This window comes from Pygocentrus nattereri, chromosome 1 (assembly GCF_015220715.1).
Source record: "Pygocentrus nattereri isolate fPygNat1 chromosome 1, fPygNat1.pri, whole genome shotgun sequence".
Classification (NCBI taxonomy): Eukaryota; Metazoa; Chordata; class Actinopteri; order Characiformes; family Serrasalmidae; genus Pygocentrus; species Pygocentrus nattereri.
In genome coordinates this window covers 22,705,027-22,849,205 of record NC_051211.1, presented here as the reverse complement: position 1 = coordinate 22,849,205, position 144,179 = coordinate 22,705,027, and the positions used below count along the sequence as shown (strand labels likewise).

Genomic DNA, 144,179 nt, shown 5'->3' with positions numbered 1-144,179 from the left:
AGGTTTTGCATACAATTTGATGTTGCCCTCACATCAAAATGAGCATGAATATCGGAAGAGTTTTGTTCCAAAACACATTACAGATCCGTTTTAGGAATGTTCTTTTTTATTATATATATTACTGGAATTGAACTTTACTCATACAATAAATATCAAAGCTATCGTATAATTAATACCACCCTTATTATTATATATTTAATTTTTATATGTCAGCTGTTTTTTCTTTTCTTTTCAAAAACTTAAATTACTACACATTGATATAAAGCTTTTTGGAACAGAGCACTATATTTATCCTCAGTATGCTGTAGTTACCTTTGCAGTTAACAGCATTGAAAAGAGGCATGTGAATCACAGTTGGAACCCCTGAACACATAGAAGTCCTGTGATTTTTCCAGATGACTTGTATCCACTTCAGGGAAAGGAATGTGTAGGTCTTTACACATCTTAGCAGCGCCTTCCACCGTCTGCAAGAAACAAAGAAAAATGCAATTCTGTAAAAATATGTTTTTCTGTAAGTAGAGGTTCACGTTTAGTGTGACTTTCTTTGGGTGAGAGTGTTAAGGTGGTACAATTAGGTTTAAAGACTTCATAAGATCTTTAAACTAGGGAATGTCAGTGGGTGGTTTTGCCAAGTGAACTGTGCTGTTGCTAAGTTTGCCACATCGTAACTGTTGATTGCAGGTGAAATATAGGCGTTTGTCCACTTTGTAATGTTTTTCTAATTTGTTTTTCGCTGCTTTTAGGTGTCTTTGCACTACATTGCACTGTTCTGATTTTAGTCAGTAGAGTAGTTGTTGGTTAGGGGTGTTACCCATCTGAGAACTTCATTGAACTGTGAGTTATTGTGTCTTTCTTATTGTGGAATCATGTACATTGACCTTAACTGAAGCAAGAGAGGCCAGCAGTTCTTTAGATGTTTGTCTGGGTTCTTTTGTGAACTTGTGGATGAGTCGTTGATGCACTATATTTTGGTAGGCTGGCCATTCCTGGGATGATTCATCATTGTTCCACGTTTTCTCCATTTGTGAATAATGGCTCTCACTGTAGTTTGCTGGAGTCCCAGAGCTTTAGACAATGGTTTTCGTAACCCTTCCCAGACAGGTAAATTTCAGGGACTGTGTTTTGCATCTGTATTTGTATCTGTTTAAAATGTGGCATCATGTGTCGCTTTTTGAGACCTTCTGGTCTGTTTCACATTGCCAGACAGATTCTATTTAAGTGATGTTTAGATTCAGGAGGTCTGGCCAAATTTGGTATAAACATACGTTATTGTCCAGAGTAGCCCCAGTCTAATATATAGCATTGTTTACATTCAGAGGGGGCCCATCCTGTGCAGCTGCCTCCTGAATCAGCTCCACCATATTTCAGTCAGAGGCCCACAGGATAAACTCAACCAGAATCTACACAGTCTAATAACCAATATGATAGAAAATAATGTTACGACTATAGAATTAATAAGGTCAAATTCACCACACAAACATGCAAAAACAGAAGAAATACTTTTTCAAAGCACTACTATAAGACTCAAGTGCCCATAGTTTTCTGTTTCTAGCATCAGCCGACAGGCCCTTCACAAAGATGGTGATGTTCTTTATGGACATGTACTGAAGGCCTGTGCTGCAAAGCTGGCAGAGGTATTAACCAGCATTTACAATTTATCTCTGTCTCAAGCTATAGCCACCATTACGTGTTATAAAAGAGTGGTGCTTTGTAGCAATGACACAGTTATAAAAAGGTTTCTTGTTGGGATATTTGAATGCTGATCAGAAAAAAGCAACTGGCAACACATTTAAAAATTAATATATTAAAAAAATTGTCAATCAAGTGTTATGTGGAAAAACGCCCCATTCCAAATGCACTCAGGTGTGTGATTTAATCATAGACATGTCATCTCTGATATAATACGTATCCAATTTTCACAACACAATGGCTTTTTAAGTCAGCATTCATAAATGTCTATACAACTTAAACACTGCTTTCAGTATATGTGTGTGTGTGTGTGTGTGTGTGTGTGTGTATGTGTGTGTGTGTGTGTGTGTGTGTGCGCGCATAGTACCTCAAAAGGATTATCATCCACACTGAAGTCAAGGGAAATGATGAGGTCAATGTGTCGTTCTTGTCTCAGCACTGAGAAATAGGGTGAGTTGAGTAACAGTCCAGCATCCTCATAATCTCTTGTCTCTGAGTGAAGGACACTGGGGTCAACTTCTTCCACTGATGACACAGTCAAACAACACATACTTTATGAGGAAAATCATGCTCTACCACTACATCACTGAATGATTTATTCAAAATTGACTTTCCACTTTTTAGATTTTCTCAACTATCTAGAGTGGTTATATTTCTAGGGTAGTTTCAATGTTATTTGAATTTTGAAGTCTGATGCAAAACTGAATCTTTTTGCCATTTAATCCATTCTTCTCTGTTAATAGTGCAAACTCTCAATGCTGTCATTGCATTTATTTGCGATTATATTATTTTAAAAAATTATACCCTGTTGCTAGATTTCAACAATATGCCCAACATATACTGGAAAGGGACTGATGGATTAATTTAACTAAGCTGTTAATCTTCATATGTATTGCAGTCCTGTTTTTGTCCAGCAGTGCAACCTGAACAGTCAATACTGTCTGTGAAAATTCAACACAGGGGATTTTTTTCTGTGGAACACAAAGTATTCCTTGCATAATTAGACATAAAGCTGTGCAGGCAGTATACGTCAGTAAAGGTAAGGTTTATATGCATTAGTATAGTATGAAGAAAAATTTAGCACAGACACAATGGTAAGAACAACATTAATTTAACATGAAAGTTAATTTCCTACTCGTCATGTTGTTGAGATAGTTGTATGTTGTTCCCCAGGTCCAGCATACCACGTTTTTTATGCATTTAACAACTGAAAAATAAAGATGAAGATGAAATCTTGTTTGTTGAGATGTCATCTATCTGAGGTCAAACTTGAACTGGAAAGTTTCTTTAGATCTTTTCACAAACACTGAGTTGCTTAGTTATTAGGTATACACCATACTTAACACAGATTGTACAAACCTCAAATTGTACAAAAGTAAAAATAATAATAATAACAGAAAGCAGCAGTTAATTATTTCTGTTTATTAACAATGCAAAACATGATATTTGAAGCTTTACCTGTGTTAAATGTGATGCCGTCAACACATTCCAAAAAGTTGGAACAGGGGCATGTTTACCACTGTGTCTCATAATCTTTTCTTTTAACACTTAATAATCATCTGGGGACCAAGGACGCCAATTAAACCAGTTTTGAAAGTAGAATTGTCGCCCTTTCTTCCATTACATATGTCTTCATCTGTATGGGGCCTTCATTATTGTTTTTGCACTTCAAAATGCACCTAATTTTTTCAGTACGAGGCAATTCTGGACTGCAGGAGGGCCGATCTAGCATGCACACTCTCTACCACTAGATAAGTTTACCTGTTAAACTAACAACTAATGTATACATTGACATCATTTCTCAGAAATACAGGATATACATGATGTTCTCATGGATTATGTTATTCAAACTGCATATCTTCTAGATTAAGAGACCCTTATTAGTCCCACAAATGGGGAAATTTCACCTCCGCATTTAACCCACACTTGCGCTATAGGTGGATAGATGGGCAGCCCTATCCACGGTGCCCGGGGACCAATTGGGGGATGGGTGTCTGGCTTAAGGACACCTCAATCTCTTGTGACAAATTTATACTGTACTGCACTCACAAACACACACACCCACACCCTCACCCACATACACATACATCACAGTCATTTGTGCAGTATTTCCAAGTGCTGTACGTCTCAGGTACACTTTCTTCTCTTTTCTCAGGAGCAGCAGTTGGTGAACCATTGCCGTGGCATTTGTGCTGTGTTTTTTCTGCCCTTTTGTTATTTCTCTTTTTTACTCACCCCCCCCCCCCCCCCCCTCCCCACTTATCTCTCTTCTCCCTTCTTTACAGATTTCCCTGGCCTGTCAAGTCTGGCATGATGTTAACACATTTCATTAAAATATCAAATGTATAAACAAAATGAAATTAAATCATTAAAAAAGAAAGAAAGAAAGAAAGAAACACTGACAAGATGAGCCTATAATCTATAGTGCTCATTTTGGAAAAGTAAATTTGTTTGGCACAGTAACGCAGTCTGACCATAATTCTGATTGCAAATCTGCCAGACAAGACAGGCAAAAAAAAAAAAAAAGATCATGGACTGTCGGCGCTGGGGATTTAACTGGTGACCTTCCGGTCACAGGGCCAGTTCCCTAACCTCCAGCCCACGACTGCCCCAATTCTGTGCTTTAATAAATAAATGACAGTTAATGGTGTTCACTGCTGTGGTAGGTTTGCTAATTCCAAAACAGCTCTTACAATGTAGGAACACAAATATTACAACAATAAATTCACATTTTTTCAATGCTTAACATTTTCTAATCTGATTATGTACCAATCTGATGTATTATTATTATTCTTATTCTTATTATTATTATTGAGATGAAACCTTAGAAAAATACTAAAGAATACCAAGTCAGGTGGTTATTTAAATTTTCATTTGATGATAGCCAAACTGAAAAGAAGGTACATAAATTAAATGCAAAGCTTGTCCGTGGCCACTCTGAGGACATCTGTTTTAAGAGAATTCACATGCAGAATTAACAATAGGTTTGAAAGTGAATATGTATAATTATGTATATCAATTAGCATTAAAGTAACAGGTGTATTGATTTTAAAAGAAAGGATTTACTCACCATCAAGCAAGTCACAGAAATAACTGCATACACGCAGGGTGTAATCCCTTAACTCCGTCGTGGAGATCATCCCTTCTGATGTCATCAGATTTATGGGAAGAGTCATCTGTCCAGTTGTCCAAAAGTTTTTTTCAGTGTGAATGTGCCTATTTTTGTCTTTTCAAATGCTGGTATAAGTTAGATTGACTACATTTTAAGGAATGATAGATTACATTTTAAGGAATGTATAGTGGGTGCTTATTGTGCATTATGACAACTAATAATACAAACATTAGTGGTTTTCACATAACAGACCTCAATCAGTTCACTAAGAAACCTTCTCAAACCCTCCCTAAAGAAAAGTGTTTCCAGAATAATGAAATTTATTATTATTAATCGCTAGCATTAGTTAAATTACTAGATATTAGCAGTAATGTTATGTATTAGGTTAAGTATGTCTCCTGGATTATGGGAAATGTAGGTGAATACTACCTTTTAGTAGGTCATTTACGGTTTTGCAGTGAACTGAAGGATCCTCATCTGTCTAGGCACAGAGGTGCAAATGCAGAAGTGCTGAGAGCACCTGACAACCATTCTGCACATCTGATGCATCTGATGTGTAGCTTTCTTCCATGTCTTATGTTTAAGGAAAAAACAAAAATTATTAGATGATAAATTGGAAGCAGCACTGCTGATCCACTCATACCAGCACTACACAAACTAGCCAAACAAACAAACTAACACGCCACCATCATGTCAATGTCATTGTACCCAATAACAATGGTCAAAAACCAACTGTCTGCATGCTGAATTGTTTCTTCAGATTGATGGAGACTGCACACTTCGCCAGTGCATATTATATAGTAACTTTTTTTAATATTTCATTTTCTTAATAATGTTAATTCAGCCTTTATTCAACTGTCAGAGCACCAGTTCTAATAGGTTTTCAGTGGAAGTGGCAGAAGTGACCAAGACCCTGGTTTACATTTTTACTCAAGTAAAAAGTAGAAAAGAGCATGTTCCTTGATGGCCTTGAAGAAAAAAAAAAACAAATAAATGTATTTATTCAAACAGCATTATGCTGATATGGCAAAATCATACAAATTATTGGTTAACATCAATAATCTGTACATTTAAAAACTATTGTTTTTTAACCAAGTCATATAGTTCTTGTAAGTAAGGCCATGGATGGGATTTTTTCTGATATAGTGTTTTTACAAGCTTTTACAGATGGTTTAATGGTTTCAAATAGTTTCCTTAGGTGGCTAATGATTAATACTCAGATTCCCTTGGTAGACAAGTGAATGAAGAGTGAGAGAGATTCATACATTTTATCAGATGGATTAGCAATCTCAAACCCTTCAGCCAGTGCACTGCCACACAGACCTGTAAAATTCCAAAGAAATAAAAATGGGAACAAAAAAAATAAACATAAATTTAATGTCCATGCAGTGTAACTGCCATATGCAGTAGCATTTTATACCATGTCAATGGCACAAATGATAAACCAGCAGGACAAGAATCTAAAAGTTGTTTTTTTTCAAAACAAACAACTTGCAATATTTAACAGATTGCAATATTTAATGCAGAAACAATTTGAGATTTCTTCTTAAGTAGTCTTTGTTTATTCAATTACCACCACTGTGATATTTTCTCATTTAGCTCCTATGGAATTTACAATGCTGTGTCAGCACCAGGCTAATAGTGGTGCACATTGTACATAGCAACAATATTTAAACACCAGAATTAATTCTGCTGCTTTTATGAGCATTAACTTCATCAGTAAATACAAGAGAACTAGTTCCAATGGCAGCCATATATGCACAAGCCATAACACTACCTCCACCATGCTTGAAAGATTAGATGGTGTGTCTTGGCTCTATTCCATATTCTTCTCTTTTTATCCTTCTTCACCTTTGTCTCATTTGTCTATAAATTGATATTTTTTTATGTTGGCAAACTAATTTTCCTGTTTTCTGAGGTTTAAAACAGGTGTGCATCTTGTAGTAAACGCTTTGTAACGAAGCTCTGAAGTGAAATGAAATCTCTTCTTAATCAGTGACTTTTACTGAAACACATCTAACACCTGGAGTGTGTTCTTCATTTGATCAGCTGTTGTGAGCAGGTTTTTCCTTATCAGAGCTGCCTCCTGTGCCTTTTGATGTTTCTGAACTTGCCAGTGCCTTCTTTTTTCTTTAAATTATTATTCTAATTTTATTTTTGTTTATTATTCTAATGACTTCTCTTTCAAAATATATTGTTTTAATAATTATGTGGTTTTTAAATTAGAATTTGAATTATTTTTGTGTTATGTAGAGCATTTAAAAGACTAAATGACATTGTATAAAAGGTGCTATATAAATAATCTGTCACAGTTGGCTCCTCCCAGTCCTGTCCATGTGCTCGTGTTTTGGTTTTGTAACTCCGCCCCTGATTGTATTCACCTGTCCCTCATTGTTACGTGTATTTAAGTCCTGTGTTTGCCCCTTCCGTTTGCCAGTCTTTGTACCTTTGTATCGTGTCTTTGTACCTGGTCTTCGTTTGTGTTGATTCTTGAGATGTCTTACCCTAAGTCTGTACGTGTCGGCTCACTGACCCTGGAATGTTCTGACTATGACCCTGGATTTGCCCCTAATAAATCTCGCTTATCTCAGCGTGTGCGTCCGCCTCCTCGCTCCACGTTACAGAAAGACTGGCCACCACAGGACGCAGCAGGTAAGCGACACTCCGGCATGCGGTTGTTCCGTTGGGACGAAACTCCGGCTGTTTCAAAGCAGCCCGAGTTCGCCGTGTCCCAACGCCACCAAGCCGGAGACAGCAAATCCCCTGGCGCTGAGGGAACACGAGCGTCTCGTCGGTCCCGCAAGAAAGCGGAGGACCTTCCCGCCTTGTGTCCGGGAGGCGAGAGCTCAGGTAAGCGCCTTGGGTCTGCCCGTCTTGAGCGCCACTGCAGGGAGGAGCGACCTGCAGTGCAAGACGGTGTCAGACAGAAGGAGCATTCAGATGACCCGTTTTTTGGTACTCGGCTCGTTCGCAAGCGTCACTGCGAGCTGCCAATCGCTCGAGTGAGCTTTGGGAACGGCCGAGTGGGTCCAGTATCTGTGTGTTCCTCCAGGTTGGAGCAGAGGTCCCCAGCCCGAAAGCCCGATCCCGTGGCCGCACCCCGCGGCACTTCTGATCCCGTGGCCGCACCCCGCGGCACTTCTGATCCCGTGGCCGCACCCCGCGGCACTTCTGATCCCGTGGCCGAACCCCGCGGCACTTCTGATCCCGTGGCCGCACCCCGCGGCAAGCCTGCGCCTCCGGACCCGCCGCCAGTCGCCGCGCCTCCGGACCCGCCGCCAGTCGCCGCGCCTCCGGACCCGCCGCCAGTCGCCGCGCCTCCGGACCCGCCGCCAGTCGCCGCGCCTCCGGACCCGCCGCCAGTCGCCGTGGACGTCGCAGCAGGCCCCGCGCCTGCCTCCGTGGACGTCGCAGCAGGCCCCGCGCCTGCCTCCGTGGACGTCGCAGCAGGCCCCGCGCCTGCCTCCGTGGACGTCGTAGCAGGCCCGCCTGCCTCCGTGGACATTACATCCCCTTTGTTCCCACCCATCCCGCCCTCGTCTGTGTCTGTTCCCCCTGGGCCTTCCGTTTCTGTCTCTGTTCCCCGTGGTCCTTCTGTGTCTGTTTCCGTTCCTTTGTTTCTGCCTTGTTCTGTACCTGGTTTTGTCCTTTTCCCTACTGTTGTGTCTGTCTCAGTTCCCTTTCCCGTTGTGGTTCCCGTTCCTGTGTCTCCTTTTGTTTCTGTTCCTGTTTCTGTTTCCGTGCCCGTTTTCGTTCCTGTGTCTGTCCTGGTGCCTGTTCCCCTGTCTTTTGCGTGGTCTGTTGTTCGTTCTTGTTTTCCTCGTCCTGTGTCTCCGGTCGTCTCTCGTTCGGCGTCGTTTTGTGTTGTGCCTCCTCGTCCTCCCTCCGTTTTTTGTCCTCGTTCTGTTTCGTCTGTTCCTGTGTCTGGTGTGTCTCCGCCTGTGTCTGTTCCTGTGCCTTGTGGTTCTGTTCCTGTGCCTTGTGGTTCTGTTCCTGTGCCTTGTGGTTCTGTTCCTGTGCCCGTTTCTGCCTCTGTGCCCGTTTCTGCCTCTGCTCTGGCTTCGGTGTCTGTGCCTGTTTAGTTTAGTTTTGTCTTTCTCTGGGTTTCGCCTTTTTGTTGGGTTGGTTTGTTTTGTTCTGTGTGGCACGCCCGGTGTGCGTGCCTTTGGGGGGGGGTTCTGTCACGGTTGGCTCCTCCCAGTCCTGTCCATGTGCTCGTGTTTTGGTTTTGTAACTCCGCCCCTGATTGTATTCACCTGTCCCTCATTGTTACGTGTATTTAAGCCCTGTGTTTGCCCTTTGCGTTTGCCAGTCTTTGTATCTTTGTATCATTGTATCGTTGTACCTGGTCTTTGTTTGTGTTGGTTCTGGTTGTTTTCGTCATGTCTTACCCTCGATCTGTCCGTGTCGGCTCATTGACCCTGGACTGTTCTGACTACGACCCTGGATTTGCCCGTAATAAATCTCGCTTATCTCCGCGTATGCGTCCGCCTCCTCGCTCCCCCTTACATAAACCTTGCAGTGCCTTGCTTTTCTTTTTTAAGAATCTACGAAGTAGTTGACTTGGCTACACCTAACATGTTTGCCATCCCTCTGATTGGTTTGTTTTGATTTTTTTCAGCCGAATAATCACTTGCTTCACCAGCAGTGACCGCTCTTTGGACTTACTGAGAGTTAACAGTGATGTATTCCAATTGCAAATGCCACAGTTGAAACAAAAAAATGGGGGTCTGTGTTTGGAAATGGTTATAATTATTACACTGTTGCTGGACTTGGACATCAATACCTGTGATATCACCAAAGAAAGTGCAGCATACCCTCAAATTAAAGCTGAAAATCTGCATTTTTAATTCATTTTTATCATTTGATTTCAGCTCCAATGAGCTGTTGTAGACTGCTGAAATAGCAATAACTTGTCAATGTCCAGATTTTTGTGGACCTGACAGTAGACAATAATAGACTTAAATTAAAGTTATGCAATTTAAGCTCATAATAATAATTTCTTTTAAAATACAGTATGGTAGACTGTGTTAATGTTCAAATGCACTTGCACTGCATTTAAACAGAAATAACTTCGAATCATTAGAAAACCATCTCAGGCTGGTCTTTAATCTTCTTTCCATTCTGAAACTGACTTCCCAAACAGGATGAATCCACAAAGGCTCCAGTGAGAGAATAACCTGACTCATCTGGAGTGATCTCAAACCAAGGATCTACAAACAACGGGCAAATTTCTTCTTAAAAATAACATACACAGTTTTCAATAAGATTTTTAGGTAAGAACAGAATCTACACATGAATAACACATCATGAATCGGATTTAGACTTTTAGACTTTGGAAGACTTTGAATTTACATTTACAGCATTTAACAGACGCTCTTATCCAGAGCAACTTACAAGAAGTGCTTTGTCAATCTAGAGAAAGTATCTTTGCTAATTACCAATAGGTTAGAGAAAAAGACGGTCCTGAGCTCAGATACTGCTAGAAACAAAGGTCACTGTAGATACCGAGAGAAAAAGGAACAGAGTTGAACACAGAACTCTGTGCCATGCAATACAATACAATAAACTACAATACACAGTGCATTCAACAATAAAGTAAACTACAAAACACAGTGCAATGCAATAAAATATGATGTAAAAGTGGAGCACAATATGTTGCAAACAATACTTAATTCAATGCTCATTTAACTGCTGTGAATCAGGCCCAATGTTCATGTACTGTAAAGCTAAACCATGCCTCTACATGAGACTGCACAATGTACATAATGAGCCTCCACACAATTGGAGATATTAAACTGGAACTTAGACAGTTTTGATTTTATAGCACAAAAACAAACTCTTTTGAAGGAGACTCCTGCCTTGCCCCACTAATACCACCAGTTGGTCATTTAATCAGGAGAAAAAAGAGGTGGGGGGCATTTTTGGGCTTATTCACAGAACACGTTACTCAAATAATAATATAATTTTATGCTATTCTTTATTTAAAATAATAATATTCTTTGTGATAAAAATCATCATTTATAGAGCACTTTTTAGCGTTGCTACTCTCTACACATTGATGACATACAGTACATACACAGAAAATGTACCTGCAATCAGTCTTTTATGTTTACACTGTTTGTCAATCACAGTGTAAATGGGATACGGGTCATTGGCGTATTTACTCCTCTGCTCTGTGAGTTTGTGTTCATCAATCTGTAAAATACAGAAAATACAGACTGATGTGTTTTGAAGTACTAATGTAAATCTTCACTGACCTGAAAATACTATTAGAACATTCTGCAAAACTGGTTCAACATCAGAGTTAAAAGCACATTTCAGGCTTTAAACTGACTTTTAGACTAAAATGATTTTGCTTTGAGTGATCCTACCACTATTATGTTTATTTTATTCAAATACATGACTGAACTTTTTGCTTAATGTCTTAAAGTAAATGATTTATTTTGTCTCTATCAAAACAATCATAACACTACCAAAACCTTTCCGAATGTTTTGGTCATGAAAATTAGCTAATTTTGAGCAAAACTCAAGACTATTAGCCAGTACATGACAAGCGCACACAGCTATGAACAGTTTTACACACATAAAACCATAATATATTTCATTAAAGCACAATAAATTTTACTGAACTGTAGAAAATGTATTTCAGTAGTGATAATTATTAATATTACACATTGATTGTTACACTTCAGGAGACATTTACTTCAAAACAATGGGATCTAACTGCTCACCATGTGGTCATGAGGAACAGGAATGCAGTCTCACTTCCTACTCTAAAAAGCAGGGGTGTGGCTAAAATAAGGCTCTGCCTGTGGACTAAAACTTGGCAGCAACATGAAAACATAACAGAATTTTTGGAAATTTGTTATTTGTATTATTTTTATTTAAAAATACAGTTGTGATTAATCTAAATTGTTCAACTTCAACACAAAAAGATCTTAAAAAAAGAAAAAGAAAAACAGAAAAAAATGTAATATTATTTTCACAAATATAAAATATAAGAGTTGGGCTTCAGACAACCACCTCCCAATAGAAAGTACTGTAAAAAATGATGGGTTTGTTTAAGACTGGTGTTTCTCCAACACATGTATAAATTATGGGCTTCTTAATACTGGTGGGGCAGGAGGCACTATAAGCACGGGAGTTGTATTGTTTAAAGAGAAGAAACAACAGTGATACCCAGTGGAATCCAACAAATGCATCTTTCAAAAAAAGTTAAATGTGTTTCTTACCAGAATAGACAGAATAAAGAATGTAACTGAATCATTTATCAACTGAAGAAAGCATAAAAGCTAGAGACTGGACAGAACACAGGTTTTGGTTTCTCTGGTCTGAGTTTGAGTGTTTCATTGATGATCTGCCGCTGCTCAAACTGTTTGAAAACTAAAAGGTTTGATGGAAGAAGAATGCTAAATTGTTTACTGAACAGAGGTGGGAACCTCTTGTTTATTACTGATTTTATCACAAACATATGTGCAGCTGCTCCTCTAGTCCTGCTTTGCTAATAAAAGTTTGCAACATTGTAATGTTGGGCTGGAGAACTTCAGTCCTGGATGACTGGATCCTTGTACAATTTGGTGATTTTCCTGTTGAAGCACACTTGATTCAACTCATCAGCTAAATATCATGAAATTCTGGTAAATGAGTATAAAAAGATTGTTAGCTAATATTCATTAATTTTTTTTAGACTTTTTTTTCTCCCATCTCTCTGTTTGCTCCTGTGTGTTATTACTTTTACAGCTACTTCCCCTTACTTATCTGTATATAATGTGTTGATGCTCCAAAATGTCACCAATTATATTAAAAAAGAATAAATAAAATGTCAAATTATATGTTGCTGAGCTAAAAAGGTATCTCCCTTTTTTCTTCATATCTATTTTGATGCATTATTTGCCACAGAAGCTCCCCTTCATGTTATGTAAAAATTTCAAAACAAATGAAAAGCTAAGAATATTTTTTCTCTCTTCCGTAAATTTACCAAGACTTCTTCCTTTCTTTTGGTTTTTGCTTTTTGGCCGAGTGCATCCTGAATTTCATTTCAGTTAAGAATTTAGATTTTGGTGTATTATTAAATACTGGTGATCTTCAAGAGCTTAAAGTGAAATGAGAGTGATGTCCTGACCAGCATCATTTACACCTATAATACATATAATTAACATGCTTATGGTTTATTCCACAAATATGTGGGTAGACTGAGAGCCAGAGAAGGTGACTGTATCATGTAACCAATCACAACAAGTGGTTTGAAAATTTATCAAAGAACCACTGAGATAACTCAGTGGATGAAGCTAATCAGAGTACTGTGTATGGGCCGACTTAATTAAATATCCACACACCTGTATACTACTGCATTCTATTCTCACCTCGTTCACTGAGTTAGACACAACCAGAGCTGCCCACACGTCTGTCAGGCTGAAGTTGGGTTTTTCCATGTATTTCCTCAGTTTGTGACACTTGTCCTGGCAACTGACCCTGCCATGAGCAAGCCTCTGGATGATGCTCTCTTTCACGGTCTCCAGTTTGGTAGACCAGTCTGGTTCTCGGTATAAGGACGCCATGCACCTTCCGAAGACCAATGAAAGAAACAACAATCTTTATTTCCTGACATTTTATACACTTATTTTTTTTATTCCACTGTGACAAAACATGATAAGAATCCGGACTAACAAACTCTGACTGTAAGTGTCTACACAGTGGGAGATGAGTGATTACTGAAATACACCAGACTCAGACCTTTAGAAGACAGTGTTAGCTTGTTTTGCTCCAAATGCTGGCTTCAGTGGTAAGTGTGTTTTTTCACACTTACCATATTCTGATGTTTCCATAATATTATTTAAATAAGGCATTATACATCTGTTCACATAGCTTTCTTTCTGGCACTGTGTCCCAGCTATTCGGACGATAAGGTTTACATTGAGCTTAATGAAAGTGAATGTGAGTGCCTCATAATAAGCGGAAATTAGCTTTTTTTGTGGCTGCCTGATCATCACCAGATCATGAGTTTGAATCTCAGCAATGCCACAGCCAACCCAAAGAAGGAAGTGTGCTAGCCTTCATCCCCCACTAGCCTGGGAACATCAAGTGACCTCGAAGAAGGAACTGGTAATGACCAAACTGGTGGGAACTCAGAAAACTGCAACTGCTTTCTTTTTTTAAAGATTTTATAGTGGAATGTAAATCTTTAACACTAGTCTACATATTTAATATAACCTTATTTTGCTTTCTGATCTGTAATTTCTATTTTTGTTTTGGGTAACATCTCTTCCACCACCACATTTAATATAAAGCACAAAAATCATAATATATAGTCTAATTGTTTATGCTTACAAGTGCATGTAGTATATCACTGCTATCATATAAATGTTGGTTTTTACTTTTGTGCATCATTGAACTCCATCTGTTAAAATTTTATGATGAACTGACCAATAGAAATGATCCAAAATTACTTTGGAAACAATTTGGTTACATTAACTTCCATTACAAGACAAGAATGTTTTTATTCCCTTTTTCTGTAAAGTTATCATCCTGGAGATTTAGAATTAATTTGGTATAAATGTATGGATATAAATAAATAATCAAAATGTGTTCTGTGTCACTACCAGGTAGAGCCTGAAACTCCACTCAGGTACATGATGCAGTCAAGAAGTCTCACTTCTTCCAGCTGATACAGTGATCCCAGCAGTCCAACCATCGCTCTCAAACCTCCACCAGATCCCAGCACTGCGATGTTAGGCACCTCAGCCTGCATTATTGAAACACATCTATATTAATTTCATTTCAAAACAGACGTCCCAAAACATCATCCATCAGATTCACCAGTGGGCTATTATAAATGTTACCAAGGCTGCTGGCTAACTGTGTACGTTTTTAGCACAAAGTATTTATAGACATGCGGTAATTTTAACATGGATGATGAATAAAATAAAATTAAAAAAACACTGAAAACATGGGAGTTAATACTTTTTAAATTAAAAAATTCTAAAAAAAAACTTTAACTTAGTGGTTCAATTTTTGCTTAAGGAACATGTTAATCAAACCAATCACTTTTACAAAGTATATTTATGGTGAGGTAGAATTGATATTCTGAGTATATGTACTGCATATTCTAGTGATCACTGTGGCCAAAATTTGTGTGCAACTCTGTATTCCACCTGGTGTGAAGTCGATCTGCGGCATGAACCTCACTCACATTTTCATCGTGATTATGGTCCAGAGGAGCTCCAAGGCATTGTAGTTGTGTACTTATGTAAATTATGTTCAGGCCTAATGTTAATGTGCAGGATACAGCTGGAGTTACTTTAAAGGTGTAAGAAAGGAATTATTCATAACAAAAACATGCTATTATAGCACAGCATAATTTAATAGTGCAAACTAAGGGATATAAATGTGCTTTACCTCACTGCAGAATATGCCATGCTGCTTCAGGCACTGTAGAACAATCTTTCTCCGTCTGATCACATGTTGACTCTCGGCTTCATTCAGAGAGTGACCAATCCTCACCTTGCTGCTGCACACACTACATAAGAGTGGGTTAAATGGGTTAAATCTGTGATTCATCTATAATATTTGCATGTGCTGAGTCTCTCTCTATAGGTTTTCTACAGCTGTTAAATCATTGAGCTTATCATATATAGCTCTTGGACTGCCTGACTGACAAAAGCACAGGTAGACAGAAGCATTCATAAAATACATTGCAAATACTTGCAACATAACGAAGAGTTATTTTATAATCTGACTTCAAGTCATAGATGAAAATAAACAAATACCTTTCACAGTTTCTGATCTGGTCCATCACTGGAAAGAAACAAACATTAGAAATATTCTAGAAAATATTCCAGTCACCAATCAATATTCAAACGAGCAGATAAATCATTATATCACAATGAATGAAAATAATTTTTTTTAATTATATATTTTTTCAGCTAATAGAGAGAATGGTTAATATAGTCATCTGTGAATTACCAAAAGAACGCTTTACTACAGTGCAAAGAAGAGAATGAAACTCAAACCATCATATCAACAGCTTTTCCACTTACAAGAGAGGAAGAAAAACTAGCTTTCTTTGCACTAAAATGACTGGTGTGCCCACAATTACATGATTTAAATAGGAGTTCCTGTTGAAAGTATGCCACAAAGAATTAAGGCAGTTCAGAAGGCAATGTGGGTCCAAAATATATATATGGTATATATGGGTACATGGCTCTGTGCTATGAGCCATTCAGGCCCTGTACAAACAAAGCAGGAGTTTGGTTCGCATGGCCGGCAGTAAGTCAGATTCGTTCCCAGTGAGAGTTGGACTCCGTCAGGGCTGCCCTTTGTCACCGATTCTATTCATAATTTTCATGGATAGAATTTCTAGGTGCAGTCAAGGGATGGAGGGTGTCCAGTTTGGTGACCTCAAGGTCACATCGCTGCTGTTTGCAGATGATGTGGTCCCATTGGGGACATTCGTTGGATCAGTTTGCAGCCAAGTGTGAAGCAGTACCTCCAAATCCGAGGCCATGGTTCTCAGGCGGAAAAGGGTGGAGAGCCCTTTCTGGGTCGGGGATAAGCTCTTGCCTCAATTGGAGGAGTTTAAGTATTAGATGTCATCCTGATATCGCAGAGTGAGATGTGGCCCTGGGTCAACAGGGCAGGGTCTTAAATTGAATTTGTTCAACCGAACACAAAGTGCATTCTATGAAATCATCACATGCATGTCTTTCCTTTTTTTCCTTATTGTATTTTCTTTTTTCAACAAGCTTGTCCCGAGCTCTGCCACCTGGGCCCTGTCTCCAGTTACACAGCGAGGCTGCTTCACTACAGCTCACGTTCGACCTGGGCTGCCAGCTGGGGACAGTGACAAGGTGGCGGAGCGGCAAGTTCTCGTGCCCTCTCAGCTCGGGTGCGCCTTTTAAAAAGAGTGGGGAGGGAACAGAGGAAGAGAGAGGGACAAGCTGCAGCAGACTGAAGAGCTAAAAATCTTGAGACAGAGATTGAAAAGTCTAGGTAGAAGCCACTGAAAAGTGGGCAGCATAGGTTTGGTTGTGTTTACTTTGTGTATTTCTTTGGGTGAATTAAAAGATACGGCTTCTGCAACCCTGAATCTTACCTCCAATGTCCTCCTTGAGCCCAGGGTAGGTGATGGGCTACAGTCTTAGACTTCTAGATTGGAAGCTGTAGGGGCTTGTAGCCTTATTTTCTTTGGGGTTTGTCTTTTCTCGAGGGAGTTAGGTCATGTTTTTTTATTTTTGTTTCTTTTGTTGTTTTTTTTGCATAAGTTAGCTGATTTAGGGAGATTCTTTTCTACGTTTCTTTGTTCTTTTGGCTGAGACCACTCCTGAAGCTTAAGCTTCCACACTCCCTAATGAAAGAAATCATGAGACTAGTAATATGTGTTTGAGTGTGATTGGTCTGGTGGTTTAGTAATAGGAAGTTGGGGAAGACACTTATGTTGCGACCTACATTAGACGGGTCATAGCATAAATTAGGGGCTCGTTGCTTTGGGTTTTCTTGTGGTTTTGGCACACTGTTTGTCTGGCTGGCAGTTTTCTTGGGGTGGAGGCGGTCTGTTCTGTTCTGGGTTAGTTATGGAAGTGAGTAGTTTTATTAGATAGCCCTCCTGTGAAAGCTTGAAAAATGAAGACTGATCTAATTACACTTGCTGATGCTTTTAAGGTACATGTACCTCTTGATGGTAAGAAGGTAGAGATTAAGTCTGCTTTACTTGCTCAGTTGATTGCCTTAAAGGTGCTGCCTGATGAAGAAGAAGCCTTCAGTTCGGTTACTGCACTGGAGGCTGGCGTGTTCGTGCAGGTGGAGGAGTCCACCCCCAACGTTAAGCTGGCCTGCATAGATCCTGTTCTGTCCGGCCCGCAGTAAGTTCTTCATCTTAACACTAGCACTACCAGCATTTTCATACAACTCCTTCTTCTACCAGAGACTGCCAAATGGCAGTGCTGGGGTAATTTGCATCCCATTAGGCCACCTTTTGTTATGTACATGCAGCCACTACTAGGTAATGCTAAACGGGGGGATGGGTGATAGTACCAGGTACCAGGTGAACCTCCCTGAACTAATGGCATTCATTGCAATCCTCATCCTGCGAGGGATTGTCCGCCTTCCAGTGGTGCATGACGCATGGTCTGCAACACTGGGAGTACCCTCCATCAGCAAGATTATGGCTCGAAACCACTTCCAGGACATCATGCGGCACCTACGCTTCGATGACAAGGACACACGCATTGAACGAGTTGCAAATGACCGGTTTGCTGCAGTCTCTGATGTTTGGGGGTCTTTTGTTGCCAACTGCATTGCTTCATACAACCCAGGAAGGCATATCACCATAGATGAGCAACTTTTTCCAACCAAGACCGTTGCTGTTTTCTGCAGTACATTGCAACAAAACCTGACAAGTTTGGCATAAAGTTCTGGGTGGACCTGAAATCCAAGTATGTATGCAACATCATCCCATATCTTGGCAAAGACTCCAGTCGTCCCACGGGGGAAAAACTATCGGAATATGTGGTGATGAAGCTAATGGAACCATTTATGGACAAAGGAAGAACCGTTACCACAGACAATTTTTTCACCTCATTGTCACTAGCAAGACGATTGCTCGGCCGGAAGACCACCCTCCTTGGCACTGTAAACAAGATTCGCCGTGAGCTTCCAGACTCTGCCAAAAAGACTTTGGACCGTGAGGAATTCAGTACACAGGTGTTTTCAACCTCTGGTGCCACACTGACCGTTTACGCGCCCAAACGGAGAAAGACTGTCTGCATCCTCAGTAGCATGCACAGTATGGTGGAGACTGGGGCCAGTCGCTGTGTTTTATAACTTAATTGACATTTCAGCACTGAATGCACATGTGCTTTTTCAGGCATGCAATGGGGTCAAAGAGAGACGGTCGGACTTCTTGGTGAAGCTTGCAGAAGAGCTTGCACAGTCTCATATGGCAGCCAAGGAGGTGCATAAGGAAAACCTTCAGCAGCAACCACCCACACCTGACACAGGGAAAAGGGCATTGTGCCAGGTTAAGTGTTGCTGCAAGAATAACCATGCCACTAAGCGTTGCGTTTCTTGTAACAGGTTCACATGTGGCAAATGCAGAAAGGAGATGTTGTGGCAGTGCCAGGTGTGTTCAGACAATTTGTAATGTAGCGCACTACTGCACAATGACTGTATGTACATAGGATTATTAGCATAGTTTATATTTCTGTATAGCTTACTGTATAGTTTACATTTAGTTCTATTTATGAATACTTTTGTTGTAATATGTTGTAATGCATGCTTATTTTATCTTTTTATTACTTTTTTTTATCTTTTTATTACTTATTTTTATTAGTATTTCATTGTACAGGGAAACAAAGCAACACGTTTCTTTACTGTACATATACTAATAACTTGAATCTAAATTTCTGGTAATGTTGACATTTTGGGGGGGGGGGGGGGGGGGGGGGGGGTTTGGGGGGTTGAGCTCCACCAACTTGTTGCCGAGAAGGGTGTAGAGTTTAGGAGAGTGTCCTTACAGTTACTTCTTGCAAATGTAATGGCCTCATTTACATAACATTGGAGGCAAGAAGGGCTTTTCACACCTGCCATTTGGCAGTTCTTTGGGAGTTAAATACACATGGAAAACAAGGGACAGGTGGAAAACAGGTGGAGACAATCAGGGGCGGAGTCATGAAATGAGGGGGCTAAACCAAAACAAACGCACATGGGCTAAACCAAAACATGAACACATGGACAGGACTGGGAGGGGCCAATCATGACACCTTCAAACTTGAGGTGGATGCAAGTGGAACAGGTGCAGGTGCTGTATTGTTACAGGAAGACCAACATGGACTGGAACATCCTGTTTGTTATTTTTCTAAGAAATTTAACAAACATCAGGTAAACTGCAGCAAATTTCAGAGACTTCTAATATCTCTAGTTTGTGAAATGGATTGTTGTATACAAATATCTTATTGCAAAAGTTTATTAGGCATTGTTAAAAGTTTATTAAGCCATTCAGGACTGACTTAAAGAAGAGTGTCAGCACTGTCTCTTTCTATTTTATAGAGTAAAAATCAGAATGTGGCCAACTTCAGACTGACTGCACAAACATGTAGTCTCTGTCACAAAGACAACACCAATATCTTTGTCCATTTTTTAAATTCAGTCCAAAAATTTCAGTGACACTTTCTTTGAATCAGGTATTCATAAATAATGTCCATATGAATATCCATTCATAATGCTTTATAATGCATAACATTAGCCTTTGTAACTATACATAAATGTTCATAATCACACACATAAAATGTTATAACACCACAGTATAAGGGTTCATAGCACAAAGTAACATTGCATTGTAACACATATTTTTTCTGTTCTTTACATTGTTGTGGGACCAGTATCATAAAGCTTAATAACAAATGTTCTGTAGATAATACATAATGCTTTATAAAGATCCACAGTGATAAAAGCATGCCTTCACTATTTTTTCTGAGGGATCATATTTCCAGATTTTCTTAAATTCTTGAAAACATGTTTTGTCAAGTTAATTTTATTTAAAAATATCAGACTGAAAGAAATGTTGTTCAGGCAGTCAAATGCTCATTAGGCTATTGAATAAAGTATTTGTATGTCTACATTTTTTATGTTTGTAGAGATTTTACATAGTGGATACAGTAAATGGCATTGAGATTGTTTATGTTTATTTTGTTTTGAATGACAGAATGACAGGAAAAGTCTGTAAATATTTGTTTAGAATTCAGCATCGAAGAATCTGAGCTCACTTTTTAAAAAATGAAGGGGGGGGGGGGGTACGGGGAATTCCTTCCACAAATATGCATGATTACCTTTTTGATGTCAAAGTTTATTTTGTCAGTAAACGAATCCCTGTTAAAGTACAAATTATTGATGCTGGTATTCTGTTTTGACCTTCTTATTTGGGGAATCTCACATTACTTAAAGTCTGTGAAGAGCGCTTACAATGCTTCATAAGTTGGTATGTGCTTATGTTAACAGACTACTTCATAGAGCTGATCAATATCATCACTTTTCCTAAAGTCTGTAAGAAGAGCTTGTAAGTTTTCATTAGCTGTTATGTGCACTTACAAAATCATTTTCATTTTGAAGCTAAAGAGGGAGCATTAGAGAGTATGTAAGTTGGAGTGAAGGCATGCTTTTATCACTGTGGATCTTTATAAAGCATTATGTGAATCTACAGAACAGTTGTTATTAAGCTTTATGATACTGGTCCCACAACAATGTAAAGAACAGAAAAAATGTGTTACAATGCAATGTGACTTTGTGCTATGAAGCCTTATACTGTGGTGTAGCATGTAACATTTTATGTGTGTGATTATGAATGTTCATGTACAGTTACAAAGGCTTGTGTTAAGCATTATAAAGCATTATGAATGCTTTAGAGCTTTCTGAATGTATTTATAAGGCATTATGGATACCTGATTCAAAGAAAGTGTTACTGAATTTTTAAGTGGGTTTCTGCCTGTGACACACGTTTTATGGACTTAATTTAAAAAACAAAGATATTGGTGTTTTCTTTGTGGTTAAGACTACATGTTTGCGCACTGATTCTGATTTTTCACAATAGAAGAGACAATGCCGACACTCTTCTTGAAGAAGACACCCTGGCCCTAATCCTAAACCTAACTTTAACTCAATTCAAAATTCAGTCCTAAGCCTCACCTAGGCCCTAATCCTGACCGTAACTTAAACCTATTTCCAAAACTTAATGATAACCCTCACCCAAGCCCTAATCATAACCTTCACCCTGGCGCTATAGTTGTTTATATATTTGTAGTTCTATAAATGAGATTCATTATGTATAATTAATAAAAGGGTTTTGTATGTAGTGGGACCAAATTGAACACAAAAAATTGATAAGAAGGGTGTGGCGACCTGATATCACCCCAAATAAATTTGTTTGAACACTGTGTTTACTCAGTTTGTCTCTCAGGACCCTGTGCCACTTGATACTGGAATAAAGAAGAAGCCTTTTTCCCTCCTTCCACGAACTCAGCGTCTGAAGACTCTTTCCTTTAATAGTGCCCAGTCAGTTGCCCGTAATCAGAACCAAACTGGGTGAGGCAGTATAATGACTGAATGCCAAACAATCCTGCTTAGGGCCACAGAAGGCTAGAGCCTGCCATGGTTGTGAATTAGACACATATCTCTGTGCTTAGAAGAACAGAAAATGCATAAACTCAAAATCTTGTAATAGAAACTAACGGGAAGCACTTTTTTAGTAATAAATAATAATAAGTTAACTTTTATTAATCCCACAACAGGGAAATTTACCTCCACACTTGGGGGATCAAACCGGCAACCATCCAGTCACAAGCCTGGTTCATCCCCAGGAGGAGATATAGGTCATCTTTTTAAAAATGTCACACTAAAAATCAAAGATGGGATTGCCTAGGATTCTACTAAAACATTGCACCCTTCTCTGCGGTAGGAACCTAATCATTATTCAGAGACAACTCTAATGATTCTTTAGAATTATAATGGTTTATTTTTCTAAGTAGGGGACACTCACTAGGTGGTGTTTGGTGTATCCTACTCAGTGGAGAGAGTGTGACCTAATTAGCAATGAGTCACATCAATAGAAGTGCAATATCAGATTTCTCTGGTATTGGTTATCTTCATTCCACTTCCAAAGCTATGTAAATAACATAAGATTGGCAGGTTTACAAAAACTAGGCTCATTTCTTCTGATGAAAAGCCTTTTGTCTTCCTGTTGATAATGCAGTCAAGAGCACATGCATCCCATATTTTCTTTCTCTACAGTACACCCCAAACACGTTAGCTATAAATTCACAACCACACTAAATCCCTGACTGCTCTAAGTTTGTTTATAGACTTCAGCACCTACCAGTGAAGGTATGCTCTATTTATTACATTGTTTATGTCAGCAGCACATGCCAAATAAAACATTAGCTTTATTACTTACAGTAATTACTGGTAGAGCAAGCATCACATTGTACACTTCTATCAATTAAAATGATCTGAACACTAAAGTCTTTTAGGAATGTGGGTCTTGAATAGTTGGAATAGTGAAAAATCTAAACATGCAGGGCAGGAAAACTCCAGGAGCAGATTAGACACCCGCTGAATTGTACATCTATCTGACACACTGCAATTCAGGTATTACCTTCATTAATATTTAAACCATTGCTAAATGTTAGCATGAGACTTTGGTTAAAAGCTACTTAATGGTTTAATTGTAGGGCTTGTCTTAATAGATTTTTTTGTTAGTTATAAGGCATTAATGAAGACTTCATTAATTTAATTTAATTAATAAATAATTTAATAAATTCATTAACCTTGAAGACTTCAATAAATTGTTCATTAGTGCTTAGTTATTACTATCCCAGTTGTTGAGTCACATTAATAAACACATTAGAAAAAGTACTAAAAATAAATTCCTAAAATAAAATGCTGGTCAGTTTTTAGGTCTTTAATCCTTGAAATGTTTAATGAAGACAGTCTTGTTCTCATAGTAGATGCTCGCACATTTACATCAATGGTGGGATGAACTACCTGCAAATCCTTTGACTAAATTTTAGGGTTCTTGGGGTCTTCCTTTAGCATCTTCTGCTCTTGGTTTAACCTTGCTGGGATAGCCTTGCCTGGACATGTTGGCAGTGGTTTTAAGTCTTTTTTGTAGAAGATTCATCATCATTTATCCTTATATTTAGGCAAGTGTTCTTTATTTAGCTGAAATTAAGTAACATTAACATTGCCTATCAATTCTGATGTTCATGGTGTTATAATTAACTAATGCATCATATATATATATATATATATATATATATATATATATATATATATATTTTAACTAAAAGACTAATGTATTATTGTTTTCTTGATCACTCATACTAAGCTACAAATTATAAAAACACGAGAACTCATTTCTGTCTAGTAATAATTTTAACCTTTTAATGAGAAACACTGTGAAACACTGCAAATGAAAACAAGATACAGTCCATCAAAAACAAAACAAACAAACCAAAAAATTACATTTCTATATTCTATGATTATTTTTAATTGGTTCCCATTTATAAAATTCATAATGTCCACCCATAAAATACCATAAAATGGGATTAAGTCATAAAATGTCCACCCACATAACCCCGATATTGTTTACATTTTCAAAACAACTGATGTTCAGCACATTTTCTTGAAGCACTCATGATGCTGTCTTATTTATATACATCAGGCTTTTCCATGTTTAGAAGTTTTCTTTCTTCAATGATGTTTTTAACTTCCTTGAGCAGTTTCATCTTGTTGTTTTTGATGTTTAGTCCCACTTTCTCCAGAAGATCTGAGATCATTTCATGACTGTAGCTCATCTGAAAAGTCTGATATCGCTGCCTCCACTTCTCAACTTCTCCTGAGGAAACAGACATTTATTATTTAGAGCACTGCTTTATTTCTGTTACATCTTCACTTACCCGGGTTCAACACCTGGGGGGTATATATATATATATATATATCTGGGGAGAATGCAGATACATAAAGGGAGAACACAAATACAGAGTGAATGTACTTGCAATCTTTACACATGTTCATTCATCTTAAATATTTGCATGCGCTCAGCCTTTGTTTGCCATGGTCTTGTTGTGATTTGACTCAGCAGGCCAAGAGGGTTGGTGGAATAACCTCAAGAAGTTGGTTCTTCCATATAAAAGCATGAACACTCAAAGATCCATTTGCATAATGAAAGGTTTCTAGATGGTGAATGTGTTGTATATGATTCTTTTTCAAAAAGGTTCTATATAGAACCAAATACAAGCAAGGAACCCTTTAATCATGGAAACGGTTCTTTGAGTGATCACAGTTCTATATAGAACAATAGTTTTTACTAAAGAATCCTTGAAGAACCATCTTTTTAAAGAGTGTGGGTGAACAAAGTACTTGTCAAGTTCAAATTTGTCACGATTGGCTCCTCCCACTCCTCCATGTGCTTTTCTGTTTACCTTTTCCACCTGTCTTGTGAACCCTCGTTAGCCCTCTTGTATTTAAGCCCTGTGTTTTCCTTAGTCTAGTGCTGGTCTTTGTTTGAATGTGTTTGATGTATTATATTGTATTCTTGTGGTGTTTGGTTCTTGTTTGAGGTTCTGTGTTCATTTTGTCATGTCTGTCCTTCCTGCTCTCCGTATTGGCTGTTTGAACCTGGACCGTTTTAACTATGACCCTGGATTTGCCCAAAATAAAACTCGTTCATCTCAGCGTATGTGTCCATCTCATCACTCCCCACAATATTTCATGCTTTATATGTCAACATTAAAGCAAAAAAACAATAAGAAGAGGAATATCCTAAATATTCAGTGTAGAGATTCAGTGGGATTTTTTCTTTACATTATTTCACTAAAATTATATGAACTGCTTACGTTTTTAAATTATTACTGTACATATTTTTGCAAAATACACCAAAAAAGAAATAGAAATTTTAAAGCATAAGTCAATGATCAGTATTATGGGAAAGAAGTGTTAAAAACTACCCCAAGACAGATTAGTGCTTCTTCCTTTTTGCTGTTACTGACGATAACAAAACTTTACAGCAATATATGTTGTCTTTAGAGTTTTAAATTGTATTGATGATTACAAAATAACAGATATCTGACAGCGTTTTTGGAACTCAGCTATGTACTTTCTTTGACAACCATCCTGTGCATAATTTGCATAATTTCAAGAAATCGAGGGACATACAAACTTTGCATACTTTGCAGTCCTGGTGAAATTCAGGTGACAGAAAGCCTATTGATTTACACAATTTTCAACCAATGTAATCAGTTCCCAGTGAATGTTGACACCCTTTTTGAATGTGATTTTTTTCAGCCATTCTAATGACCTTCTGCCCAATGTGTGTTAAAATACTAAAACTTCTTATTGAATTTCCATCAATCTTGAAACTGACTTTAGCGCGACAACGGAAGTCACAAATTACGCCACACCCTCTAGTGTGCTGAAAAACATCCTCCACAGTAGGTCTGGTTATAACACCCCCTTCAAATGTTTACCTATCCCTGTAGCACCCTGTGAAAAATTCTGGCACTGCCCCATAATTTACATACAGTTTAGCACCTTCTTTTCAATATGTTAGAGTTACCCTTGCAGTTCACATCGTTGAAAAGAGGGATGTGAATCACAGTTGGAGCTTTGGTGTCATCTTTAAACACATAGAAGTCCTTTGGTTTTGCCTTTTCTCCAGGGGGTACATCGACTTTAGGGAAAGGAATCTGTAGGTCTTTACACATTGCAGCAGCTTTATACACCGTCTGCAAAAAGAGAGACAATTATCGATTTAGCTCCTATAAATACACTGTATTTGTGTGTGTGTGTGTGTGTGTGTGTGTGTGTTAGGCTGTGTATTATTGTGTAATACAAAGATATAAAAACTTAAGTTGTTGATTTTGCTAGACATCCCAGGTAAGAATGCGGCAACACAACTGATGGACCTGTTTATTAAGGAATGTTTCTATGTGCTGTGCAGTGAATGGTATGTTTAACTCTTCTGTGGACAGCTTGTCCACTGCCACTGCAGTGATACACTGATAGTGACAAAGTGCACTGATTAGCAATTTAAAAGATTATTGCCAAATTACTGTTTGTTTATTTTTTTTACTTTTGCTTTGAGTTTAAAATGATAAAATCCTTAGTCTCGACTGCTTCATTAAGTATTCATGCCTTAAAAATGCGATTATCTAGTCATGTGACAGGATGTACCATTTTGGGAAAACAGTTTAATCGGTTTAGAACATTTACCTTTAACAAAGGTTCTTTAAACGTCAATACATCTCATAAACAAATTGGCTCTATAAGGAATCATTCATTGAAAGGTTCTTTATGGAACCAAATATGGTTATTCTCTGGCGTCTTTCCAAAGAACCCTTTTAGTCTCCTGATTGGTGAATTCATAATTCATTTGCCACATCAGTATATAAATATACATATATGCATGTGTGTAGTACCTCAAAAGGATCTCCTACACCGAAGTCAAGGGAAACGATGAGGTCAATGTCTCGTTCTTTTCTCAGCACTGAGAAATAGGGTAAGTTGAGTAACAGTCCAGCATCTATGTAGCCTCTTGTCTTTGCTTTAAGGACACTGGGGTTGACGCCTTCCACTGATGACATAGTCAAACAACACTTTATGAAGATGCTAAAGCTCTCCCATGCAGTCATTTAATTATTCTGTAATTATTGTGTTTTTCAACTTTACTTTCCTTGACCTCTTCTCTATCTGGAATGAATGGCTTCTAGGAGATTTTTAGACACAATTTCAGATACTACAGACTGATTAACCTCAACAGTGCATCAAAATGAAGAATTTTGAGCTATTATGGGAATAAAATCCAGTGCAGGGGGATGTTGAATTATATTATGAATCATGTTCTGCTTAATGTGATTTACCTGTGCTTGAAAAAGCCAAGAAAAAGACAACAAACATCAATTGAGGGCACCAAGCTGGGTTCTTTAGAATTGAACAGATGGCTAATTGTAGAAAATAAATATAAAAATGATATAAATATAAACAAATGTAAAAATATTACTTAAAACTCTATTGTATAATTCAGAATCTACAAGTGTAGAAGTTTGATGATCACACTTCTACAGAGAAATCAGAGAATTTTAGAACTCTGCAAATTCTTAATTCTTCAATCTTTAATTCTCTCTTAAAGAATGCATTACATTGGCTGTGTTTACATGCAAAGATTTTTGCCAATCCAGTTGAATACAATCGGATTACAGACTCAGACTGAGGTGTTTATGCTCACTCTATACAACAGTCTGATGAAAATCTTCGTTTACATGCCCACTACAAGTAATCCGTTGTAAATGAAGTGCATGTGTGGAGTACCACTAAACGCTGTTAAAGCGAACATCATGTGAGGTCCAGTCATCGCAAGATGAGTTTCTAGTTGGCGCGATTGTGTTTTAATTGCTTTATCCTGAGGTCAGACGCAGAGAAACGCCCTTCACCTGTACTTATAAAGGAAGTGGCGAGAGGAAGACGTCGTGTTCTGAGACACAGCAGCTGGACGTCCGTCCCACCGCTGTCTTTTAAAGCTCAGAGTATAAACCTCGTCTCCTCTGCAGACCCGTTTCTGCTCCGCCGCGCTGACCGGTATAAAGCTTTCGCTATGACACGACGCGCATGTGCAGAACATACTTACACGTTCCGATTGGGAATGTAATCGGATTCAGGTATTTACACAGATATTATTCTTCTATTTAATGGATTATTTAGAGGTTTACCCACCTCATTCAATCGGACAGAAACTGTATTCCGAATGGCCTCAATCAGACTAGACTATTCCGATTGAGGTGTTTACATGGACATATTCTATTCCGATTGAGCTATTAGTCTGATTATTAACGGATTATTAGGCTGCATGTAAACGTGGCTATTGTTAATTTGGTTACACCTAATGTTTTTGCCAATGCATTTTTTGTGTTTGGTTTTTTTCAGCCTCATGATGGCTTGCTTTTTGGACTTCACACTGAGAGGAAATGCAAAAGTCATCTTGGAAATCTGTAGTATAAACCTTTTATCCGCTGATTTGTAATTGAAGTAATGAGAGAATAACACACATCTGGCTATAGAACAGCAGGACCACCAAATGTATGATTACTTTTGAGCCCCTACAGTTTGGGGCTGTCTATGAAAATGGTTATTCCTACACTCTTCAACCAATTTGGGTGTAAATACCCTCAAATCACTCTGCAAATGGAGCTCATATTCCTTGTTTAGTTTTATATCCAGTGCTGGAGTACACAGCTAAATTTGTCTATTTCCAAATATTTATGGACCCAACAATAAAAATGTATGATTCAACTAAACCAGCAATATATATATATATATATATGTATTTTCTACATTTTCCACAAATAAACAATAGCTGTTATATATTAAGGTCTTTGCTGATGAAATTTATTTTAGGCTGCAACATTGGTTTAAAAAAGTAAAAGCTTCTGAATACTCACCAGAGTGAATACCAATGTAATGAATACTCAAGTTTTTCGTTTATTAAGCAAAGCTTTCCTACCTGTCATGCCGTGGAGATAATTGTACGATGTTCCCCAGATCCATTTGGTAAACATGTCAATCAATGTGTCTAACAAAATAAAATCAAACAAAAATAAAGCAAAGTAAGGTTGATCTCTATCCCAGAACTTGCTACAATTTCTGCCTTAATTCTAGACAACAGTAACTTATAAGTCAAAGCTTCAAAAACTCACATTTAGTATGGACTCACTTTTCCTTTTTTAAAAGAAATCAGTTTAATCTGTTTGGGGTTTTCTCAGATGTGTATCTTTTCATTTGAACGTATATTTTTCATTGTATGAAAGTATATAAAAATATATAGTACTATAGTAACAGAAAAAACATTGCATTCTCATCCTGAAACTGATGAAATACCAAGCCAGAAGTATGTCAAGAATGCACGTTTTCAGTCCGTTTCAGTTTTGGAGTGTATAAGGAGAAACTTGAAACACACTCCTTCAAGAATAACTTTTCACTGGTAGGAGAAATGTTCACTTGATCATGGGAACTGATACTGAAGCAGTAATATTTCACATTGCTGACACCGCATGGTCTGGTAGATATTACTGGTAACTGTAAATTAGCTAACCCACATGTGTGCAGATATGTGACAGGATTTCTCCTATTTAAGGAGGCTGGGTATGTCTGCTCACCACACTGGAGAGCAAGACTAGCTTTTCTTTCATAGCTGTATCATGTATCAAAGGTTCAAAGGAGCACTTACTGGAGCTCTCTCTCAAAGATGTCTCTGGTTTTCCACCAAAAGCATCTGGTAAAACAACACAAGCAACATGAGAGAAAAAATAAGAACAAATCAGGTTGTTCTTTCAATTTTCAGGACATTCTAGCCAAATTATGGAAGTAACATGTGTAATGGCCTACTAGGACTGGATAACAGGTCAGGAATAATTTTATATATGTCATGTATTTATTAAATTATGTTTTGGGGGCATAATGGACTTGGACACAAAAATTAGCATAATGTCAATGACCCATAAATGAAAAATGACCAAAAAAAAAGATACAAGGTTTTGCAGTACCATACAGGTATGAGAAGTGATGCAGCAGTGTAGCTAGTCAGCTAATGTTTTATAAAGGTGGGAGGTTCTAACAGCACATCTGTTTTGTATCTTTTTAACAAGTGCACATGGTAGTTTAGCACTAGCATCTGTTTAGTATTACTGTTTTTCAGTTTTGTGATAATGTAGCTTTGATAGTCTTATTTTCTCTTTTTTTCTTTAAGTAGTGTTCTTATGTCTTTTATCTTTCTTTTGCATTTCTTATTTACCTTGTTGGGATCAAGGCCTGCTATCTGGGACCAGTGTAAAGCCTGTTAGTCTTTCAACAAAGCCTAGGAGTTCGTAAGACTAAAATTATAACATAACATTTTATCTCTTTTTAATGATGCAATTTGCAACCTCCCAAGCTGCTAGTGCTTAAACCCATTGCTATACAGAATTGAATGTTGTATATTGGGGTTAAAGCTTTCCTTTTTTTAATTTGACAGGATGCAAAGTGTAATAATTAATTGATCAAACTATGTTCAGTGATTACTATCAATTTCTAATGCATATGCCTTTAATGCTTAGGAAAATTTGAAAGTTGTATTAGCATTATAAGCATGCTTGTAATTCTGAAGAAAGAAAATATCCATTATTTAGTGATATTTCACTGGAAATCTTCCATTATCTGACATTCTTATAACTGAATAAACCTTGAGGGGAAGGCTTAATGATTGTTAGTGTTTAGTATTTTTATTAGTAAGTATATTTACGTTAAGTTAAGTATAAATAGGTTGCTCTCATCCTTCAGCTGAGAGTGGCTTAGTCGCATACTTTGATTCTTAATAGTGAAATAGTAGTAATAGGTGTGTTTATGGGCTGATCTCAGTGGAGGCGGGTCAACCCCTACAGCTTGTTCTCTCTGTTGTCTTTTAGCCAGTGCCCACACATGCATTGATCCCTTAAAATTCCAGGTTTATTACATACTAAGGCTGGTTATTCAGTAAATACATGGGCTATAATGCAAACTGGCCGAATTTATTAAAAGTCTATTAAAACTTCAGACCTACTGATGGGCCCTGACCATTTAAGGGGTTTAGCACACATATTGTCCACAGTCAGTCTGAGAATATCTGTCACACGAAGATCCAAGACTAGGTTGTAATTCCAGATACTTATTTGTGCACTACATTCAAAGATTTAAAGAAGGTACCTGTTCTACTTACTGGGTGAAAGCTTCTCTGACTTGTTTGGAGATAGCCTTCCTTCAAACAAATGAGAGAAAGAATTGCATACATGCAGGGTGTACGTCTTGAGCTCTGTCTCAGACATCGGCCCTTCCGACGATGTCTTTGGCTTTACAGGAGGACTTTTCTTTCCTATTTAATTAGAAGAGAGATTATTTAACCATGTACAACTAGAGATATAAAAACTAGCCAATCATTAAACACCAAAAAGTACTCTTTTAATGTCAGGACAGTTAAACTGTCACATATTCTTTTGATCATGTGATTTGTTGGTGAATACAACCTTTCAGTAGGTCATCCATGGTGTTGAGGTAAAATTTAGGATTCTCCTTTACCATGGTAGACACGTGTAGTCCCAAGAGAGTTAAGAGCACTTGGTGCTCTTGATGTACTTCTAGGCAAAAACAAAAACAAATGATGCAGCTGGTAGTTGGTGAGATATTAGGTACTTGTGGACACAATGAGCTACTTGAGTCACAAGGTTAATTCAGCATATGGATAGCTGTATTTAAAGAAAAAGAACTATAGGAGTACAACCTAAACTGGCATTCATAATAAATAAGTACACACATTTGGTCTAAGTGTTTGTACTAAGTTCCAAGTCTTTATCCAAATTGTTTTTAAGTCAGTGCACCCTCAAAGTAACATTGAAAATAGACATGAACATGAATCCTTACCTCCCTTAAGCTGTACAGGTGAAGAAGAAAAGGTGGCACCACCAGTTAAGTTTGTATTTGCTTTTTCTTTCTCAGGGTTGCTGAGGACCACTAGAAAAGACAATAGAAGTGAATATAGAGCATGAACTGTTAATCCAAATCTTAAGTAACTTTGTTTACATTTACATCAATGTCAGATTCATAAGTCACTTGGTTTACACTTAAGTCCTTTTACAGATACACAAACCTTTTGTTAAAGTTTGGAATCAATGTTCAAAAATTTGCCATCAATGTTTTTTCATAATGTAAAACTACTGTCTTTAAATAATTAATAATCAAAATATTCCAGTACCAGTCCTTTGCAAGTTTAAAATTAATATCCATAATACCTTTATATCCATAAAATTTAAAGGTGACACTCACATCTCAAGGTAGCTAGCAAAACAAATGTAAATGGAGAATTGCAGTATATCATTCATATTTGCATGTAAAATAACTGATATACTAAGTATTACATAAACACTTATTGTTATGTAGGGGCAACAGTTCAACTGCTTGCTTTCTCTTGTTATCTTCTTTTAATAAAGTCAATGCACTCAATTCATTTAATTCAACAATCAATTTACTCATGTAATCTTCACGTTATCTCAGTTTGGCATTTATTGTTATATACTGGCTTCTAGATTACAAAACTGCACTGATTTAATTACAGAACATTTTATAAATTGCTAAATTGTACAGTAAGTGAATGGTTGATGGAGAATTTGACTGGGTTCATACTTGGTATCATATGGTGTAGCGCCTTAAGCAGCTCCTCCTTATGCGCCATCACACTGCCACACAGACCTGTCCAAATTCCAAGGAAATGAAAAACGATGAATAAGTTCCAGGTAAAACCAGCTAAGTGTGAGGTACAACACCAAAATAATATATACACTGTAAAAAAGTGGGACTGGAGTTCATATTTCCTAAATAACTGTTCGGTTAGAAATCAAACAGAGCTGAATCCAATAAATTTGTTTTATTAATTGCATTTTAGTTTTGGTTGAATAAAATTAGCTGTGATCCATTGAGTAGAATTTACTTGTTTCATGAGGAACAACCATGCAGAAAATCAATAGATTTTACTCATTGGGAAGTCATTGGTTTTAATCACCTCACACTTCTGCCCAAGGCATTTTGTGCCTCATGGACACCCCTGACTACACGTTTCAGGGGTTGCAGTCCTCCAACCTCCCAAAGGGAAGACCTTTTTAATTATTGCTAGGAAACAAACAATTTCCAAGTTAGTCGCTGTAGCAGTTGCCCTTTCTTTTGTTTCTGCAGCTTAGCAAACATGTTGAATTTCCCATGCAGTAAGTCAAATTTAAGCTTGCTAGCGAAAGCCTTTTAGTTTTAGTTAGCATAAAAGCCTGGCCTGGACTTAAACTACAGATTTTGCTTTTGAAATACAGTCAGAGACGAGACTCTCTGATGTGTGGGCAAACGACATACGGAAAGATTCCACCCGTATTGAGGAGAGCAGATTACACCCGTGTTGAGCTCCGGGCCGTCACTGCAGAGGCGCTAACTGTGCACCTAGAGCCGCTTCTGGAAACTTCGAAAGGATTCAAAATGCGTTTGGTGAATAAATGATCAGATATTCATTCAAACCTAATTCTGTAATTTGTGAATGTTGAACTCTTCATATGGCAAAACGAAAATTAGCATCACATGCTAACAGTTAAGTTAACTAACTAGTTAAGTTAGCTAAATTAGCTAAATTACCATTTTAAAGTGAGACGGTGTCGAATTTATGATAAACTAGTGTGTACACTTGTTAGAGTTGCTAGCTAGGGAAATTACCTAAGCTATCTTAGCTAGCTATGTGAGGGGCTTAGGCTAAGTTAATATCTCTGCAGGACACCCGATTCACTCTGGCTAACCTGTGCTGACCATGATGGGCTCAAACCTAAACGGGGGGGCGTCGAGAGACTGACTGGTGTTTGAATGACAGAAATGACATTCAGATGACAGTGTGCTACTGTAAAAGACAGTACAGTGCTGTTCACAGTAATCTGCTTGTATTGCTTTGCATATACCTTTGTTTTTCTTGTTACTTTATAGATTTATTTTGATACTGTTTATTGTTTGTTCAGGATTCCTTATCCTTATGTTTTTTATGGTGAGTATTTATTACTAACTTTGCTCACTTATTTCTTCATTTTAACGGCAGTCATGAGGAATCCATCTTCACAAACTGCAAGTGACAAAGAAATTGACCAGAGACGTCCACATCTGACATCTGTCAAGAGCTGAGTATATTTAACAGGTAGGATTCAGACGTTCATTCTCTCTCGCAAACATACTCTACATATATGTTTACTGGCTATTTTTACAGTACTCCTGATTTACAGACTCAAGACCATCTGTCTCTTTTCACAGAGCAGGTATTATTCGTGGAACATTCTCAGCAATGCAGCGACACTTACATGGTGCTGGTGTGTTAGTGCGTGTTGTGCTGGTACGAGTGGATCAGACACAGCAGTGCTGGTGGAGTTTTTAAATACTGTGTGCACTTACTGTCCACTCTATTAGAGAGTCCTACTTTGTCAGTCCACCAGTTTGTGTTCCTCTAGTCCTTCATCAGTGGACTTTTCTTAGTCCAGTAGTGACCCTGGGGTGATTAAAGCATTGCTGTATCTGATACACTAGTACCACACTTACTATGATGTCAGCGTCTCTGCAGTGCTGAGAATTGACCAATAGTATCTCCTTTGTGGTGGTCTTGGCAAGTCCTGATCATTGATGAATGATGTGAAAGGGGGCTACCAAAGTATGCAGAGAAAACTATCAGCTACAATTTGCAGTTGCAAAACTACATATATATTAAATCGACCTGATTCAAGACCAGTAAATACAAGGCAGCATTACCTAATAAAGTGGCAAGTAAGCGTATACATATAATCAAGCACAGTGATGTAATTTGATTTGTATTTTTTGTTAACAGCGTTGTAACTGTTACCTGCTAGTCCACTCAGCATGTCTGAGTTGTGTGTAAGTTGTATATATTTTGCTTAGGCAGTTAATTCAGTTGTTTCTAAAGGATTTCTGGTGTAATCAGTTCATTTATACTTACCTGTGAACACATGTGGGCTTTAAGAATCGCAAACTTTTCAAGACATGATGCAGTATGCAGTGTCTTAATATATGATAATGCATATACTACTTTCTTAGAACATTGGCAGATTATTGATTGTTCACCTGTGTTGTACTTCTCCCCTTTGCTTGAGACTAGTTCCAAATGAGATACCTTACAGTTCTGTATTTGAATCTGGTAAATTAACTGGAATGCTATCTGGACTGGGTCTGGGGTAAGGGGACTTGGAATTAGAGTGTGATGGCTCTAAGTGATTAAAACTGACTTTTTTTTTTCTTTCACCATTGAATATCAACAAAAACTTCAAACAGAATAAAATACAGTATGGGTCTCAAAGTAGCAGCTACATAACAGAAAATAACTAATGTAGCACACTGTTGTCACACATCAGTCATGTTTTGGGGTGACTAAATTAATTTATAATATATTAGTTTAAGAGACCCTTATTAGTCCCACAAACGGGGAAATTTCACCTCCGCATTTAACCCATCCGTGAAGTGATACACCACATACACTCTAGAGAGCACACACACTAGGGGGCAGTGAACACACTTGCCCGGAGCGGTGGGCAGCCCAATCTGCAGCGCCCAGGGAGCAGTTGGGGGTTAGGTGTCTTGCTCATGGACACCTGAGTCATAGATATATATATGTCATTCTAATAAATAGCTATGAACTATGCAGTCATGCTTGCTATACGCATCCCCTGTCAATGAACTGAATAACTATACAGCTATGTGTGCAGTGTGTTTAACAAGTTAATTCATTCTTTTTATCCTCGCATTTTCATCTTAGTCCCTGCATTGTGTAATTAATACTGGATTCTTGAAAAGAGGTGGAAACAAGCTTACATTGTAGACTACTGATTCATTTTTCATAGTCAAAGAACTAAAAAAAAATGTTATGAAATGATTTCTAGCTAAAGAAATGAGATTACTTTGTAAACTCGATTAGAGAATGTTTCCAAAAGCCCCACCACCCAAGTTGTATTTACATTAAGTTGTAAATACAACTTGTACAGTTGTATTTACTTGTAAAGTACATTTAAGTTGTACATTAATAGTTTTAGTGATTTAGTGACTGACATGACTAGTGGTTGAGGGTTGCAGGGTCTCTTGCACTGTGTTTTGTTCCAACCTTTCATAACAAAATATTATTTATTATTATTATTTAACTCAGTGGTCTTTGGTAGAAAAATACATTATGAGAGGTTCTAAAATAAAGGGTCTATTTCTAAAATTCTTTAGTAATAAGGTTTTTTAACACAGTGTTTGTTACCTTGTAAGTACAGCATGTCCATCTCAGGCTGGTCTTTAATCTTTTTCCCTTTCTTAAACAGACTTCCCCAAGAGGAGGAATCAACGAAGACTCCAGAGAGAGAATAACCTGACTCATCTGGAGTGATCTCAAACCAAGGATCTACAAAGAGAATATATTGTAAGTTTTCCATTTTAACACACACACACACACACACACACACACACACACACAGACATATATATATATAAAAATGCACACTCATCATAAATTACCTGTACTCATTCTATTGTCAATCACAGTGTAAATGGGATACGGTTCATTGGTGTAGTTGCCCCTCTGCTCTGAGATTCTGTGTTCATCAATCTGTTAATTCAGAAAATTACATGTGAAAATAAAACCAATGCATTACTGAAATACCCCCATAATAATGGCAGCCAGCCCTAACCATCACCTGCATTAATCTATTTAAAAATGAAAAGTATTTTGAACAAAAAAGTTTTTTGCATTGGGTTTCATTGAGCATTTTTTAAATGAAGCTATTTTCCATGGCCATGTTAATTTTTAAATTATTTTATTTATTTATTTATTTGATGTCTGTTCTTTCCTTAAATATGATACATTTAACATAAACTGTAGTTGTAAATGTGTAGAGGATGTGTACTTATTTTCATCTAAGAAATCAACTAGAGGCACCTAAACTTTTGCATATGTCTGTGTATTATAGTTTCATCCTCTTTCCTTTGTTTTTGGATACTTTAAATTTTGGTATAGATTTTCCTTTTTGGTTTTAAGCACAGTTTCGCAGACAATTTTTGCTGGATCTGGCAACCCTGACAATAGTGAACTAGTTGTACCTCTTTGACCATGTTAGACACAATCAGTGCTGCCCACACATCGGTCAGGCTGAAGTTGTCTTTTTCTGAGTAGTATTGCATCAGCTTTTGACCCATCTTCCACCAGCTGACACTGCCGTCAGCAAGCCTTCGGACGATGGTATCTTTCACAGTCTCCAGTTTGGTGGACCAGTCTGGTTCTTTATATAGCGATGCCATGCACCTTCAGAGAACAGATGGGTGAGTGTTTCTTTATAGTTTTTGCTAGCAAACATTTTCAGTAGTTAGTTTACCTTTTTAGAACTGTTCACACGGTTAGTACAACAACACAATCAGATCAGGAACAGCTATGTCCCTCCACGTAAGCAGAACACGTTCAGTGATTTCCCTCTCAGTCCCGACTTTTTAACAAACCTGTGTATTCCTGTACGTCAAACTGCAAATGCTTCGACTTACCACGAAAAATAAATCAATTTGCTAAATCACAAATATTGCATTGTACATCAATCAAAGCATAAATAATGATACTAGTTATTGAGATAAACTGTTGATTGAATGTATGTAAATAAGCCAATCATCTACTCCTGAACTACTAAGTCCTACTATTTAAGACCATCTATTTAAGTTAAGTGAGACTTTTGTAATCCCACAAACGGGGAAATTCCACCTCCACATTTAACCCATCCATGAAGTGAAACACATACACACTAGTGAATATACACACACTAGGGGGCACACTTGCCCGGAGTGGTGGGCAGCCCTATCCACAGCGCCTGGGGAGCAATTGGGGGTTAGGTGTCTTGCTCAAGGACACCTCAGTTGGCCCTGGGGATCGAACCGGCAACCTTCCGGTCACACGGCCAGTTCCCTAACCTCCACCCCACGACTGCCCCCCAAGACATTTAAGACATTTTGTAGTAAAAGCAAATGAGGTGAGATGCCCTTTTTTGGGCAGTAACAGTATGTTCAGGATTAGCACGCAATATGCTGTTTGTAATATACTTATTTTTATATGGCCATATTTTTAACACTGGGCCACTTTCTAGCTTTTTATTTGTTTCATAAGCCACAACAGAAAACCTGTCTCTGTCTCTTTCATTGTGGATTTGTCCAAAATGAAATATATTTAGTCATTCATTCATAATACATGATTAATGCAGACATCGGGTGTGTTCTGTATCAGTACCAAACAGATCCTGAAACTCCACTCAGGTACATGATGCAGTCCAGCAGTCCATCTTCTTTCAGCTGACACAGTGACCCCAGCAGTCCAACCATCGCTCGCAAACCACCACCAGAGCCCAGCACTGCGATGTTAGGCACCTCATCCTGCCATCATTTGAACACAAATCTTAAATAATCAAACATCTGTGTCTCTGCTATATCTAGGACGTTGTGTGAAATGTGTTGCTGTAAACATTCAGTTTTGTCTTGTGTTGCTACCAAAGAGCAGTTGTGTTGTTCCAAGGATGTCAGCTTGTTCATGGATGCAGATATTTATGATGAAATACCATTTAAGTAATGATAGAAATAAATGATAGAAATAAAAGTAAAGATGAAAATAAATATATATCTATAATTTATTCATGGCTCAGGATTAGAACAACATCTAATGTAACCAAATATATTTTACCATCAAAAGTAACAACCATGTTCAAGAAAATCCATGATGTGTCTAAAGTATATGTGCAATTGTGTCACAAGAGGACATGTACATATGTACCCACATAATTAGAGACAAGTTCAGTTAAAGAATCAATTGTTGCAACAATAGGTGTACCAGTTACATGTGCAGGAGAACTGTATGTCATATGTAAAGCACTGGTTTGAAAAGCACTCAATAATTGCCTATTCATGTCTTCAATATGATCAGTTGTATTCCTGAGTGTAAAGGTTCAGCCTGTGCTGCCGGCTGCCAGCAGAGGGCATCGGTGGTGAGGTACTGTTACTCCAGGAGACTGAAAATACCAGAATACCAAGGGGTAATCACTGCCAACCAGGCACACCTGTTACCAGCATTTATGACTTTTAAGAGGGCAGGAGAGAAAAAAGAGTTGATGGAGAAAAATGGGTAAAAAGAGAAAACAGAAAACAGCACAGCTCTAAGCTGAGAGAGAGAGAGAGAGAGAGAGAGAGAGAGGAAAGGGGTAAAAAGAGAAAAACAAAAAAGAGAAAACAGCACAGTTCTAAGCTGAGAGAGAGAGAGAGAAAGGAAAGGGGTAAAAACAGAAAAACAAAAAGAAAAAAGTACAGCTCTAAGCTGAGAGAGAGAGAGAGAGAGAGAGAGAGAGAGAGAGAGAGAGAGAGAGAGGAAAGGGGTAAAAAGAGAAAAACAAAAAAAGAGAAAACAGCACAGTTCTAAGCTGAGAGAGAGAGAGAGAGAGAGAGAGAGAGAGAGAGAAAGGAAAGGGGTAAAAACAGAAAAACAAAAAGAAAAAAGTACAGCTCTAAGCTGAGAGAGAGAGAGAGAGCGCGAGCGAGAGAGGAAAAGGGTAAAAAGAAAAACAAGGAAAAAACTGCACAGCTCTAAGCTGAAAAAAACAGAGAGAGAAGAAAAGGGTAAAGAGAAAATAGCATGCTCTAAGCTCAGAAAAAGAGAGAAGGGTAAAAAGAAAAACAGAAAATTGAGCACAGCTCTAAGTTAGTAGACAGACGTAAAGAGAAAAGAAGAAAAGGGAAAGAAAAAGGTGAAATATAGTGAAATACAATCAGCTCCTCCTGTTGTGCTTTTGTTCTTTTAGTCCGTTTCTTGAATTTGTCCTACTGTTTTGGGCTTTCAAGGCCAGAGTCACTGGTTCAAAGCTAGCTGGGAGTTACTTCCCTCCAACTGTGCACAACACACTCATTGCCTCCACATTATTTATTATACCACGTTATATTAGAAATACCAATATGGTAAAAAATAAGCCCATGTTTTATATCGAAATATTATTCTCACTTGCTCTTAAGTCCTTGACACACTAGATTGATTGAGTTCTGTAATGTTTTAGTTGTTTGCTCTCATACATTAGACTTTTTACCTGTTTATTGTTTGTGACATTGAATATCTGCTTTTTTCTGATTGTGTAATGGTGGGGAGTGATAAGGAGGCGCACGCATATGTGGAGATAAGCGAGATTTATTGAGGGCAAATCCGGAATCAAGGTTAAAACGGTCCAGGGTCAGTGAGCCAACACGGAGAGCAGGAGGGACAGACATAACAAAATAGAAACACAGAACACAAATCCAAACACTACATACACATCAAACACTAGACTAGGGAAAGCACAGTGCTTAAATACAAGAGGGCTAACAAGGGATAACAGGACACAGGTGGAAAACAGGTGGGAACAATCAAGGGTGGAGACAAGAAACAAAGGGGCAGAACCGGGAGGAAACCAAACAAAGACGCACATGGACATGTAAACAGACGCACATGGAAGACTGGGAGGGGCCAATCGTGACGGATTGCTGTTGTTTGACCTGCAGCCTCATTAATGAAATAATTGTGATCTTAAAATGTGCATTTTAAGTGTTTAGTGTGTAGTGCAGTGTGTTGCATTCAAAGCCTACTATGCTAAGCGATGTAGCCTGTTCTATATTATTTATACACGCTCCTATAGCGGAAGGTGGCAAAACCAGTCAGAAGTCGTGGGCTGGAGGTTAGGGAACTGGCCCTGTGACCGGTTCCATCCCTAGATGGAACAGACACTCTGTGATGTAAGCAGGGTTTAGGTCAGTTAGAGCCTTAAAAATGCAGCAGAACTTTAAAACCTGGCCTGAATGATACAGCCAGAGCAGTTCTTTTAAAACAGAGTGATATGATCTCTCTTTTTATGTTTGTTAGGATCTGTGCTGTTCTGTTTTGTACCAAGAATGCCAAGAATGTATTGTTTTCTTAAGAAGAGCATTACAGTAATCAAGTCTGCTTGTAACAAATATATGAACAAGTTTCTCTCCGTCGCTCTGAGATAGAAAAGGCCGAACTTTAGCCATGTTCCTCAGATGATAAAAAGCTATTTTAGTGACTACGTTTATAATAATATAGTATTTATTTTTTTGTGATTTAAATGTAGAAAACATCCCCCGAAAATTTCTGACACACAGCTGGTTAGTCTGTCTACAGAGTCTTGATCATCAGATAAAATAGGATGTCATCAGCAAAGCTATGAAAATGTTTCCTAAAGAGATCACCAAGAAGTAGCAAGTACATGACCCCCCCTGACCCCAGGCCTGACTTACTTTACTACATTTACCTCATGGGAAATACAGCCTATGCGTGTAGTATGATGAATATTTGATGAGACAGCAAGATAAATGGTTACGTCACTAATGTTAACACATCTTGCCATGAGATACTTGCTCTGCTGAAGGGAGACGGCACACAGTGGTGAGCAATGAACTCTCAGAAAAGACAAAAAAGTCTCACAATAAACCTTTGCTGTAAGAATGGAGTAGGAGTAAGTTATTACAGATGGGGCTAAATGATTTTTTTTCCTCATGCAGGAAGCCGCCTTTTTCTTTCACTGATGTAGGTCTATTGGACTGTTGTAAGCTAGACCTTTATAAATAAAGTCGATACATTACTCACAGTAAATGAACGAGACGGCATCAGGCAGCTGACTGCCCTCATGTGCTACACTCTGTTCTCTCCCTCTGAGTGTTTATTGCTGGGAACATTCCTGTGCAAGTTAGTTCATGAATAGGCGGAGCTGGAAAGCTTAATGCTGAAGAACTTAAAGTCCTTTGGCCAGGAAGAAACTATGATGGGTGTGGGAATAAATGAAAGTCCTTTATTCAAAGCCGATTCAGCAGGTGGTTTGTCAAGTGAAAGATTAATCCAAGCCCAAATAAGCAAACAGGAGCTTTGCTTATCTTACTTTGACCACATTCTGGGAAAAATTAACTGGAAAAGACTTATGCTTTTAATAGTGGAAGGTAAACGAGGAGGAGGACGGCCAGATACAAGATAGAGGAATCATGAAGCAACTACTAAGCAACCTGAAAACTCAAACAGAAGACAGGATTATCTGGAAAAATACTATCCATGTACGCCAGGAGTCAGAAACGACTTGACAGCATTTAATTATGTTTCTGGTGAAAACCTGTTTTAACTGTCACTGCCTGACATGCTGACATGCCAACTGTCACATTTAGTAGCCAAGACTGGGTCATTTTCCTAAGTTGTCATGATTCAACAGTTCCTGTCATTTATGACCAAAACCGCAAAAGAGCCAAATAAGCATGTGTCTAACCAAATTAGCAATATACCAGCAATGAGTGTGTTTATATGCCCTCTATAATGCAACCACAGTCAGATTTCTGCAGTTATTTGATTATTCAAATGGTCATGTAAACAGCATAATCTGATTTCTTAGATTGGAGTAAGGCTTAGAAATGCGATTAAGAAAGGATTTTAGCTCCGTAATCAGATTTCTCAGTACATGTGTTCTCTTACTCTGATCTGATTTCTTTCAGATTTCTCAGTCTGAACATGTGTGCAAAACAGACCGCAGTACCGGATATAAGTAAGCAGATGACCACAGGATGGCAGTAAAACATTTGAGCGATGCTGAAACACAGGCTGATGGTCGACCAACCCTCAGTGTTAAATATACTAACCAAACCCAGAACCCTGACACAAAATAACACTAACAATAATAACAAATATTTACACAAACAACATTTAAACACATTCAAATCCCTTTTTAGGAGGGCATGTGCTTATGAGCTTCTCAGAGTCAGCCCCAGCCAGTAGCAGGTCGCTACAACATCATACTATACAGAGCCTTATACCTTGTTTTCACTTGAGCTATGGTCATGAATGTAGAACCTTAAAGTAAATATCAAAGAATATGATTTACCTCTCTGCACAATATATTGTGCTGCTTCAGGCACTGTAGAGCAGATTTTCTCCTTCTGGCAACATGCAGCTTCTCAGCTTCATTCAGACAGTGACCAACTCTCACCTCACTGCTAGACACATTGCACAAATAGTTACCTTTGACTGATAAATGCTCATATACAGTGTTTTATATATGATAATAGTTTTATAATTAATATAAATACCTTTTTGTCTTTTTGCCCTTCTCCATCTATGGAAATAAAAAAAAAGAATGGCATAAAGAAAAGAACTGCCACTCATTTCAGAACTAGCTGTGACAAGCCCTTATCCCTAAAGATAATCCCCAATGCATGAAGTACAATGAAGTGGAGTTTATTACATGAGGGATCAAATGAACTCAACTGTCAACTTCAGCAGCAGAAGTCAACACTTGCCCATAAATCCTCGGAGTCTCCAAATAATGGCAGACAAAGCTGTTTAAGCCATCGGAATAACACTTTATAATGCTTAACCTTTCAAAACCATAACGTTCTGTTTTCTGAGCTTTAATTTTTAATTAAATTTTAATTTTAATTAGTGATGCAACTTTACTCTGCTAGCTTGTTAAATAGTGAGCCAAGGGCTACTATGTTAAGATCAGCATAAAAAGGCACGTCACCATGCTTCTAAACCAAAATGTATTGCTAGACAAAATAATTACTCCTGTCACGTTCAAACCTCTCAAATATTTTGGATTATAATGTTTACCTAGTTGGCTATTCCTCTCCTGCTGAGAGTGGCCACTTTTGTGACAGTGCTCTATATAATGTCCATAACACAAGCCATAAAGCTAAAAAAAAGGGAATTCTTTAGAATTGAGCATCTCCAGATGCTCTCTAGACGCTGCTGTCAGACATTTAGTGAATGAATATAATCCAGATTCTTTTATTTAAAATAACTTCAGAGCAATTTCAAATCTACTACTCTAAAAATGTAAAAAAAAAAAAAAAAAACGAGACAAAGTAATATTTACGTAAATACATTATTTAGATCTTAGTCAGATCATAGTAGAAATAGAAATAGCATAGCCAAAAATAATAACTGATTTGATAGTCAATGATGAATGAAATATGGTTTCTGCAGATTTAAGTGCTGTATTTGACAAGATATCATACTGTCCTTAAAACCACCTTAAAAACTGGGTTGGTCTAGCAGGGACTGTCCTCAGACAGTTTGATACATACAGTATCTTCAAGGCAGAAAATATATTGTTTGTTTGGATCAGAGGTAGAAAGTGATAAATTACGTTTACTCACAAAACAGTACATTTTCTCTGTGACAATATTTCTCATTAACTAATGAGAGGAAAGGCTGGTTAAGTTTAGATCACAGAACACAGTCACACAGTATGTTCTAGCTGCACAATAATTTCTGCCTCTATGGAATTTGCAGTGTTATGTTCAAGGCAAGCTGCGCACAGTGCATTATAATTTAAGAACTAGCTTAAACACAGATATTATAAGCTTTTAACAGAAATGCAGGTAATATTTTACTGATGTGTTTTATAACGAGTCCTTCAGAAACAACTTCAGCATTGAACCTCGTTTCTGAGGTGAGCTCATTTAGCTATCTACTAACCTGTTCAGCATAATGAGGGCACAACAAAGTCCAGTACGGAGAATGCGGAATACAGATCAGATAAAGAAAGCTTGTGAAAAGTGAACAGTATCTGGTGTGTAATGTTATGATTGTGCTATTAAATCTGCCACTTATTAAATTTGGCGCAGCAGCACCTCTTTCCTTCTCTTTGCACTCTGTCTCAGCTTTCAAAAAACAGTGTATTTTTTCAGTGGCTCAATTTTAAATTGTTTGTGTACACAGTTACAAAACTGTTACAGTGAACCAAACATGAAAATAAACTGCATATATTAGTGCACCAAGTCACAAATACTATATTGAACAACAATCACCCCCGACACACACACACACACACACACACACACACACACACACACACACACACATATATATATATAAATGGTAATGGTTATAGAAACAAACTGCTGACTGTGCGTTACTTGTAAGCAGGCCTGCGGGTGTGTTTTTAATTTAATGCAGTTCCACCTGAGGGCCCAAATACTGTTTTTTTTCATCATCTATGTGCCATAGATGATGAAAAGCAAAAGTTCTTTGCTATTTGATGTTGAGAAACATTATTCTTGAATGGTTGCACTATTAGATTTGCGGTCTTACACAGAGTGGTGCACCCCTCCTTAGGGGGAAAGACTCAGCCTCTCTGGGATGCTTTTTTATACCCATTCATGTTATTGACCTGTAGCCAGTAAACCATTTTTATTTTCTTAGCAGTACACAACTCTACCAGCCTTTTGTTGCCCCCGTCCTAACTTTTTTAGAACGTGCTTGTTGTATCAAATTCAAAATGGGCATAAATAATAAATTCAAAATATTACATTTCTCAGTTTCATTTGATATGTTGTCTTTGCACTATTTTCAATAATAAATATAGAGTTTAAATGATTTGCACATCACTGCACTGTTTTTTTTTTTTGTTTTACTTTTTGCACAGAGGCATAACTTTGTTGGAAATGGGGTTCTAAATAATAAATACTTATTAAATATTTTATTATAAAATGTATTGTAATTGCCCTTAGATGGAGTGGTGACCTGTCCAGGGTGTATCCTGCCTTCCAGTGACCACTGGGATAGGCTCCAGCACCCCCCGTGACCCAGAGGGAGAAGCGGCTGAGAATGTGTGTGTGTGTGTGTGTGTATGTGTGTGTGTGTGTGTGTTGTAATTATTAAATTATATATTGTCTGTAGTGTATATAGTATCTTGAGAAAAAAATCTTTTATTGCCATACTCTCCTTCTCCTGCCAGACCCTCCACTCTCACCAGTACTCCCACCATTTCTCCATTTCTGAATCAGTCTATCAAGTTAATCTGCTTACTACCCAATACTAATCAGGTGTGACGGTGACAGTTTACAAAAATGGCCAGTTGTGGAGTTATAAGGTTCATAATGTATGTTCAACCTTACTAACAAAGATCTTGTGGTAATAAGAGATTTAACTGGTTTTATTCAACTTAGTGAATACTTTCAATGAAACACTGCAAAGTAAAATTTTAGGTTAGATGAACAAAATCAGTACTAAGAAGCAGTGCTGACAGACATTTTCAGTCCATTCAGTGAACACAATTTCCAATATTCTTTAATTGCTTCTCAGTCAGTCTCAGCTTTTAACAGAACTGTGTTTTTCTGTAGCTCAAACTGCAAATGCTTGTAAACACTATTGCACAGCTGTTACACTGAGCCTCCAAAAAATAACATTTATAGAGACAAACTGCTGATTGAATGTATGTAAACAGCCCAATAACGACTAAGCTGAGCTGAAGTCCTATGAAGGTATTGACCATCTATAAAAGGAGGCCCTCCTGGAGTTATGAGCCTTTTGGAGCCCAGCGCATAATAACCAACATTAGGTGTGATGAAGTTGAGAACATGTGGTCAAACAATGTAAAGGAAGCCAGTGAAGAAAAGAAAAAAAAGGCATTAGTATGAGCGTTTTATGAGCGCCCCCTAAAGCATTTACCAAAAAACGTCTGCTTGGTACACCCTCTGTAATTTAATCTCCACACAACTTTATGTTAACTAGTAAGATAAAGCAGACAAGATATCTAATTAGCCAGTGTCACCACAACTGCTAGTTACAGCAATAAAGTTTAGAGGTTTGATGCATCTTCCCTTGTTTGCAAGGCTAGTAATTACAAAAATGGTTTGGCAACCTCAAAACATACTTTCTCTGTAACAAGCAGCTTGACTGGTTTAATTTAAACCAAAAAAATACTTTAACACTTACTTAAAGTAATATTTTCTGTCCTGTTCTGCTTTTTACAGCATTGACAAACTTATAGAAATTGCTACTGCTTGCATGGAATAAAGTTGAGCTGAAGTGCACACCTTTAGTTGTGGATGCTGAAGTCCATAAGCAAACGAACAAAAGAGTATGATATGAATTTATAGCAACTGTATTAGTGGGTGTGTGACATGGATAGCAAAATGAAAGAGGAGTGTGGATGCCTGGGTGGGGAAGGAGGGTGTTGATGGCAATTATAAGCGAGAAAATATACATCAAGAAATTGTTGGTTGCATTGGTTACATTTTTATGAAATTAAAGAGGGACTTTTATCTGAAAGAAAGAGTCTTGTTTGTTAGATTTGTTTATGTAACTTTGAGCATGCTGAGATGCCAGGTTTAACATGTAGGTGGAAATAAGATTTATGTAATATAATATAAAACTCATTATATCCACAGTATATATACTGTGCAAATAAATGGATATACAGAAATACATAATGAAACTCTTCACATATATAATCTCCTCTGAAAATACTGGAATGGCAAGGCCAATTCTTTTGTGTTTGTATAAGCGGGGCTTTTCCACCTCCGCCCTGTAGGGGTTAACTTTACAATTAATACAATTAAATAACTAATACAATTAATTAATTTACAATGCTTCACCTAGGAAGACCGAGCACGTGACAGGATCTGTGTCTCCACCCCCGATGCTTCGAGTCTTGGTACTCACCTTAACAAGTATGTTTGTACCTATCTTGCTGCCCTGGATAGTCAGAGTGAATGCTTGAGATGTGGTGAGGTGGGCTTCAGGACGTATATGTGTCACGGCAGCAACCTGAAGTATGCAATGAAAGCTGAGCATTTACTGGTGTGACAGATTTCGACCCTCCCTCCCCAGATCTAACAAGACAGGTGAGATGCCCCTACTCCTAGGCAAATAAGTAGTTGACATAGGTGGTAGTTTAAGTAGAAGAAAAATAAAACTGTTTATTCTTCTTTAGAATGGAGCTTGTCTTTTCTTGTTTTGTTTCAATTTCAGCTCAAAGGGTTTTCGTTAATAAATGAAATAAGACCACAACAGTGGTAGGTCATAACAGCCTGTACCCTTCTTCACAAAACTCAGACCACAATTTGACAACTTCAGTGTCAATAACTCCGATTCCTCTAAGTGCTTTCACTACCTTCCCATTACAATAAACCGTTTCGCCCTCTATCAAGTGTAGTATCAAGTATCAAGGAGGTATGAGAAGTCTCTGAAATCAAGTAATGAGAGAAACACCAGTTTACCCGTCTGTAGTGCTGGGACAGATACCAGAAGACGTCTGTATGGCAGGGTACCTCACTGTACTGCAGCTGAAAGGAGCAAGGCAGAAGAAAGCGGTCCGCTCTTACTGGTGAATTGGTGCATGGTGAAACTCCTCCCTCTGCCAGTCTTTCGCAGCCACTCACAGGTAGAGGTGGGCGATACCGGGAATTTTGGTATCAATCCGATACCAAGTAAACACATGGCCAGTATCACCGATACCAATACTTTTTGATATTTAAGCTTCATAGATCCAAAGGATCCAAAAGACCTAGGAAAGAATTTTGCAAAACATTGTATATGACAACAAAATACTTCATTATAACAATCAACATTTTTGTTGAGAAACAATGCAACAGTAACAAAAGAAAGTTTGCCTTAACATTCCCGCCAGGCTCCTGGTGATCTCCTCAGCTCTTGGGGAATCGGCTGAGGGAAATAATAATATAGTAAGTCTTTAACCTGTATGTAATCATGTGGGTTTTTTTTTTACCTCTGTTGTGTTTAAAGTCATTATAAATTTCATACTTGTATGACTGTGCAAATATTCCTTGGACATCAATTGTTCTGTTCATAATGTTTTTTCTAGTCACCTCTTATGTATCTTTCAATCCTTTTGTAATTTTGTTTCCACTGTGTGCACTTGCACTCGCTTTAATTCTATAAAATTCCCTGTTGTGGGATATTATAGCTTTATCTAATGTTATCTTAGATAACACTTTACAATGGAATACATGGACTAGGTTATTTCAATATCTAAATGAAATATATATAATATATATATTTAGTTGGCTCCAGTAACATATGACTTAAGTAACCTGCACTTTGAAAGTTGATCTGAACCGATGGTGAAGATGACCACTCTATATCTACCTGGATATTCTCTGCTGCTGGACTGAAAAGCCTCTGCCAGTGACTTCTGTCTCTGGGTCGAGGGTATCGGTCTGGGAGGGGAGGGGGAGTGCGCTGCTCCGTGCTGTGACAGCGCACTGAGCGCAGCACTGACAGGGAGTAGACTCTGATGATGCGGGAGAAAAAAAGCTTGAGTATCGATCTTTTTACACGAGTATTGATCAATATCAATACCAGCGTTGGTGTCGATATTTGGATCGATCCGCCCACCTCTGCTCGCGGGAGATTTCGAAGCCAACAGTTCACCAGCACTGCAACGCACAGCCCGCCTTCACTACAGCGAACGGTCGCTTATAGTCCCAAAACACTCAAAACTCCAAAAAACGTGAAAAAGAACTCCCCTTTGTCAATTCCGCAGCACCGCGCCGCACTCCCTCTCTCACTGCTCTCTCTCTGTCTGTCTCTCTCTCTCTCTGTCTGTCTCTCCCTCTCTCACTGCTCTGTCTCTATCTCTGTCTGTCTCTCTCTCAGTGCTCTGTCTCTCTCTCTCCCTCTCTCACTGCTCTCTGTCTGTCTCTCTCTCTCACTGCTCTGTCTCTCTCTCTGTCTCTCTCTCTCTCTCTGTCTGTCTCTCTCCCTCTCTCACTGCTCTCTGTCTTTCTCTCTCTCTCACTGCTCTCTCTCTCTCTCTCTCTCTCCTCTTCTGTACTGCTCGAATAGCCTCACTGGTCACTTGCGGCTCTGACTGAGCACGAGGCTGCGGGCGCACTCCGGCCGGCCACTGTTCTCAGTTCACCGTCTCTTTCCCTTCGTTCGACTCTTGCGAAAAAAAACATGAACGTGGAACCTTCGTGCTGCACCGGACACGTGCACGAACTCGCATAAGATGAACTTTTGAGCCCTAGTTAGAGGACCTAGTTAAAAATCCCTCCGACCCCTCCCGACCACGCCCACGAAGGACGCTGATAGGCGAAAAGCGCTGGGCTCTGATAGGTTAGAAACATCTCGACTGCAGCACCTGAACAGTTTCAGGATAAGAGATTTGTAGATTTCCATCCTCTACATTTGCTTCAGGTGTGAAATCAGTATGAGACGTTAGATCCAAATTTCAGCTTTTATTTTTAAAATTCTGAAATTCAGCTCTGTATCTTTTGTGTGAACACACCAATTTTTCAACAGAGATATGGAAATTTGTGGACCATGTTGGAATATGTAAGACCCAGGTGTTTCTTGTTGCTAAGGTGTGCCTTGTTTACTCGATTGCTTAAACAATTAATAGTACTTAATGTCTGTTGTTGGTTTTGGTAAAAAAAACAAAACAACAACACTTATAAAGGCTAGGCCAACATGATGTGGCAGAGGATGCTGACTCATCATCAGAACACGTTTTTAGCGCAACACACCCCAAACACTCTAAATAGATGCGGGTTATATAATAAAACAAATGCATGCATAAAAAAGTATGTGTGTGTACTTCCTACAGGAATAGACCTGTGAGCATCCAATGTGATCCATTAAGAGGGGGGAAACATGGTAAAAGAGAAATTGCCAGCCAAAAAACACCAGTAAGAATAAAAATAGGAAATGCCAATTTAAAGGACCAGGGCGATGCTTATGTATAGAATAATAAAGATTATATTATAGAAATAATATTCATGTAGCTTTCTGCAATTAGATGTCTTTAAACATTGGTTTAAACTAGACCCAAGGGCAGGGCTAAGGATTTAAAGGCACTGTAATAGAGTGTAGAGGGGGGTCAGCAGAGTTGTTTCTTAGAAAGCTGAACCTTGCAACATATCTGTGTGCCTTTCCAGCCCTTAGACCAAAGTAGTGTTTTAGTGACTGCTCTGACAGAGTCACTAGTCAGGAACTTTTAACTTGCATCATTTCCTTTGTGTGTGAACATGTTAACGAATGAAAAGAAGTACTGGACCTCACTTGGTTGTGTAGTCTGATTATAGTCTGGGTTGGGATAGCTACTGAAAAATGTGATATCCAACAAAAATTAAGACTAAATGCAAAGTCATTCATTCCAGGCCTATACTAACAAAAATCAACAGAAATAAACGAATATAAATCAGAGAATTTTGTGCAACTGAAGAACAGGGTAAAAGGGGGCTAATACACTATGCAGAGAAACAGATGGACTACAGTCTGTAACTGTAGAACTACAAAGTGCAGCTTTACAGTAAGTGGAGCTGATAAAATGGACAATGAGCGTAGAAACAGGGAGGTGCTCACAATGTTATGCCTGATTAATGTATCTTGCTGAAGTGTTAAAATTGGAGCAGTTTTATTTCAAGAGTTGACAGCTTTGCACAAAATTCTCTGATTTATATTCATGACGTAAACATAATGTAAAACTCAAACTTCACGCTGTGGCTTTTTTTAAGCATTGCGCTACTTCACCTGAAAATATGAACTGCCATCATCTTGAAGCTGAAGAATATTTAAATCCTTTATTTTGTTTGGTTTCAGCGCCGCTCCAACAGTGTTTTACTGCCTCTCAACATCCACCGTCTGCACTCACACATGCGCAGACTGAGAAATCTCATTACTGAGCTAAAATCCAGCTCTTCATCAGATTTCTTCATCAGATTTCTATGTAGGAGTATGACACTTATGTTACTATTTGAATATTCGTATAACTCCAGAAATCCAATTCTGATCAGATAATTAAGGGCATGTATACACACTCAGTAATACTGAAAATATCCATTTCTTCTTTTAACAAATCCAGTCTGGTGTGGTTTAATTATATGAAGAAGCACAGATTCCCAAATCAACATTAAGTAAACTAACTGGATGGTATGATAAACGTTCAAATGGCTCTTTAACTTTTTTAAAAGCAAATGAACGGATGCCACACACTGTTCTCTAGCAAACTTGGTGCGTCCTTTCCTTGAGGATCCAGTTGATATTGAAGCACAAAAGTATGCCTAGCATTAAAACGTTTGATGTACAGTTTTGTTGTGTTCCCTGGGCATAAGCCTATAATGCACATTAAAGAGGAATTCCACAAAATTGCAGCAGGTTTATATTTATTAACAAAGATTACAAAAGGAGAAAATAATTGGGAAGTGGAAATAGCTCTGCATCTTTTAATATTTCAGGATTTTCCAAAAAAAAATGTATGATTCATCCAGACATTGTTTTTAAAATACCTGTGCATTCCCTTCTAACTGTGTCACAGAATTTGTTACTGAAAAGTAGACCTATTATTTTCTGGGTTTGTAAGCCATTGTTTGAAGAGGATATTGCGTTAGACTGTCAGCAGAGAATGATACCTGGGCAAGTTTTCCTGCTGAAGTTCACACTTGCTCATATGATCCCTTGTCCCTCCAAGGGCTCATTTAACAAACTTCATTGTACTACAAAAAATGACATCCTGGAACGTTAAAACATCTTAAATCTAGTCGATATATTGAATATTTCACTTGCCAAAATATCGTTTCTGCTATGTGGAGCTAACAGAGTAACGGAACAGGCCTTAAGATGATGTCAGGGAATCCCTGAGAGGACATGGCAAAGCAAAACTGAGGAGAGCACGTTAACATGAGCACTGAAATGGGCAGCCGGTGAGAATAAAGATGACTCTCATGATATCAGGTTACCCCAACATATCACCAAGACTGCAATAAATACTGTGGTGACTTTTAATATGATAGACACTTAATTTAAACATTTAAACTTCTACTTACCTGAAGTCCAGGGGGATCCAGGCGAGGTGGGAGCCAGGTCGTTGATACCTGTAAAAGAGAAAAACGTAAGGTTAAATACAGCTAGCTCAACAAATCAATTCAAATCAAATTTATTTTGTAGAGCTTTTTACAGCGGATGTTGTCACAAAGCAGCTTCACAGAATTCCAGAAAAGACAGAGTTTTACCAAGAATGTAAATATGTAAAAAACCCCAGTGTGCAAACCAGGGGCGACAGTGGCAAGGAGAACCTCCCTCAGAGCTGAGGAAGAAACCTTGGGAGGAACCAAAGCTCACCAGGGGGGACCCATCCTCCTCTGGTCAAACTACCTACAAGTGATTACACTACTAATATTAATAGCAGTAGTATTGGTAGTAGGAATTGCTAGGAGTCTATGAAAACATCAGTGTAGGGTGGGCAGCTGGTCCAAGGCAGGTGGTGGTAGCTGGGGCGTGGGCAGCTGGTCTGAAGTGGGTAGCAGGAGGGCTCGACAGTCAATAGTCCATCAGTCCGGCTGGACATGTGGGCTGTTGTATACTCAGGGAAAAAAGGCAGGGAGATGGAATTATTTTTATTCTGTCTGTACGCAAAACAGGGGATGTAAACATTTAAAGAGTATGGCTAATGATTCTGGCAGATCTGAGCTAAAACATGCATGTGTATATAGGAAAGAAATGACCGTTGTATTTCTGTAAGCAATTTAGCGTGTGGATTGTTTGTTCCATAGTCACCCCAGACTGGCTAATGGTATGACCTAGAATTAAGGTGGGAGGGGCTACCAGGTTAAAAGGGAAGGGGGACAATGGAGAGAGAAGGATGCTTTAAGAAAGGTGTGTGTGGCTTTGCCACCTCAGACCCTATGTCACAGAATTGTTTTAGTTCTGTAGGTGACAAAAGGCCGGATGCTGATTGTGGAATCAATGGGGTCATTTGGCTATAGCTTTTTTTCTGTTATTTATTTTTTTCTTTTTTCTTTCCTTGTGAGTCTGAATAATTTGGTGTGTAGAACTAAAATACAACTGCAGAGCACTGTTAAATTGAGTCCTGTTGTCCAAGATGAATGGATTACAATAAAATGTATAAGGAACCTTCCAGTTAAATTCCCTGTTGATTTTATTATAGGATGATTCTGCAGACCTATCAATGATTTAACTGCAGTCTACAATATAAACAGTCTGGAAAAAGACTTAGGAGGCCAGTTTAATATGAGGGCTTGATGTGGCAAATGTTGCCAGAAATGTGTACTGTGAATATCAGTATAACAGCAGAACACCATGATGGGCTCCTTGGTCCTTCCTTGGGTTTTTATATGCCTCCTGTTCTTCTTTATCAGGACTCAGAAGCCCAAGAACTTTCTTCCTGGATCCCAGCCTTTGAACATGTTAGGAACATTTTTGCCCTCTTCTCTAAACTTGTCATAGTGAAAATACTTGTTTTTCTTTGGACAGCAATGACTTATAACAGAGTCCCCTTTTTGGTTTCCTCTTTTCAGAATGAGAATTCCTCCCAATGACTGCTGGGGTAGGCTCCAGCCCACCCCCACCCCATGACCCAGAAGGATAATCGGCTTAGAATGTGTGTGTGTGTGTATGTGATGGATGCCACAGGTGCGTGCCATCCTTGTAAACGAAGCTCAGTTATGCAGATTTCCATTCAAATCCAATAAAAAAACATATATCAACATATACACTCACTGTTCAATTGCTTGTTAACACTAATAGCTAATCAGCCAGTCACACGGCCGCAACTCAATGCATTTAGGCATGTAGAGGTGGTCAAGACAACTAGCTGAAGTGCAGACCGAGCATCAGAATGAAAGGGGGTCTCATACACTGTTATATACTTCTTCTGAAAAAACTTCCTACAGGCGGCTCTGTACTGAATGGAATGCTCTAAAATTTACAGATTTATGTAACCTGACACAGTTCCTCTCTCCTTATTTCACAATTTCTGTCACTACATCCTCTTTCAAAATAGTGTGAGTGCTGGGAATGGGAGGGAAATAGTTTAGTGAATTAGATTATCACAGTCAAGTGAAATAAAGTCTTTTCCTAATTTCTGTGTAATGCACAGGTCAAGTCTTTCTGGCAAATGTTTTAACATTAACCAACAAGATATCAAATTTATAATTGGGATCTATGCATTAGCATGACAAAAGTGCAGAGCTGTGACATTGTTTTTGACATTTGTGTGCTGTCTTGTGTTTTAATAAAATCATGGTTAAATATTGAGTGAGATATCCGAGTCTTGGGCTGTATTGGGCAAATCTGTGCAGATGGAGGTTGAGCTGCTGGTTTCTAGGGCTGTGTTGGGCAAATCTGTGCAGATGGAGGCTGAGCTGCTGGTCTCTAGGGCTGTATTAGGGCAAATCTGTGCAGGTGGAGGCTGAGCTGCTGGTTTCTAGGGCTGTGTTGGGCAAATCTGTGCAGATGGAGGCTGAGCTGCTGGTCTCTAGGGCTGTATTGGGCAAATCTGTGCAGGTGGAGGCTGAGCTGCTGGTCTCTAGGGCTGAATTGGGCAAATCTGTGCAGATGGAGGCTGAGCTGCTGGTTTCTAAGGCTGTGTTGGGCAAATCTGTGCCGATGGAGGCTGAGCTGCTGGTCTCTAGGGCTGAATTGGGCAAATCTGTGCAGGTAGAGGCTGAGCTGCTGGTCTCTAGGGCTGAATTGGGCAAATCTGTGCAGGTGGAGGCTAAACTGCTGGTCGCTAGGGCTGTGTTGGACAAATCTGTGCAGGTGGAGGCTGAGCTGCTGGTCTCTAGGGCTGAATTGGGCAAATCTGTGCAGATGGAGGCTGAGCTGCTGGTTTCTAAGGCTGTGTTGGGCAAATCTGTGCAGATGGCGGCTGAACTGCTGGTCTCTAGGGCTGTGTTGGGCAAATCTGTGCAGATGGCGGCTGAGCTGCTGGTCTCTAGGGCTGTATTGGGCAAATCTGTGCAGATGGAGGCTGAGCTGCTGGTCTCTAGGGCTGTATTGGGCAAATCTGTGCAGATGGAGGCTGAACTGCTGGTCTCTAGGGCTGTATTGGTATGAACTGTAGGCCAAGTATTTAAAGGCTTGTAACTTCACGTTCCCCTGGAAAGAAGAGACACGGACGTTTGGTACTTCCTCTGGCCAAATGCTGCTGCTACAAAGATATATTCAGAGAGTACTTGAACAGCACGATTTAAATGAAACGGCTCTATGAATAAGTGAAATGTATTATCATGTCATCATAATATGATCCAAGATAGTGGTAAGTTAGTGCACTGTGACTACTTTGGGTCCTAAAAATATGGGGCTTTTGTTTATTATAAACTATTTGCAAACAATTCCAAGCAAGATGTGCATCAGAAACACTGGTGAACATGTCTGTCATCACCAGATCCTGCTTGATATCAGATAACAGAGTTCAGGGGTAATAACTGATGGACTGTCTTGGATAAATTGCATGTCGCTGCTGGCCAAGAGGTGAAGCACTGAAAACAATATGGTAAATGCTCAAGGATTTCACAAGGCTGAAAGTTAACCCTAGCTGACTGGCACTACCACCTCTTCTACTCTCCAACGTCTACTCTCTTGGCAGTAAACTGGACATCTCAGACCACAGCTAACTTTCCAGCATGAACTCAAATACTGCTGTGTTTTTCTTTTCACAGAAAAATGATGCATTTCAGATGCTCCCATTCACCTAGAGAGGCTAACAGCATACCATGCCGACATGGTAGCAGCCTTGTCTGATAAGACCTATGGTGGTGGCATGTGTGTTTATACTAACGGCAAACAGTGCAGAAATGGTGCTACAGTAGTATTGAGTTGCTGGACTACCTTATGATTCTAATTATGCCAGAGAGTTTGCTACTGTGCTGTTAGTTGCATTGTACATTCCATTCAGCGCTAACACCAGGGAACAAACTCTGAACTGCTGAACAAACTCTATGGGGATGTCAGTAAATTGAAGACTGTGCACCTTGACGCATTATCAGAGACTTTAATCATGCGAATCTTATGTCAGTGCTGCCTAAATCCTATCATGACACTGATTTTGCAATCGGCTGCTCGGACCCCATCTCTCCACAAACCTCTGATTAAGTGTGCCAAGCTGGTTATGAAACAGGTGCAAATGTAGTCCGAGGGGCCGTCGTGGCACTTTAGGATGGTTTTGAGCACACAGACTAGAACATGTTTGGGGAGGCTGCTACATACAATGATTCGACTAATTTGGAGAAATCCAAATTACAGCATCCATGACTGATAACATGATTTCATGACTGACAGCAAACTTCCCCTCATCCATCCTCACTGTTCTACAGGGGAATACCAGAAAGCATCCTGACCAGCTGTCCAATCCAATTACAGCATCCATGACTGATAACATGATTTCATGACTGACAGCAAACTTCCCCTCATCCATCCTCACTGTTCTACAGGGGAATACCAGAAAGCATCCTGACCAGCTGTCTTGTATGGGAAGTTGAGATAATGAAATCAAGAACAAAATTCACCTCACTGTAGCATTTCCTTTTCTCTCAAACACGCCCACAAACACTCCTGCTATAAATTCACAAGCACTCTAAAGCCCTCATTACTTTGTTTGTTTATAATCTGCAGCATCTACAAGGTAGAAGGTATGTACTTTTTATTACACTGTTTTCCGCCTGCAGTAGCAGACATTAGGAACTACTTTACAGTAATTACAGAAAAATATAAAAGAACACAAACTGTTTTTAAGTTCATTGCATAATGTTTATTGCATTGCTGTGTAATTATTAGAATAACTATGTACGTAGCACTATTCATAAATAAAAAAATACAGGTGCTCACCTGAATAAACAATTAAACAATAAAAAAAAGCAATATGGCAATGAATTACATTAATTAATGAATTACATGTCTGTTTAATACAAAGCTTAAAAATATTGGTAAGACAACAATTACACATATAAATAATAGAATGAAATTAATAGAATGAAATATATGATACACATATTTATGTATGTAAAATGGTATGTAGCCGGTGCATAATCTGTCATATTTTTACAGCACAAAAATTGAGAAGCTGCATCATGAGTTTCACATTTGAATAAAAACATGTAGTTTTCGCACAATTCACATGTTAAAAATGGGTTATTGTAACCGGTGGGCATTGAGACCACTACCACCAGTTAACAAAGATACTGCACTGAGGATTTTATTCTGATGACGGAAATAAAGCAGTTGTTTAGTTTTGCTTAGTGAGTCTGCTTCTCCTCTCTCCTCTCCTCACCCTCTCATATGAGACAAAAGTCAAAATGATACAAATCATATAGCAAAAATAACAATATATAATGCATTAATTATTGTTCAAAAAACAACAGCTGATTAATAACAATAATAATTATGTGGCTTTGTATACAGAGAAGAAGGGCACATACAGCATAACCATTAAGATATCTGTAGAGCTCCTCACCTCATATGAAAAGAATAAAGAGAATAAGCTTAGCCTTCTAGTGCACTGGAAGGAACATGCTGTGTGGTGTCAGCAATATGCACATGAATATAATTCACTCTAAAATTGACCATCAGGAAAATATGATAGAGCACAGTTGCTGATAATGAACCCAGGAATGAACCCAAGAACTGAAACTCCTCCCTCCTTATATGAGACAAAAGTCGGAAGGGGAGGAGAATTAAGACAGAAAAAAGAGGAAAGGGGTGTTCAAAGGTCAGCTGCTCAGCACCAATACAGGCTTAGTTAATATCACTACATTGAGAAGTTGTGATTTTATTTAAAGCACTGCAATCATCTGGCTCCACAGATCATTTTGACTCATCTAAAGCCGATCCCGTGCTCTCTGAAGCTTCTCACATTTGTGCTCTTCTCACTCCTTTTTTTCAGAGATGACGGGGATCAGAAGCTCTGAAAGGTATTTTTGCTGTTTTTTTTTTTAATTGAGCCTCTTCAACAACAAACCATTCCACTTTTTTATTTGGATCTTTTTGTTTTCTATTTTATTTTGTACAACCTTTTTACATTAAAAAAACTATGCTTTATTCATGTTTTAGTGACCCCTTTGTTTGTAACTACAGGGCATCAAACAATAAAATACCATGCTTATATAATTTTTGTAAAAAAAAAAGTTATATGTAATGTTTTTCATTACAAGAGCTTCATTATTTTTGAGACTATCTTGAGATTTTTGAACACAAACTGTTATTAACATCCAGGTCCTTCCACTTTTGTGCACATTTCTGCCTAACATAATGACCAAAATGCCTTCAATACACTAAATCAAGCTAGTTAATCATTTTACAGCTGTAGATAGGTACCAGTCTAAATAGCATGTAAAAAACAGTGCAACATTATTGGAGTCACGTTTGTTAGTGTAGTATGTAAAGAATAGACGTGTGCTTGGTATGCTGTCCTAAAAGGCTTCCCTAGTGAAAAATCGCCCTAGTGAAAGGCAAGAGTCTCAGCACATTGTTATTGTTAATGAATAAAAAGTATTACCTGTTAAAATCACTGCTGTGTAATGTGTGTAGCTGTGAGGTGAGAATTGGTCACTCTCTGAGTGAATCTGAGAGGCAGCATTTGGCTACGAGGAGAGAGACTGTTCTACAGTGTCTGAAGCAGCTTGGAATATCCTGCAGTGAGGTAAGTCATACTCTTTCATATTTAACCCTTAGTTTGTTGTTCTGTGCTGCACTACACTATGTTACATTACACTGTGATACATTATTACGCTTTTTGTAATATAATTACTTACTTAAGTCCTTAAAATGATCAAAACCAGATGCATTATGAATAGTTACACTACATTTCCAAAATTATTCACTCACAATCCAAATAATTGAATTCAGGTTCCAATCACTTCCATGGCCACAGGTGTATAAACCAGCCACTTAGGCCTACAGACTGCTTCTACAGACATTAGTGAAAGAATAGGATGCCATCTGTGCAACAAGTACAGCCGTGAAATTTCCTCACTACTAAATATTCCACAGTCAACTTTCAGTGGTATTATAACAAAGTGGAAGTGATTTGGAACAACAGCAGCTCAGCCACGAAGTGGCTTGACTGGCCTGCACAGAGTCCTGACATCAACCCGATAGAACACCTTTGGGATGAGAGCGGAGATTGTGAGCCAGGCCTTCTTGTCCAACGTCAGTGTCTGACCCCACAAATGTGCTTCTGGAAGAATGGTCAAAAATTCCCATAATACACACTCCTAACCCTTGTGGAAAGCTTTCACATAAGAGTTGAACCTGTTATAGCTGCAAAGGGTGGGCCGACATCATATTAAACTCTATGGATTAAGAATGGGAGAACTCACTCAAGTTCATATGCATGTGAAGGCAGACGAGCGAATACTTTTGGCAATAGTGCATATTAGTGTGTTCAACATTTTGCAGCAGGAGTGGATTTAGAGTGTGGGGCTTTAGGCAAGAGACAGGAATCTGGAGTGTCACAACTGTCTATACTGCAACAAATTGCATATTGGCAAGTCTTAAATCTAGTCAATATATATAATATTTCTCTTTTTTGAGATTGTTCTAAGAATATTATGAGATTATTTAATTTATTTCTGGACTTTTTTTTTCGCTTAAGTAACTTCATTAAGTGGAATTATCTCACTGCACTGACAGATGCTTTTGGTTGTAATGAATAATGAGATCCCAACATTAACAATAGTTTTATGTATGGTCTGCTGAGCCTGTGCAGCACTCTGCTCTGGCCCTAGATGGTTACCCACTCTACACTGGTGATGCAATTGATGCACAGCTGTTGTTTGCCTCAAGTGTTTAAGATGTGTGTTTCAAAAATGCAGGATGAGGTGCCTAACATTGCAGTCCTGGGCTCTGGTGGTGGTTTGAGAGCTATGGTTGGGCTGCTGGGATCACTGAGCCAGCTGGAAGAAGAGGGACTGCTGGACTGCATCATGTACCTGAGTGGAGTTTCAGGATCTACCTGGTACTGATACATTTTTCAGTTACTTATTTAGGTCCATACATTTGTACTAAATATGTTTGTAAGTTGAAATATCAAGGCTTTTTGATGTGGTTTATGGCCTTTATGTTAAACCATATGGTCTCATTCTTATAATGAGAGTTTGATACAATCCATACAGTCCATATATGAAAACTAAGCTGTAAAAACAGCTCATTTTGTATTCACTACTTTTTATACCATGAAAACCAACATGTTTGCATGCATCCACCTAGTCAGTTTAGCCCCATCTATTTACACTGAAGTTAAAAGGAGTGTTTCAACCCAGGTTGCTTTTTGAACAAGGCAAAATACAGGACAGGCAATCAAAAGCTTTACATATATCAGTCTTTGAGGCACAGTAACAAAACAGCTGGTTTAATTCTAAGGAATAAAGAGGTTGCAGAATGGTCATGCAAATATAAAATATAACTGTTTTTGATACATAAAATCACACAAGTGTAATAAGTGGATCATAAGGGAAAATGTATACATGAAAATAAAACAAGCATATGTGTCTTTTAATGCATCTTAAAACACAGTGAACTTGTGCTAGTAGGATAAAAGTACCATTTAAGTACCAATTTTCTTTCAGATTTTATTATTATTTATTATAGTCACTATGATTAAGGATGGCTGCCCCTTCAGAAGAGCTATTGGGCATTAATTAGCAACTTAATCATTATCTAATAGATTGTTAAAAGTAGAGCCTGGCTGATTATGGCTGACGATGATCAGCTGTGCTCACTCATTTTAGGGAGAGCTCATACATGGCTCTGTGCTCAGTCGTGAGTTCATGCTGCCATGTGCATCTGTCTCTTGCCAAGCCAAGTAATCTTTGGTATTGCACTCTGCTTTTGAGTAAAACCCACAGTGTGAGTAAAAAAAAAACTTCTTTGACAATGCAGTGATAACCCAGCAGTAACACACTTGTCAGTTCGAGCCTTGCTAGGTGCAACCTTATTCTACTTTTTTTCCTCATGTTCTTGAGCTCTGCTGCTCCGCACGTGTCTGCCTTTGTGCCTTGTAGGTGGCTTGCCCTGGTAAATAACAGGTTTACTAATGCAAGGATCTCTAGTTTGATCCATACATGGAGACATATTTGCCACCTCATTAGAGGTTTAAAATATGAATAGAGCATTTTTAATCTTTTATCTATAGTTATTATATTTTTACTATGCAACTAATTCAATGCTTTCAAAATAACAATTGAGAATTTGGATGTTACTAAGGAAATGATTATTAGCTTAAATTGTACCATTCACTAAAATGTACAACACTGAATATGATGCTTTTTTTTATAAGGGTGTTATTATATAGTGTTACCACTTAAAACTGTTGCACTTCACAGCCATGTTAAGGCAGCATTTTACTGAATTAACTGCAAAGAACACCCAAATGATGATTACAGTATTTCAATAATGGCACCTGGATCCGTTAACTGAGTAAAACACTGTCTTATCCATCTGTTCTCTGAAGGTGCATGGCATCATTATATAAAGAAGCAGACTGGTCTACCAAACTGGTGACTGTGAAAGATAACATTGTCCGAAGGCTTGCTGATGGCAGTGTCAGCTGGATAGAGATGCATACAAAACTGGCAAAATACTTTTCAGAAAAAGACAACTTCAGCCTGACAGATGTGTGGGCAGCACTGACTGTATCTAACATGGTCAAAGAGGTAAGAATATTTTTTCTGGCACTTCTGGCAAATACCTTTGTTGTAAATATATTAGTGAAGGTTAGTTTTGCAGTATTTCCACATACAAAGAATATAAATAAGCAAATAACCTAAACAAATAATAGACATGCACTTATAGCTGTTGTTGTATTATGATTTACAGTTGTGTGCAAAAGTGTGGACACGTGACACGTCAGATGCGTTTTGTGACAATAAGTTAACACACCTTCTGCACATGTTTAATACATAATTACAAAACTCGGCAAATAAACAGAAATGTGACCAGTGCCATTGTGGCCAGTTCCCGCAATTCTAAAAAGATCTTTTATGCCAAGTCATACTGTGGTAACATTAATTCATTAAAGAATCCAGAAAAATGAATCCTGTCTAACCAAAAATGTACAATGGGGTCCAAATGTCTGACCTCCATTTTAACCTGGAAACTTTTGAATTTTAAACATTTTAAAACAAAGAAAAGTTTTAAATATTATTAAAATTTAAGCTAATCTGTGACACTGTCTTTGTTTTTTAATTTTATGTCTGCTACTGAAGCTCGTGTTCAGACAGGTGGATTTAATGTACTCATCAGAAGCTTTTGCACAAACTTGTGGCGTCCAGCTCGAGTGCACAATGTCCTTAATGCAAAAGCAGGGTGTACCAATTACTAATAAATTCATGTTATGAAACTGTAATTTGTAATGAAAATGTTGCATTAAAGTAGAAACAGAATATAGAAGCATTTTCAATAGTGGTCTCAGATTTCTGGACCCACTGTAGTAGTCTGTATTTTCTGTATTTTTCACAGATTGATGAACACAAACTCACAGAGCAGAGAGGCAACTACACCAATGACCCGTATCCCATTTACACTGTGATTGACAAGTGGTGTAAATGTGACAGAGTGAATGCAGGTAATTTGCTGGGTGTGTGTGTGTATGCATGGTTAAAGGGAAAACTTTACTTAAAAAGCATCTTTATAACACATGCATAATCTTAGATAAAAACTTCATAACATCTTCATGAATATTTCAATCAACATTTATAAAGCATACATGTGTTTCATGTTAATAAGGACTACTATGTTGTTTTACAGAGAGACCTACTCAAAATAAAATTCTTCGCTTTTGTTTAAGTTTGAAAAACCATATTATTTTCAGTGAAATACTTCATTCCTGGACAGCCCAAATAAAAATGACCTCCCTTTACCCCTTTGGGCATTAAGAGCTTTGACACTTTTGATATAGTCACTTTTCACATCTTATTCACATCTCTCATTTGTATTTTGCACTTCATTATTCTTTCTCATTTTTACCCTGTGCCAAAAGAATTACCTCAACAGTCAATACATTGTTGAGGAAAACGTTTCCAATGTTTAATCATCTTGGAGTTAAATGCTAGCACTATTAGTGATGTTCTGCTTTGCTTATGGCATTGGAGAAGGCACATGCATAATTGTGCATTGGTTATCCCATTTAATTGACAATCTTTAAGGTGAAATGTTGCACTCTTGTCCCAAGGATTCATAAATTTTGTTTTGCCCTTACCTCAAAAGTGATAGAAGTTAACCAGACTGAATGTATGTTATGTGAATATTATGGCCCTGTAAAATTCCTTCAGGCAGGGGTCCCACCACCATAACAACATTTAGTCAAATAGTTGTTCATAGCATAGTTATGAATAAATTACTTTCCATGTAGTAAAATGGCATGCGACAAATACTTACGAAAAAAAAAGTCAAAATCATGCATGAAATGTGCCTCAGTGTCAAAGCCCTTAATGACCAAAATGATACAGTGGGGTCATTTTTATTTTGGCTGTCCAAAAATAGGGCATTTCACTGAAAAAATTAATAAAAATATGGACTCTGACTCGGATAAGCAGATGACAATGGATGGATGGATGGATAAAAATAATTATAATTAATATATCTTTTTTTTTTCAAAATAAAAAATTAGGAGTTTTATTTTGAAAAAACATGTCTTAGTAAAATGACAAAGTAGTCTGTATTAATATCTTGTAAAACATGAATACTTTATAAATGTTGATTTAAACATTCATGAATATGTTTTGAAGCGTTTATATAAGATGTTATGAATGTGAAGTGCAGACACCCTTCAAGTAAAGTGTTACCAATTTTTGTTTGTAGATCCTTGGTTTGAGATCACTCCAGATGAGTCAGGTTATTCTCTCTCTGGAGCCTTTGTGGATTCCTCCTGTTGGGGAAGTCTGTTTGAAAATGGGAAGAAGATTAAAGACCAGCCTGAGATTGACATGCTGTACCTACAAGGTAACAAACACTATTTCAACAAACATGTTAAAATACTAATATGGCTAATATTATCACAGTCACATGGCTACATAGCAGGAACAGTTCTTTGGCTATGGCCACTGAGTTGGCTTTTCTCAGTGGCACCTCCTCCAGGCCGATATGTAGTTGGTCCCCTAGCTGGATTTTGGTAACTGACCTACTATGTCTGTTTCTATCAACTCAAAAGGGACCCCATCGATAAGGGCAAAGGGGCAGCTTCTTAGTGGAGGTAAGCTAAGGGACACTGCTGGCAGGAGTTCGTCACTTCCTCGTGAAAGGATAGTCAGTAGAAATGGTACAGGGTGTGAGTGAATGTATTTTGTAACAGGTAGTGATGAGCCAGGTGCATCACATTGTGGATATAATAAAAGAAATTATACTTCACCGCAAAATACATGCTGTATGTCCGCACTGAATGAGGGATGCCATCGATAATTATATTTTTTGGCCACTAATCTCCCACTGTTCCCTTGCAAAGCCACCCTCCACCCAGAGAAAATAGAAGATTTGTGGGTCTGTTGTCTGTTTGCCATTCTCATCTTCCTCTCAAGCTTCCAGGTTAAGCTGGTTTTTAGAGTGGGGCTTGAAGGCAGAGCTTCGTGTCCTCCAGAGCCCCGTTTGAGGTCAGGGTAGTCCTTACCCACCAGTAAAAGAACAAGCTGGTCTGGAACCAAGCCTATGCTGATGGTCCACTGCTGTCTGCTCTCACCCAGTTATATCCAAGCCATGGGAAATGCATGCCACTGTGCACAGAAGACAGAGACAGCTCTTGCCAGAGGATCGAATCCAGGGAAACTCAGAGGATTGGGCTAGGGTGACCGTGATGCTGGAATCCCTGAGGGCCTGAACTGCCCACCCATCCAGGATAAGTGTACAAGTGGGTTCTTTGTCTCCATTCCCACTGTGATGGCTACATCTCATGATCCAGGCTTTGGAGGAGTGGAAGGGCATTCCAGGGTCATGTTCAGTGGGCATGGGCTAGTTGAGGGGGCTGTGTGGGATAGCGCAGCATGGGAGCTAGTTCTTCTCGGGCAGGGGATCAACATCTCCTGGTTTGCACTGTAGCTGGGTCTATTCCCACTGAAAAGGAGGGAGGGGATTGTATCATTTCTGATGGGTCAGTTTGTTTTTGCCACACTCTATTGTTTCCATTATATCGCAGGGGTTTTGGGACTTGCATTCTTATCTTCAGTGGTAGAGCCCACAAGAACCGTTTCATGGCCACTTGCTAGGTGATCTCCAAGGAGGTCCATATCTCTTGCTTAAGCCACCATCTGCTGGCAGGGAGACTGGCTGGGCTTATATCACCATCAGCTATACTCAGCAACAGCGGCCACAGAGCTCAGCTTCATCCAAGTCATGAATTTAGACCATGGAATCCATCAAGTTTCTGGGAAATACCATTTCCTAAGACCTGAAGCGAGAGACCAATATCAACTCCATTCTCAAAAATGCCCAGCAGAGAATATATTTAATGCAGCAAATGAGGAAATTGGGTCTGACACAGGTGCTGTTGAGCATGTTGTAGAGGAGACTGTATGGCACTGCATCTCATTTTCTTCACTGGGATTTTTTTGTCTCCATTGCCAGGACACTTCATTTCTCACTTGAAAGGGCACTTAAGAGGGTACTTTAGAGCTTTTTCATCAGAAAGACACCTGTAGGAAACAGTTTATCTCATTTTGAGGGCACTTATATGCAACCACACCACATTTTCTCTTCTGGTGGGGCATCCAATAGGAAACTTCCCCACATTCTCACACATGTAGGAATACTCTTCATGGCAATTGGGCCCAGAGTTTTATTATTTAAGAATAGTTCAACCAGTTTTCCGTGAATTCCTTGTTGTTGTAGTTACTGAATAATATGCATTAGTATATAATAAGCCTGGGATTTTAATGGGGGCTCATGTGCTGTCCCTCTCTCACTCACTGTTCTTCTCGCCCTGCCGTGGTGGGCTCCAGCTTCCTCGGGGCCTGGGGGATGGGCATATGCCATAGTAATGATTTTAATATTAATTACATTAACAACTGAAATCCTTGGTAAAGATGGCAGATGGTCAGATTGGTGTACAATTCAGTTGTTGCCTAAAGTGCTCCTGGTGTTTTCCAGCCCTGCATTTTTAGGTGTTTCCTTCTTCCAACTAATCAGGGCTCAATTTCCCAAAGCAATCTTAGAGATAAGATTATCCAAACTGGTAGAGAGAGTGTACATTATAATACCCACTCTACCAGTAAACAATCATCTATTTCCTAAGGTAAACGTCTTGGTAAACACTGAGATCAGTGGACAAATTCCATGATTTTCATGTAGATGATTGCTGTTTCTGTTCTTTTTAAGAAGTAGATGTCAGCACATTACTTTACTTCTTATGTAGCAGTTTAAATGCATATTGTGCATAATTATTTTTGAATGTTTCACTGAAGCATTGTTAATAATTGTTTAATATTCTTTGCGACCCTTATTGTAAACTTGTCTGCACATATCTTAAGAATCACTTTGTAAATGCACTAAAACATTTCAAAACATTACATAACCAGTATATACTGTACATATGAATTAGATATATACTTGACATGCCTGGTATACCTGACATATGTGTAATTATAACTCTGTGCTCTTATGCATTTGTGAAATGTAATTAAAGGCAGATATTTAAGATTTAAGAAGATATATTTAAGATTTTATTAAGAATTTGTTCAGCATTATTATATACTTCAATTTATTGTTCATTAGTGCTTAGTTCTTATTGTCCCAGTTGTTGGGTTACATTAATTAACACATTAAGCTGCTTAATAATAACTAAAACAATACACATCAGCATTACTATCATTAGTTAATGTTCAAATGAAGCATCATTTGACCATTTAGTAAGTTAGGTCTTATGTCTATTATTAGTTAATGATTACTGGCTACATTACTTAGCTGTTTAGTAAGTATTACTCATTTAAGTACTGTTAATTGATGTACACTTCTAGTAAAGTGTTTGCTATTTGTGTAAAGGGTGCTGGAAAGTGCGTGCTCACTAGTCATGCATGATCAAAGACCACATTTAAATCCATTTTCACCAGGTTTTCTCAGTCCTGTTTTTTCACGGACTTTCTTTTTTTTGGAATTTGTACAGGCCTGTGTGGCAGTGCCATCGCAGATATGGAAGCAATCCTCAAAGAGATTTCTAAGAAACTACAGTGCCTAAAGGGGATAAGTATGAACCTCCCTCTATTTAACAACCTTCTCATCCTCTATTCCCCATTTACTGAGTGTAACTCTTTTAGTTAATGAGTGCTAAGTAAGGTCATAGTGTGCAAGATCAGAACCATCAACCACAGGACGATAGTTAACAACCCACTAATCATGAAGGTTGGGGTGTAATGAAATACATATTCAGCACAGACACTAATATCTGCATTCAGTCTGAGTTTACATTTTGTAAAGGCAGTAATTAGAAGACAGTTACCTTTAAAATTTTAGGAGAACACATACCCTCTAAGTTTTATAATTGTACACCATCTTTAAAGAAAACACCAACAATGCATGTTTATGAACTATTTCAAAATTGACACAGCATGTAAAAGCTTACTCTAAAGAAGACCTCAAAAAGCCTTGTTTCTAAACACTGAACTTCCTGCTAAAGCCTGAATAGACTGATAAACCAATGTGCTGAACCAGTTACAATCTGAATGTTAGTAAACTCTTTTGAGGGGTTATGGAGCTGAACACTACTCAGCAGTGGACATGTTCTTGAGTGATAAGCTCAACTTTGGTATTGCATTGTACAGGACGTGTGCATGTGTTTTCCGTAGCAAGTTACATACATACCATTTTTAGTTTGGTTATTGGGATATGGTGATGGTTGGCTAGTTGAAATGGTGTGTATGCTCTATTTGCTATGCAACACATACAACAAGTTTAACAGAAAGTTTAAGTAAAACAAATGTATTTTTCTGTGTCAGCGTGCACTAGTGCCAAAAAATGGAGTGTCCCACTCAGGCACAAAAGGGCCAAAGTTAATTTCTCACTTTCTTCTTTTTTTTTTTGTTTTTCTCTTAATTTATCACAAACACCAGATGGGCAGAAAGGCCTCCAGGTGCTCTTAACACTTGTGAAACTAAACATTTCTGTGTTAAGAGAAGAGGATGCAAAAGATCACCTCAAAAGCTTAGAGGACCTACTGAAAGGTTGTACTCACCAACATATCCCATAATCAATAGAATACATGTCAGTTTAACTTCTTCAACTTTAAAAAGCTACTGATATTTTTTTTTTAGATAAATGTGAGGAAATAGAAAGGATGAATCTTTGTCTAGAAAAGCTGTTGACACCAGAAGGGATGATCTCCAAGACAGAACTGAAGAAACACACCATGCATGTATGCAGTTCTCTCACTGGGAATGGTGAGTAGAAGTAGTGAGTAGTGAGTAGAACCCTTTTACTGCTGCATTTTAATGCTTTTTTTTGCACATGTTGCTATGCTAACCCTGATGGTTAACACATTTGAGTTACCCAGATCATCCTGTCATTTGATAATAGTAAAGGAATTCAGTTACTGTCAGCTTTGTAGTCTTAAAAACTGGCATACATGAATTTCCCCAAAATTACTTCATTAAAACGTTCTTAAGAATGTTTGTTAAATACAAACTGTTTCCAGAAACTCTTCTGAACCATGATAGCCATGTTTTGATGCATGTTCTGGCTGCTGCTACTCTAAAACTTCACAATGAAAAGACATTGCAGCCATTAAAAACTTGTTCTGGGGGGACCATGTCCCCAGATCCTCCAGTGCAGGCTTAGCCCCTATTTCCATAAAGCCCCTGATCTACAGCCTATTTGAAAAACATATTAAATTATTAACATTGTTCAGTCAAACAGACTAAAGTCAGTATATACAGTGTTTGGTAGGAAATGTTGACTTTTTTGCCTCTGTTTTGCTAGCCTACATGTCTCCACTTGTATTGGGGAAGTGATTGTTATCATGGTTGTGTGTGTTTAAAAACAGGCTGAAATTGCAGATTTTATGCCTGGCAGGAACCTGACAAGACAGAATATTTAAAATGAATGTTCAAGTGTGAGTAAATGACCATGGTATTGGACCGATACCAGCGCCAGTGTTGATGCATCCCTAATCACAGTCAGTTATATTGTTAATAATAGTTGTCATTGTAATATGGATTTTTTTATTTATATAAAAATCTAAACATCTATCTCCATGTAGAAATTATATAATATTATATTATACTGTGAACATTTCTTGTATTAGTGTTGCTCTTATTGCTGAACATTCATGGTGCAAATAATGAACAAACATAGAATATATTAAAAACAAATGATGTTTTATGCTATTTTATGAGTGAATAACAAAAATGAATTAATTCAGTAGTTACTGTCCAAGTAAAAATGGTAGATTGAATGAATAAAGGTCAGTGGCGCTATTGATTCATGAGTGACTCAATATGTCAAACCATAATGAAATCAGTAGAGATAATGAATAGACACTGGAAAATGAAATACAAAATTAGACAAGCAGAAACCGGTGTTTTTCCACAAACTGGCTGTCTAGATCACATCACCATCCCACCTCTACTGTATTAAAATACAGTAGATTTACGCATCGTAGTGGGTTACTAACATAAAATACAGTCTATCAGGGAAGTTAAAGATGAAGTTTTTTAAAACAAAGTACAAGAAAATGCTGCAGACCAGATGAAATTAATCAAATTATCACAGCAATCTACAGAGAAAGTAGGAATATAGAGCATCCTCCACAGATGGCAATGGACAGCATAGTATAAGTGTAGAACAACAGACCTTTCTCACAGTCAGTGCCTCAGCACATCTGGCTGTAAATAGTATTACTACTATAGTGTAGTACTATAGTAATAGTACTAATCAAACTTCTGCCTGTACCAATTGACAGAGCAGTAACGGAGGGTTGCTGGCTTTCTGCCTCCCTCAGAAATCTGTCTTCGGCCTTAGCATGGTTAATAGCAGGGCACTTGGTATGTCTGGTATGTCCCTACAACATTGACAAAATGCTAGTTTGACTTGGCTGAAGGGCATTGGGCAAAATTTGAAAACATTTGAGCTTTGAATGACCCTACATGCTTAACAGAGTCTGCTTAACAGAGAGTTCAGTAACTGTGCATTTACACTGCTCCAGTGCATCAATGTGCTGCAAGGTATTCCATTCATTTCCAGTGGGAAGTGTCGATTCCACCAGACACGGCCATATACTGCGTGATGGACGCAGCATAGCGAGTTTGGGGGATGTGATATTTGAATGGTGGATTATTTTCTGTCCACTCACTGATCATGCTATTAGACACCCCTACCCTGTTGGTCGACCTTATAAATGTGTAGTCAGACAGTAGATCATCTGTTGCTGCACAGTTTTTGTGGGTCAACCTCTAGTCCTTCATCAGTGGTCACAGGCTCAGGATGCTGTTGGCTGACATTTTCAGTCCAGCAGTAACACTGAGGTGTTTAAAAATTCCAGCAGCATTGCTGTGTCTGATCTACTCATACCAGCACAACACACACTACCCTAACACACCACCACCACATCAGTGTCACTGCAGTGCTGAGATTGATCCACCACTCAAATAATAACTGCTCTGTGGAGGTCCTGACTACTGAAGAACAGGGTAAAAGGATGCTAACAAAGTATTTATTCATGTGCGAGTTTGTGATACTTCAGTTAACAGTTTCGCTATTTTTAAGCACGTTAATGAAGTAATTTTGAAAAATGAACACAGAATGAACAGCACACCAAAAACATCTGACATGTTGCTTGATTGTTCTGATTAGTTTTTTTTTTTCAGATCAGCCTCCTGGAGCACACAACTCTCTGCCTAAAGGTGAAAACATGTTCATTCTGTTTGCATATTAGGCTGGTCCTTAAGCATATGACCCCTGGTGTTATGATTTATCTTAATTAGTCTTAATTTAATCTTAGTTAATCTTACACTTTTTTCCATGTCCATTTAACTTATTCATCAGTTTTCCATCAGCTCATCTTCCCTCATTCATGAAATATCATAACACATTATGTTCTTAGTGATCTATTTAATATGTTCGTTAATGATCTGTTCCCTGTCACTACTATATTAGTTAATGTTATCATATTATTATATCAGTGAACCTTAGTTATAGTATTGGTGAATCTGAGATATTACATTAGTTATTAGTACAGGAAAACTACTGTAGTAGACTGTATTTAGAAATATTCATTTTAATTAATTAATTAATTAAATAAATATTGATTAATTCATTAAAACAGTTACAGTTCTACACATTTTCAGTAATGTACTTGTTATGGTACTTTCAACAATTCACTACAAAAATCTCAGCTATGGGAAGCTTTTCAATTACTTTACCACTTATTGTAGCCTAAAGGTTGAATGTATTAGAAATGTATAACCTTATGTTGTTTTATTTTTATTTATTCTTATTTTATCAGATCTTTGTATTTTTGCAAAATCCATACTGAACGTTTTGGGCTGGATTTGGGGAACCACTTATAATTACCTCTACCGAATGAAAGGTGGGAAATTACTTGTAATTGAACGTTGAAAGAATATATATTTTAACTTCACAGAGATATACACTCACTGGCCACCGGCCATTAGGTACACCTTGCTAGTAAAACATTGGACCCCTTTTGCCTTCAGCACTGCCTTAATTCTTCGTGGCAAACTTTCAACAAAGTGTTGGAAACATTCCTCAGAGATTTTGGTTGGTTATTTGAGTTCCTGTTGCCTTTCTATCTTCTCGAACCAGTCTGGCCGTTCTCCTCTGACCTCTCACATCAACAAGGCATTTTCATCCACACAACTGCCGCTCACTGGATATTTCCTCTTTTTCAGACCATTCTCTGTACCCTAGAGATGGTTGAGCGTGAAAATCCCAGTAGATCAGCAGATTCTGAAATACTCAGACCAGCCCATCTGGCACCAACAACCACGGCATGTTCAAAGTCACTTAAATCCCCTTTCTTCCCCATTCTGATGCTCGGTCTGCACTTCAGCAAGTTGTCTTGACCACCTCTACATGCCTAAATCCATTGAGTTGCGGCCATGTGATTGGCTGATTAGCTATTTGTGTTAACAAGCAATTGAACAGTGGCCAATGAGTTTAGATGGCCTTTGCTATGGCCCTGTAGTTTTTCTGTTTAATAATGTCTGAAAACTTTAGGACACTTCACCTTCACCATGACTGCTACTTGTTGTGTGAATTCTTCCTAATCAATGGCAATGTCTTTTATAATGACACCAGCTGTAAATTGCATAAATATGTTTAATATAGAGGATCAATACTTTTTTCCTAGCATTTTCCTTTTTTAAGCATATCTTTGATTATACTTATGAATATGTTCAGCCATGCATATGTGGAGACCTGACTATCACACTTATATGAGCTTGCTGGTCATCCCATTCCAAAACCATGAGTATTAATATGGAGCAGCCTTCCTTCACAGCTATTACAGCCTCCACTCTACCAGGAAGGCTTTGCACAAGGTTGGAAGTATATAAATGTGTTACTATGCTGGGCATTAATCTTACCTTTCATTGGAACTATGGGGCCGAGGCCAAACCCTGAATATCAGTCCCAGAGCATTATCCCTCCTCCACTAAACTTTACTGTTGAAGGACACGGGCGAAAAAAATATACTATAAAACTTTAAATTATTTATTTTACAAGCACCTGCAGACTAAAACATAGAGAGAACTATTAAAATGTATTTCACAAAGTACAGAAGCACAGTCAGTACTAATAAAGATGTTATAAAGTTAAAAATGTGACTGACAATAAGCTAAGTACACAGACAAAACAGACAAAACTTATGCCAGAGACCCGCTTCCTTGCACTTAAACAACATTCTAAAAGTTCTAGATACCCTTCACTCCAGATAGCGCAGCAGTCAAGGACAGAAAAACTATAATAATCAATATAACTAAAGAATAATATAATGAAGCAGTGGGAGAGCCTAAAAATATGTGTTGTTTGACTGTGTCATCAGTGGAAGGTGTTGACCCCAGTGTCCTTGACTCAAAGACAAGAGATCATGAAGATGCTGGACTGTTACTCAACTCACCCTATTTCTCAGTGCTGAGAAAAGAACGAGACATCGACCTCATCATTTCCCTTGACTTCAGTGCAGGAAATCCCTTTGAGGTACTACACACACACACACACACACACACACACACACACACACACACAGTGAAAGCAGCATTTTGTGTACTTTTACACAAGTGGTTATGTGATTTATTTGTACACTAGTACCCTATAATCAATTTACAACTTTACAGTAAGTTGAAGGTGTACCTAAAGTAAAACAAAAGTAAGTACTTATTTGATAGTGGCAGTTTGGCTGGGATTCCTGATATGTACTTCTATAATTCCTCCATCCATCCATCCATCCATCCATCCATCCATCCATCCATCCATCCATCCATCCATCCATCCATCCATCCATCCATCCATCATCTTCCGCTTCTCTGAGGTTCGGGTCACGGTGGCAGCATCCTGAGCAATGAGGCCCAGACCTCACTTTCCCCAGCCACTTCCACTAGCTCCCTGGGAGGGATTCCGAGGCGCTCCCAGGCCAGCTGGGCGATATAGTCATGCCAGCGTGTCCTGGGTCTTCCCCGGGGTCTCCTCCCGGGTGGACTTGCCTGTGACACTTCCCAAGGGAGGCGTCCAGGAGGCAGCCTAACAAGATGCCCGAACCACCTCAACTGGCTCCTCTCGACGTGGAGAAGAAGCGGCTCTACTTTGAGTCCCTCCCGGATGACCAAACTTCTCACCCTATCTCTAAGGGAGAGTCCAGACACCCTGTGGAGGAAACTAATTTCGGCCACTTGTATTCGCAATCTCGTTCTTTCGGTCATTACCCAAAGCTCATGACCATAGGTGAGGGTGGGAACGTAGATCGACCAGTAAATCGAGAGCCTTGCCTTATGGCTCAGCTCTTTCTTTACCACAACAGACCGGTAAAAGAGCCCGCTTCACTGCTGACCCAGCACCAATCCGCCTGTCAATCTCCCGCTCCCTTGTACCATCACTCGTGAACAAGACCCCGAGATACTTAAACTCCTCCATTTGAGGCAAGAGCTCATCCCCGACCCAGAGAGGGCTCTCCACCCTTTCCCACGTGAGAACCATGGCCTCGGATTTGGAGGTACTGATCCTCATCCTGGCCGCTTCACACTCGGCTGCAAACCGATCCAGTGAAAGCTGAAGTTCACGGCCTGATGTCCATAGGACCACATCATCTGCAAACAGCAGCGATGTGACCTTGAGGTCACCAAACCGGACACCCTCCATCCCCTGACTGCGCCTAGAAATTCTATCCATAAAAATTACGAATAGAATCGGTGACAAAGTGCAGCCCTGACAGAGTCCAACTCTCACTGGGAACAAGTCTGACTTACTGCCGGCCAAGCGAACCAAATTCCTGCTTTGTTTGTACAGGGCCTGAATGGCTCGTAGCAAAGAGCCATGTAACCCGTACTCCTGAAGCACCTCCCACAGAATACCCCGGGGAACACAGTCAAATGCCTTCTCCAAATCCACAAAGCACATGTGGACTCCCGTGAACCCTCCAGAATCCTGGAGAGGGTAAAGAGTTGGTCCAGTGTTACACGACCAGGGTGGAACCCGCACTGCTCCTCCTGAATCCGAGGTTCAACTATAAGCCGGATTCTCTTCTCCAGTACCCCTGCATAGACCTTACCAGGGAGGCTGAGGACTGTGTTCCCCTGTAGTTGGAACACACCCTCCGGTCCCCCTTTTTAAAAAGAGGCACCACCACCCCAGTCTGCCAATCCAGTGGCACCACCCCCAATGTCCACGCAATGTTGAAAAGGCGTGTCAGCCAAGACAGCCCCACAACATCCAGAGCCTTGAGGAACTCGGGACAGATCTCATCCACCCCTGGAGCCTTGCCGCCAAGGAGCTTTTTAACTACCTTAGCGACTTCGGCCTCAGTAATGGATAAGCCTATTCCCGTGTCCCCAGACTCTGCCTCCTCACTGGAGAACGTGTTGGTGGGATTGAGAAGGTCCTCAAAATATTCCTTCCACCACCCAATGATGTCTTCAGTCAAAGTCAGCAGCACACCATCTCCACTATATACAGTGCTAGTGGCACACTGCTTTCCCCTTCTGATTCGCCTGACGGTTTGCCAGAATCTTTTCAGAGCCGACTTAAAGTCACTTTCCAAGGCCTCACCGAACTCTTCCCACACCCGGGTTTTTGCCTTGGCGACGACTGAAGCCACAGATCGCTTGGCCTGTCGATAACTGTCAGCTGCCTCTGGTGTCCTACAGACCAACCATGCCCGGTAGGACTCTTCTTCAGATTGACGGCATCTCTCACCTGGGGTGTCCACCACCGGGTTCGGGGATTACCGCTCCGACAGGCACCAACTACCTTGCGACCAAAGCTACAGTCAGCTGCTTCAACAATGGAGGAGCGGAACATGGCCCATTCTGAGTCAATGTCCCTCACCTCCCCAGATATCAGGTCAAAGTTCTGACGGAGGTGTGAGTTGAAGATCAATCTGGCAGGTTCTTCTGCCAGACGTTCCCAGCAAACCCTCACTATACGTTTGGGTTTGCCTGGTCTGACCGGCATCTTCCCCCACCACCTGATCCAACTCACCACCAGGTGGTAATCAGTTGACAGCTCAGCTCCTCTCTTTACCCGAGTGTCCAATACACATGGCTGCAAGTCCGATAACATGACTACAAATCAATCATTGAACTGCAGCCTAGGGTGTCCTGGTGCCATGTGCGCTTATGGACATCCTTGTGTTCAAACATGGTGTTCGTTATGGACAAACTGTGGTTTGCACAGAAGTCCAAAAACTGAACACCACTCGGGTTCAGATCAGAGAGGCAATTCCTCCCAATCACACCCCTCCGGGTCTTACTGTCGTTGCCCACGTGAGCGTTGAAGTTCCCCAGTAGGCAACTCCACCATGGGCAACTCCAGAAAAGAAAAAAGCCCAGCCCCTCTCAAGGAGATTGTACCCAGAGCCCAAGCTGTGTGTTGAGGTGAGCCCGACTATATCTAGCCGGGATCTCTCAACCTCGCGCACCAACTCAGGCTCCTTCCCCGCCAGTGAGGTAACGTTCCAAGTTCCAAAAGCCAGTTTCAGCAACCGAGGATCAGAACGCCAAGGCCCACGCCTTCGGACACTGCCCGATCCACAATGCACCGAACCCCTACTCCTGCCCCTCTTATCAGTGGTGGGTCGATGGGAGGTGGGACTCATGTAGTTCCTTCGGGCTGGGCCCGGCCGGGCACCATGAGTGAATGCCCGGCCACCAGACGCTCGCTGGCGAGCCCCTCCCCCAGGCCTGGCTCCAGGGTGGGGCCCCGGTAACTCTGATCCGGGCAGTGTACACAGGTCCTGCTTTCTTGTTTTCATAGGGGTTATTATGGATCACACTTTGTCTGGACTGTCACCTAGGACCAGTTTGCCATGGGAGACCCTACCAGGAGCTTTTGCTCCAGACAACATAGCTCCTAGGATCATTCAAGCACACAAACCTCTCCACCACGATAAGGTGGTGATCCATGGAGAGGTCTATAATTGCAGTGAGTAGCACGTTGCAGCACAGCAAGGAGGGCCTGGGTGGGCGACCAGACTCCTCTCTGTGTGGAGTTTTCATGTTCTCCCCGTGTCTGCGTGGGTTTCCTCCAGGTTCTCTGGTTTCCTCCCACAGTCCAAAGACATGTGGTTAGGCCAGTTGGACATGCTACATTGCCCCTAGGTGTGAGTGTTAGAGTGTGTGTGATTGTGTCTGTCTGTCTGTCTGCAATGGACTGGCGACCTGTCCAGGGTGTATCCTGCCTTCCGCCCGAGGACCGCTGGGATAGGCTCCAGCACCCCCCCCACGACCCTGAGGGGGAAGCAGCTTAGAAAATGTGCGTGTTGTGTTACCATAATGCAGAGTTGACAGTTTTCCATTAAAAAAATATAGGCATTCTCATCCTATCCTGACAAATTAATGTTGCAGCTTATTTTGTACACCATGAATAAGCTACAACCTGTCATGGTTCAATGTTCTAAAATATGCTAATCAGAGGATTACAATGTGATGACAGGAAACTTACGGCTACAGAACATGGCTGCACTAATGTAACTTGTTAGAGATGTTTGGATTGTGCAGTTAGCATTAGCTGATGTCATAACAACTACTAAAAATCCATGGTCAAATCTTTTTACACATCAACATTACATATATCAGTGTAAGAGGTAAAATATATTACATACAGATACATTTTTTGCTTAGTTTACCCATAAAATAATATTCTGTCACAATAAGTGACTTAATGAAAAGTGACCTTTCAGCCTATTTTTTGTGCTTACAATGAACTTGTCAACCTACCCTAACAAGGTCAGAATATAGTCCAATTATAAACAGTTAAGGTATCCATAGGTGCACGATACCATTGGTGGGTGGTGCAATTGCCCCCACAGGATGCTTAAATTTAGTTCCAATATAAATTTAATATTATAAATTTCTGTGAATACATAAATTAAACATGAATTAATGGCCTTACAAAGTTTATAGTATATTTGAAAATCCACTTTAACATCAACTAGTCAACATTTCAGTTTAACAATCAAGTGCAACTGTGAGGGGTTTGCTAAGCAATACTCCCTCCTGAACCACCAACACAATCTCAGACACCCCACTACAGTTTTCTGTCTAAGAGCTTCTCATTACTCTGATAGGAGAAGTATGCATTCATGGAATCCTGCATTAGCAGTGGTAGCATCAGCATTTTGGAGATGACTGTCGGGAGGACCATTATGTGGATTTTAGGATAATAAGTGTCTGAACACAAGTGCACTGTCTCTGATTGCATCCAGTTTGTGCATTGCACTAGCGAGTTGGTACCGTGTTGCTATGGATACTGGTTCTGCCCCCACTGAGCTACAGCACAAGTGGACCAGCAGTGACAGACTAGCTAATGTTATCTCCTTTACTTGCAGGACCTAAAACCTAAAAGCCTGCTGTTCCTGGTCCAGAATGTTTTTGATCAGAATCAGTAAACCTCAGCTGTAGTAAGAAACTTTCTGGGTGCTCAGATTCATGAGTAGGTTGTCTTGTAAAATTGTATGAGAATTGTAGAGTATGGCATGACTTGGATAGTTATATGATAGATATGATCGCTAACTTAGCAACTTTTGTAAACAAAACGCTGACAGTGCCCCTGAACAAAGAGCTGTTGGGGAGCCGTAAGAGCTGACTCTTACTTCTTAGCTGGGCTAGTTGATGTGTATCACTGAAAAGAAAAAGGTCAATCACTACTTTATTCCCTATTCACCAAAGGTAAAACCACAATGTAAAGAGTAGTGGGGTTTGGAAAACAGGAGGGAATTTGCATAGTTGTGCAATAATTTTCTATGCCATTTGTAGCAGTTTCTTGGGCATAAAATACCACCACCACATCAATGACACTCTGTCCTTCATCAGTGGTCACAGGATGCTATTGGAAGGGTATTTTTTTCTGGTGGACTATTCTCAGTCCAGCTATGACACTGAGGTGTGAAACAGGGCAAAAGTAACTTTGAACTGTTGTTGACGTTTGAATTAGTGTAACTGTTGCTGGAATTTACCTGGGTTGTCCAGTGAAAACAATATGTTCTTGTTTTCATATCATCGTATAATAATATATTTACAGGATTTAATAGTAAACAAAGAATTGCATCTTTTTTTGGCAGACAGTGGTTCATGCTTCTAAAAAGTGCAAAGAACTTCAGATTCCTTTCCCTGAAGTTGTTGCACCAGCTGAAGATACAGAACCACAGGACTTCTATGTGTTTAGAGGATACAGCAAAGCTCCGACTGTGATCCACATCCCTCTTTTTAATGCTGTTAACTGCAAAGGTAACTCCAGATTATTGACTTTAATGATAGTTTACTGTACCGTGTGTATTGTGAAGTAACAGAAATGCAGCAGCGCACTTAACAGTTGGTGTTCATTTCCTCAGGAGAAATTGAGAAGTGGGAGAAAAGCTATCAGACTGTTCAAATGAGCTACAGTCATGAAATGATCACAGATCTTCTGGGAAAAGCTGGATTAAACATCAAAAACAACAAGGAAAAACTGCTCAAGGAGATTGAAAATGTTATCAAAAAGAAGAAAATTTCCAAGCTTGGAAAAATCTGACAAGTAAAACATATTAATATAAACACTCCAGATATCTAGATCTGAGTGATCCGTATGTTTGGTCACACTTTATTTTGATAGTACTCTATAGATGATCTACAGATACTTACATTTTTTACATAATATTTTAACATAATTTTTATCATGTCTCTCTTGTTTGCATCATAATGGTTCTTTTGGAGAGTCATTACAATATTATAATCATAAATTATTTAGAACTAAACATTATTTCAACTAAATATGTTAAAAATGACTAATATAAGTTCACACTGACAAAAATTGATTATAACGTAACACAAAAACGATCCACTGATAACATCAATTAAGGGTTAATAATGTGTTAATGGTGAAAATCAACTGAAACCAGTCTTCTTGGTTAATATGGTTCATTATTTGATTCAGACTGTTTGAATTATTGTTTTGCTGGTTACTGTTGCTTTGTTTTCCAGTAAACCTGTCCAGTCCTTGCACCATACCCCTGTCTCCTTAAAAAACAGTGGGGAACCCTCAGTGCTTTCTAGGCTTCCAGAAAAGGCCTAATGATTTCTGGGAGCTAAAAAATACATGTCTGTAATTTTTTATTCAAACAAAACAAACAAAAGGGTTAAATTCTTAAAATGCTCAGCAGAAAAGTGACCAATAATTACTTGTTTTTCTCAGTAGTATGCAAGCTCTCCTATTGGTGAAAACTACTGTGGTGATGACCCATTACTTTTCTTTGAGTTCAGGACACGTCCCAGATATTTCCAAGATACTAAGGCCCACTTCCTTTTCACCCCTTGCTCCTACCACTTAGCCCTTAGTCCTCTGGTTTGCGAGCTCACGTCTAGTGTTAGGGTGTCCCGATTTTTGATGAGCTAGAGGGGTAGGGCAAAGTATTAGGGCTACATGGCCATCCAAACGAAGGTTTTTCAGAGGCACATTCTAAATGTATTATGAGAAAAAAAGAAAAAACGGCAAGATTGCTGTGCCAGTGGCCAAAGAAACACACAAATGTAAATAATTTCTCTGTTTAAAAAATGACGATACCCACTGTGTTATCTTCATTTAATGCCATTTCAACATATTGTAGTCGTTTTCTTCATAACAAGCACAAAAAATTGCTAATGGTATGCTAATGTCTCAGTAGCTAGCTAGCTAACTTTCCCGTTCCACCTTAAATAGTCTGGCAGTATTGACACCTCAAGAGTCAGAATATAACTGCTGCACCATTTAAGGTGGAACGGGAAAATTCTAACAAGAATCTGGTGAACAGTTGACTTCAGCTTCGTATCACCAAAGAATTAGGGGTGGGTAATAATAAATCATTGTCTTGTACCCCTCTTTGAAAGCATTTGATGCCCTAAATGTAACTGAAGCCTAGTAGTGAGGAGCTGAACTTTTCCCTTCTCTGCTGTCACTGAACACGGGCCGGGTCACCTACAGAGCAGCACTAGTAGGCTGGTAATAAAGTGTTTTTATTACTTTTTTTTTGAGGGTTGTACCATTTCATAGGGCAAGATTTCAACCACTACAAATTGTAACTCAGTTCCAAGGGGTTAGGGTGACACTCAAAAATGAGGGGTAGGGGTAAAAAGAAATGGGATTAGATCTAAATCCTGTGTGAGTTCAGTGATCTGGTAAAAACAATGTTTTACTGTGATATATGATTGAATGTACTTAGCCTCTGTTTGTTACTACACTGTGTAAATTTACTACATCTAAGTTTGAGTATTTTCTAGCTAAGGGGATTCTTATTTGGTGTGGACCTGTTTAACGTTTTCTTTAATTCAATTCGTTTTGATGTTTTAATGCTCCAGCTGTATTCAGGTCTGTATCAACTGAACTGAATCTAGCCCCTGAAAAAAGTGATCCCTGTTCAGTTTACTGCTCAAAACATTTGTTGTGCTGTCCTGCACCAAACAAGTGAAGTCAACTCCACAGTGCACTTTTTTCTCAGTGCACCTCAGATAGATAGATAGATAGATAGATAGATAGATAGATAGATAGATAGATAGATAGATAGATAGATAGATAGATAGATAGTTTTAACACTTCTTTACAGGCACATATCACTCTGGCAGCACAAGCTGCTGTTAATAACTGCAGATCAGCAACAAAATAATAACAAAGTTTGATTTTAGCACATGGATTGCTGAACGTACATAAAGTTGGAAAATCAATCACAAAGAAGCAGATATCAAGTTAAGTGCTTCTATTTTCTGTTTTCATGGTTGTAAACAGATCTTGCATAATTGCAATATGTCTGAATGATAAACAAACACCTACATGTGTAAATTGGTCCAGTTTAGCAGTTACAGTGCGAAACCAGCCAAACTAAATGGGGAAAAGATCACAAAAACCCAAACCCTGGTGCAGACAGAGTTTGCGGTAACACTTTCTATGAAGGTTATGTTTGTAAGCATCTATAAACACATTTATAACATGTTATAATGTATTCATGAGTCATTATAAACATTGTTATAAATATTTATAAAAATGAATTACACTGAATTACACTTTATAGCCATGTTTATTATACATTATGCATTGTTAATATAATGCATTATACGTAGTGTTAATAACATGTTATACTGTCAGTGGCAAACTGTCAGTCATTCCCAGATTGGAGAGTGTAAAGACAAATACAAAGATTATTCACACGCTGAGATTTTCAATATTTTATTTCTCACCGCTGGTGCTGTTAGGGTTGCATTTTAGGGGCTTAAGTCCTGAATATTTAGAATCTCCAAACAGAATTGTCCAGCCTAGAATTATTACTACCATGAGCTTTTCTTAAGCAGCGCTCTCACTTTAAATGTTACATTACAATACAGTAAACCATCGTATTCACACTGTTTGTCCATCACAGTGTAAATGTGTAAAGTGTAAAGATACTTTTTTAATCCCACAATCGGGGAAATTCCACCTCTGCATTTAACCCTTCTGTGAAGTGAAACACCACATAAACACTAGCAAATATGCACACACTAGGGGGCAGTGAGCACACTTGCCTGGAGCAGTGGGCAGCCCTATCCACGGTGCCCGGGGAGCAATTAGGAGTTAGGTGTCTTGCTCAAGGACACCTCAGTCATGGACTGTCGGCACTGGGGATCGAACCGGCAACCTTCCGCTCACAGGGCCAGTTCCCTAACCCTCTGCTCCCTCTGCTCTGTGAAGTCTGTGTTCATCAATCAGTGAAATAGAAAAAATACAGACTGCTTTACAGTGGGGTCCAAAAGTCTGAGATTAGAGTAAAATAATATTTTTAGTAATTGTTTTTTTCCATGTTCCCCTTTAATGACTGTGCACTTGAACTGAACAGACTCCACAGATTTGTGCGAAAGCTTCTGATGACTAGACCAAACACATTACTGACCTGACTGAACATGAGCTTCAGTGGAAAACATTATCTTAGACTTAACAAGGCCATAATCTGATCAGTGTCACAAATTTGTTCAATAAACGATTAGTGACTCTTTTTGATTTGACTTTTATTTGTTCAAATTCCTAGGTTTACATGGAAGTTTGTTCTTTCAGACTTTTGGACCCCTCTGTATTTTTGTGTGTGTTTCTGTACATCTTGTTATTAAATGTACTGAAGAATGTTCACTGCATGTAAATTCAGTAAAACAAATGAATGGTAAAAAAAAGTCGGCTATTAAAGCATTACAAAAAGACTGCTTTTGTCTTCAACTATTTTGTCCGCAGCAAACAAATATAATTAGTCTAGATCAGTGGGTCTAAATCCTGGTCCTGTTGTATCACTGTGCTGCAAATTTTAGCCCTTCCTGAGGTGAACTGCATGCGTTAGAGGACAACACTACAACATGTAGGGTCTTGGTAGTCCAGGATCAGAAGTGAACCCTGCTCCTGGAGACCCAGCTTCCTGTAGAATTAATCTTGGTAACACTTTCTATAAAATCATGTCTATGAGTATCTATAAACACATAACGTGTTATATAGTCAGTGATCAAATTGAACATAATAATGCATGCCTGAAGTTGAATCCATTGCAATCACCTGTTTCAGCCCACTGCTGGACATCAGACACCCACTTACATTTTACATTTATGGCATTTGGCTGATGTTCTTATCCAGAGCGACTTACAGAGTGATCATTTTACACAGGTAGGTGAAGGTGGTGTTAGGAGTCTTGCCAAAGGACTCTCTGCCCTGCGATGGACTGGCGACCTGTCCAGGGTGTATCCTGCCTTCCGCCTGAAGACTGCTGGGATAGGCTCCAGCACCCCCCCCCCGCGACCCTGACGGAGAAGCGGCTTAGAAAATGAATGGATGGATGGATGGATTGATTAAAGCAATATATCTGAATTCATGTTCCTTTAGGAAGATAATTGTAAGGCATGTCGAGCGCTATTATGTAAAACATGACTGCTAACAACACAGGCAATGTACAAAAAAGGTGAGACATGAATTAAAATGTCCAGAGCATTTCCAGAGCATTTCATATACTCAGTCAAGGACTGATACTTTGGCTCAATTTCAAAAGGTCTAGTAGATTTTTTTAAAGAGTTTCTTTTAAATGTAAAATACACTAACCAGGCAGCACTGCTATGTCTGATCCACTCAGACCAGCGCAACACACACTAACACACCACTTAGTTAGTGTTACTGCAGTGCTGAGAATGATCCATCACCCAAATAGTACCTGCTCTGTGAGGGTCCATGGGGGTCCTGAGCACTGAAGAACAGGGTAAAAGGGGGTAACAGAGTGTCAGAGAAACAGATGGACTACAGTCTGTAACTGTAGAACTACAAAGTGCAGCTATACAGTAAGTGGAAATCTGTGAATTTATAGCTAACATGTTTGGGGTGTATTGTAGAGAAAAAGAAATGTTAAAGTAAGACTGCATTATCAACAGAAACAATAAAAAGCCTTTTATAAAAAGAAATGAAGCTTGTTTTTGTAAACCTGCCAATCTGTTATTAGTTACACAACTTTGAACATACTGAATCTGTGTTAAGATACAGGTGAAGGTGGGAAAAAGATAAAAGATCAGAGATATATGACATTGCATTCGAAGTGCACCTCTATTGTTGTGACTCATTGCATTAGGTTACACCCTCTTTCTTTGTATCTACACTCATTGTCCATTTAATCAGCTCTACTGACCACATAGATGCACGTTATAGTTCTACAATTACAGACTGTGGTTCCTTTGCCTAATTCCTTATCACACCTTTACCTTGATCCTTAGTTGCAGGATCCCCACAGAATAGATATCGTTCGGGTAGTGAATCATTCTCAACACTGCAGTGATACTGACATGGTGGTGGTGTGTTGTGCTTGTGCGAGTGGATCAGACACAGCAGTGCTGCTGGAATTCTGTAATACCTCAGTGTCACTGCTGGACTGAGAAGAGTACACCAACCAAAACTGTCTAGCTGACAGAACTTGTGACCACTGATGAAGGACTAGAGGATGACTTACACAAACTGTGTAAGTGCTCCCTTTATTTTTTTGAGCAGTGTATATACAGGATGTTCCAAGTATATGTACTTTTTGCTCTATATTTAACTTTTTACCTACTGAATCTATATTTTAGTATACTTTGGAAATGTTGGGTGTGCTAATTAGTACTGATTATATATTACATTAAAACAAATACTATGGTCATGAAGATAAAACTATAGTCCTAGGAGCACGTGTTACTGCTGTGTTTAAAATGTACTTTAATGAAGAATGCTTAAAAATGTGTTCATTTTGTGCTGAAACAGTGCTTCATCACACTATGCTTACAGTAAACTGTGCTTATTTTATACTGAAACTTCTTAAATGTGTTTATTTCTGTGTCCAAATTATGCTTCAATGAAATACACTTTTAAATCCTTAATATTATGTTAAAAATGGTTTTGCAATGAGCTGTGCTCATTTTGTGTTAAGGAGGAGGGCCTGGGTTCGATTCCTCATTAGCCTTTTTCCTGATACCTTTGACTCCTACCACTATTTAAGTTGTTTTAGTGGGAGTCATTATTTCATTGAAGTAATTTTTATGTAACATTTTATTTTCACTTGAATATGTTAAAGTTGCTCTACACACCTCTGACAAAAAGTGCCATTGCTAGTTGCTTATAAAATGTGACAGTATATATTATGTACAATGTGTTTTAAATATCTATTTGTTTCTTCCCCTTTAAGAAATTTGTCATCAAGATTTGAACACCTATATGCTGAAAGAAGACTATTACGGTATAAACATTTGCATTTAAAACCTCCTATTTTTGCCTTCTAATGGGAATTGCACGGCTTCCCAACTTTGCAACAGGGTTATAGTACCTTACAAGTAAACTGGTGAGACATGAGTAACCAGCACAGATCTTAATGTATGAGTGTAATATAGTTACACACAGAAGAAACTGGAAGCAGCCATTCAGCTGCACTTTGCACTGGTTGCTGTTTTTTTTTAGTGTGGAGAGGAAGAGAAGTGAGAAGAGCATTGCAGTAATCAAGATGAGGTTCTTATTGGTCATTGTAATTTTTTTCATCAATAACAATGTAATAAGCTAATATAATCCTTAGTTTAGAAATCATTTGTGATTATGATTAAAAGAAGAAGAAAAAGCAGAATAAACAATCACAAAGGTAAACATGCAAGAAAAGTATGGAACAGATTCCAGATTCTTCCAGACAAAAACAAAGTCAAAACTTCAAAACGACAAACCAAACGTGGCCAAATCTGATATGCCATGAAAGAACTATTCTATTTCAAAGAACTATTTCATTCTTTCAACTATAGAATGAACTACTACTACTACATTACACACAAACTGATTATTGATTATTTGCTGTTTTGTATATTATATTATCTGATACATGAAAAGAACTATCCAGATCCAAAAAGACTGGCATTCCCCATATTTTTATTATGGGTTTTACTTATTTCATCAGACTTTTCCAAGCTTGGAAGTTTTCTTTCATCCAGTGACATTTCCGATCTCCTTGAGCAGTTTCTCCTTGTTGTTTTTGATGTTTAACCCAGCTTTCTCCAGAAGATCTGTGATCATTTCACGACTGTAGTTCATTTGCAAAGTGGAATATGTTTTCACCCACTTCTTAATTCCTCCTGAGAAAACAGACATTTACTCCTTAAAGCTGCATTTCTGTTGGCTTACAATGAACAGCATCCAGTATATTACCATTACAGTAAAGCCAATGATATACAAGTATGTATATTTCAGTGTGCTGTATGTGACGAAGCAGACTCAGTTTGAGGTGTGACTGGTTAAGGAGATTAGGTACAGGTGATTTGAATTGGGAACAGGGCTAGTACTTGGGACAGTGAGACCTCTGCAGGCCAAATAGTGAATTGCTGACATGTACTTACCTTTGCAGTTAACAGCATTGAACAGAGGGATGTGAATCACAGTTGGAGCGTCACTGGAACCCTTGAACACATAGAAGTCCTGTGGTTCTGTGTTTTTAGCAGGTAGAACAACCTCAGGGAAAGGAATCTGAAGGTCTTTGCACTTTTCAGCAGTCTGAACCACCGTCTGCAAAACAAGCAATTTACGGGCGATCTCTGTAAATACACTGTTTGGGACTCAAACATTAGCTGTAAAATGACCATCAGACAGCATTTTTTTTTACACTCTTTGCACCGTTTACTCAACAGTCAGAGGCCAGCTGAGAAGAGAAATGGTCTGTTTTCATTTTCCTGTCTGCTTTTAATCATTTTAGCAATAGGTTTCTAGCAATTGCAACATTTTTACATTAATTCAAACATCAAGAACACTTCCAATCTACAGTGTTGCACTTTCTACAGTGAACAGGCCATTCTTTACCTGGATTATAAGTAAAAGGTGCAGAGTGTAGAATCAGGTGTCTAATGCCCTTTTTGACTTTGAACAGGCAGATCACAGACATGTTGTGTTCTGATATTTGAATTCTTAGCAGAACTAATGCTGTCTCTGTTACCTACAGCTAGCTACCTAAAAGTGTAATAAGCTTTCATATTGGCTTGGTGGCATGGTGGGTAGCGCTGTCGCCTCACAGCGAGGAGGGCCTGGGATCGATTCCCTGGCTGGGTGACCGGGGTCCTCTCTGTGTGGAGTTAGCATGTTCTCCCTGTGTCTGTGTGGGTTTCCTCTGGGTTCTCCAGTTTCCTCCCACTGTCCAAAGACATGTAGTCAGGCCAATTGGACATGCTACATTGGCCCAGTGTGTGTGTCTGTCTGTATGCCCTGTGATGGACTGGTGACTTGTCCAGGGTGTATGCTGCCTTCTGCCCAATGGCCGCTGGGATAAGCTCCATGACCCTGATGGAGAAGCAGCTTAGAAAATGGATGGATGGATGAAGCTCCATTAACAAATTTAGAAAAGCTTTAAAAACTTGCTTAGTAGGATTTTTTGCCTGTGACTAAGAACAGCAGGAGGGCAGTCAGTTTAGGTGAGGGAGAGGAGTAGTTGTTGTTTAGCCCCTCCCAACTAAAATCAAAAAGGGCACATTACAGAACTGTCTGTTCTCTTTTTTTTGTTGCTCCCCCACCTTTTATTCAACAAACCAAAAAAATGGCTTAAAGATGAAATAACCACATGTGTTTTAATGAGCCTCCTTTAAAACAAACCTCTCACCTGTGAGTGAGGTCAGTGAAAAAAATGCCTCACTATATTTATTTTGCTATGATATTTATTTAAGCTGAAACAAAGTACGCCATAATTTGGAGGCTCATTCTCACCTGATAGAGGAGAAAAACATCACTTGTTCTTCTCTCTCTCTCTTCATAGCAGTGATTTGCCGAAAGTTAAATTTGTTTCTTGAGATTTTGATGGTTGTGTCAAACTGATCACTTTCAAAATTCTGATTCAGGTTGTATTCAAATGGCAAAATCTGCATGTTAAAACTTGAATATCCCACCTCCAACAGGGCAGAGAAGAGGCTGAGCAGATCTTTATGGGACACCATAGATCCTTAAATGGTCAGGAGTATAGAAACTACCGCTGCACTTCTTTTTGGAGGAGAAAGATGTTCATCATCAGATGAAAGTACTTAAGCTGTAAATTGGTACTGGTGTACGAACAATCGGCACAGCGCTGTGGCTGGTAGGAGTTAAGATTACACACACAATGCTGCTTTCTGTAACGTGGAGTGAGGAGGCGGACGCATATGCGGAGATAAGCAAGATTTATTAAGGGCAAATCCAAAATCAAAAAAATCCAAAACCAGAATAGAACAGAACATCCAACACAGCATACAGCATATACTACTACTACTACTACTACTACTACTACCACCACCACCACCACCACCACCACCACCACCACCACCACCACCACCACCACCACCACCACAACAACAACAACAACAACAACAACAACAACAACAACAACAGAGACCAATACAAAGACCAGCAAACACAAGGGGCAAACACAGGGCTTAAATACACTGGGAAAATGAGGGACAGGTGGAAAACAGGTGGAGACAATCAGGGGTGGAGTCATGAAACGAGGGGGCTAAACCAAAACATGAACACATGCACAGGACTGGGAGGGGCCAATGGTGACACTTTCACTGTGTGTGCATGTGTGTAGTACCTTAAAAGGATCTCCTTCACTGAAGTCAAGGGAAATAATAAGGTCAATGTCTCGTTCTTTCCTGAGCACTGAGAAATAGGGTGAGTTGAGTAACAGTCCAGAATCTTCATATTCTCTCGTCTTTGATTGAGAGACACTGGAGTCAGCGCTTTCCACTGATGATAGATTCAAACAATACGTTGTAAGGATAATATGGCTCTCCAATGGCTTCATTTACTCATTCTGTAATTATATTCTTTATTATGTTTTTCACTTCTCTTGACCACTTTGCTTGGATCTGGAGTGAAAGTTTCTAAAATATTTAGAAGGTTATTTAATCACAGGTTGGCAAGTCTCTGACATATGTTTCATATGTGCATTCCTGGGTTGCTTTAAATGATTACAGTATACAGTTGATTTTGTGTATACAGTTTATATGTATCATTCTTAATCACAATCTTTGTTGTAGCTTACAACATTTGTATGAGTATTAACTGTCTATTAACTGTTTATTTTGAGAATTTTTACATGTAGTGTTGATGTCATTTAATATACTTCCATTGAATATATCCACTTTAAATAAAAAAGACAAAGCTGTAATTACTAACAATGATTTTGCAAATACAAATTTTATTCATTTATATTGTCTGAATACTTTTACTATCATATTTAAAAACATTTGCTTAGGGATACACGATCTTTAGTTCATATTCATATGTACAAAGTCAAAATACATTATGTAAATTAAAAAGGTATATATTCTCACTGTCCAAAGAAATACTCTCCAACATAGATAACTTTACAGGAGAAGGCAAAACCCTCTTATCTTTAATGAAGGTTAATGAAAAATTTTATTCAAAGTGATTATGGAGCATTTCTATTGGTGCATTCATCATAAAATGTTAACACAACGTAAAGGACAGCTGGTGTGTTGTTAAATGAAGTAGAAAAAAAATGGAGATTGTTTGGACAGTGACGATGTGCACTGGAAGTGACCTAACAGATTTAAAAAAAATATATATTTTCGTAATGAATTAATATCATTCAAAATTCCATGAATTCCTCAATTAACTTGTTTTTGATCATCACAAATTCTTATTTTGATAGTTCCCTCTTTCTTTTTGAATACAATTCATTTTTCTATCACTAACCTTCTAATATACAACACGGTCAAAAATGACCCACATTCATTCTCTGTGTTATTTCATGCACGGCTAATAGTTTCTTTGAAATTAGCTTATTTTATAATTCAATATTTCAGGCATTCATTAAATATATGGTATTTCATTACCGCAAATTCTTCTATTCTTACTTCTAGAACAAAAAGAGTAGTTTTTGTATTACTACATCAAGTTTACACACTTGGGTCAAAAACAAGTGAGTACAATGAGTGTAGAAACAAGGTAGATGTTCCTAATAAAGTGCTCAGTGACTGTAGATATCATTTTGTAATTAAATTATAGTTCATTTCCCACCTTTCATTTTGTAGAGGTAGTTGTTATTTGTTCCCCAGGTCCAGTGCACAAGTTTTTCTATGGATCTCAAAATGGCAATCCAACTTCCTGACAAAATAAGATGAAATAAAATAAAGTTGACTTCAGATTTCTAATACATTCTGCCTTTTAGACTAGATATGATAAAGTAATTTTTATAGTGAATTACAGACAGCACAGTTACCAGCAGACTTCTGAAAAAACTGTGGTAGTGTTGCTGTTTTAATAAATCACAGTAGTTTATTGTATTGCTTATTTCAGTTTATTACAGCACTTGATTAAGCTAGTATCACTGCACCCCTGTGATTTGAATGTATAGCTCTAATGTGCTGTAATGTGCACTCCCAGCTGTCATTAGGATTCTTGGTTTTCTTACAGTTTATAAAGATAATGATGGAAACACAAAATCTGGGTTAAACCTCTGGCCACAAATGCTTCAATTATGATGTGCAATGTATAAAGAATGATCACTGCACTACATTAAGAATGAACTGGATGTCTTTCTTAATATAACTGAAATTAAACAACATCATTGTTAAAGCAACAAAACAAGCATGTTAAATGCATTTGAATGAATTGAAAAAGGCACATGCAGAGCTAAGCCTAGGTTTCTATTTATGTATAATTGAGTCAGCAGAAAACTCTGAGGTGTATTGTTTGGAAAATGCATCAGTAAAAGGTTCTACTCACCGTCTTTATTATGGTGTTCCTTACACATGTCAGTGATAGAACTGCATGCTTGCAGAGTGTAATCTTTTAACTCCTTTTGGGTCATCGTCTTTGCTGATTTCTCCACCCCCTCTTGATTAAGAGTCATCTTCTCTATTTTTTTATATTTATCTAAAGAGAAAGAGTTTATATATATGTTTATACTGCTTATATTGTTTATGTTGATGCTGTGTGTTTATTGGGATGTTGTGCATTGGGATGTGGGCTTAGTTTTGTGGGTGAGGAAGGGTCACAGTCAGGGTGAAGCCTGTCACTGCAGGTGACCTTCACCGTGAGTTTGTGTGTTGTTATGTGCCTATTACCCACCTGGTTGCTCAATATAGAGCTGTTTTTGGTTCACTCTTTCTTTTTTTCTGTTTGAATGACCAAAGCAATCATAACACCACCAAATGTTTTGGTTGTCACAAATTCACTATAAAAATCTCCATGGGAATCTTTTTAATGACTTTATCTGTCACAATTGGCTCCTCCCACTCCTCCATGTGCTTTTCTATTTACTTTTTATCGTCCATGTGCTTCTTTGTTTGGTTTCCTCCCGTTCTGTCCCTTGTTTCTTGTCTCCACCCTTGATTGTTTCCACCTGTTTCCCACCTGTGTCTTGTGAACCCTTGTTAGCCCTCTTGTATTTAAGCCCTGTGTTTTCCTTAGTCTAGTGCTGGTCTTTGTTTGTATGTTTGCAAGCCTGTTTGATCGTTCTGATTGTTTGTTGTTTGGGACATTGTTTATTGTTTGATTCTTTTTTGTTTTTCATGTCTGTCCCCTGATCAATCGGTGTTGGCTCAATGGCCCTGGACTATATGGACCACGACACTGGATTTGCCCTTAATAAAAGTCGCTTATCTCCGCATATGCATCCACAACATCGCTCCCCATGTCACAATGTGTTAGAAATCTGAAGTGAACTTTATTTTGTGCCAAATATAGACTTAACCTTCTTTATATATTTTGGTGGTGATATGATATGGCATAGGTATATGTGCGTGTCTGTGGTGTGTTCATACATATATTTTTTAATGTTAGAGTAATGTTATGTATTCTTTGGATTATTGTATATATGTTTTTTATTCTTTTATGTTATTGTATATAATGTATGTTATTGTACAATACAACCTTTCAGGTGCTCATTCATGGCTTTGAGGTGATGTGTAAGGTCCTCCTTTTTCAGTGATTGAAGGTGCAGCTTCACAAGTGTTAAGAGCGCCTCAGGAGCTTTCGGCACATCTGGCGTTTGTGATGCTTTGCTTTGTTGTGCACTTTCTGTTTTGGTCGAAGAAAAAAAAATGAAGGTAATATGTAGAGTAATGTTAACCCTAAAATGGTCAACGTTTTACTACACACTTCTATAACCTAAGAACACAGCTAGTATGTATTGTAGTTCATCTAGTTACTGAATAATAAGTATAAATATGTAATAAGACTGGAATTTGAAAGGGTTGCCTTCATCCATTTCCTGACTCAGTGGAACATCTTGTATTTTGGCAGTAGTGTGCGCTGAAATGGACAAAAACCTTAATGCATGATTATGACATAAATCAAATACAACAAACAGACCATTTAAGTAAGTAATAAATAATATGAGCAAGTCTAAAGTAACTTAAAATAATCATTAAAATTCATTTTGCTCTTCAAGTATCACATTTTTAACCTATGTCTGTGCAAGGCTGAGACAAATGCAGAGCATGGACAACATTAATAATTTTGTTTTGACTTATTTACCATAAAAGTCAGAATGTATGCATCATCTATCATTCAAAAGTTCTAACAAACGTAATGATGATTGTGATACACCATTGTTACTCAGTGATTACAAAAGCTATCAGAACATTTGCTACAAAACCCAAAAATCTTTTGCGGTCATTCTTTTTGACCTTGCACAACACAAGCTAATTGAGTACTTATTAATTCAGAGATTTACACTTAAGGAGCAATAAATGAGAAGACAGTTAAATTGGGAGGTTCATACGTGTGATTAGTTCTTGTAGTTTCTTAAGGATCACCTCCATATCTGCGAGGGCACTGCCACACAGGCCTGTAAAAATTCAAATAAAACAAATAAAAAACAAACAGTGAGACTGTGTTCAAAGTAAATGTCCATTGTCCAGCCCCAGGGCCAAATGCAGTTCACTGGCAAGTCTTAATGGCTTCTACTTAATAATGTGCTATAAGTGTCCTGCCAATAAGTACACTGAAGTTTTTCCTTAATACACTGTAGAAAGTGGCTAATCAGACTACCTAAAAAATTACTTCATGTGTTATCAAGCAATTTAACTAATTTTATTTAACCTAAAAAATTACTTTGATTTAAAAAAAAAATCATTATCATTACTACAAAACAGTGCAAAGCTTTATGAAGTTATACCGTTAGTGCTATTAAATTCCATGCGTGTGGAATTAGTATTTTAATCCAGCACACTGTTAAAAGTACATAAAATCTACTTTAAAAATCGCTTCATGTAGTAAAAAGTAATGAACTAGTTTTATTCAACCTTAATAAATACTTTAAATTAATGTTTCTTTCAATCACTGTACTTGTTTTTTTTTAAGGTGAATAAAACTAGTTAAATTTCTTGTTACTACATGAAGTCATTTTTTAAGTAGAGCTGGTGAGCCACTTTTTACAGTGCATGATTTTCACGAGTTAAATGTATGTAACATTGTTACTGCTTAATCATTTTGTTTTCATCTTGGTGTGAGTTACCTTGTAAGTACAGCATATCGATCTCAGGCTGCTTCTTAATATTCTTTCCATTCTCAAACTCACTTCCCAAAAAGGAGGAATCCACAAAGGCTCCAGAGAGAGAATAACCTGACTCATCTGGAGTGATCTCAAACCAAGGATCTACAAACAGAAAATACTGTAAGTTTCCCTCTTTCTCTATCTCTCCCACACATACACACACACACACACACACACACACACACACACACACACACACACACACACACACAGACAGGCAGGCATGCATATAAAACACATACAGATAAATAATAAATTACCTGCATTCAGTCTGTCATATTTACACTGCTTGTCAATCACAGTGTAAATAGGATATGGGTCTTTGGTGTATTTACCCCTCTGCTCAGTGAGCTTATGTTCATCTATCTGTGAAATACAGAGAATACAGACTGCTAAAGTGGGGTCCAAAGCTTTGAGAAAAGCCTAAGTATTAACACCCTGTGTGGGGTTGTGTGACCATAAGGCATATACTGTAATATTCTGTTAAACTGCCTAAATACTTTGTGGGATCTCTGCTTGAACATCTTTTGTGTGTTCCACCACATCTAACCACTCAAAAGGTTTTAAAGCCTCCATAGCTGGCAGGCCTAGAAGGGTTGAACAAGTGGTCCTAATGTAATGCCATCTGAGGTAAAAAAAAAAAAAAACAAGCTAGCCAATTCCCACTATGAGAACCAGAAACTGCAGCTGCCACCTGTGCACAACTCACAGACTCCAGAGAAACAGGATGAATTAAAGACACCATGTAGTAATGCATTGCATTACTAAACAGACGCAGATGACTATCGTATTCTTTTAACTCACATTTTACTTGTATTCAATTGCCCTCGCTTCCTAACCACTACAGTGAGACAGACTCTTTATTAGAATACTAAAAAAGCATCATCAGCAATACACAAATGAACCAGTTACAAATGTATAAGATTTAAACAGTTTGTTAGTTTGCTTCTAATTCTACAGGACATCAGCAAGCAAGATAAGGGCAAAACTTAAAAATCCTGCTTAGGGCCTCAAAAAACTAGAGCTGGTCCAAAATGAAAGGATTCTTATTTGATCTGTATTGAACCTGATGCCACTATGAGCTGCTGGTGAATGGCACTGCAGTAATGATCACTCATAACACACTCATAGCAAGACGGACAAGCAAAGTCGCATATTAGGTAAGAAAAAAACGTTTGCGCTGTATTTTATCAGTTTTGTTTGTGTTTTTTTTTCTCAGGCTGAAATTTCCCAAGTCCTGTGTCACAGTCGAGTCGTGAATCATTCAACATGCAACTCGAGAGCAACCCTGACTTCAATTCGCTGACTTGAGTCCTCATCTCTGCAAGAGTCTCTACTTAGTCTGCACTTCGTCTACATTTCACTGTCCCAGCAAAAAATGGAAAAAGCAGGCTTAGACTTATGTGTCCATTGCACATAAATGCTGTTGTGCAGATCGACTAACAAAGTTTATTGTTTCATGTAATAGACGAAGGCAAATGTGGTGTTTTCAACTCGAGGGTGGATTTAGTGTTTCTGGACAGCTCTAGGCAAAGGACAGTTATGGGGGCCCTTGGATGCACATTTTTTATTTAGTTGATGCTCTGGACAAGTGATATCATCTTAAATCTAGCTATTTTATTGACAGTGTGTATGTGCTATATGTTATTAATAATGTTGCAATTGAAGCTAGGAGTGTCGTAGATAAGTGTGTTTACTCATAGGAAGCAGTGACAGGAGAACTTAAATGTACTTCTGTGTTAGTGCCCTTAGTTATCTGTTATTGTGTGATTCATCATTACATTTTCCTCCACTGTGCAGTGCTGTGTGGAACACAGTCTTTTTGGCTGTTGTAGACACTTTCCTTCACCTCCACATATTAAGCTTGTTAACCTCCGAGTTCTCTTTACATTTTCAACATTAATAGCTTCTTATTTGATATTACTTCACCATTTATTACTATTTTGTGTGCCCCTCCAATACAAGTGATGGTTTTCCCTACTAATGTACTAATTGTACTATGAGGTCATGATTAAGTAGCCTATAGACCAAATCAGAATGCTTGTAGACATGAATGTTTAAAATGGCTATACATCCAAACAGAACAGCTCAATTTTCTTTTCTGCCACTGCTGAGTGAGAGAGAGAGAGAGAGAGAGAGAGAGAGAGAGAGAGAGGCCACTATTACCCCAGAGCAGCTAGCACTGGCTGAGACTTTTAAAGTGAAAAAGCTCCCCTCATCTCCATCTAATGGGTATACATAACCCAAGAACGTATCCTATTCAAAGTTTTCACCATTTCCCAGCTTTTAAAAGCTGACAAAGCTGCTAAAAGTGGTAAGAAACCCAGTGAATGTGTTGTTATGGCACTAATGTAACAATGATCAGCATCATTATAGCAGATAACATATCACGCTCTACTTATAAAGGTAAACTTTTTCATTAAACACTGCAGTGAAAAGAGTAGCTGGTACATGCTCACATGATCAAATGACAAAAACAAACCCCCCCAAAAAAACAAAAAACACACTCAATCCAGTTAATAATGAAGTTATGAGAATAGGAAGATCAGTTTAATATAGAATTTATCAGCACCAGAAAAGCTTTAGTAGCATGCAGCTTTCACAGGTTTGCCTGTATCAACAACAACATTAAGAGTATATAGTTTTCTAGTATTTAATAGCAAGTATGTAGAGATACAAACTAACTCAGTATTTAGATGTTTCATCAAAGGATCGCTGTAAACGTTTTCTTTCCTGTTTATTTGATTAAACAAATCTCAACGAAGAATCAGGATTGGTATAAAGTCCTGCAGCACTTCCAGTGGTCTCCACCGACAAGTGATGTCCAAACGTTCAAGATGTACAAGTGTGAAGGACTTGTTTAAGTGTAATACTACTACTAATAATAAATGAATTGTTCCCAATCCCTGCATGGTATTCCACATCACTTGAGGGGACTCAAAACAATTATTCTTTATATGAGTAAACACACTTATCAGCTCATCAACAGTGTAATAAACAGCAGCTAGTGCACATAAAGGAACGAATTAATGTAAAACTAAATTATCATTTATTCAATTGCAAATTACTTCAGACAATCAGTAACGAAGCAATAACTACTGCTTAACTAACAGTTAATTAACATAGAAAAAATGTTATTTTATTAATTAACATATATTTATCAATTAATTTATGATAATGTAAAATGTTCCAGATGATAACAATAATATCTACAGACAGATTATATTTACACTGTAAAAATCATCACCTAAAAGAGCTTGATGTGGTATCAAGCCAGTTACCTTGTTTTATTCAACCTAAATATTTAAACTAAAATGATGCAAAATACATTTTTACTTGTCACGCCAGTACTGCAGACTAATACTATGGACTCCAACTCCCAGAATCCACTGGGAGATAATGTGACACTGTCCACAAAACACGAACTGCTTCAGAGATCAGCTTCACCTCAATAATGATTGTCCCACCTGTTCCTTCCATAGACTCCTATAAAGACTGTTTGCTCACACCACTCTTTGTGAAGTATTGCCAGTTTTTAAGAGCATACTGAGACTTTTCTCTGCAAAATCAACATAAATTCAAATCTCTAAACCAGATGCATTCAACTTTTCCTCTGATCTCTTTTTACAGTATATATAGTTTATATATATAGTTTAGTACCTATTATACTTGAACCAGTATTTCTAAACTTCACTAATGTATGTGCAGCACAGGTATATGCTAGAAATGAATGCTGAACCTCTTTTAATGTCAAATTAGCGTGATCTGTTTGAAATTGTGAAAGTGTGACTAGAAGTATCAATTATTCTTACCTCATTCACCATGTTAGACACAATCAGTGCCGACCACACATCTGTCAGGCTGAAGTGGTCTTTTTCTGAATAGTATTTTGCCAACTTTTGACCCATTTCCTTCAAACTCACGCTGCCATCAGCAAGCCTTTGGACAATGTCGTTTTTCACCAAGTCCAATTTGGTTGACCAGTCTGGTTCTTTGTATAATGATGCCATGCACCTTCAGAGAACAGTTGAACAAGACAGTGTTTTAATTTAAACAAACAAATAAATAAATAAATAGTCATCAACAGCCAAAATACAAAAATGCTAAATCATCAGTTTGGACTTCACAAGTCGATTGAGGGAAAATTTGACCAAACAAAAAAGACTCCACAGAAAGTGAACTGTGAAAAATATCTCTTTAAATTGAGGTTTGTTAGTATGTGTCCATGAATTGTTATGTTCCATGTTCAAGACGAACACCAGAGATGCTGGGATAAAGTGTACATGTGTTTATTGGACTAGTCACTGTTAACTGTTCCAGGTGCCAGTTTGTTACTGTGCAGCACAGACAGTCAAGGCGTTACTATCCAAACCAACAATTCAGTGAAATGCTGTTACATTTTAACAAGGCTGCAAAGTGCAATGGTTTTGCTTGTGTTAAAGATTAAAGGTGAATAAGTCAGTGTATTTCTTTTATTACAAGTACAAATAACCTGGAAAAAAATATTTTATGACATCAGGACAAGTGTATTACCTGCCTGAGAAACTCTGTTTGGGAAACTGCAGGGTGGAGCAGAGGGCTTGTCTGTGTTTAGCCCTCCTGTAAATCATTTTATAAGACCCTATGCCATATTACTCCGCCCCATCTCTGCCTGATTGGATCAGAAAATGTGGGACACTCCCGTTAGAGAGCTGCAGGTGGTTTTAGCAGAAGTCCCAAGTTGCAGAAACTAATTTCAGGGAGGTACCTCCAGACCTGGACCCCGCACCCTTATCACCAACACAACCCAAAAAAAAAAGCTCAAAAACCTCTCGCACAAGTTTTGTATTTTCTCTTTTTGGAAGGCCCTGCCTCCGCTTTCCCTGCCTCTGCCATAACGCTCCTTCTCTCATGCACTTCATTCTGCATGCACTTCATGAATATGTGCACAAGGGGAGTGTGGTACCACAAGGTAGGCTACCACATGAAAAAGGGAAAAAGAAACCTCCCGTACAATTTTTCCACTACTGAGGTGGTCCAGACAAGTAACATATGAGAAATAATAAATTACATAAAATACTGGCTGATGTGGTCATGTGGTCTCTGAATGATGAGGAAAGAACAGGAGCGGAAAAAACTGGAGGGACTTGTGGACTAATGTGCTGAAATGGATCTAAACAGGTAGTTGAAATATCAAGTGTGAGTCAGTACCAGGTAGATCCTGAAACTCCACACAGGTACATGATGCAGTCCAGCAGTCCTTCTTCTTTCAGCTGACACAGGGACCCCAGCAGTCCAACCATCGCTCTCAAACCTCCTCCAGAGCCCAGCACTGCGATGTTAGGTACCTTATCCTGTCGTCATTCAAAAATCATTCAAATCTTAAATACTTAAACAACTGTAGTGCTTCTACTGCTCTTCACTAAAACATAAGGTAAGATGAAATGTTAATAGATGCATAAAATAATGCAGTTGTTAGACGGTTACAGTTTATGATGCATTTATTCTTGAGTAATTTTAAAGACAGTGTTCAAAAGTGCCACATAAATAAGACTATTATTATTATTATTATTATTGTTGTTGTTGTTTTTAAATAAGGAATTATCTATGACATTAATAATAGTATAATACTGCACTGCAGTGTGTAATGTAGTAGTGTTTGTTGTAGTATAGTATTCAAACTAAGGGTCTACTTCTTCTTCATCTAAGCCAGCAATCATCAGGTGAAGGCAGGATACACCCTAGAACAAACTAAGGGTCAGACTTACTAACTAAAATCAATGAATTTTGCACTCACAGAAGCACAAACACCTCTTTGCATGTGCACACAGTGAGTTTTACCACACCTGAGACTTGGCATGCACATTAACATCTTGGAGCGATTTACTTTATGTATTTAATGCCAACGGACAATTGATGCCAGGACTATAGGAGAAGCCTCATATTTCCACAACTGTAACTAAGGAGAAGGAAAAAACATTCTTTACATTCAATGGACTTGAATCCTTTGGCAGAATTTTAAGCTCTCTAAAGAGACTTTCTTCCTCTGTATGTTGGCGTCTCTGCCAGTGACATGCACAGACTTTGTTAATGGTGTTGGCTGATGTACTTCAAATAGGCATTTTATTATTATTTTATTTTATTATATATATATATATATATGTATATATATATATATATATATATATATATATATATATATATATATATATAATTATTATTATTATTATTAATTATTATTATCATCCAGAAACACTCTAACTTAATCTACCATCTGTATTTTGTTTGTCTTCAGTGCAAACCATTTGAGAAGTAGTTTTGTGTAGTAGAACTTTGGGCCCATGGCCTGTTAGTGGTTAATAAAAGTGCTGGCAACACTTTCTCAGCAATCATAAAGATTATTCAGCTGGGAATGACTATAGTAAGCTGAAGCTTGCATGCTTAAGACCACCCTAAATATGGTCCTAAAGCTTGCATATTGAAGATTTACCTCACTGCAGGATATACCATTCTGCTCCAGGCACTGCAGAACGGTCTTTCTCCTTCTGGCCAAATGCTGCCTCTCTGCTTCACTCAGAGAGTGACCAATTCTCACCTCACTGCTAGACAAACTGCACAGGAGTGGTTTCATTGGTAGAAGTGTGTAGTAAAAGTAAAAAAACAGACAAACAGTTACATTTCATTCATGTAAAAAGAAATCATCAGTAAATCATAAATAAAATCACTGACTAGCTTGACTCAGTAGAGATGAAATTAACTAAAAACTGGACCTAGCTGTGGTCATTGTGAAAGGGCGGACCGAATTGTGCACAAATATATTTCAAATATGTGCATCACACCAAACTGTGAAAAGAAATTGCTGTAAAATAATTTTAAAAAGGGAAACAATTACCCTTACCTACTTCTGATCTGGCCCATCTCTGAAAGGAAAGGGATGAAAAGAGTAAATGTGAGAAACGTTTATATCTTGAATGTCGTTGCCATTTTATTTACTTGAACACAATGTTTAAAACTGCCTTCATAAAGTGGAATAATTCAGCAGCACAAGAAAGTTGTATTCGGCTTTAGCTCAAATAATGAACGTTAAAAGATAAGGAACACTTCTGCACACTGCTGGACAGAATTAAGGAGAAAACTGAATCATCATATCAGGCATTTTACCCACTTACAGGTGAAGAAGTGAAACTTTTACCAAACCTTTTTGGAAAAAAACTGCAAACAACATCAAATCTGCCCATTTCCCTTTAACCTGTCACAATGAGATATCTATTTATAAAATCAAAATGCTGAACACGGCCAAACGTGATTAATGTTAATGTGTTAAGCATCAAAGTCCACAGAATAATCATGGAAGAACTTTGATTATTATGTTATCTACACTGTAAAACCTGATGAGTTAAGTCAGCTCTGATGATTTGAGGAAACTAATTACACTGTAAAAAGTGGCTTGTCAGATCTAAAAATACTTCATGTAAATTAATAAATTAACTAGTTTTAACTTATTTAACCTAAAAAACTACATTGATTGAAAAACTCATTCATTCAAAGTATTTATTTAGGTTGAATAAAACTACTTAATGTACTTTTTAATCACATTAAGTATTTTTTTAGGTGGATCAGATGTGTTACTTTTTACAGTGTACCTCAAGTTCAACAGCTCAAATCATTCGACCATACATAATTACCTGAACTGAGCATGAAGAAAACACATGTTTACTGCTGTATACAGAAGTAAACTGATTAAATTGTACTGATTCCATTTGATTGGTTGATAATAAAATGATTCAGTATTTGGGACTTATGTTTAAGCTGTACTACCTCAATACAATTAACTGTAAATTGCTGTAAAAAGTGGCTCACCAGATGAAAAAAATAACAACAAGCAATTGAACTATTTTTATTTCAATTTAAAAAAAAGATTACTTTGATTAAAAGAATTGTTCATCCAGAGTGTTAATAGAGGTTGACTACAACTAGTTCAATTGCTTGTTACTACACAAAGTCAGCTTGAACTGACGAGGCATTATTTATTGTGCTACAGTAGTTCTTGGTTCAATTCTTCAGGACAATGAAGATCACCCAAATGTGTAGGGTTTTCCTAATTTAATTCATTTTAAATTAATTTTTTTGAGTATACTAAAACTATTACGATTACTTATTACCACATGAAGTCATTTGACACTGTACAAAGTGGCTTGTAACATCAGCAGCACAACATTAGGTGAGACTGATCCAACCCAATTAGGTTCATATGAGCCATTTTCAAAATGTATGCCCAAATCCATTGCCCTAAAAATGTAAGCATGGATGAACAAACCAGCAAGTTTAAATTCAATGTACTTAAAATATTAAACACTGCATCTTAATGTAATGTAATGTAAGCTCATGTTTGTGCAACTCAAATATTCTAACTATTTTAACTTGAGTTATTCTTCTTTTTGATTTAGTCACTTTGTCTGATTAAGGAAAACTGACCACTTTGATAAAGAGTGGAGTTTAGCACTTAGTGTGAATGTGGCCATCTGCCAGCACATACTCCCTTTCAGCAGCAAGGAGAAGAATAACGCCCTTTTAACTAAGAATACAAAATCAAACATATGCAAAGCATATATGAGTAAAGCAAATATGAAAAGCATCCACCTGAGGAAAGATAGCCTGAAAGAAACAAACATTATGCAAACAGATGGAGCCAGAAGCCAATAAGAAAGAAATGTTATACCCAACAAGATCATGTTAACAAAGCAAAATGTCACCGTATTTCACTGCTAACTTAGTTTCATACTGAAAAAATGGCAACAATTTTTAGAAAATTTGGGATGATTTTGTTCACTGTTTGAATTGAAGCAGCTTAGTGGAATGTATTATTTTGCCATGGAAGCTTTGAAACTGTCAAATTCAAAAATGAAACTGTACTGCAGTCTTTAGCAAATGTGTATAACAGTACTATACAGTAAAAAAGGCTCAGCAGTTCAAGCATTTGAACTAGACTAGTTTTAATAAACTCAAAAAACTACATTGAAAGAATCATTAGTTTAAATAAATCTAGTCAATTTACTTGCCAATAAATTAATTCATTTACTACCAACTGTAGTACAATTTTTTAACGTTGCAGTCTTAAAGCTGCCATGATTCAACTCAAAAATGCCATCTGAGTGAATTAAATAAAAAAACATTCGCTTTACTACAACTAATAGTTGAGTAATATGCATTTTCTGGTATTTATATGTTAATCTGTACTGTTAAAAATGGTTCATGATTTCAACTTAAAAATTGTTTCATGTAGTAACAAGTACCTGCTTTATTCAACCTAAAGAAGTACCTTGAATAAAGAATAATTTGCATCAAAGTCATTTTTGAGTTCAATTACTAAGTCATTTTTTACTATGTGGATTTAATAATAATTTATCTGTTTTAAGAAAACAACGTATCACTGATCGGACAGTTAGCATGCCATATTTGAAGAAGAGAAATCCTCAAAAAATATCAAAACTTACCAAGACTACCAAAAGCCAGATGGCAAAGTCAACAAAACAAAGAAGCTGGGAAGTTTATGATGTTGTGCTGCTGGTTAGAGCAAATACAACACTGTTGTGCTTTTGCTTTCCTCTCTCTCTCTCTATCTCTCTCTCTTTCATTTTCATCTTCACATGCCACACTGACATCTTTCTTGATTTGTTGATTGATTTACTAAAATATGTCAGTAACTTAAGATCCATAACAATTATAACACTATATGATTATATGATCTAATGAGTGATTCATTATTGCTTTACCTATACTCTGTAAGATTGGGAAAAATGGGAACAAATGTCTGTTGTGGTGTAAAACGACCAGGCTGAGTTTTGGCAGTTTATTGGACGAAACCGCTGGACAAAACAATTTTATGATATTGAAAGAAAATAAGGAAGATAAAAATCAAGACAAAAAAAATCATGCTAAATATGAAAAGTTTCGCAAAGGTGAAAGGAAAAAAATGACATTGGCTCGAGAGCCTTTTTAAGCGCTTATCACCTCATCTGCTGCCCTTCCGTCCCTTCCAACCATGAGTCAGCATTAACCTCCCAAAACCACCACTCTCTGTCTCTCTGAATTTATAACTGGTGTATCCGAAATGGCCTCTTGGCCAATCGGCCACGAGACAAGCCCCTCATCATCAAAGCAGATGAAATGTCAACTGAGGTGAAAGGTGCCCATGTAATCTGTATGTGCGTGTGCGTGTGTGTGTGCGTGTGTGTGTGTGCGTGTGTGTGTGGCAGACCCAGCGGAGTCTCAAGGCACACAAAGAAACATCTAATCTAACTCACAATAGCTGGCACATTGAAATTCGTGCATATATGGACACTTTAAAATAACACTCCTGTAATGATCATATTTGATATATGAAGGCATTTCTGACATCGCTGGTCTAAATCCGACTGGCATATAAACAGCTACAGTAGTAGTCAAAGGAGAAAGGTCAAAGGAAGATGGAGAAGCTAAACATTTACATTTACATTTACAGCATTTAGCAGACGCTCTTATCCAGAGCGACTTACAAGAAGTGCTTTGTCAATCTAGAGAAAGTATCTTTGCTAGTTACCAATAGCTTAGAGAAAAGACAGTCCTGAGCTCAGATACTGCTAAAAACAAATATGTCACTGCAGACACCAAGAGAAAAAGAAACAGAGTTGAACGCAGAACTCTGTGCCATTCAATGCAATATAATAACAATAAGATACAATACAATAAACTACAATACAGAGTGAAGTACAATAAAATAAGTGCAGCTTATAGTTCAATCCTCATTTAAGTGCTGAACATGGGCCTCTGAGCCCAGAGCAAGGAAACTGCTTGGCAGAAGAGTTCAAACCTGGCATTCAGAATGATCAGGAAAATCAGTAAACTCAGCACATCACTGACAAAGTTTTACTGCATGGGGGCTAATCTGATTGTGTATCCAGCGAGGATATGATGAGCAGTAAAGTTTTCGTTGCTCAAAGAGCTGATGGTGAGACTTCACAAGCTGAGGTGGCCCAGCTGCACATAACTGCTGTGATACGGTGTCCCATGGAACAGGGAGTCTGCAAAGCCGGGGAACACATGGAAATGCATACCACTATTGCAGTAAAATGGGTCCTTGCATATGCAAAAAGGAGTTTGAGGCAAACAGTAAAGTGAGTTTAGGGGAAACTGCTAACAACTGTTAAAGCTTATCTAGAAAGTAAACTCAGTTTTCTACTTAGCTGCTATGGGAGAGTATTTATAGTCAATTACATATGATCTAAACCACAGATTATACTTACAAACTTCTGTGATTCACGGTATTTAATATGGTTAAAACTTCAGTCTTTCATTCATTGTTAAAAGGGGCTCATCAGATTTACTTAAAAAATTACTTTAGGTGGTAACAAGTAAATTAACTAGTTTTATTCAACCTAAATAAATACTTTGAATGAACGATTTCTGAGCCCTTATCAGGTTTCTCAGTCAGTGTGCATAACGCTGGCATCACAATGTGTGTATGTATGTTTCCTCAAAGTTAGATTTGTCAATCTATATCTTTTTCCTGGTCTATAGTATCTGTATCAATATCAACTCTCTATTGTCTGCACTGAGAATTCCTGTTAGCAAAGACTGCAATCCCAACTTAAACTTCGGCGACGCACTAGAACACTCTCTTTAACTGAGCTGTTAACCAGGTCACAAATGCAATGATGCCACCTATAGGTGTATTACATTAACAGCCATTAACCATAAGTATAACCAATACATACAAACATACATTTCCTCACCTTCCTGAAAAAATACACATCATATTTCATCAGTTACAAGTTTTTTCTTAATAACAAATTAATCGTAATAACAAAACTGATCTAGGCATCGTGATCGTTTTAATGATTGGGGCAGTTGTGGGCTGGAGGTTAGGGATCCAGCCTTGTGACCGGAAAGTCGCCGGTTCGATCCCCAGAGCCAACAGCACATGACTGAGGTGTCCTTGAGCAAGACACCTGCTCCCCAGGCGCTGCGGATTGGGCTGCCCACTGCTCTGGGCAAGTGTGCTCACTGCCCCTAGTGTGTGTGCTCACTAGAGTGTATGTGGTGTTTCACTTCACAGATGGGTTAAATGCGGAGGTGAAATTTCCCCGTTGTGGGACTAATAAGGGTCTCTTAATCTTTATATAGGGAAAAATGGATTCAATTAAATACCAGCAAATTCTGAAAACAAACAGCTAGCACAAGTCTTGATCATGAAGAAATTTTTTGTTTTTATAGCTTTTTGGTTGATGGTTTGGTTAATCACCAAGTCATAAGCATTTAGGATTATTGAGAAAGTGTGTTGTAGTTGCCAGCACTCTTAAAAGGCTATGGGCCCAAAGATTTTCTCACTTCTATAACTTAAGATTAGCTTAACTGTTTTGCACTTAAGACCCTGTAGTTAATGAATAATAAGCCTTTGTATGTAATATCCCTGGAATGTTTCACTGATAACCTAATAGTCTTATCATTATTTGAATAAAAAGTTTTAATAATATTACAAATTGCCCTTTTGTAATACCTCAGCCCCCACCCTCGACAAAGTCTGTGCATGTCAGTGGTGGAGACACTAATATACAGAGCCACTTAGAGCCCAGTTTAAACAGCTGCTGGCAAAAGAAAATGGAGAATGAGGTAAATTTTCGCTTGAGAGCTGGACGTTTTGATTGAGGATTCAAGTCTTAGGTGATAAAAGCAGTTCCTTTAAAAGTTTACAAATGTTTAAATGGTTAAATATCATAAAGTAAAACTCCAGGTTGTTCATTTGCGTGTCAGGTCTCAGGTGCGGTAAAACCTGAAACTTAGTGATGACATTATGTGCACATCCAAAGAGACTTCTGTGCTTCTGTGGGTGCAAAATTCATTAAGGCCAGCTTTTATTTAGTAAATCTGGCCCTTAGTTTGAATACTATACTACAACAAACACTACAACATTACACACTGCAGTGTAGTATTACTGTTGTCATAGATAATTTCTTATTAAATGATAATAATAATAATAATAATCTTTTTATATGGCACTTTTCTTGCCAGTGACAGCTAAAAGTGCTTTATGATTACACAAGAATAAACGCATTATGAACAACTGCATCATTTTATGCATCTAGCAACATTTAATTCCTCATCTTATTTTAGTGAACTGCAGTGCTTCTACTGCTCTTATTTGTTGTAAGTAGATGAGGTGTCTAACATCACAGTGCTGGGCTCTGGTGGTCGTTTGAGAGTGATGGTTGGACTGCTGGGGTCACTGTGTCAGCTGAAAGAAGAAGGACTGCTGGACTGCATCACGTACCTGTGTGGAGTTTCAGGATCTACCTGGTACTGATCTACAACATATCAGATAATTACTTATTTAATTACTTATTCAGACTAAACGCATTTATATTTATGCGCAGGCTTTATGATGTAGTTTACATGCTTTATGGTGGGAGTTGATGAAAGGTAATAGGCCTAACTGAAAGCTTAAAAAGTAAAAACGTTAAGATATATTAAAAGCCTTAAAATAAAATGCATTTTTATTTCAGACGCATAATCTCACACTGAAAATTTTAGAAAAAATTAACCTTTAACTCAAGTGAATTTAAAAAAAATCCCTGATTAAGAAATCATTATTTTTCAGAAAATCACCTTTTCCACAATTACTGGCACCCCTAACAATTCCTACAAAATTAATGTAATTGAAGCATTTCTGTCATTTCTACTGTAGTTCATAAAGTTGATCAGAGTATCTAACCTTTAATTAGTAATTCATCACTTCCTCTTTCCCTGGGGTATAACTATGACGTGACACAGAGGCCTATTTCTCTTATCCACTCTTCCACATGGGAAAGACAAGAGAACACACCATTCAAGGCAGATGTGTGTCGACCTTCATCAGTCAGGCAATAGCTACAAGAAAATAGCCACTCGCCTACACCTGCCCATATCTACAGTCAGAGGAATCATCAAGAAGTTTAAAACAACTGGAACAGTGGTAAACAAGCCTGGACAGGATGCAAGTTTATCTTGCTACCACACACAGTGAGGAGGACGGTAAGAGAAGTTTGGGTGGCATGCACAAAAGCCTTTTCTCACTTACAAGCATAAGTGTCTGGAGTTCGATAAGCGGTACTGGGACTTCAACTGGGACCGTGTGCTTTCGTCAGATGAGACCAAGATAGAGCTTTTTGGCAACAAACACTCTAAGTGGGTCTGGTGTAGCACAAAAGATAAGTATGCGGAAAAGCACCTCATGCCCACTGTGAAGTATGGGGGAGGATCGATGATGCTGTGGGCCTCCAAAGGCTCTGAGAACCTTGTTAGAGTGCATGGCATCATGATCTCTTTGAAATACCAGGACATTTTAAAATCAACATCTGGTGGCCTCTGCCTGAAAGCTGAAGATGGGTCATCACTGGGTCTTTCAGCAAGATAATGACCCTAAACATGCGGAAAAATCTACACAAAAATTGTTCACCAGATACAAAATCAGGCTCCTCCCATGGCCATCTCAGTCCCTCAACCCAACGGAAAACCTGTGGGGTGAGCTAAAGAGGAGAGTGCATAAGAAAGGACCCAGGACTCTGGACGATTTAAAGAGATTGTGCAAAGAGGAATGATCCAAGATCCCTCTCTCTGTATTCTCCCATCTTGTGAAATGTTATAGGAGAAGATTAAGTGCTGTCTTGTTAGTAAAAGGGGGTTGTACAAAGTATTAACATCAGGGGTGCCGATAACTGTGGCACAGATGATTTCATGTACTAAATATAATCTTAAGAGAATAAAAAAAGATAATAAAAAAAGATAAAAAAAAGAATAACTGTAAAAACAGTGTGATGATGACATGTAGATAATATGATAATAATAGTAGATCATTCAACTATATCCTCAGAAGACACATGCTTCACCAGGTTTTGACAGAGTTTTCTGTGAATACTCTTTCAATGCACTTGCAGTCATCAGATTCATCCACTCAGGGAAGGGGTGATAAATACAACCCATGATACAAAATGTTCTTCCACACATTCAGTCAGTTACACATTTCCATCTGAGAGGTCTCCAAATCCCTGAAACATATAGACCTGGGAAGCTTTGGGAAGCACCAGCCACTTCATTTAATGTAAATGTAATATGCGTTATTTAATATGCACTCACACACCTGTGTATATACGTATATACATATAAACACACAACACAAGCATACATATACCTACACACACACACACACACACACATATACACATTTACTCAAAAAAAATAAACATTTTTTATATCACTCCCAAAACACAAAGTTTTAATCTATAGACAGAGTCTTATATTAGCCACAATCCTCTCACTCAAGTGAGAGTGCATCCCATCTCACAGCCACATAGTGAGTCTTTAAACTCTGAAAAGCAATTTGTAAATTTGGACATGTCACTACTGAAACATATATTTTCTAAAATTAAGTAAATTAATTAACTTTTATTAAAAAAAAAAGTCATTAGGGGTGTACTTTGTGTACTTCAGCTTGCGTGAGTGGATATGTAGTAATGTGTTAGTGCAGTTCTGAAATGAGAGAAATGAAAAGAAAAAAAATGGCTAGTGTATCTCAATAAGCTTAACTTAGCAATAGCAGCAATATACACGTAGCGTAGCCATATCTTATCACACAATTTACATATAAATCACATAGCCATACGTAGCTAGTCGGTAACTTAGCAAAATAAGGTAGATAGAACACAAATAAGCCTGAACTAAGCACGAACAAGCAACACTGAGGCTAACAATAAGCTAAATACTGTGTTAGCGCGCCAATCGCGATTAGCATCGATTAGCATCTAGTAGCATCTAGTCAAACATCAACGCCTAACAGCAAAAGGATTAGAACATCTAAATGAAGTAAGAATATTAGACTAGAATCAATATAAATACACTTCTAGTGGCTAAACTCACTGTTAGATGCACGCACACCACACTGTCTGAATAGAGAGTCGGCCTGCTGCTATTCAACCTTGCCCCTCGCTGAACTGACAATTAGGGGGCCTAGAGGGGCTTCAAGATTCAGATTCAGATTCAGATTCCTTTATTGATCCCAAGGGGAAATTGCAGTTGTTACAAGTTGCAGCCATTTATGTAAAAATAAACACTTTACTAATAATTTAAGCCAATATAGAGACATTTACAGTATGTACACAAGATTTAAGTACTTATGAATATAGTAAGGTAAACCAGCCATTAGGGGTGTACTTTGTGTACATCTGGTGTCGGTCCCAAGCCTGGTTAAATGGTGAGGGTTGCGTCAGGAAGGGGATCCGGCGTAAAACTTGTGCCAAAACTATCATGTGGATCACAAATATGATTGCTATACCGGATCGGTCGAGGCCCGGGTTAACAACGACCGCCTCCGGTGCTGTTGACCAGCAGGGTGCCGGTGGAAATTGGACTACTGTAGGTCGAAGACCATCAAAGAGGAGAGGAGGAAGGCGGGTTAGAAGGCAGCGATAGAGAAGGAAAGGCAGGAGCGTGGAGGTTAGAGTAGGGACTCTGAATGAAAAGGATTATGACTATGTACCGCTGTTTCTTATTTCCGGTGGCAGCCTCGGCAGAGTGTCCGGTTAGAGCACAAGTCAAGTTACGTCTTTCTGAAAGAGATTTATTGATCCTTCACACCCACAACACAGTGTTAACAAGATGGTTACGCTATATCAGATAGCTGAAGAGTGCTCAGAATCTGCTCTACGATAGCTTGCGTGAGTGGATATGTAGTAATGTGTTAGTGCGGTTCTGAAATGAGAGAAATGAAAAGAAAAAAAATGGCTAGTGTATCTCAATAAGCTTAACTTAGCAATAGCAGCAATATACACGTAGCGTAGCCATATCTTATCACACAATTTACATATAAATCACATAGCCATACGTAGCTAGTTGGTAACTTAGCAAAATAAGGTAGATAGAACACAAATAAGCCTGAACTAAGCACGAACAAGCAACACTGAGGCTAACAATAAGCTAAATACTGTGTTAGCGCGCCAATCGCGACTAGCATTGATTAGCATCTAGTAGCATCTAGTCAAACATCAACGCCTAACAGCAAAAGGATTAGAACATCTAAATGAAGTAAGAATATTAGACTAGAATCAATATAAATACACTTCTAGTGGCTAAACTCACTGTTAGATGCACGCACACCACACTGTCTGAATAGAGAGTCGGCCTGCTGCTATTCAACCTTGCCCCTCGCTGAACTGACAATTAGGGGGCCTAGAGGGGCTTCAAGATTCAGATTCAGATTCAGATTCAGATTCCTTTATTGATCCCAAGGGGAAATTGCAGTTGTTACAGTTGCAGCCATTTATGTAAAAATAAACACTTTACTAATAATTTAAGACAATATAGAGACATTTACAGCATGTACACAAGATTTAAGTACTTATGAATATAGTAAGGTAAACCAGCCATTAGGGGTGTACTTTGTGTACATCTGGTGTCGGTCCCAAGCCTGGTTAAATGGTGAGGGTTGCATCAGGAAGGGCATCCGGCGTAAAACTTGTGCCAAAACTATCATGTGGATCACAAATATGATTGCCATACCGGATCGGTCGAGGCCCGGGTTAACAATGACCGCCTCCAGTGCTGTTGACCAGCAAGGTGCCGGTGGAAATTGGACTACTGTAGGACGAAGACCATCAGAGAGGAGAGGAGGAAGGCGGGTTAGAAGGCAGCAAGAGAGAAGGAAAGGCAGCAGTGTGGAGGTTAGAGTAGGGACTCTGAACATAGGGACAATGACTGGTAAAGGCAGAGAGCTTGCAGACATGATGGAGAGAAGTAAGGTAGATATTCTGTGTGTCCAGGAGACCAGGTGGAAAGGAAGCAAGGCCAGGAACATTGGAGGTGGATTTAAAATCTTCTATCATGGTGTAGAGAGGAAGAGAAATGGAGTAGGGATAATCCTAAAGGAATAGCTTGTGAAAAGTGTCCTGGATGTAAAAAGAGTGTCAGACAGGATCATGAGCCTGAAGTTGGAGGTTGATGGTGTAATTTTGAAGGTGGTCAGTTCATATGCACCACAGGTTGGTTGTCAGTTAGAGGAGAAAGAGGAATTTTGGAGTAAGATGGATGAAGTGGTAGATGGTGTCCCTAGAGAGGAGAGATTGGTGATTGGTGCAGACTTCAATGGACATGTTGGTGAAGGGAACAGAGGGGATGAAGAGGTGCTGGGTATGTATGGTGTGAAAGACAGAAATGCGGAAGGTCAGATGGTTGTAGATTTTGCAAAGAGAATGGAAATGTCTGTGGTAAACACATATTTCCAGAAGAGGGAAGAACACAGGGTGACATACAAGAGTGGAGGGAGGTGCACACAGGTGGATTATATCCTTAGCAGGAGATGCCACCTAAAGGAGATTGGAGATTGTAAAGTGGTGCCAGGGGAAAGTGTAGCAAGGTAGCATAGGGTGGTTGTCTGTAGAATGAGGTTAGAAACAAAGAAGAGGAAGAGAGTGAAGACAGAGCCAAAGATTAGATGGTGGAAGCTGAAGGAGGAGGATGGTTGCAGGCAGTTCAGGGGAAAATTGCAACAGGCCCTTAGGGGCAGTGAGGACCTACCTGAGGACTGGGAAACTACAGCTAAGGTAAGAAAGAAGAAGAAAAAGACAAGGAAAGTTGGTGGTGGAATGAGGAAGTCCAGGAGAGTATTCAGAAGAAGAAGGCAGGAGTACTGTGAGGCTAGTCGCATAGCAAAAAGAATTGTGGCAAAGGCAAAGGCTCAGGCCTATGATGAGCTGTATGAGAGGCTGGACAGTAAAGAAGGAGTAAAGGACTTGTATCGCTTGGCTAAACAGAGAGATAGAGCTGGAAAGGATGTACAGCAGGATAGGCTGATAAAGGATAGAGAGGGAAATGTACTAGTGAGTGAACAGAGAGTGTTGAGTAGATGGAAGGAGTACTTTGAAGAACTAATAAATGAGGAAAACTGGAGAGAGAGGAGGACAACGGGGGGAGAGATAGTGAATCAGGAAGTACAGAGAATTAGTAAGGTGGAAGTGAGGGCAGCTTTAAAAAGGATGAAGAATGGAAAGGCAGTTGGTCCAGATGACATACCTGTGGAGGTATGGAGATGTTTAGGAGAGAAGGCAGTGGACTTTTTAACCAGGTTGTTTAACAAAATCCTGGAGAGTGAGAGGATGCCTGATGAGTGGAGAAGCAGTGTATTGGTCCCCATTTTTAAGAACAAGGGTGATGTGCAGAGCTGCAGTAACTACAGAGATATAAAGTTGATGAGCCACACCATGAAGGTATGGGAAAGAGTTGTTGAAGCAAGGCTAAGGCAAGAGGTCCAGTTCAGTGAGCAGCAGTTTGGTTTTATGCCCAGAAAGAGTACCACAGATGCAATTTTTGCATTGAGAGTGTTGGTAGAGAAGTACAGAGAAGGTCAGAAGGAGCTACATTGTGTCTTTGTGGATCTAGAGAAGGCATATGATAGGGTGCCAAGACAGGAACTGTGGTACTGTATGAGGAAGTCAGGTGTAGCTGAAAAGTATGTTAGGGTGGTGCAGGACATGTATGAGGATAGTGAAACATTGGTGCGGTGTGCAGTTGGAGTGACAAATTGTTTCAAGGTGAAGGTAGGGTTACATCAGGGATCAGCTTTGAGCCCCTTCTTGTTTGCAATGGTGATGGAAAGGTTGACAGATGAGGTCAGGCAGGAAGCTCCATGGACCATGATGTTTGCAGATGACATTGTAATCTGTGGTGAGAGTAGAGAGTAGGTGGAAGAGAATCTGGAGAGGTGAGGTTTGCACTGGAGAGGAGAGGAATGATGGTCAGTAGAGATAAGACGGAATACATGTGTGTGAATGAGAGGGAGGCAGGTGGAAAGGTGAAGATGCAAGGAGTAGAGGTCGTAAAGGTGGAAGACTTCAAATATCTTGGGTCAACCATCCAGAGCAATGGCCAGTGTAGAAAAGAGGTGAAGAAGAGGGTGATGTGTGACAGAAGGATAGCAGCAAGAGTGAAAGGGAAGGTTTACAAGACAGCAGTTCGTCCTTTTATGATGTATGGTTTGGAGACTGTGGCTCTGTCTGAAAGACAGGAGGCTGAGCTGGAGGTGGCGGAGATGAAGATACTGAGATTTTTGTTGGGAGTGACAAGGCTGGACAAGATTAGAAATTAGCAGATCAGAGGGACAGTGAATGTGGAGCAGTTTGGAGATAAAGCCAGAGAGGCCAGGTTGAGATGGTTTGGACATGTGCTGAGGAGGAATAGTGGATATATTGGGCAAAGAATGTTGGAGATGGTGCTGCCGGGTAGAAGGAGAAGAGGTCGACCTCAGAGAAGGTTTATGGATGTAGTGATTGTGGACATGGGCAAGATGGAGGCAGATGATCCGCTGTGGCGACCCCTAAAGGGACCAGCCGAAAGAAGAAGTAGAAGAAGAAGAAAACAATTTAATTTACTTGTTACCACCTGAAGTAGGTGGTAAGTTTTTAAGTAGAAGTTTTTGAGTTGATCTGATGAGCCATTCTGTTTCTGTTTTTCCATGAATATTACTGATCAACTTAACTCTTTTAAGGCAAGCAGTTTCCTCTTTTTTTAGATACATTAAACTTATCTGGATATAGAGTGTAATGAATTATTCATTTTAGGTTGAATTAAACTAGTTAATTTCCTTGTTACCACATGAAGTAATTATTTTAAGTAGATCTGATGAGACACTTTTTACAGAATAGCGCTACTTTGCAATGTAAATCATACCCAAATTTTCCCCCTTGCCATAACATCTGTAATAACTCTCCCTTTAAATGAATTTCTATCAGCATGTATGAAAGGCTGACACTCAACTGTAGATGAATTAGATTAGGAAAACCCTACACATTTCGGTGAACAGGATCTTGGGAACATTGTCCTGAAGAATTGAACCAAGAACTACTGTAGCACAATAAATAATGCCTCGTCAGTTCAAGCTGACTTTGTGTGGTAACAAGCAATTGAACTAGTTGTAGTCAACCTCTATTAACACTCTGGATGAACAATTCTTTTAATCAAAGTAATCTTTTTTTTAATTGAAATAAAAATAGTTCAATTGCTTGTTGTCATTTTTTTTCATCTGGTGAGCCACTTTTTACAGCATAGTTTCTGTTGCATTTAGTCACAACAGAACAACACCCAGCAGAAAGAAATGTGGTAATTCAACTCTTCAACACTGACTTTCAATCAGTGTACAAGTGTATTATCATATTTCTGCAAGACAATATGAATGTTTTAACAATTTCTACGCCCGTTTTGAAAGAGGGAACCCAACAACTGCAACCAAGGCAGATGTGTCTGCAGACCACCAACCACTGACTCTTTCTCCCACCGATTCTCATCATCATCACAGCTGTGGTTAGCTCTAATATTAGTGATAGCTCATTAGCTCGTCTGAAGGAGCATGTTTTTAAAAGTACACCTCTGTGAGCTGCTAAATGTTTATATGAGGGAGTTCTTTTTTATCCTGCAGTTCAGTTCATGTTTGTGTGTTATTTCTGTTTAAATGTTAATATTAGGCAATAAGCACATTTTGCCTCTTTTCAATGATTCTTCTGACATCCAAAATTCTGATATCATTAACTCTTCTAGATACTCGAATATCAAAATTGGTCTGAATGTACAACGCTGGATTTATACTTTCTAGGCTTTTTATTGTTATTACCTTCTATCATCCCTGCACCATAAAGCACATAAACTACATCATAAAGCTGAGATAAGTCTGCTCATGAATATGTGTGTTTATTCTTCTGGAAGACATTAAATATCTGGTATGTTCTAGATCCGTAGCAGGTAGATGCTGAAACTCCACACAGGTACATGATGCAGTCCAGCAGTCCCTCTTCTTTCAGCTGACTCAGTGACCCCTGCAGTCCAACCATCGCCATCAGTTTTCTAAGTAAAGCCCAGTTTTACTAAACATTTGCAGTGGCCCTCTTCTGCCAATGAACCACTGAGCTTCAGGTTTTGGCGCACCTGACTCACCTGGATATACATTTTAAGGGAGAAGATTAGGAAAATTAAAAACTTAACAATTTAGTAATGTAACTGTAGGGTGAAGGGTGAAGGCTTCAGGTTGCAGGGTGAAGGACACACAAGAACTTTGAAAATTGCCACCACTCATTGTAAGTGAGGATTATAAGAACCACAAACCATTCTATAAAAGCCTCATATTTCAGACTATAACTCTTTGTGTGAAGAGTTCAGGAAAAATGTTATTAACTTTTAATGGAAGTGCTGATCTTTTGGCTGCTGGGATTCATCGCCATCATGAAAATTTCCACCTATTTTATAGAGAATTTCTTCTTTCTCTCTTTACTTTTGTCAGCATCAGTTTGAGGGTAAAATCTTTTAAATGGCAAGTTACAGTAACTCAATTACAACCTTTTAGTACATGCTGTAGCTTTTGCACACTTCTTAGTAAAACTGGCCCTAAAGCTTACATATTAAAGAATAGAATTTACCTCACTGCAGGATATAGCATGTTGCTTCAGACACTCTAGAACAGTCTCTGTCCTTCTGGTCAAATGCTGCCTTTCCACTTCACTCAGAGACTGACCAATTCTCACCTCGCTGCTACACACATTACACAGGAGTGGTATTGATGCTTTGGTTTTAAGCAACTTTGTTAAGATCATCTAAACCCCGAGAAACATCAGTGATATCTCAGCAGGGTTGATTCTCGGCTCACTGCATGCGTTTAAATGGAGACATTGGCTTTGTTCTAGCATGGACTAGAACAAAGGGTCAGCTGTTCTCATTACTGAACAGTGAAGCTTCCTGCGTACTACGTTTGAAAATGGAACTTTTTTTTTATCTCTGTTCAGAGAACGAAGTTAGTAACACTCCTTCTTCTCTTACATAATCACATGATCAAAAGTGCATTCTCTAGCTGTGTCTTACTCCTGCGCACACTCTCTAGCTCTCTCGCTCACGCACACGTATGCACTCTCTAGCCCTCTCGCTCATGCACACGTAGGCACTCTCTAGCTCTCTCGCTCATGCACACGTAGGCACTCTCTAGCTCTCTCGCTCATGCACATATAGGCACTCTCTAGCTCTCTCGCTCATGCACACGTAGGCATCCTCTAGCTCTCTCGCTCATTCACACGTAGGCACTCTCTAGCTGTTACGCTCATGCACTTATAGGCACTATCTAGCTCTCTCGCTCATGCACACGTAGGCATTCTCTAGCTCTCTCGCTCATGCACACGTAGGCACTCTCTAGCTCTCTCGCTCATGCACATATAGGCACTCTCTAGCTCTCTCGCTCATGCACACGTAGGCATCCTCTAGCTCTCTCGCTCATTCACACGTAGGCACTCTCTAGCTGTTTCGCTCATGCACTTATAGGCACTCTCTAGCTCTCTCGCTCATGCACATATAGGCACTCTCTAACTCTCTCGCTCATGCACACGTAGGCACTCTCTAGCTCTCTCGCTCATGCACACGTAGGCACTCTCTAGCTCTCTCGCTCATGCACACGTAGGCTCTCTAGCTCTCTCGCTCATGCACACGTAGGCACTCTAGCTCTCTCACTCATGCACATGTAGGCACTCTCTAGCTCTCTCTCGCTCATGCACACGTAGGCACTCTTTAGCTCTCTCGCTCATGCACACTTAGGCACTCTCTAGCTTTCCCTTGCTCATGTGTGCTTATCTTATATTCATTGTAAATACACAATTGATTGTTTCTATTGTATGATATTTGTGTCTTACACAAATAAAATATATATAATAAAATATTGTGTGCTAATAAATGTTTAATTTACTTTCACCAAGTTGTCTGTCTTTATATCTTCCAAATACTGGTTGCTATTTACTGATACTAAGATCTTAATAAAATAAATCACATGTATTAAATCCTTCAGAAATCAAATCACTAGTTTTACTTTCCTTGGTTACAAATTAGAGGTGATATTCAGAACGTGAGTATGTATGTTTGAACAATTAAGGGACTTATTGATGCAAATTTGTTTAGATGAGTTTAGATGGCCTTTGCTATGGCCCTGTAGTTTTTATGTTTAATGTCTGAAAACTTTAGGACACTTCACCTTCACCATGACTGCTACTTGTTGTGTGAAATCTTCCTAATCAATGGCAATGTCTTTTATAATGACACCAGCAGTAAATTGCATAAATATGTTTAATATAGAGGATCAATACTTTTTTCCTAGCATTTTCCTTTTTTAAGCATATCTTTGATTATACTTATGAATATGTTCAGCCATGCATATGTGGAGACCTGACTATCACACTTTTATGAGCTTGCTGGTCATCCCATTCCAAAACCATGAGTATTAATGTGGAGCAGCCTTCCTTCACAGCTATTACAGCCTCCACTCTTCGAGGAAGGCTTTCCACAAGGTTGGAAGTATATAAATGTGTTACTATGCTGGGCATTAATTTTACCTTTCACTGGAATACCCTGAATATCAGTCCCAGACCATTATCCCTCCTCCACTAAACTTTACTGTTGAAGGACGAAAAAAATTTAAATGGGCACCTACTGCATGACATGGGGTGCCACCAGTGGGCAAAAATTTATGATGCATCCATCCTTGTCTCCATCCTTGATGAAGATTAACATTACCAATCCAGATTACAAAGGGGACTATAAAACTTTAAATCATTTATTTTGCAAGCACCTCCAGACTAAAACATAGAGAGAACTATTAAAATGTATTTCACAAAGTACAAAAGCACAGTCAGTACTAATAAAGATGTTATAAAGTTAAAACTGTGACTGACAATAAGCTAAGTACACAGACAAAACAGACAAAACTTATGCCAGAGACCTGCCTCCTTGCACTTAAACAACATTCTAAAAGTTCTAGATACCCTTTACTCCAGATAGCGCAGCAGTCAAGGACAGAAAAACTATAATAATCAATATAACTAATATAATATTAAGAATAATATTATGAAGCAGTGGCAGAGCCTAAAAATATGTGTTGTTTGACTGTGTCATCAGAGGAAGGTGTTGACCCCAGTGTCCTTGACTCAAAGACAAGAGATCATGAAGATGCTGGACTGTTACTCAACTCACCCTATTTCTCAGTGCTGAGAAAAGAACGAGACATCGACCTCATCATTTCCCTTGACTTCAGTGCAGGAAATCCCTTTGAGGTACTAAACTTCTGCTTCTCCGAGGTTCAGGTCACGGGGGCAGCATCCTGAGCAATGAGGCCCAGACCTCCCTTTCCCCAGCCACTTCCACTAGCTCCCTGGGAGGGATTCCGAGGCGCTCCCAGGCCAGCTGGGTGATATAGTCACGCCAGCGTGTCCTGGGTCTTCCCCGGGTGGACTTGCCTGTGACACTTCCCAAGGGAGGCGTCCAGGAGGCATCCTAACAAGATGCCCGAACCACCTCAACTGGCTCCTCTCGACGTGGAGAAGCTCTACTTTGAGTCCACTCTACTTTGAGTCTACTTTGAGTCCCTCCCGGATGACCGAACTTCTCACCCTATCTCTAAGGGAGAGTCCAGACACCCTGCGGAGGAAACTCATTTCGGCCGCTTGTATTCGCGATCTCGTTCTTTCGGTCATTACCCAAAGCTCGTGACCATAGGTGAGGGTGGGAACGTAGTTCGACCAGTAAATCGAGAGCCTTGCCTTATGGCTCAGCTCTTTCTTTACCACAACAGACCGGTAAAGAGCCGGCATCACTGCTGACCCAGCACCAATCCACCTGTCAATCTCCCGCTCCCTTGTACCATCACTCGTGAACAAGACCCCGAGATACTTAAACTCCTCCACTTGAGGCAAGAGCTCATCCCCGACCCAGAGAGGGCTCTCCACCCTCTCCCGCATGAGAACCATGGCCTCGGATTTGGAGGTACTGATCCTCATCCTGGCCGCTTCACACTGGGCTGCAAACCGATCCAGTGAAAGCTGAAGTTCACGGCCTGATGTCCCCAATAGGACCACATCATCTGCAAACAGCAGCGATGTGACCTTGAGGTCACCAAACCGGACACCCTCCATCCCCTGACTGCACCTGGAAATTCTATCCATAAAAATTATGAATAGAATCGGTAACAAAGGGCAGCCCTGACGGAGTCCAACTCTCACTGGGAACAAGTCTGACTTACTGCCGGCCAAGCGAACAAAACTCCTGCTTTGTTTGTACAGGGCCTGAATGGCTCATAGCAAAGAGCCATGTACCCCGTACTCCCGAAGCACCTCCCACAGAATACCCTGGGGAACACAGTCGAATGCCTTCTCCAAATTCACAAAGCACATGTGGACTGGTTGGGCAAACTCCCATGAACCCTCCAGAATCCTGGAGAGAGTAAAGAGTTGGTCCAGTGTTCCACGACCAGGGCGGAACCCGCACTGCTCCTCCTGAATCCGAGGTTCGACTATAAGCCAGACTCTCTTCTCCAGTACCCCTGCATAGACCTTACCAGGGAGGCTGAGGAGTGTGATTCCCCTGTAGTTGGAACACACCCTCCGGTCCCCCTTTTTAAAAAGAGGCACCACCACCCCAGTCTGCCAATCCAGTGGCACCACCCCCGATGTCCACACAATGTTGAAAAGGCGTGTCAGCCAAGACAGCCCCACAACATCCAGAGCCTTGAGGAACTCGGGACGGATCTCATCCACCCCTGGAGCCCTGCCGCCAAGGAGCTTTTTAACTACCATAGCGACTTCGGCCTCAGTAATGGACAAGCTTATTCCCGTGTCCCCAGACTCTGCCTCCTCACTGGAGAACGTGTTGGTGGGATTGAGAAGGTCCTCAAAGTATTCCTTCCACTGCCCAATGACGTCTTCAGTCGAAGTCAGCAGCACACCATCTCCACTATATACAGTGCTAGTGGCACACTGCTTTCCCCTTCTGAGTCGCCTGACGGTTTGCCAGAATCTTTTCGGAGCCGACTTAAAATCACTTTCCAAGGCCTCACCGAACTCTTCCCACACCCGGGTTTTTGCCTTGGTGATGACTGAAGCTGCAGATCGCTTGGCCCGTCGATACCTGCCAGGTGCCTCTGGTGTCCTACAGGCCAACCATGCCCGGTAGGACTCCTTCTTCAGCTTGACGGCATCTCTCACCTGAGGTGTCCACCACCAGGTTCGAGGATTACCACCCCGACAGGCACCAACTACCTTGCGACCACAGCTACAGTCAGCCGCTTCAACAATGGAGGAGCGGAACATGGCCCATTCTGAATCAATGTCCCTCAACTCCCCCGATATCTGGTCAAAGTTCTGATGGAGGTGTGAGTTGAAGATCAATCTGACAGGTTCTTCTGCCAGATGTTCCCAGCAAACCCTCACTATACATTTGGGTTTGCCTGTTCTGACCGGCATCTTCCCCCACCACCTGATCCAACTCACTCCCAGGTGGTGATCAATTGACAGCTCAGCTCCTCTCTTTACCCGAGTGTCCAATACACATGGCCGCAAGTCCGATGACACGACTACAAAGTCAATCATTGAACTGCGCCCTAGGGTGTCCTGGTGCCATGTGCACTTATGGACATCCTTGTGTTCAAACATGGTGTTCGTTATGGAAAAACTGTGGTTTGCACAGAAGTCCAAAAACTGAACACCACTCGGGTTCAGATCAGAGAGGCCATTCCTCCCAATCACACCCCTCCAGGTCTTACTGTCACCCACGTTAGCGTTGAAGTCCCCCAGTAGGACAATAGAGTCTCCAGGAGGAGCACTTTCAAGCACCCCTCCCAAGGACTCTAGGAAGGCTGGGTACTCTGAACTGCTGTTCAGTGCATAAGCACAGACAACAGTCAGGACCCGTTCCCCAACCCGAAGGCATAGGGACGCTACCCTCTCATCCACCGGGGAAAACCCCAACATACCAACACCGAGTCGAGGGGCTATGAGAAAGCCCACACCTGCTCACCGCCTCTCACCATGGGCAACTCCAGAAAAGAATAAAGTCCAGCCCCTCTCAAGGAGATTGGACCCAGAGCCCAAGTTGTGTGTTGAGGTGAGCCTGACTATATCTAGCTGGTATCTCTCAACCTCACGCACCAACTCAGGCTCCTTCCCCACCAGTGAGGTAACGTTCCAAGTTCCAAAAGCCAGTTTCAGCAACTGAGGATCAGAACGCCAAGGCCCACGCCTTCGGACACTGCCCGATCCACAATGCACCGAACCCCTACTACTGCTCCTCCCATCGGTGGTGGGTTGATGGGAGGGGGGACTCATGTAGCTCCTTTGGGCTGGGCCCGGCCAGGCACCATGAGTCAATGCCCGGCCACCAGACGCTCGCTGGCGAGCCCCTCCCCCAGGCCTGGCTCCAGGGTGGGGCCCCGGTAACCCTGATCCGGGCAGGGTACACAGGTCCTGCTTTCTTGTTTTCATAGGGGTGATTATGGATCACACTTTGGGCTGTCACCTAGGACCAGTTTGCCATTGGAGACCCTACCAGGAGCTTTTGCTCCAGACAACATAGCTCCTAGGATCATTCAAGCACACAAACCTCTCCACCACGATAAGGTGGTGATCCATGGAGAGGTCTATAATTGCAGTGAGTAGCACGTCGCAGCACAGCAAGGAGGGCCTGGGTGGGCGACCAGACTCCTCTCTGTGTGGAGTTTTCATGTTCTCCCCGTGTCTGTGTGGGTTTCCTCCAGGTTCTCTGGTTTCCTCCCACAGTCCAAAGACATGTGGTTAGGCCAGTTGGACATGCTACATTGCCCCTAGGTGTGAGTGTTAGAGTGTGTGTGATTGTGTCTGTCTGTCTGTCTGCAATGGACTGGCGACCTGTCCAGGGTGTATCCTGCCTTCCGCCCGATGACCGCTGGGATAGGCTCCATCACCCCCCCCCCACGACCCTGTGCGTGTTGTGTTACCATAATGCAGAGTTGACAGTTTTCCATTCAAAATATAGGCATTCTCATCCTATCCTGACACATGGTTTAATGTTCTAAAATATGCTAATTAGAGGATTACAACGTGATGACAGGAAACAGAACATGCTACAGAACATGCATGCACTAATGTAACTTGTTAGATTAACAAGTTACATTAGTGCATGTACAACTACTAAAAAATCCATTGTCAAATCTTTTTACACATCAACATTACATATATCAGTGTAAGAGGTAAAATATATTACATACAGATACATTTTTTGCTTAGTTTACCCATAAAATAATATTCTGTCACAATAAGTGACTTAATGAAAAGTGACCTTTCAGCCAATTTTTTGTGCTTATGTAGCGCTCCTAAACCAGGTTTTAAGCGTTTTACCCATGTGACTGAAATAACCTATAAGAGCGCCCTGGGTTCACTAGGTTTATGTCAAATATGAAATATGTCAACCTTAGAGACTTTAAAATTACAATGGCGGTGCCTCCAATCTGTACTAGGGCTGTATGCACACTAGTCTTCCTTCTCTAAATAAAACACAAAGAAACAGTATGGCATATAACTGGCTTGTATTTTAATATACCCCCAATTAAAAGATATGAATGTGAATTAAACAATTATGAATTTCTCATATAATATAGTTAGGTATATATTTTAGCAGGATATAGTATATTCAGTGCATTTTTAATTAACAACGCCAACAATAGAAAAGGTTTTAACCCCGTTTCAGCTCTCAGTAAAATAATATAACATATTAAACTAAAACTTTCTCAATGTATAGAATAATAACTCTTAACCTCCTGATAAACTGTACTGGAACTGCTGGAACATCAACATTTTAACCTTAACTGGTAGTGGGCCCACTCACACACACACTCTGTCTGCTCGGGTGGCTGGGTTTAGCTTGGGGTGGCTAAGCTAGCAGTACTGTTCTCCACGGGGTTGGTGGAGGTTCAGCTGGCTGGACTGGCTAACCGGTTGTTCTGAATATCCGTTGAACAGGGGAGGTCTTGAACTCGGTTGGACTATATAAAGCTTGGTTTTGCTAACCGAACAAGTCCCGCGTTAGCTATTCCCACGAGGCTTAGTGCTATCCCTGATGGGGTTAACCTGCACCTCAATGACACTTAAACTTCTACCTACACGCAGTAAAACACAAGCGATAACAGAACATTACCGTCATTTCACTCATCGTACAGTGGCGTAGTTACAGTTTTGCGTGATGTCGAGCTGACAAACACAACTGCAGGACTATATTTTTGCTCCGTTGACCACGGAGACCACACAGCTAGAACTCTCTTTCGCACTCTCGCACCCCTTTTTTTGTTTACTCTCACCCCGCCCCCATTCTCCCAGCAGACCCCACAAATGCAGAGAGCTATGGGACAAACAAGCAAAATAAAAGCAGGAAAATATGTATTAACAGAGACTGAATAGAGTATATTTATCGCAACAATTATATAAACTATTTAAGGGAAATAACTATTCTGGAACTTATTACTGTTAATTATTTATCAGGGTTACACCCTCCCCCCACTAATGGTCAGGATGTCCCCGTACGACTTAACCTTACATTAGCGAAATAGTGTCTTGAGCATGTTAGACTTCTAGCACCTCAAACCTAATGACTACCCCCCTATGAACTATTGTGAGAGGCTGGCATCTAGATCTGCCAGGTTCGTCATAGGTAAGTCGAATAATAGGTTTGGCTTGTCTCTTTCCTAGAGTAGGACTCTCTTCTTCGCTGGACTTGGCTTCCTTGCTTGAGCTTGCGCTTGACTGGGAGCTTTCTTGGTTATGAACCGTGGCTGGCTGAATGACATCTGGGGGAACCGGAGAGCAAGAACTTGGGACAATGTCTTCACTTATGTGACAACTGCCTTCGCCCTCTGTATCAGGATCTGGTTCCAGCTGCATCAAAAGGCCGTTGTTGACCTCTTGGTCACCCACAAGCTCACCATCTTGCTCATAGGCACCATTCCTTTGCTCCTCACCATCATGAGCTACCTCGTACCTGGGTGTGTTCTCTTTGCTCTTGCCAGACAAGAGATCCATGTTAATGGCATAATAGATCTAATGGTCTTCCTCACTTTCAGAGTCACTAGTTGAATAGAGCAGGTCTTTGCCTTTTCTTGTCCGTGTGCAAGCTGTACTGGGATGACCAGACTCATGGGCTTTCGGTCCATATATCTTCTTTGCACTGGCTCATCATCAGCGGTAGAGGGTAACCTCACCAGCTGTCCTATAGGCAGGAGGTGGTCTCTGTGGATGGTTTTCACGCTTCCTATGCCTTTCTCGGGTTTCACCTGATAGACAGGGAGGTTTGGCATCTTCCCAATCACTACGTATGGCACTGGATTCCAGAGACTTTGCAATTTGTGTTTCCCTTTCAGTCCAAGATTTTTGAGAAGGACTTTGTCACCACGGTCAAGGGCCTGGAAGCGAACCAACTTGTCATACAACCTTTTGTTGCTCTGATGGCTCTTGCCCGCAGCTTCAGCTGCCAATTGGTAGGCACTCTCTAAGTCCTGTCTCAGCTTCTTTACATACTGAGAATGTGTGACCTCATTATCATCCGCCAGAGAACTGCCAAACCAGACATCCACTGGCAAACGAGCCTCTCTGCCAAACATCAGGAAGTAAGGCGAATACACTGTTTCATCGTTCTTAGTGCTGTTGTAGGCGTGGACCAGGCTAGCGACATGCTGACTCCACTGACACTTCTGGGAAGTTGGTAATGTCCCAAGCATTGACAGAAGAGTTCGATTGAAGCGCTCTGGCTGCGGGTCACCTTGCGGGTGGCAGGGCGTGGTCCTCGACTTTCTCACCCCTAACAGTTTCAGAAGATCTTGAATGAGTTGGCTCTCAAGATCTCGACCTTGGTCGGAGTGGATGTGAGCAGGCAGTCCATAGTGAACAAAGTACTGTAGGATTTTAGCTACTGTGATCGCCTTCTGATTCTTTGTGGGAAATCAGCGATGGTGATCTGTCACCACCAGGATACTAGTGAAACCACGGGAATCGGCTTCTAAAGAATGGAAATCCATGCATACAAGGTCCATGGGACTACTGCTTGTGATTTGGTGGAGTGGTGCTGCTCGCGGACTATTGCTCTTGCGCACAAGGCACTCACCACAGTTCTTCACATACTGCTCAAATTCATGTGCCATTTTTGGCCAATAAAATCTATTTCTGATGTGCTTGAGGGTTCGCTCAACCCCTAAGTGCCCCAGATCATCATGCAGTGCAATCATCACTTTCTGTCTGTATCTCTGCGGTAGAACAAGCTGGTAGGCCTCTGCCCCAGATGGTCGTTTCTTTACTCGATACAGCAACCCATCTTTGGTGACCGACTTCATCAGACCTAGCTCAGGAGTCAGTTCTGAGGGCCAGTTGCTAGTGTTGAGGGACTGCTTCGCAGCTCTTATGACCATGTCACTTTCCTGTGCAACCTCAATATCTTCTCTGCTCAACAGCTCCATCTGATCTCCTTTCAATGAAATGGGGAAAACCTAAGCTGTAGGGATGGCTTCTGCAGGGGCGCATAGCTGTTCAGCCAACCGGAAAGGCCTCTCGTTCGAGTTTTGGGCACAAACTCCATTGCAGATCGCTTTTATTCCTGGAAGGGATATGCTTTTCCACTCTACATTTGCGCTATCCCCCAGAGTACATCGGGATAGCAGGTTAGCATCTGTGTTAATCTTTCCAGGTCTGTATTCAATGTCGAAATCATAGGTTGTCAGGGCTGCAAGCCACCTATGACCTGTAGCTCTCAGCTTCGCTGTAGTCAAAACATAGGTGAGGGGATTATTATCAGTCCTCACTGTGAAACGGGCACCACACAAGTAATCATGGAACTTATCCACGACGGCCCATTTCAGTGCCAAAAATTCTAACTGGTGAATGTGATAATTCCTCTCAGCATTGCTTAGTCCTCGGCTGGCAAAAGTGACTGGTCGCAGCCCCTCTGAATGTTCTTGATGCAAGCTTCCGTCCATCTCTGTCCAAACGGTTCGGATTCCTTGAAATACTTGATGTTGCTTCCCATGTTGGACTTACTTTCTTTTCTTAAAGGAGCCTAGACGCATGTTATGTCAGTCAGGGGCTTAACAATGGAGGAGTAATTGGCGATAAAGCGGCGATAGTATCCGCAGAACCCCAAGAATGACCTTAAGGACTTTATATCATAGGGCTGAGGCCAGTTGGTGACAGCTTCCAGTTTTGAGGGATCTGTGGCTATGCCCTCGGCCGACACAATATGACCCACATACTTGACACGGGGCTGGCAGAACTGGCACTTATCCAATGACACCTTAAGTCCAGCTTCCTCTAGTCGGTCCAGCACCTTTAGGAGCCTTTCCTCATGTTCTTCTAGGGTCCTTCCAAAGACAATAAGATCGTCAAGGTCTTAAGACCTGAAGCAGGTTCATATAACCAACTACCTTCTCCATAAGCCGCTGAAAAGTTGCGGGGGCCCCGGAAACACCTTAAGGCATTCTCTGGAATTGGTAAAAACCTAACGGACAAATGAATGCAGTCTTCTCCTGGTCCTCTTCTGCTACTGGAATCTGGTAATAGCCACTCCTTAGATCGAGCACTGTGAACCACCTGTCAGGCAATCCAAAGCGTCGTCCACTCGTGGGGTGGTGTACTGATCCGGAACTGTTCGGCTATTTAATGTGCGGTAGTCTATGCACATACGGACACTCCCATTCTTTTTTCTCGCAACGTCAATTGGCGAGGCATATGGACTTCTGGACTCCTTTATAATTCTAGCTGCCAGGAGGTCTTGAATATGTCACCGCACATCGTCGATATCTGCTGGTGCCAATCAGCGTGAACGCTCTCGAAAAGGACGAGAGTCATTTAATCTGATGCGGTGCTCTTCACCCTGGGCAAGTCCGACATCCCACACTTCCAATGAAAAAAACTTTGGTCCTTTGAGACAGCTTCTGTTTGAGCCTATTCTTCCAGTATTCAGGAATAGGGGAGTCTGCAAACTTGGAAGTGCTCAGGATCGATCTTGACAGAGGAAGTCATGGTCATGACTGGAGTAGCTGTATCGGTAGGATATAACTGACCCACTACAGTCCCTGCTGGTACAAGGGAATGCAGAGTGGTTCAGGCCCCTTCCAAATGATCTGACCCACTGCCTCATCTTGCCCACAGTACCCTGCACTATGATGTGTCCGGGTAGCCTGTGTGAACACTTTGTTCAAGCCTAAAGCAGAGACTATGTCCACTCCATGGGCCTCCTTACAGAGTTGGGCCAACCTCTGAAACAGATTGGCATTTGTTCCAAGTATTACTGGTGTCTGGTCTGGACACCTCGGCCCTGGGCATACCAATGCCAACACAGAAATAGTTTCTTGTACTCTAACTAACTCTTTGGGGAATTGTACATCCACCACCATGTACCCCTTATGAGGGTAGCTGGACTCACTAAGACCCCACACAGCTAGGCCAGACACTGGTTGAATTGGAACATCTGTCAAGTGCTTTTGGTGCCACTCCTCAAATATTATAGTGACCTGTGATCCACTATCTAGATGTGCACTGCATAGTTTGTCGTTGATCTTTATCTGAACAATGGGTGAGGGACCTATTAGTCCACTGGGAACTGCTCTTTGACTTGCAACTTCCCCAGCACTCCTTTTGGAAGAACAATGTAATCTGTCTTGTCTTGAAACTGAGAGTAAAGCAAGGGATCCATATTTTGAAAGTGAGGCTGAGGCACTAAGCTAGTTTCTTCGCTCTTTAGAATTTTATAGAATTTTAATCAAGGGGTCTATGTACAGCTAGTTTTTTTTTTTTTAGGAATTAAACCCTATATCCCAATATCCCAGTTGTGTCTCCATTTATGTAGCACTCCTAAACCAGGTTTTAAGTGTTTTACCCACTTGATGGTTTGGAATTTTTGGGTATCGGGACGATGGAGGTGGTTTTGAAGCAGCTTGGTACCACAGCACGGGCCAAGGACAGGTTGAATATGTCCATCAGCACTCCTGCCAGCTCTCCAGAACATGCTCTGAGAACACGTCCAGGGATGCCATCAGGACCCGCAGCCTTGTGGACTTTAATCCTGCCCAGCACCGCTCCTACATCGGTGGCAGAAAGAGTCAGTGGTTGGTGGTCTGCAGACACATCTGCCTTGGTTGCAGTTGTTGGGTTCCTTCTCTCAAAACGGGCATAGAAATTGTTGAGCTCGTTGAGGAAGGAAACATCAGAGGAGGCGGGGGAGGGGTTGATGGTCTTGTAATTTGTGATAATCTGGAGTCCTTGCCACATACGTCGGGGGTCGGAGTTGGAGAAGTGTTCTTCTACCTTCCCTTTGTAGTGGTGTTGGGCCTTTTTGATGCCCCTCTTCAGCTCAGCCCTGGCTGCACTGTAGGCCTGTGCATCTCCCGACCTGAAGGCGATGTTGCAGGCCTTCAGCAGGAGATGAACATCCCGGTTCATCCAAGGCTTTTGGTTGGGGTACATGGTGATCTGTTTCTGGGTGGTGACACTGTCTATAGTGGTGGAGATGTGGTCCAGTACAGATGAGGCGTACTGATCCAAGTCTGTGTGAGTGAACATATTCCAATCAGTGTTTTTAAACCGGTCCTGGAGCACACGTTGGAAGAGTGGTGAGTATCGAGGTGTGAGAAAAAGGGAGAGATGGTCAGATTGTGCAATGTGGGGGGAGGGGTGTTGCTTTGTATGCCCCAGGCAGGTTGGAATAAACATGGTCCAAAGTCTTGTCCCCTCTGGTATGGCAGGAGACATGTTGGTGGAATCTGGGGAGGACTGTTTTCAGGTTGGAGTGGTTGAAGTCACTAGCAACAATAAAAGCAGCCTCAGGGTGTTTGGTCTGGTGTTTGCTAATGGCTGCATAAAGTTCTTTCATAGCCAGCTTAGCATTAGCATCCAGGGGGATATACACTACAGTGAGTATGATGGAACTTATTTCTCTTGGGAGATAATGAGGTCTGCATTTGACCATTATAAACTCCACATTAGGTGAGCATTGTCTCTCGGTAGTAGCAGAGTCTGTGCACCAAGCTTTGTTAATATAAATGCACAAACCTCCACTTCTGGTCTTGCCGGAGTCCTCTGCTGTCCTATCAGCTTGGTGTGTGTGTCGTCCTGCTAACTCAATAGCATTGTCCGGGCAGCCATTGTTTAGACATGTTTCGGTGAATATCATGACGTTTGAGTCCATAATCCATCTGTCGTTGGTGATGGAGAGCCGTATTTCGTCCATTTTGTTAGCCAGAGAACAGACATTGCTGAGGAAAATGCTGGGTAAGGGCAGCTGGTGTGGTATAAGCTTTAGCTTAGCTTGTAGCCCTCCATGCCTACTTTGTTTACGTTCATGTTGTTCACGTGCCACCATCTTGGTCGTAAGGTGGAATGGGAAAATTCGAACAAGAATCTGGTGAATAGTTGACTTCAGCTTCATATCACCAAAGAATTAGGGGTGGGTAATAATAAATCATTGTCTTGTACCCCTCTTTGAAAGCATTTGATACCCTAAATGTAACTGAAGCCTAGTAGTGAGGAGCTGAACTTTTCCCTTCTCTGCTATCACTGAACACGGGCCGGGTCACCTACAGAGCAGCACTAGTAGGCTGGTAATAAAGTGTTTTTATTACTTTTTTTTTTTTTGAGGGTTGTACCATTTCATAGGGCAATATTTCAACCACTACAAATTGTAACTCAGTTCCAAGGGGTTAGGGTGACACTCAAAAATGAGGGGTAGGGGTAAAAAGAAATGGGATTAGATCTAAATCCTGTGTGAGTTCAGTGATCTGGTAAAAACAATGTTTTACTGTGATATATGATTGAATGTACTTAGCCTCTGTTTGTTACTACACTGTGTAAATTTACTACATCTAAGTTTGAGTATTTTCTAGCTAAGGGGATTCTTATTTGGTGTGGACCTGTTTAACGTTTTCTTTAATTCAATTCGTTTTGATGTTTTAATGCTCCAGCTGTATTCAGGTCTGTATCAACTGAACTGAATCTAGCCCCTGAAAAAAGTGATCCCTGTTCAGTTTACTGCTCAAAACATTTGTTGTGCTGTCCTGCACCAAACAAGTGAAGTCAACTCCACAGTGCACATTTTTCTCAGTGCACCTCAGATAGATAGATAGATAGATAGATAGATAGATAGATAGATAGATAGATAGATAGATAGAGATAGATATTTTATTGATCCCGAAGGAAATTTAGCGGTTGCATAACTGTCTAAATAATCTGTTTTAATACTTCTTTACAGGCACATATCACTCTGGCAGCACAAGCTGCTGTTAATAACTGCAGATCAGCAACAAAATAATAACAAAGTTTGATTTTAGCACATGGATTGCTGAACGTACATAAAGTTGGAAAATCAATCACAAAGAAGCAGATATCAAGTTAACACTAGCCCTCCTGAGATTTCAAGATCCTCAGGACATCACCCCTCCTTCTTGCCAGCAATTAGCAAGACCATACATCACCCTTTATTATGTTAATTCACAGAGGAGGACTGAGACAGCAGCTCTGTGTGTGAACCTTGTTTGCTGGCTAGTTCACTTCGACCTTGCCAACAGTATGAACGACTGACTGAACAAACAAACGAAACAAAATTAAACTCGTACAAGGAAATGTTGAAATTATGTTAAACTGAATCAAGGAAATACTAGGAGTGTGTTTTATTTACACAATGAACAACGGAAATGCACAAGTAATTTCACCAAGTAAACGCCAAGAAATGGGTTGCAGTTTGTCTTTTGACGTAAATGGGTAAAAATAGCTGTCAATCAAAACAGGATTCAGCCTTTTGTCTGATCCTTCAATCATTTTGCAGAAGCTCTGCGTCCAGACCCGCCCACAGCTCCATTCACCACAGAGACGCTCTGCGTTCGGGGGCGGGACAAAATCGTGGCATTTATCCAATGACCGGCGAGTTTCGAAGCAATGAAAAAAACGTCCCGTTTGAATGAGTGGTCCTGTTGAAGTGAAAAGACACTCAGCTTTTAACGCATTTGTAGTGAATGAAATGTTAACACAACTGAACATATTTGACATTTTAGGGCAAGCTGAGCTTCCCTTGCAGTCTTAGAGAAATCGCCACTGCTCTGTCCGTCACTACTACGCGCCCTTGAATTCTAACTTTTGAAACACGATTCTACAGATTCTCCGTCGCGCTGTCGGATCGGTAACATATACACTCGGGTTGTAACTTGAAGTTTACCTTCAACTTGTGTCATGTTAGGTGCTTTGGGAGCTGTAGGAGCTTTCTGTGGGCATGGGGGTTTCCACTTCCACCGCACTCCATATCATTACCAAGACAATGGGCGTTAATCGCTTCACAGCAGGGGAGTGGGCTACATGGTCGCTGGTTTCCCTTACGAAAATTTTCGTAGCTCGCGGAAGATTAGTGTTAAGTGCCTCCGTTTTCATGGTTGTAAACAGATCTTGCATAATTGCAATATGTCTGAATGATAAACAAACACCTACATGTGTAAATTGGTCCAGTTTAGCAGTTACAGTGCGAAACCAGCCAAACTAAATGGGGAAAAGATCACAAAAACCCAATCCCTGGTGCAGACAGAGTTTGCGGTAACACTTTCTATGAAGGTTATGTTTGTAAGCATCTATAAACACATTTATAACATGTTATAATGCATTCATGAGTCATTATAAACACTGTTATAAATATTTATAAAAATAAATTACACTGAATTACACTTTATAGCCATGTTTATTATACATTATGCATTGTTAATATAATGCATTATACGTAGTGTTAATAACATGTTATACTGTCAGCAGGGGTGCAACTACATACTTTCTGAGGTGGATGCAAACATATTATTGGCACCCCCCCCCCCAAAACCCCGCCCCTTAACTTAAAGTGACTGAAAAAAATTAAAATTAAAATCAAATAATTAAGCAGGCAAGCTAAAATAAGGAACGTTATAAACAGAATACAAATTAAATGGTAAGAGCAAAAAACAAGCAATGAGGATTTAATTAAGAAGAAATAAAATAATTCAGAATAAACTGATAAGTGGACAGGCTAAAATGTAACGCAATAAAATAGAGATTAATAATTAGAATAATAAAATATAAGCACAAAGAAAGAGGGTTAAAACACCAAGTTTATATAAAAAAGTAAATTATGGAAATAAAATAAACAGTAAAACAGAAGACAGAATAAATAAAAGGAAGAAATAAATGAAATAAAAAGGTAAAAGGCGAAAAGTATGGAATAAAATAGATAAAAAGGTAAAACAGAAAATTAAATAAATAAAAGGACAAAATAAATAAAAATGTAAAGGAAAACTCAACTAAAACCGTTACAGGCTGAATGTGTCTGAATGTGGCTAGAAACTAAGAGTTTAAGATGATTTAGTGACACCAGCGAGCTGAGCTTTAGACCAGGCTACCACGGTTAGGATATTAACTGTTGACTAGCTAGGTTAGCTAGCTAAACAGGCTACTATAAAGAGCTATGACTTGACTAATGTCACTCGTTTTGAAGTTAAACTGAGAAAATAACCAGTTCAGGGTTAATCAGGTCGTAGCTGGAGAACCAAGTTTAGCTTTAACGTTAGCTTGCTGCCTCACTGCTATCATTCATCTGGCTGGCTGGGTAATATTAATATGGCTAGCCTTAGCTAGCACAGTAACATACATCTTAAACTGAAAAGGCGATCTCTTCTGATTGTGTGAATCTATTCACGGTGAAGTGCGGGATCTTTGGGGAAACTATGGAAGGTTTGACCTCTATTAGATTCCTTTATTTTTGAATAAGTGCATTTGGGAACGCAGCAGTGAGGCAGCTTTGCTAGAACCCAGTGGTCCAACGCTACTTTCGTACCCTACAATCTCGTTTTGGTAGACAAAGGTGACGTAAGTGAATAAAGTGTATAAACTGACCAACCTGCTGTCTTTCAACCACTTTGAGAAGCTTTTCTTCATCCCTACAACATCTTTTTCTCTCTGCCTCTTCCATTCCCTATGGGACGCGTTCTCAAGCGCCTGTGTTTGAGAGCAAATGACAGGAGGGTAGGGGACGGAGTGGATGGGCGCCTAATTTGTGCTGTGCTGTTTTTTGATGTGTATTATCATACTTGAACAAACAGCTCTTACAGAAAATGCAGACTAGAAATAATTTTCCGGCATCGTTTTGGCGCCCCTCTAGTGCAGCGCCCATATGCGCCGCATACACTGCATACCCCCTTTTTGCGCCACTGACTGTCAGTGGCAAACTGTCAGTCATTCCCAGATTGGAGAGTGTAAAGACAAATACAAAGATTATTCACATGCTGAGATTTTCAATATTTTATTTCTCACCACTGGTGCTGTTAGGGTTGCATTTTAGGGGCTTAAGTCCTGAATATTTAGATGTTCCAAACAGAATTGTCCAGCCTAGAATTATTACTACCATGAGCTTTTCTTAAGCAGCGCTCTCACTTTAAATGTTACATTACAATACAGTAAACCATCGTATTCACACTGTTTGTCAATCACAGTGTAAATGTGTACTTTTTTAATCCCACAATCGGGGAAATTCCACCTCTGCATTTAACCCTTCTGTGAAGTGAAACACCACATAAACACTAGCAAATAGACACACACTAGGGGGCAGTGAGCACACTTGCCTGGAACAGTGGGCAGCCCTATCCACGGCGCCCGGGGAGCAATTAGGGCTTAGGTGTCTTGCTCAAGGACACCTCAGTCATGGACTGTCGGCACTGGGGATCGAACCATCAACCTTCCGCTCACAAAGCCAGTTCCCTGACCTCCAGCCCACGACTGTCCCTCTGCTCTGTGAATCTTTGTTCATCAATCAGTGAAATAGAAAAAATACAGACTGCTTTACAGTGGGGTCCAAAAGTCTGAGATTAGAGTAAAATAATATTTTTAGTAATTGTTTTTTTCCATGTTCCCCTTTAATGACTGTGCACTTGAACTGAACAGACTCCACAGATTTGTGCGAAAGCTTCTGATGACTAGACCAAACACATTACTGACCTGACTAAACATGAGCTTCAGTGGAAAACATTATCTTAGACTTAACAAGGCCATAATCTGATCAGTGTCACAAATTTGTTCAATAAACGATTAGTGACTCTTTTTGATTTGACTTTTATTTATCATAAATTGTTCAAATTCCTAGGTTTATATGAAAGTTTGTGCTTTCAGACTTTTGGACCCCTCTGTATTTTTGCATGTGTTTCTGTACATCTTGTTATTAAATGTACTGAAGAATGTTCACTGCATGTAAATTCAGTAAAACAAATGAATGGTAAATAAAATCGGCTATTAAAGCATTACAAAAAGACTGCTTTTGTCTTCAACTATTTTGTCCGCAGCAAACAAATATAATTAGTCTAGATCAGTGGGTCTAAATCCTGGTCCTGTTGTATCATTGTGCTACAAATTTTAGCCCTTCCTGAGGTGAACTGCATGCGTTAGAGGACAACACTACAACATGTAGGGTCTTGGTAGTCCAGGATCAGGAGTGAAACCTGCTCCTGGAGACCCAGCTTCCTGTAGAATTAATCTTGGTAACACTTTCTATAAAAACATGTCTATGAGTATCTATAAACACATAACATGTTATATAGTCAGTGATCAAATTGAACATAATAATGCATGCCTGAAGTTGAATCCATTGCAATCACCTGTTTCAGCCCACTGCTGGACATCAGACACCCACTTACATTTTACATTTATGGCATTTGGCTGACGCTCTTATCCAGAGCGACTTACAGTGTGATCATTTTACACAGGCAGGTGAAGGTGGTGTTAGGAGTCTTGCCAAAGGACTCTCCAAGTATAGGATGTTCCAAGTTTTTTTTTTTTACCTACTGAATCTATATTTTAGTATACTTTGGAAATGTTGGATGTGCTAATTAGTACTGATTATATATTACATTAAAACAAATACTATGGTCATGAAGATAAAACTATAGTCCTAGGAGCACGTGTTACTGCTGTGTTTAAAATGTACTTTAATGAAGAATGCTTAAAAATGTGTTCATTTTGTGCTGAAACAGTGCTTCATCACACTATGCTTACAGTAAACTGTGCTTATTTTATACTGAAACTTCTTAAATGTGTTTATTTCTGTGTCCAAATTATGCTTCAATGAAATACACTTTTAAATCCTTAATATTATGTTAAAAATGTGCTCCTTTTATGTTAAAATCTTACTTTAACGGAAAAATTCTAAGAAACATGTTATTAACATGGACGGCACGGTTGCCTCACAGCGAGGAGGGCCTGGGTTCGATTCCTCATTAGCCTTTTTTCTGATACCTTTGACTCCTACCACTATTTAAGTTGTTTTAGTGGGAATCATTATTTCATTGAAGTAATTTTTATGTAACATTTTATTTTCACTTGAATATGTTAAAGTTGCTCTACACACCTCTGACAAAAAGTGCCATTGCTAGTTGCTTATAAAATGTGACAGTATATATTATGTACAATGTGTTTTAAATATCTATTTGTTTCTTCCCCTTTAAGAAATTTATCATCAAGATTTGAACACCTATATGCTGAAAGAAGACTATTACGGTATAAACATTTGCATTTAAAACCTGCTGGTTTTGCCTTCTAATGGGAATTGCACGGCTTCCCAACTTTGCAACAGGGTTATAGTACCTTACAAGTAAACTGGTGAGACATGAGTAACCAGCACAGATCTTAATGTATGAGTGTAATATAGTTACACACAGAAGAAACTGGAAGCAGCCATTCAGCTGCACTTTGCACTGGTTGCTGTTTTTTTTTAGTGTGGAGAGGAAGAGAAGTGAGAAGAGCATTGCAGTAATCAAGATGAGGTTCTTATTGGTCATTGTAATTTTTTTCATCAATAACAATGTAATAAGCTAATATAATCCTTAGTTTAGAAATCATTTGTGATTATGATTAAAAGAAGAAGAAAAAGCAGAATAAACAATCACAAAGGTAAACATGCAAGAAAAGTATGGAACAGATTCCAGATTCTTCCAGACAAAAACAAAGTCAAAACTTCAAAACGACAAACCAAACGTGGCCAAATCTGATATGCCATGAAAGAACTACTACTACTACTACATTACACACAAACTAATTATTGATTATTTGCTGTTTTGTATATTATATTATCTGATACATGAAAAGAACTATCCAGATCCAAAAAGACTGGCATTCCCAATATTTATATTATGGGTTTTACTTATTTCATCCGACTTTTCCAAGCTTGGAAGTTTTCTTTCATCCAGTGACATTTCCGATCTCCTTGAGCAGTTTCTCCTTGTTGTTTTTGATGTTTAACCCAGCTTTCTCCAGAAGATTTGTGATCATTTCACGACTGTAGTTCATTTGAAAAGTGGAATATGTTTTCACCCACTTCTTAATTCCTCCTGAGAAAACAGACATTTACTCCTTAAAGCTGCATTTCTGTTGGCTTACAATGAACAGCATCCAGTATATTACCATTACAGTAAAGCCAATGATATACAAGTATGTATATTTCAGTGTGCTGTATGTGATGAAGCAGACTCAGGAGGTTTGAGGTGTGACTGATTAAGGAGATTAGGTACAGGTGATTTGAATTGGGAACAGGGCTAGTACTTGGGACAGTGAGACCTCTGGAGGCCAAATAGTGAATTGCTGACATGTACTTACCTTTGCAGTTAACAGCATTGAACAGAGGGATGTGAATCACAGTTGGAGCGTCGCTGGAACCCTTGAACACATAGAAGTCCTGTGGTTCTGTGTTTTTAGCAGGTAGAACAACCTCAGGGAAAGGAATCTGAAGGTCTTTGCACTTTTCAGCAGTCTGAACCACCGTCTGCAAAACAAGCAATTTACAGGCGATCTCTGTAAATACATTGTTTGGGACTCAAACATTAGCTGTAAAATGACCATCAGACAGCATTTTCCACTCTTTGCACGTTTTACTCAACACTCAGAGGCAAGCTGAGAAGAGGAATGGTCTGTTTTCTTTTTCCTGTCTGTTTTTCATCATTTTAGCAATATGTTTCTAGCAATTGCAACATTTTTACATTAATTCAAACATCAAGAACACTTCCAATCTACAGTGTTGCACTTTCTACAGTGAACAGGCCAATTCTTCATCCGGATTATAAGTAAAAGGTGTCTGTCTGCCCTGCAATGGACTGGCGACCTGTCCAGGGTGTATCCTGCCTTCCGCCCGAAGACTGCTGGGATAGGCTCCAGCACCCCCCCGCGACCCTGACGGAGAAGCGGCTTAGAAAATGGGTGGATGGATAAGTAAAAGGTGCAGAGTGTAGAATCAGGTGTCTAATGCCCTTTTCGACTTTGAACAGGCAGATCACAGACATATTGTGTTCTGATATTTGAATTCTTAGCAGAACTAATGCTGTCTCTGTTACCTACAGCTAGCTACCTAAAAGTGTAATAAGCTTTCATATTGGCTTGGTGGCATGGTGGGTAGCGCTGTTGCCTCACAGCAAGGAGGGCCTGGGTTCGATTCCCTGGCTGGGTGACCGGGGTCCTCTCTGTGTGGAGTTTGCATGTTCTCCCTGTGTTTGTGTGGGTTTCCTCTGTGTTCTCCAGTTTCCTCCCACTGTCCAAAGAAATGCAGTCAGGCCGATTGGACATGCTACATTGGCCCACTGTGTGAGTGTCTGTCTGGATGGACTGGCGACCTGTCCAGGGTGTATACTGCCTTCTGCCCAATGACTGCTGGGATAAGCTCCATGACCCTGATGGAGAAGTGGCTTAGAAAATGGATGGATGGATGAAGCTCCATTAACAAATTTAGAAAAGCTTTAAAAACTTGCTTAGTAGGATTTTTTGCCTTTGACTAAGAACAGCAGGAGGGCAGTCAGTTTAGGTGAGGGAGAGGAGTAGTTGTTGTTTAGCCCCTCCCAACTAAAATCAAAAAGGGCACATTACAGAACTGTCTGTTCTCTTTTTTTTTGTTGCTCCCCCACCTTTTATTCAACAAACCAGAAAAATGGCTTAAAGATGAAATAACCACATGTGTTTTAATGAGCCTCCTTTAAAACAAACCTCTCACCTGTGAGTGAGGTCAGTGAAAAAAATGCCTCAATATATTTATTTTGCTATGATATTTATTTAAGCTGAAACAAAGCACGCCATATTCTCACCTGATAGAGGAGAAAAACATCACTTGTTCTTCTCTCTCTCTCTTCATAGCAGTGATTTGCCGAAAGTTAAATTTGTTTCTTGAGATTTTGATGGTTGTGTCAAACTGATCACTTTCAAAATTCTGATTCAGGTTGTATTCAAATGCAAAACATGCAAAATCTGCATGTTAAAACTTATATCCCACCTCCAACAGGGCAGAAAAGAGGCTGAGATCTTTATGGGACACCATAGATCCTTAAATGGTCAGGACTATAGAAACTACCGCTGCACTTCTTTTTGGAGGAGAAAGATGTTCATCATCAGATGAAAGTACTTAAGCTGTAAATTGGTACTGGTGTACGAACAATCGGCACAGCGCTGTGGCTGGTAGGAGTTAAGATTACACACACAATGCTGCTTTCTGTAACGTGGAGTGAGGAGGCGGACGCATATGCGGAGATAAGCAAGATTTATTAAGGGCAAATCCAAAATCAGGGTGGAGACAGTCCAGGGTCATAGAGCCAACACAGATAGATCGGGGACCAGACATGACATAAACCAGAATAGAACAGAACATCCAACACAGCATACAGCATATACTACTACTACTACTACTACTACTACTACTACCACCACCACCACCACCACAACCACAACAACAACAACAACAACAGAGACCAATACAAAGACCAGCAAACACAAGGGGCAAACACAGGGCTTAAATACACTGGGAAAATGAGGGACAGGTGGAAAACAGGTGGAGACAATCAGGGGTGGAGTCATGAAACGAGGGGGCTAAACCAAAACATGAACACATGCACAGGACTGGGAGGGGCCAATGGTGACACTTTCACTGTGTGTGCATGTGTGTAGTACCTTAAAAGGATCTCCTTCACTGAAGTCAAGGGAAATAATAAGGTCAATGTCTTGTTCTTTCCTGAGCACTGAGAAATAGGGTGAGTTGAGTAACAGTCCAGAATCTTCATATTCTCTCGTCTTTGATTGAGAGACACTGGAGTCAGCGCTTTCCACTGATGATAGATTCAAACAATACATTGTAAGGATAATATGGCTCTCCAATGGCTTCATTTACTCATTCTGTAATTATATTCTTTATTATGTTTTTCACTTCTCTTGACCACTTTGCTTGGATCTGGAGTGAAAGTTTCTAAAATATTTAGAAGGTTATTTAATCACAGGTTGGCAAGTCTCTGACATATGTTTCATATGTGCATTCCTGGGTTGCTTTAAATGATTACAGTATACAGTTGATTTTGTGTATACAGTTTATATGTATCATTCTTAATCACAGTCTTTGTTGTAGCTTACAACATTTGTATGAGTATTAACTGTCTATTAACTGTTTATTTTGAGAATTTTTACATGTAGTGTTGATGTCATTTAATATACTTCCATTGAATATATCCACTTTAAATAAAAAAGACAAACCTGTAATTGATTTTGCAAATAATACAAATTTTATTCATTTATTTTGTCTGAATACTTTTACTATCATTTTTAAACACATTTGCTTAGGGATACACGATCTTTAGTTCATATTTATATGTACAAAGTCAAAATACATTATGTATGTAAATTAAAAAGGTATATATTCTCCAACATAGATAACTTTACAGGAGAAGGCAAAAACCCTCTTATCTTTAATGAAGGTTAATGAAAAATTTTATTCGAAGTGATTATGGAGCATTTCTATTGGTGCATTCATCATAAAATGTTAACACAACGTAAAGGACAGCTGGTGTGTTGCTAAATGAAGTAGAAAAAAAAATGGAGATTGTTTGGACAGTGACGATGTGCACTGGAAGTGACCTAACAGATTTTTAAAAAAAATATATTTTCGTAATGAATTAATATCATCATTCAAAATTCCATGAATTCCTCAATTATCTTGTTTTTCATCATCACAAATTCTTATTTTGATAGTTCCCTCTTTATTTTTGAATACAATTCATTTTTGTATCACTAACCACACACCCACCACAGTACAGAAACAGCTTTGTTAAGGATCACCAATGACCTTTTGATGGCAGCTGATTCTGGTTTTCTCACTATTCTCATCCTCCTTGATCTCAGCGCAGCATTTGAAAATATTTCTCATGATATCCTTCTGAACAGATTAGCATCCATCGGTATTAGTCAAACTCCGCTTGCATGGTTTAGTTCATATCTTTCTGGCCGCACTCAGTTTCTTCAGTTTAAATCTCATTCCTCTAGTTTGTTTCCTGTTGCTGCTGGTGTGCCCCAGGGTTCCGTACTAGGGCCCCTTTTATTTATTATTTATTTGCTCTCCCTTGGCTACATATTTTGCAAATATAATATAAATTTTCATTGTTATGCTGATGACACCCAGCTCTATATTTCCTCTAAACCTACTTCATCTCTACCACCTTCCTCCATTTCGGACTGTCTGATGGAAATTCAGTCATGGTTTTCCTTTAATTTTCTTAAACTCAATAGTAAGAAAACAGAAGTTTTACTTGTTGGCACTCCTTCCACTTTAACCAAATCTCCGAATTTTCCCATTATTATTGATAATTCTCATGTATATCCTTCCCCTCAGGTAAAGAGTCTGGGTGTCATACTTGATAGTACGCTTTCTTTTTCATCTCATATTAATTCTATCACCAGTTCTGCCTACTTTCACTTGCATAACATTAACCGACTTCCTCCCTTTCTTACTCCTCATGCTGCTGCTGTCCTTGTCCATAGCCTTATCACATCCAAGTTAGATTACCGCAACTCTCTTCTGTTTGGTCTCCCGAATAAGACTCTCCATAAACTGAAACTTCTCCAGAACTCTGCTGCCCGGGTCATTACTCGTACTCCACCCAGAAAACACATCACCCCGGTTCTGCAACAGCTCCACTGGTTACCCATTGAAGCTAGAATTCATTTTAAAATTTTAACTCTCACATTCAAATCCATTCATAACCTTGCTCCTCCTTACCTGTCTGAAATGTTACACATCTACTCCGTCCCGTTCCCTCAGATCCTCATCCTCCACTCATCTTTTTGTTCCTTCTGCCCGTCTTGTTACTATGGGCAACAGAGCCTTTAGTCGCTGTGCCCCTCAGCTATGGAATTCCCTCCCCCCAGTTATTAGGAATGCAGACTCTCTTCTCTCTTTTAAATCTCTATTGAAAACATACCTGTTTAAGCAAGCATATTCTCTTTAAACTGGTTTGTTGTTTTACCGTGACTCTTTTAGTGTTGTTTTATTTTGACATATTAAAATGATTGTTGATTCACATTTATTATTATTGCTTTTTCCTGTTTTGTAAGGTGACCTTGGGTTTTTGAAAGGCGCCATGAAATAAAATGTATTATTATTATTATTATTATTATTAACCTTCTAATATACAACACGGGTCAAAAATGACCCACATTCATTCTCAGTGTTATTTCATGCACAGCTAATAGTTTCTTTGAAATGAGCTTAAATATTTGGTATTTCATTACCGCAAATTCTTCTATTCTTACTTCTAGAACAAAAAGAGTAGTTTTTGTATTACTACATCAAGTTTACACACTTGGGTCAAAAACAAGTGAGTACAATGAGTGTAGAAACAAGATAGATGTTCCTAATAAAGTGCTCAGTGACTGTAGATGTCATTTTGTAATTAAATTATAGTTCATTTCCCACCTTTCATTTTGTAGAGGTAGTTGTTATTTGTTCCCCAGGTCCAGCGCACAAGTTTTTCTATGGATCTCAAAATGGCAATCCAACTTCCTGACAAAATAAGATGAAATAAAATAAAGTTGACTTCAGATTTCTAATACATTCTGCCTTTAGACTAGATATGATAAAGTAATTTTTATAGTGAATTACAGACAGCACAGTTACCAGCAGACTTCTGAAAAAACTGTGGTAGTGTTGCTGTTTTAATAAATCACAGTAGTTTATTGTATTGCTTATTTCAGTTTATTACAGCACTTGATTAAGCTAGTGTCACTGCACCCCTGTGATTTGAATGTATAGCTCTAATGTGCACTCCCAGCTGTCATTAGGATTCTTTGTTTTCTTACAGATTATAAAGATAATGATGGAAACACAAAATCTGGGTTAAACCTCTGGCCACAAATGCTTCAATTATGATGTGCAATGTATAAAGAATGATCACTGCACTACATTAAGAATGAACTGGATGTCTTTCTTAATATAACTTAAAATTAAATTTAAGTTTAATTCAAATTAAACACCATCATTGTTAAAGCAACAAAACAAGCATGTTAAATGCATTTGAATGAATTGAAAAAGGCACATGCAGAGCTAAGCCTAGGTTTCTATTTATGTATAATTGAGTCAGCAGAAAACTCTGAGGTGTATTGTTTGGAAAATGCATCAGTAAAAGTTTCTACTCACCGTCTTTATTATGGTGTTCCTTACACATGTCAGTGATAGAACTGCATGCTTGCAGAGTGTAATCTTTTAACTCCTTTTGGGTCATCGTCTTTGCTGATTTCTCCACCCCCTCTTGATTAAGAGTCATCTTCTCTATTTTTTTATATTTATCTAAAGAGAAAGAATTTATATATATGTTTATACTGCTTATATTGTTTATGTTGATGCTGTGTGTTTATTGGGATGTGGGCTTAGTTTTGTGGGTGAGGGAGGGTCACAGTCAGGGTGAAGCCTGTCACTGCAGGTGACCTTCACCGTGAGTTTGTGTGTTATGTGCCTATTTCCCACCTGGTTGCTCAATATAGAGCTGTTTTTGGTTCACTCTTTCTTTTTTTCTGTTTGAATGACCAAAGCAATCATAACACCACCAAATGTTTTGGTTGTGACAATTTTAGCCAGCGTTGAGCATAACTCAAAAACACAGTTTAGAACAGTTGTACACACATAACATTATCATAGTTTTTAGCAAAGCACTAAAAAGCTTACTTAATTGCAAAAGAATATATAAATGATAATTCATAATGTTACCCAATGGACCCACTCACTCACCATGTGGCCATGAGGGACAGGGATACAGTCTCACTTTCTACTGGAGTTACACTCCACATTGTAATTCACTATAAAAATCTCCATGGGAATCTTTTTAATGACTTTATCTGTCATAATTGGCTCCTCCCACTCCTCCATGTGCTTTTCTATTTACTTTTTATCGTCCATGTGCT

General features: G+C 39.3%; 4 protein-coding genes and 1 pseudogene across 7 annotated transcripts in view; 1 reads left to right on the top strand and 4 right to left on the bottom strand.

Annotated features, from left to right (window-relative positions):
• LOC108440888 overlaps nucleotides 1–15,784 on the bottom strand; it is a 17,189-nt pseudogene extending 1,405 nt beyond the window's left edge.
• Nucleotides 15,785–23,785: 8,001 nt separating this feature from the next.
• Nucleotides 23,786–48,005, bottom strand: LOC108440894 (cytosolic phospholipase A2 gamma-like). 4 transcript variants are annotated; one of them, XM_017720084.1, is made up of 17 exons: nucleotides 47,945–48,005; nucleotides 47,388–47,492; nucleotides 43,025–43,050; nucleotides 42,820–42,931; nucleotides 38,163–38,305; nucleotides 36,998–37,199; nucleotides 36,416–36,506; nucleotides 36,162–36,302; nucleotides 32,528–32,593; nucleotides 31,769–31,858; nucleotides 31,375–31,485; nucleotides 31,071–31,223; nucleotides 29,568–29,612; nucleotides 28,845–28,913; nucleotides 26,767–26,921; nucleotides 25,905–26,073; nucleotides 23,786–24,185 (listed from the first exon to the last, which is right to left on the bottom strand). In XM_017720084.1, exons 3-17 carry the CDS (start codon nucleotides 43,048–43,050, stop codon nucleotides 23,995–23,997), a joined length of 1,764 nt encoding a protein of 587 aa, XP_017575573.1. In that variant the 5' UTR covers nucleotides 47,388–47,492; nucleotides 47,945–48,005; the 3' UTR covers nucleotides 23,786–23,994. The 4 variants fall into 4 exon arrangements, with proteins under 4 accessions (XP_017575573.1, XP_017575575.1, XP_017575574.1 ...); XM_017720086.1 differs by having other exon boundaries at nucleotides 42,820–42,928; XM_017720085.1 differs by lacking the exon at nucleotides 47,388–47,492 and having other exon boundaries at nucleotides 47,945–47,996.
• Nucleotides 48,006–57,098: 9,093 nt separating this feature from the next.
• Nucleotides 57,099–79,660, top strand: LOC108440895 (cytosolic phospholipase A2 gamma-like). Its single transcript, XM_017720088.2, has 15 exons — nucleotides 57,099–57,118; nucleotides 58,369–58,396; nucleotides 59,013–59,124; nucleotides 60,299–60,441; nucleotides 61,936–62,137; nucleotides 62,943–63,048; nucleotides 64,284–64,424; nucleotides 67,570–67,650; nucleotides 68,513–68,623; nucleotides 68,714–68,839; nucleotides 71,264–71,299; nucleotides 71,902–71,985; nucleotides 73,462–73,616; nucleotides 79,189–79,354; nucleotides 79,459–79,660. Exons 2-15 carry the CDS (start codon nucleotides 58,371–58,373, stop codon nucleotides 79,635–79,637), a joined length of 1,668 nt encoding a protein of 555 aa, XP_017575577.2. The 5' UTR covers nucleotides 57,099–57,118; nucleotides 58,369–58,370; the 3' UTR covers nucleotides 79,638–79,660.
• A 6,892-nt stretch (nucleotides 79,661–86,552) lies between these two features.
• On the bottom strand, nucleotides 86,553–109,038 carry LOC108440889 (cytosolic phospholipase A2 gamma-like). The gene is made up of 10 exons (XM_037537967.1): nucleotides 109,016–109,038; nucleotides 100,577–100,688; nucleotides 99,298–99,440; nucleotides 97,920–98,121; nucleotides 94,368–94,473; nucleotides 94,069–94,209; nucleotides 93,334–93,399; nucleotides 89,170–89,324; nucleotides 86,963–87,128; nucleotides 86,553–86,701 (listed from the first exon to the last, which is right to left on the bottom strand). The coding sequence occupies exons 1-10, from the start codon at nucleotides 109,036–109,038 to the stop codon at nucleotides 86,553–86,555; spliced, it is 1,263 nt and encodes a 420-aa protein (XP_037393864.1).
• A 28,130-nt stretch (nucleotides 109,039–137,168) lies between these two features.
• Nucleotides 137,169–144,179, bottom strand: part of LOC119263244 (cytosolic phospholipase A2 gamma-like) — a 15,996-nt gene continuing 8,985 nt past the window's right edge. Inside the window, exons 7-9 of the mRNA XM_037537964.1 lie at nucleotides 139,911–140,065; nucleotides 137,583–137,748; nucleotides 137,169–137,317 (exon numbers count right to left, since the gene is read on the bottom strand). Coding sequence (XP_037393861.1) covers nucleotides 137,169–137,317; nucleotides 137,583–137,748; nucleotides 139,911–140,065 — 470 coding nt within the window. The remainder of the gene's footprint in view (nucleotides 137,318–137,582; nucleotides 137,749–139,910; nucleotides 140,066–144,179) is intronic.

Coding starts and splice junctions, on each gene's coding strand:
- LOC108440894 (XM_017720084.1), bottom strand. CDS start 43,050: ATGGAGAAGGGCAAAAAGACAAAAAG. Junction 31,224..31,374: donor CATGGATGACCTACTGAAAG/GTTGTATTCACC, acceptor CTAATTAAATAG/GAAAGAAAAGTCCTCCTGTA. Junction 28,914..29,567: donor ATCTTTGAGAGAGAGCTCCA/GTAAGTGCTCCT, acceptor TTATTTTGTTAG/ACACATTGATTGACATGTTT.
- LOC108440895 (XM_017720088.2), top strand. CDS start 58,371: ATGACGGGGATCAGAAGCTCTGAAAG. Junction 64,425..67,569: donor TGACATGCTGTACCTACAAG/GTAACAAACACT, acceptor GAATTTGTACAG/GCCTGTGTGGCAGTGCCATC. Junction 73,617..79,188: donor GTGCAGGAAATCCCTTTGAG/GTACTACACACA, acceptor TTTTTTTGGCAG/ACAGTGGTTCATGCTTCTAA.
- LOC108440889 (XM_037537967.1), bottom strand. CDS start 109,038: ATGACTGCAAGTGCATTGAAAGA. Junction 98,122..99,297: donor GGAGTTTCAGGATCTACCTG/GTACTGACTCAC, acceptor TGTTCTCTGAAG/GTGCATGGCATCATTATACA. Junction 94,210..94,367: donor ATATGACAGACTGAATGCAG/GTAATTTATTAT, acceptor TTCTGTTTGTAG/ATCCTTGGTTTGAGATCACT.